Source organism: Pogoniulus pusillus, chromosome 25 (genome assembly GCF_015220805.1).
Source record: "Pogoniulus pusillus isolate bPogPus1 chromosome 25, bPogPus1.pri, whole genome shotgun sequence".
Classification (NCBI taxonomy): domain Eukaryota; kingdom Metazoa; phylum Chordata; class Aves; order Piciformes; family Lybiidae; genus Pogoniulus; species Pogoniulus pusillus.
In genome coordinates this window covers 299,027-407,154 of record NC_087288.1, presented here as the reverse complement: position 1 = coordinate 407,154, position 108,128 = coordinate 299,027, and the positions used below count along the sequence as shown (strand labels likewise).

The 108,128-nt window shown below is 55.8% G+C and overlaps 1 protein-coding gene and 1 long non-coding RNA gene across 19 annotated transcripts; both read left to right on the top strand.

Moving 5' to 3' along the window:
* The first annotated feature begins 5,191 nt into the window (after positions 1-5,191).
* On the top strand, positions 5,192-24,480 carry LOC135186468 (uncharacterized). Of its 5 annotated transcripts, none has more exons than XR_010306958.1 (4): positions 5,192-5,588; positions 6,587-6,677; positions 7,297-7,407; positions 24,271-24,480. It is a non-coding gene; the product is annotated as an uncharacterized LOC135186468 (long non-coding RNA). The 5 variants fall into 5 exon arrangements; XR_010306960.1 differs by lacking the exon at positions 24,271-24,480 and adding an exon at positions 17,966-18,132; XR_010306956.1 differs by lacking the exon at positions 24,271-24,480 and adding an exon at positions 16,659-17,950.
* A 1,265-nt stretch (positions 24,481-25,745) lies between these two features.
* Positions 25,746-81,249, top strand: KHDRBS2 (KH RNA binding domain containing, signal transduction associated 2). 14 transcript variants are annotated; one of them, XR_010306947.1, is made up of 14 exons: positions 25,747-26,299; positions 39,177-39,304; positions 48,474-48,590; positions 51,867-52,013; positions 56,223-56,350; positions 58,403-58,598; positions 61,955-62,037; positions 71,053-71,111; positions 74,239-74,290; positions 76,348-76,394; positions 77,901-78,091; positions 78,549-78,619; positions 78,766-78,865; positions 80,995-81,249. XR_010306947.1 is itself a non-coding variant. In XM_064164116.1 (11 exons), exons 1-10 carry the CDS (start codon positions 26,209-26,211, stop codon positions 75,525-75,527), a joined length of 1,023 nt encoding a protein of 340 aa, XP_064020186.1. In that variant the 5' UTR covers positions 25,747-26,208; the 3' UTR covers positions 75,528-75,541; positions 76,348-76,394. The 14 variants fall into 14 exon arrangements, 4 of the variants coding, with proteins under 4 accessions (XP_064020187.1, XP_064020186.1, XP_064020184.1 ...); XR_010306946.1 differs by having other exon boundaries at positions 78,549-78,865; XR_010306954.1 differs by lacking the exons at positions 76,348-76,394; positions 77,901-78,091; positions 78,549-78,619; positions 78,766-78,865; positions 80,995-81,249 and adding exons at positions 63,383-63,737; positions 63,818-64,010; positions 67,534-69,256 and having other exon boundaries at positions 25,746-26,299; positions 74,239-74,266.
* Positions 81,250-108,128: the final 26,879 nt, after the last annotated feature.

Genomic DNA, 108,128 nt, shown 5'->3' with positions numbered 1-108,128 from the left:
GCCCAGGGAGGTAGTGGAGTGCCCATGGCTGGAGGGGTTCCAGACAGGTGTGCCCATGGCACTTGGGGCCAGGGTTCAGTGGCCATGGTGGGGCTGGGTTTATGGCTAGAGTCACTGATCCTGGAGGCCTTTTCCAGCTGAGGCAATTCTGTTCTGTGATTCCATTGTTAAGGAAGCAGAAGGCAGTGGAGGACATGGCTGTTCTGGGTGAGTTACCTACATCTCGGGTATGTGGCAAGTCAGCAGTGTCCAAACAAGGATCACTAATGAAGCATGGGAAGTAAATCTCCTGTGGAGCCAGCTCTGACTCTGGAGATGAGTGGGACAGGACTCCAGCCTGCCCTGCTCTGCCAGTGCTTACAGCAGTCCTGAGCTGCAGTCTGAGGCTCAGCAGGCTCAGCAGAGAGGTCTTTGGTATTCCATGGATACAGCAAGGTGACAGCTGACAGACTGCAGAGCAAACAGCCTGAGAGCAGCTTCTTTGTGCTCTTCGATGTTTCTCTCACAATGCCTTGGCTTGGAAGGGACTTGTCAAGGTCTTCCTGTCCAACCCCCTGCAGGCAGCAGGGACACCTCCAGCTGCAGCAGGCTGCACAGGGACACATCAGATCTGACCTTGGATGTCTGCAGAGATGGAGCCTCCACCACCTCCCTGGGTAGCCTGTGCTACTCTCTGCCCACCCTCCCTGTGCAGAGCTTCCTCCTGCTGTCCAACCTAACTCTGCCCTGCTCCACTTCCAAACCACTGCCCTCAGCCTGTCCCCACAGCCCCTTCTGAGCAGTCCCTCCCCAGCCTGCCTGCAGCTCCCCTGCACACACTGAAGTGCAGCTCTGAGCTCTCCCTGCAGTCTTCTCTCCAGGCTGAGCAGCCCCAGCTCTGCAGCCTGTCCCCACAGCTGGACACAGCTGTAGCTGAGGTCTCCCCAGAGCAGAACAGAGGGGCAGGATCTCCTCTCTCCATCTCTGCCCACAGTGCTGTGGATGCAGCCCAGGCTGCCCTTGGCCTTCTGGCTGCCAGTGCCCATTGCTGGCTCCTGCCCAGCTGGACAGCTTCTCACCTTCTGGGCTGTGTAGCACAATCACAGCATTCCACTTACTCCTCCTGTTAGCTGACTGCCTGGAGCTGAGGGGAACAAACGCCACTGGCAGTCCTCCTGCAGCAGGCAGTGCCAGCAGCAAGAGCTTTGTTCTGCAGAATGATTGCAGGGTAGCAGTGGTGCCCTGACCCGCAGCAAACCATTCCCTTTGCAAAAGGTCAAACATTCTCTGCCTCCAGCTTTTGAAATGGAGCAGAGAAAACAATTTCAGGGCTATTTACTCTGCAATTCTCTGCCAGCTTTTGTCCTGGCTCCCTGTAAGAGATATTTGCTTTCAGAGTCATAATCCTTTAGCTCAATGTGATGCTTCTGGCAGAGAGGGGAAAAAGGCTTTTGGTTGGTTTCTTTGAGTCATAAAGCTTCAATCTCATTCCTGAGGCACCAAAGACACCTGGCAGTGCCTCTGCTGTTCTCTGAGCCACTCACTGATGCCCTTCCTCATGGAGTAGCTTATGCTGCAAACACGTGGCCAGGAACTAGCAATGGCTGCCCAGTAGGGTGGAGGAGTTCCCATCCCTGGAGGTGTTCCAGCCAGGTGTGGCCATAGTGGGGCTGGGTTGCTGGTTGGACTGGGTGACCTTGGAGGCCTTTTCTAACCCAAACAGCTCTTTGGTTACACTGTTATGCTTTCTCAGATGGCCTCAACCCCCATCTCCTCTCTGCCCCTCCCCACCTCCACCTCAGAGCAGTCTGAAGCGATGTTGATGCAGGGGCAGGAGAGGCACAACACCTGGCTGAGGTTCTGTGTGCAGCAGCAGCAGCCTCTCCTTTCCCAGGCACCTAATTACCAGCTCAGAGCTGCAGTAATGATTGATTTCACCAACACCTGATCACATTTGCAGCAGGTTTGTTAGCTCCTTATGAAGGGCTATAAATAGCAGAAGCTGCAGTTGGTGGCTGGATAAGTGCTGGGGCTCATTATTGTCGAGTTTGTTAATGCCCACTCCAGAGTCCATGGAGCTGAAGAGGTCTCATTAAGTGTGGTGCTCACTGCCACAGAATGGGTGGCGTTGGGTTGACGGTTGGACTGGATGACCTGAGAGGGCCTTTACCACCCAAACAGTTCTCTGAATTTAGGTATCCAAGGCCAGAAGCCCACTTGGGTGTAGCCATTAATTAGTTCTCTAAGGCAGGTGTCTGGGGCAGCTCGCAGCTGCAGCTCTGCAGTTGTGACAACCTCCCTGCGTGATGGACGCTTCAGCTGCATCTCTTATTCAACTACTCAAGAACATTTCTGGCACTCCAAAGGATTCCATCCCCTCTGACAGCATTTGCAACTGAAGGTCTAAATTCCTGCTGCAGGCTGGCTGTGGGGAGCAGCCCAGCTGGTGCTCCCCACCGGGCACAAGCCGCGGTCCGAGGCGACAGAACAGACAGCGCTGGGTGCGGGTGCTGGGTTTGCTGCCCAGAGCTGTTTCTGTGCCGCCAGCTAATCAAGAGGGCAGAGCACCAGAGGGGGCCCGAGGGACTGATTAATTCAAAAACTGGTGATAATTGAGGTCAGATGTTAAAGAAAAGGGGAAATCAGCTGGAGAAACGATTTGAGTTTCAGGAGATCCAAGGTCGTGGGATGGTTCCCGCTGAATGGCAAACATCTCCCTGCCGGTGGCGGTGAGCGGCTGCGGCTCCGCAGCAGCGCCCAGCTGCCTGGGAGCTGGGGCCGAAGGTTACGGCAAGGCTTTGCACCTTCTCCAAGGTCCGAGTTTTGGGCTTGGTGTGTTGTGGAAAAATCACAGTGGCAGGAGCTGGAAGGGACCCTGCAGATCACCCAACCCAACCCCCTGTCAAGGCAGGGCACCCAGGAACACAGCCAGGCAGGGTCGGGAATGCCTCCAGAGAAGGAGACTCCAGCACCAATCTGGGCACCTGCTGCAGGGCTCCAGCACCCTTCAGTTACAGAAGCTCCTCCTCACATTCAGATGCAGCTTCTGCTGTTCCAGTTGGTGTCCATTGCCCCTTGTCCTGGCACTGGGCACCACTGAGCAGAGCCTGGCCCCTGCTGCTTGCCCCCAGCCCTCAGCCATCCAGAGACACTGAGCAGGTCCCCCCTCAGCCTTCTCCTCTGCAGGCTCTCAGCCCCAGGGCTCTCAGCCTTTCCTCCTCACAGAGTTGCTCCAGGCCCTTCAGCATCCTCACAGCCTCCCGTGGGCTGTCTCCAGCAGTTTCCTATCCCTCTGGGACCAGGGAGCCCAGCACTGGACACAGCACTCCAGGTGTGGTCTCAGCAGGGCAGAGCAGAGGGGCAGGAGACCCTTGACCTACTGGCCACAGTTTTCCAAAGGCTGAGGGTTTGTGTAACCAGAGCTGCAAGGGGCAGAAAGTGCAGAGAGAACTCAGTACTCCAGGGCACCCCAAGGGGTGGTGACAGCAGTGCCAGCAGCCAGCCCTCTGCCTGAGGCAGGGGAGAGCTGCTCCCCATGCAGGGAGCTGAGGAGAGAGTTCAGAGGGAGGTTGCTCATTGCTGGCAGCGTCTGACACATGGCTTCAGAGGAGAAAAGCATTGCCAGGTCCTTGAGGACTGGCACAAAAGGGAGGCAGAGATGAGAGCAGGGCAGTTTGTCCTGTTGACAAGCAGGTGGGAAACAGCAAGGCAGGATCAAGGGGGGAGATTTTCTGTCTGAGAGCAGGCAGAGGAGCAGCAGTTGGCGAGCAGAGAGTGAAGAGCTGCAGACAGCAGGGGAAGGAACCTCTGCTGCTGGAGGCACTTGAGAGAATAGCTCTGCACTTGTGGGGAGAGCTAAGGACCTGTGCAGGCAGCTTGGCACGGTAAGGATGGGCAGCTGCTGGCTCTCTGCAGTGCCTCAGCTCCAAACCATTGCCCTTGGCCTGGCTCAGACCCCCTCAGCACAAGTCCCTCTGCAGCCTTCCTGCAGGATCCCTTCAGGCACTGCAGGCAGCTCTGAGGTGCCCCTGGAGCCTTCTCCTCTGCAGGCTGCACCCCCCCAGCTCCCTCAGCCTGTGCTCACAGCAGAGCTGCTCCAGCCCTGGCAGCATTTCGTGCCCAGCAAGGACGTGGGTGAATGGTTTCAGTGAGACCAGAGATGGACTCAGTGCTCAAAGGAGTGTTTCTGCCTCTCACAGGAGCATCCTTAACACTCCAGGGGAGCACAGGAAAGCTGTGCAGAGCTCACTTCTCTCTGCTGATGTGAGAAGATGTCCTGCTGGAGCCCTGCTTTGCCCTGTGGCTCTGTGTAGGAGGAAGAATGCTGCAGGAATGAGAGCATTTGAATGTGTAAACACCAAGTTCCACAGCTTCTGGAGGCTGTTGCCTGCAGGTGTTTCCTGAAAGCAAGCTGCCTGCTGTGCTGGTCAGCGCTGACTGCTGCTTCTCAATGCCCTCCTGTGCGGGCAGTGTCCTGGACACCACAAATTCCTCTCATGCGGTGGTTGGTTTGAATGGGAAAGGTGCGAAAAACCATACCCCCTCCCGCCCTGTCCTGCAGGCTTGAAGCGGGGGAGCAGAGGGGCCTCGGGCAGGGGCCGAGCCGTGCGGATGGCCGCGGGGGAGCAGAGGGGCCTCGGGCAGGGGCCGAGCCGTGCGGATGGCCGCGGGGGAGCAGAGGGGCCTCGGGCAGGGGCCGAGCCGTGCGGATGGCCGCGGGGGAGCAGAGGGGCCTCGGGCAGGGGCCGAGCCGTGCCGCTGGCCAAGGGGGAGCAGAGGGGCCTCGGGCAGGGGCCGAGCCGTGCCGCTGGCCAAGGGGGAGCAGAGGGGCCTCGGGCAGGGGCCGAGCCGTGCCGCTGGCCAAGGGGGAGCAGAGGGGCCTCGGGCAGGGGCTGCCTGCGCTGCAGTCGCGCTGCTGATTGGCTGCGTGCTTGGCGCCTAGAGGCGGTCGCTCGGCTCTGTCCCGGAAGGTAAGGTAGGAGCCGTGAGGGGCTATGGTAGGAGCCGTGAGGGGCTGTGGTAGGAGCAGTGAGTGGTGAAGGTAGGAGCCGTGAGGGGCTGTGGTAGGAGCCGTGAGGGGCTGTGGTAGGAGCAGTGAGGGGCTGTGGTAGGAGCAGTGAGGGGCTATGGTAGGAGCCGTGAGGGGCTGTGGTAGGAGCAGTGAGTGGTGAAGGTAGGAGCCGTGAGGGGCTGTGGTAGGAGCCGTGAGGGGCTGTGGTGGGAGCCGTGAGGGGCTATGGTAGGAGCCGTGAGGGGCTGCCCGCCTTGGGGTGCTCCTCGCCCGCACAGTTCCCGCAGAGTGCCCTGGCGCTGTGAAGGACGAGCTCCCGAGGGACTGAACCCTGCCTAGGGCAGCTCCCACCGTCAGCAGCCTTGTGCAAGCTCAGCAGGCCTGAGGGCTCTCTGGAAGGAGAGCGAGCTGACCAGCGCCTGCGCCGCCCTTCCCCTCGGCAGCCTGGCTCACCTGTGAGCAGCGAGCCCTCTGCTCGGCCTGACCCTGGGAAAGCTGTCCTTAGAGCTCAGCCTGTGCCATTCCCTGACTGCTAAAACAGCCACATTCATCTAAGGCGTCCTTGTGAGATCTTCTCAGTCAAGCTGAGCCTGCTAAGGTAATGTCTGTGTATCGTTTCGGGGGCAGGGTTTCAGGACAACAAAATCACTCTATTTTTGTGTTCATTGCTGACTCAGCCATGGTAATTCCCTGCCTCCACAGCAGGCAGGCAGTGCTGGGAAAGGTGGAAAGGGTAAGAAAAGGTGGCTGGGAAGTTGCCTGGCTGACAAGGAGCTGGAGGTGCTGGGTGCCAGCAGCTGGAGATGAGCCAGGCTGATCCCAGCTGGGCGAGAAGGGCACCAGCAGCCTGGCCTGCAGCAGCGCTGGTGTGGGCAGCAGCAGGGCAGGATTGTGCCCCTGGACTGGGCACTGCTGAGGCCACAGCTGGAGTGCTGGGTTCAGCTGTGGGCCCTCACTGCCAGGAGGACCCTGAGGGGCTGGAGCAGGTGCAGAGAAGGGCACAGAGCTGGGGCAGGCTCTGGAGAGCAGGGCTGGGGAGGAGCAGCTGAGGGAGCTTAGCCTGGAGCAGAGGAAGCAGAGACAGGGCTGCCAGCTGCCATCAGCTGCAGGCCGCGGCTCAGGGCAGTGCCCCACACCATGCTGGTCTGGCACTGGCAGGTGAGCTGCAGGAGCAGCAGCAGTGTGAAGGGACCTGCCTGCAGCTAGTGCCAAGCACCATGGCAACAGCAGCTCCCACAGCAACAGCAATCAGGAGGCACCACCTGGGAGCCTTTGTCCTTGTTCTGAGAAGGATGCCCCTTAGAAACACCAGCAGTGGGACAGTGCCCGGGGCAGGGCTCAGCATTCCTGTTCTGCTAGAACCGTGGGATGGGCTGGGGTGGAACAGTCTTCTGAGATCTTCCAGTCCAGCAGCAACCCAACCCTGGCCCCAATTGCCATGGGCACACCTGTCTTGAACCCCTCCAGGCATGGACACTGCACCACCTCCCTGGGCAGCCTCTGCCAGTCCCTGAAATGTCCCTGGGGGAGTAGGTTTTACCTGAAGCCCCGATTTAGGGACACTCCTGTTTGACATTGTGGTTGTTTCCTCCTCAGGGGCCCTGTTCTCCTGTGTTTCCAGTGAAGTGGCAAAGCAATCCCAAAGCCCTTGCAGCAGAGGCTGGATCCAGATTCTATGACCTTCCAAGTGAGTCTCCTCAGCTGTCACTCAGAGAGGGGTCTTTAGAGCAGCCCATCCTTGCTTCTCATGGGCAGGTGAGATCAATTCCATGCAAGAGATTAGGATTTTTTACCTTTTGCCTTGAATCCTGGGATCAGTTTGGGGCCCTCACTGCCAGAAGGACCCTGAGGGGCTGGAGCAGGTGCAGAGAAGGGCACAGAGCTGGGGCAGGGTCTGGAGAGCAGGGCTGGGGAGGAGCAGCTGAGGGAGATGGGGGTGTGCAGTGTGGAGCAGAGGGGGCTGAGGGCAGAGCTCATTGCTCTCTGCAGCTCCCTGAGAGGAGGCTGCAGGGAGCTGGGCTTGGGCTCTGCTGCCTGTTCTGAGGTGAGAGAAGGAGAGGAACTGGCCTGGGATGGTGCCAGGGCAGGGTTAGGTTGGAGAGGAGGAAAAATGTCTTTGGTGGCAGAGTGGTCAGGGAGTGGCAGAGGCTGCTCAGGGAGGTGGTGGAGTGCCCATGGCTGGAGGGGTTCCAGAGAGATGTGCCCCTGGCTCTCAGGGACAGGGTTCAGTGTGTGGCCATAGTTTGAAGGCTTGACTTTTATTTTAGAAGTCTTTTCCAACTGATTCCATTCCATAATTCCAATAGGCAAAAGGCAGTGAAGTGTGAGGATGTGAAGGAAAAGGCTCTGGGCTGAAGTCTCCTTTCCTGAAGAGCTGAGGTTTTGCTGTGGGTTTCTTTCTGGCTGTGCTATCACAGGTGAGTGCCTTAAATCCTCTTCCTGCTGCCTGTGATATTCTGGAGCTGTAGCACAATGAGCAGCACAAAGACCACTGAAGAGGAGCAGAAGAGTGAGGGATCCTTTGTGTCTTCATGGCTACCAGGATCTTTCACTGGGAAGGGACCATCTGCATCCTCTCTCCTGCTGTGGAGCTGTCACACACACAAGCTGCCATCCTCTTTAAAAGCCTTTCCCTCCATCCTTTTTCACTAAACAAATGGCATGGGGCATGAATAATGTATTGAGCAGGGAAGAGCTGAACTCTCCAGAGATGGAATCAGTGCTGCACTGTCCCTGTGCTCGTGCCATGGGGAGCTCTCTGGTTGTAACACAGGTGGAAAAGGATTTGGGCTTTAATTCCTTTTAACCCTTCCCAGATTCATGGATTTACAGAGTGGCTTGGATTGGAAGGGACCTTCAAGGTCACCTCCCACCAGCCCTGGCTGCTCAAGGCCTCATCCAGCCTGGCCTTGAACACCTCTGGGCAGGAGGCTTCCACAACCTCCCCTGGCAACCTGGGCCAGCATCTGCCCACCCTCACTGTCAGGAATTTCTTCCTCATCTCCACTCTCACTCTCCCCTCTCCCAGCTCAAAGCCATTGTTCTCACCCCAGCTCTCCTTTAGCCCCCTCAGATACTCTAAGGTCGCCCTGGAACCTTCTCTTCTGCAGGCTGAACAGCCCCAATTCTGCCAGCCTATCCCCAGAGCAGAGCTGCTCCAGCCCCCTGAGCATCTTCAGCATCTCCTGGCCCTGCTCTGAACCTCTTCCTGAGCTGTTTTTGTTTGTTTCCCACCATGGCTGTTGCATATTCTGTGTTTAATTCTTCTGAAGAACAGGGCCTCCCCCCAGAGCAGTAAGTAGACTTTCAGGCACTATCTCATGCCCTCTCTTGCAATAGAAGTCAATCCTGGCTTGCTTTAGCAAGGGCTATAAAAATGTAAATTACCCAGATCTGATTTGCTCTTATTGCCTTCGTTGAGTCCTAACAGTTAGATCTAAAATATATAGCTGCTGGAGCTTATTAATACAGCATGATCTGCATATTCAGGAGGAGCCCCTTGCAGTCCCTTCCTCTCAGTTAGCAGAAGATGGATGAGCAGAAGCTCCCCAGAGCACGGGCACAGGGCTCTGAATTCCAGAGGTTTGCCATGCTTTACGTTTCCAGAACTGCAGCTCTGTGCCAGCTGAGGGTGGCTCACTGCTGACAGCATGGAGCACGCAGCCTGGAAAGCTTCTGAGCCTCCTTCCCTAGAGATCTTCACAACCCACATGTATGGGTTCCCCTGTGACCTACCATAGCTGGTCCTGCTTTGCAGGGAGATTGGGCTGGAGCAGGTGCAGAGAAGGGCACAGAGCTGGGGCAGGCTCTAGAGAACAGAGATGAGGGAGCTGGGGGTGTGCAGTGTGGAGCAGAGGAGGCTGAGGACAGAACTCCTTGCTCTCTGCAGCTCCGGAGAGGAGGCTGCAGGGAGCTGGGCTTGGACTCTGCTGCCCAGTGAGAGGATAAGAGGATGTGGTCTCAGGTTGCACCGGGGCAGGTTTTGCTTAAACATCAGGAAAGCTTCTTGCCTGAAAGGGCTTTGCCAGCCTGGCACAGGCTGCCCAGGAGGTGCTGAATCCCCACCCCTGGAGGTGTTTCCCAGAGGCAGAGCTGTGATGCTGAGAGCCATAGCTTAGGGTTAGACTTGGCAGAGCTAGAGAAGGGCTGGGCTGGGTGATCCTGAAGGTCTTCTCCAACCAAACCAGTTCTACGTTCCTGTGATCTCCGAAGTCCCTCAGGGAACTCTGCATTAGCTGCAGTGAGATGGCTTCAGGTGGCTTCTAGTGGGAGGTGTCCCTGCCCATGGCAGGGGGATAGCAACTTGGGGACCTTCAAGGCCCCTTCCAACCCAGATGAGTCTGAACCTATGAATCTCAGTTCTGTCTGGCTCTGACACTTGAATTAGCAGCTTAGGCTTCCTGCTTTGGTCTTTTCTGTTAGCAGAGAGATGCAAGCAGCAGCTCAGTCAAGGTTTCTAAAGGTCCTCGGCCACTCCAAGGAGAAGGCAGAGCTGTGGTGGGATTTACAGGAGCTGGTGGGAACTACTCAGGACTCAATAGCCAGGTGGTTCCCTCCAGCTCACTGCATGGAGGCTGCATCTTATCAGCCCCAAAACCTGGGCCTGTAGGCTCTGGGAGGGCAAATAAGGATATTGATTTAATCTGCCATTGCCTTCTGCTGAACACCTCTTGAGTCGTTATTGATGTGGTTGTTTATCTCTGCCTGGGATGCTTTTGTGTTTCTGGAGCAGTGCAGCAGGGATCTCGCAGCATTAATGCCACTCATTGCAATTTATTCCTCATAGTGGCTTTTACATTAGACCCTCCAAAGCCATCTATTCTCTGAGGGGTGGCCCAGATGACATTAAACAATGCAGGCTGAAGAAAACATCTTTTCTGTGGGAGATACATCACAGATTGCATCGGCTTGGAAGGGACTCTCAAAGGGCATCTCCTGCTGCTGTTCCCAGTGCCCCCAGGCCCTTCTCTGCTGGGCACTTTCCAGACACTCTGCCCCAGAGCCTTCCTGGCCTGCAGGCTGTAACCTCAGAGAGCTTTTCCAGCCTCAGTGATTCTGTGGCTGCTTGCTAGGCAGTCTGCAACTGGGTAATGGTTTGGAGGATGGGAAGGTGTCCCTGCAGTGCCATGGGGGTTGAAACTAGATGAGCTCCAAGGTCCCTTTGTAAAACCCTTCCATGGGGCTGAGATGTGCCATTGTCTCCTAAAGGGCTGGCAGTGCTGTGCTCCTGCTGGAGCTGTCTGTGGCACTGCTGATTTCACATAATGAGTGTGCCTGTGGAACTAGGTAGATACCCTCAGCTCTAGCTCCCACTGCTTAGTGGACACTGACAGCAGATAACAGCCAAAACTTGGTTCTGAAACTTGAGTGCTAGCAGAAAATCATAGAGCCGTAGACCCACTGAGGTTGCAAAAGTCCTCTGAGACCACCATGGCCTCAGGTGCCATGGCCACACCTTTCTGGGAGACCTCCTGGCATGGGGACCCCTCCACCTCCTTGGGCAGCCTCTGCCAGTCCCTGACCACTCCTGCAGCAAAGGCATTTTTCTCCTTTCACTACATAAAAGCCTTTCATCAGTTTCTTTGCCCAGGTCTGCCAAGCAGAGGCAGTCCAGCAAGGAGACCCAGTGACAAGCTCACATGCCCTGAGATAAGCTCTGAAGGCAGTCAGAGCCAGCCCAGTCACCCCTGGCAGCACCACACTGGTTCCTCCCTGCTGGTCCCTTCCAGGCAGCAGGGGTGAGAGCAGCAGCCTGGCTGGGGAGGTGGCAGAGAGCTTCTGCTGCAGCCTGTCGAGTGCTGGGTAGGAGCCAAGTGTGAGCTTCTGTTTCTGTGGTTTCAGGGTTGACCTTGGCCCTGTCTAGGACTGCAGAAAGTCTCCTGGCTGAAGCCCTTCACAGCCACAAGTCAGAGGATGGGGCTCTGGGGACAGACTGAGACAGCTGCAGCTCTTCAACCTGCAGAAAAGAAGGCTCCAGATAGACCTTGGAGCAGCCTTCCAGTGCCTGAAGGGGCTCCAGGAGAGTCATGACAAGGACTGGGACTGCCAGGATGAGAGACAATGGCTTTAAGCTGGGAGAGGGGAGGCTGAGAGTGGAGATGAGGAAGAAGTTCTTTGCAGTGAGAGTGGTGAGACACTGGCACAGGTTGCCCAGGGGGTCTGTGGGTGCCTCCTGCACAGAGGTGTTCAAGGCCAAGCTGGATGAGGCCTTGAGCATCCTGGACTGGTGGCAGGCATCCCTGCCCATTGCAGGGGTTGGCACTGCATGGTCTTTGAGGTCCCTTTCAGCCCAGCCCTTTCTGTTAATCTATGAAGTAAGCCCAGCTTGAGATCCTGCAGTTGTGTCTGTCTGGTTCAAGTCAGAGCTCTACAAATACCACATCAAAGATCAAGAGGACAAGGCCAAAATATTCCTCAAAGGTCAGGAAAGATAACAGGGAAACTGATAGTGGAGCTGGGATGAAAGTTGAGCACTTCCAGCTTGCTCCGGGGAGCCTGTCAGGACACAGCATGGGAAGGAGGGAGACTGCTGGGCCAAATGGGCTGAGAAAGGCAGTAAGAGTTCCAGAGCTGGCCAGGCCGGCACTGCAAAGCTCTGCTGCCAGAGAGAGCTGCCAAAACCAGAGCAATCCATGGGAGAGCCTGGAAGCTGGGAGCTGAGGTGGCAGTAACCATGGTGAGCAGCAAAAGAGAGGGGAGAAGAGGCAAAGGGAAAGCAGAGTGGTGTGTGCCCCACACACATGCACAAATGCCCTTTCTGGTCACCCAGGGTGAGCGGAGTGGAGAGGGGGAGGGAAAGGCTTTCAGTGATGCCCAGAGCAGCACAGGGTTTCATTTGTCTTCCTCAGCTTGCATGAAATTCCATCCTCTGCCCCCTGCTAGGTCCTACACGGTGGCTGTCAGACTCTGCTGAGGAAGGATGTGGTTGGGAAGTGCTTCAGCCCTGGGACACCTGAACATCAGTGTGCCCAGCATTCCTAACTGGAGTGCTCAGGTTTCTGACCCAGAATCCTAGACCAGGAGAAAGGGCTGGACTGGTAGGGACCTGAAGGCTCATCCAGTCCAACCCCCTGCCATGGGCAGGGGCACCTCCCACCAGCCCAGGTCTTGAACCCTCCAAGCAGGAGGCATCCACAGGCTCCCTGGGCAACCTGTTTCACTGTCTCCCCACCCTCACTGGCAAGAATTTCTTCCTCATCTCCAGTCTCAGTCTGCCCTCTCTCAGCTCAAAGCCACTCGTCCAGCTTTCCCCTCCACCCCAGCTCTGTTCTGCACACCTCCCTGCATGCCAGGACTCCAATGGACACATCTCTTCAGCAGGTGTTTAGTCAGAGACCAGCACGGGGGAAACTGAGCTTCCTCTTTCCCTCTCTTTTCTCTCTTATTTCTGTTATCAGTGGATCTTCTGGGTCTGTAGATCAGGTGTGGGGCCCCCAGCACAAGAGAGACCTGGACCTGCTGGAGAGGGTCCAGAGGAGGCCATGGAGGTGCTCAGAGGCTGGAGAGCCTCTGCTGTGGGGACAGGCTGCAGAGCTGGGGCTGCTCAGCCTGGAGAGGAGAAGGCTGCAGGGAGAGCTCAGAGCTGCACTTCAGTGTGTGCAGGGGAGCTGCAGGCAGGCTGGGGAGGGACTGCTCAGAAGGGGCTGTGGGGACAGGCTGAGGGCAGTGGTTTGGAAGTGGAGCAGGGCAGAGTTAGGTTGGGCACCAGGAGGAAGCTCTGCACAGGGAGGGTGGGTAGAGACTGGCACAGGCTGCCCACCAAGGAGGTAGTTGAGGCTTTACCCCTGGAGACATTGAAGGTCAGGCTTGGGGTGTCCCTGTGCAGCCTGCTGCAGCTGGAGGTGTCCCTGCTGCCTGCAGGGGACTTGAATAAGGTGACCTTGGGAGGGTCCCTTCCAGCCCAATGCAATCTGTGATACGTCACCTTCTCTCCAGGCTGACTTCATGTTGCCCAGGTCAGCCTCTCTGCCCTTTGTGATCCTCTATTTGTGATAACAGCCTGTTGGTGCAGTGCCATCTCTGGTGGGTGCTAGGGCACAGTGAGCTCTCTGGGTGCTGGGAATGGATGGCACCAGCCCATGGCAGTTCTGCAGGTCCTGCGTCACTCTCAGTCACTGCTTTGTGGTGGATGGAAGGGCTGCTGGGAAGCCAGCCACCCTTCCAGTGCCCAGCAGGAATGGGCTGCAGCTCCACCAGGCTGGGACAGGACACAGTTTTGTGTGGAACTGCTTTGTCTGATTAGCAAATATTGGCTGGGCTGGAGGCAATGAGAAGATTGGGGAAGTGCTGCTGGAAACAGCTTGCACTTGTGTGCTGTTACACCTCGTGTAGCCCAGGCACTTCAGAGTGAGGGATGAAGGCCTGTCGGTGGCAGCTTTGTCACTGGCCTCAGCTGCAAATGAAGCTTGCTTGTGTCTCCAAACAGCAGTGGAGGGAAGCAGCCTGGCAGCTGCTGTTTGTCTGAGGGATTAGCACATCAGTCTCCTGCCACAGACCCACCAGGAGCGTGCAGCAGCACAGCTCTGTCTCCTGTGTGTCACAGAATCACAGAGGGGCAGGGCTTGAAGGGGACCCTGCAGATCACCCAGTCCAACCCCTGCCAAGGCAGGGCACCCAGGGCAGGGCACCCAGAACACTTCCAGGTGGGTCTGCAATGCCTCCAGAGAAGGAGACTCCATCACCTCTCTGGGCAGCTGCTCCAGGCCTCCAGCACCCTCCAGTTACAGAAGTTCCTCCTCGTGTTCAGGTGGAGCTTCTGACGTTCCAGTCTGTGCCCACTGCCCCTTGTCCTGGCACTGGGCGGCACTGAACACAGTCTGGTCCCACCCTCCTGCCCCCCAGCCTTGAAGCACTGCTGAGCACTGCTCAGCTCCCCTCAGGCTGCTCTTGTCCAGGGTTAAGCAGGTGCAGGGCTCTCAGCCTTTGCTGCTCACAGAGATGTTCCAGGCCTCAGCAGCTGTGCAGCCCTTTGCTGTGCCCTCTGCAGCAAGTCCCTGTCCTTGAGCTGGGCAGCCCAGCCCTGGGCACAAGGCTCCAGATGTGACCTCAGAGGGCAGGTGTCAGTTGATTGTTACTCCCTGAGCCTTGTCCTGCTCAGCAAGAACATCAGTCGTTGTGTGGTTGGGACTTGTGTTAGCGAGCAGTGGCAGGAGTGCAGCCGGGGCCGGGCTCATCTTTGTTTCTGCAGAACACTTCCAATGCCCGGGGCTGTGCCTATGCACTGGTTTCAGAACCAAAGATGAGATGTTGTCCTTTTGTGTTTATTCTGGAGAGAGCAGAGCCTTTCTTTGCTTCTCTGTCCCTTTCACAGCCCATGCCAAGAGCTTCGTGTGTGGAGTTTGCAGCGGCGAGGGGAGGTGTTTCCCGGGGGCAGAGCCGCGGTGCTGGGGGCCATGCCTTAGCTCCAGCCTAGCAGAGTCAGAGAGTAGTTGGGTGGAGGAGCTGGAAGGTCTCTTCCAACCAAAATGCTGCGACGATTCTGTACTGTGCAGGGGCCTGGGAGAAGATGGGAAGCTCCTGATTCACAAACCAGGGCGCTGAAGAGTCCCTTAGTGAAGATCCATAGAGTAGTTGGGTTGAAAAGGACCTTAAGGATCGTCCAGTGCCAGCCCCTGCCAGAGGCAGGGACTTCTCCCACCAGCCCAGGTTGCTCTAGGCCTCATCCAGCCTGGTCCTGAACACCTCCAGGGAGGAGGCATCCACAGCCTCCCTGAGCATCCTGTGCCAGTGTCTGCCCACCCTCACTGTCAGGAATTTCCTCCTAGCAGGCAGCTGACTGAGGTGACTCTTGCAAGCAAGAGCTCCATTCTGACCTGGCTGCTCTCTCTGTTGCTGCTGGAGTTGCAGGAGTCTGTACTGATTCATAGGAGCCAGAGGTGTGGTAACAGCTCAGTGCTCACTCTTGTACCAGGCAATCACTTGCAGGAATAACCTTTTGCAAGGCACAGATGAGTGCAGCAGGGTGGAAGGTCCTCTAGATGGAAAGTTGATGGCAACCCTAAGTGACCAGCACCTGGAGGTGTTTCCCAGGGGCAGAGTTGTGGTGCTGAGGGCCATGGCTCAGCCCCAGCCTGGCAGAGTCAGAGAAGGGGTGGACTCAAAAGGCTTTCCCAGTCAAAGCCATTCTCTGTTGCCAGCTCTTGATTTCTGTGCAGCAAGCCCAGAAACTTGCTGCAAACCACTTGCTGCAGTGCCTCTTGAAACGTCTGGCCAGAACCTCCAGCTGTGGTGGCAGACAGGTGTGCAGCAGGCTGCCCAGAGAGGCTATGGAGGCTCCTTCTCTAGAGACTGCAAACCCCGGCGGCAGGTGTTCCTGGGTGCCCCTGCTCTGGCAGGGAATTGGACTGGGTGATCTCTGCAGGTCCCTTCCAGCCCCCCACTCTGTGCTGCATCCTTTGACAAGTGTGATTCCTACAGCTGCAGGTGGATGAGTTTCATAGAGCCACACAACTGCTTGGCTTGGGAAAACTCTCCGAGCTCAGAGTCCAGCCAGCTGCTCAACCCCACCGTGGCCATTAAACCACATCCCCAGGTGCCATGGACACACCTGTCTGGCACACCTCCAGGTGTTCTCGTTCTGCAGGATGCCACTGAGGGTCACCCACACCAACCAGGTGCCGCAGGCACGGCCCTAGGTCAAGAGATACCGTGGGAGCTTGCAGGACTTGCTGAATGTCGGTGTGTGGTGAGTCAGAGGTGGTGTTCTGTGGCAAGGCACAGCCCCCCTGATCTAAGGAAGACGTTGCTGGAGGTGACAGAGCAATCTCATTGTGCACTCGGGAGAGCTGATGGTTTCCAAGGCTTCTGCTGTGAATCCAGCACAGCCTGCTCAGCACCCACAGTGACCTTTAAATAAACAGCCTCTAAACCCTTCCAAATGCCATCAGCGAGCTTCAGAAAGCAGGAAAAGCCAATTTCCCCACACGGTCCTGCTTTTGATGGCTGTATCTGGGTGCTTGGAAGGCTTTCAGGAAGTTAACCGGTGGGAGATGCAATTTCTCTCCCCTCGCAAGCCGTTTGCTTCCCAGGCGAGTGCCCTGCTGCCGCTCCCTGCGGGGAGGCTGCCTGGCTGCTGCCCGGGAGCACGCCCTGGGGTCATTGTCAGACCTGCCTTCGGCAGTGCCCAGCTGCCGGTGCGCAGCTCTCTCATGATGCTCCAGCTCCTTTCGTTCACTTGCTCTCAGCCCTAAGTTCAACCCAGATCCTCCCAGACTTGGTGGGATGGGGCACTCCTCCTCTGTGGACTTTCCAAACCTACCTGCACATGTTCCTGTGTGACCTCCTCCAGGTGCCCCTGCCTTGGACTGGGTGGTCTGCAGGGTCCCTTCCAACCCCTGCCACTCTGTGACATTTTCTGTCGTGTAGCTGCTGTGGTCAGGGACTGGCAGAGGCTGCCCAGGGAGGGGGTGCAGTCCCCATGCCTGGAGGGGTTCCAGACAGGTGTGGCCAGGGCACCTGGGGACAGGGTTTAGTGGCCACGGTGGGGTTGAGTTGCTGTTGGACTGGATGCCCTTGGAGGGCCTTTCCAACCCAAACAATTCCATGGTTCTATGAAGCAGTGCTGACATTAGCAGGCTTTGCAAGCAGAGATGAATTTGAAGGTATGAAGTGGTGATTGATCAAGCCCTGCCAGCCCAGCCAAAGGAGGACACCTTCCCTGCTCTTGCAGATCCACCTGTGTGTCACTGCTGTGAGCTCTTGGTCTGCATCTCAGCAGAAGCCATCTCTGGGGAGAACAGGACCCCAGCAAGGCAGCCGTAAGAACTTCAAAGGATAAGTCCTGCAGCTGTGAGCTTCACTCAGGCTGAGAGCCCTGGGACACCCCAGCAGAGAGCTTCTTCTCCCTTTTACTCTGCCCTGCTGAGACCACACCTGCAGTACTGTGTCCGGTGCTGGGCTCCCCAGCTCAGGAGGGACAGGGAATTACTGGAGAGAGTCCAGTGGAGGCCACCAAGATGCTGAGAGGCCTGGATCCTCTCTGAGGAGCAAAGGCTGAGAGCCCTGGGGCTGAGAGCCTGCAGAAGAGCTGCTCCAAGGGGATCTGATCAGTGCTCAGCAAGAGCTAAAGGGTAGGGGGCAAGAGACTGGGGCTGGGCTCTTGCAGGGACAGGAAAGGGGCAAGGGGCACAAACTGGAACCCAGGAGGCTTCACTTGAACTTAAGGGGAAAGTTGTTTGGTGTGAGGGTGCTGGAGGCCTGGTGCAGGCTGCCCAGGGAGGCTGTGGAGTCTCCTGCTCTGGAGGCTTTCAAAACCCTCTTGGGTGCCCTGCCCTGGATGTCCCTGCTCTGGCAAGGGGATTAGACTGGATGACCTGCAGAGGTCCCTTCCCAACCCCTGCTGTTGGTGATTCTATGATCCAGTGCAGTAGATGTAAAGGAGACTGCAGGAGGAGCAGTGTTCCATGCTTTGATGATCTGTGGCTTTGGTACAGTGCCAGCCAAAGAGCTCTAATGGAAGCCCCAAAAGGAGAGCAGCATCTTCTGTGGCTTGCTGCCCAGTCAGACTTGAAGATCATTTCCTGGCATCAGCCACTGGTATTTTCCTGGCACCAGAGCTTTTCTCCCACTGCTCCTGACCCAGCTGAGGATGCTGTTGCCCTTCCTGGCCACAGGCTGGCTGATCTCCAGCTTGCTGTGAACCGGCACCCTGAGGTGTTTCTCTGCTGGGCAGAGTCTGTCTTGTTTGGCCTTCCAGTACTTAAAGAGGCTCCGGGAGAGCTGGGGAAGGACTTCTGACAAAGGGTGTGCCAGGACGAGGGACAATGGCTTTGAGCTAGAGAGGGGAGATTGAGAGTGAAGAGGAGGAAGGAATTGACAGTGAGGATGGGGAGACGCTGGCACAGGTTGCCCAGGGGGGCTGTGGAGGTGTTCAGGGCCAGAGTGGATGAGGCCCTGAGCAACCTGGGCTGATGGGAGGTGTCCCTGCCCAGCTAAACCTTTCTATTCATCTGTGAATCTGCTCCTGGCCCAAAGCAGAAACAAGGTTTGCTGAGACTGTGACACCATCAAACAGCTCCTGTCAGCCGAGAGACTGCTTCTGGAGACTCGTAAAGTGACTGCTAATTAGCGCTGTGTTTGATGGCCCTTTCATAGCTGGATGCAGCTGAATGAAAGCAAACCACAAAGGGAGCTCACTTCTGCTTGCCAGGAATTTGCGCTGGGTTTCGGAGACACTCGTGAGGCCCTGCGGTGATCTTCTTAAGCTGTCATCTACTGTCGATTGGTTTAGGGAGCTGAATCTCTTCAGGAGGCCTTTCCTGCTGCTCCTCACCGCTCTGATCAAATTCATACATCTGATAGCAGCTGGATCACAGCTCCAACGGGAGAGGAGGTGGATGACCCATGCCAAGACACATCTGAGCTCAGGCTTCATGACCTTTGAGCAACCTGATCTAGCTGGGGCTGCCCCTCCTCACTGCAGGGACAAGATGACCTTTCGAGGTGCCTTCCCCACCAGTGCAATCTGATTCTGTCTCGCCCAAACTCGTGAGGTCAGCTTCTGCTTTTTTACAGTGCTGGCTGCCACTGGAGGTTAGTGTGGAATTGTCCAGTATCTGAGGGCACTTTCCATGCAGCACGGAAGGCTGCCCAGGGAGATGGTGGAGTCCTCATCCCTGGAGAAGCCTGTGGCCATGGCACCTGGGGCTGTGGTTTAGTGGCTGTGGTGGGGTTGGGTTACTGGCTGGACCGGATGATCTCAGAGGGCTTTTCCAGCCAAACAATTCTATGGTGCTGTGAAACAGGGTTCTGAGATGACTCCTTTAGATTCTTGTTCCAGCCAGTCCTCCCTCAGCATATGCAGTGGTGTTAAAGTAAGGAATCTTTAGGAGCACTCACAAAATAAGCAGCAAGGCAGAACTGTGCTCACTCCTGCTTTAAAATCTACACTCAGAACCCACATCTAGATCAGAGACTCATACAAGTATTGTGGTTGGAAAAGATCTCCCACAGCATCCAGTCCAACATAACCCAGTCCTGCCATGGCCACTGAACCTTGGCCCTGAGTGCTGTGGCCACACCTTTCTGCAACACCTCCAGCCATGGGCACTCCACCAATACCTGGGCAGCCTCTGCCACTCCCTGACCACTCTGACACCAAAGACATTTTTGCTTCTCTCCAACCTGAACCTCCCCTGGCACAGTTTCCATCCTCCCCCTGAATTCCTGTAGTCAGGGAGTACCAAGGGCTCTGGACTGACTGGTTTGCAAAATAAAATCCTTCCAAGTGAGGCTGCCCTTAATGATCTGTTCAGCAAGGCAATGACTCAGCCTCTGCCGCCTCCGTGGGCTCCACAGTGGTGGGGGCTGACAGGGTAGAGCTCTTGGATCAAAGCAAATCCATTTGCTGTGGCACAAGCAGCAAATCATCCCCAGCAGCTTCAACAGCATTTGCTGAGCTTTGCCCATTTCCATCCTCAGCACTTTGTAACTGGAGCTGGGCAGCACCTTCTGCTCCTGCCCTCCAGCTGCCCCACTGCCAGCCTGCTTTTAGCATCGCTTCTCCTCCAGGCTTCCTGACCTCCTTTTCTTTAGCACTGAGACCTGGTAAGGGTACAACTAGATGCTGATGGCCTCTCCAAAAAACAAACTGCTGCTTGCATTTGGAGATTCATAGATTGGGTTGGGCTGGAAACAACCTTCAGGAGCATCTTGTTCAAACCTCCCTGCCAGTGCAGGGACATGTTCCCCTTGACCGGGTAGCTCAAGGCCTCATCCAGCTTGGCCTGGAGTACCTCCAGGGAGAGGGCATGCACAGCCTCTCTGGGCAGCCTGCTCCAGTGTCCCACCAAACACTTTGCATTCAGTGGGTTTGCTGATCATAGAACAGTTTCACTTGGAAAAGACCTCTGAGAGCACCCAACTGCTTCCCAGGCTTCAGCTTCCCCCAGAAATAGTTGTTCAGTGAACAAAAATGAGCGATTTAGGCTCCTCTAAACCTCTAAAGCTTCTCTCCTCCGAGGTCCTGGATGGTAGTGACTTACAGACTTACATTTATACAATCATAGAATCATTAAGGCAGGAAAAGCCCTCCAAGACCATCCAGTCCAGCCACCAACTCACCCCCACCATGGGCACTAAACCATAGCCATTTCTTTGCCACAAGAGTGGTCAGAGACTGGCAGAGGCTGCCCAACGAGGTGATGGAGTCTCCATCCCTGGAGAAGTTCCAAACAGGTGTGGCCGTGGCACCTGGGGCTGTGGTTTAGTGGCCATGGTGGGGTTGGGTTGAGGGTTGGACTGGATGCTCTTGGAAACATTTTCCAGCCTGAATCAATCTGTGTTTGATCTTCTTGTGTCTGTTTTGTGGCCTCTGCATCCCCCAAATGATTCTGTTCTCACTGCCTCCCCGTAGCAGTAGGTCTGTGCCTGTCTCAGACCATTCATGACCGTGCATCTCCTCCTGTTCTCCAGCACATTCCGCCGGCTGAGGCTGGGTTCCTTCCAGCCCTGTATGCCTGAAGCAGAACACATTTTTGCATGAGCATCACAGGCCCCTTTTGCAGGCCTTCTTCTCCTGTTCCAGCAGCTGCTGTAAGACAACAAACTCCTCTGGCCTCCCTCTTGTCCTACACTCCTGAAATCTGTCAGCCCATCTGTGCCAATGTCGTTATGCACAGGACAGATGTTTGTGTCTCATCTAGTTACTGACACCTAAACCAGTGGAGAGAGAGCAGATTTTGCTTGGATGACTCCTCTCAAGTGCAAGCAGGTACCTGCAGGTCACACCAACAGCCTGCCAGAAGAAAAGGCTGCTGCTGGGTGTTCAAGGGACCTGTGGACACAGCACTCTGGGCCGTGGTGGTGTTAGTTTGGTGGCTGGGCTCAATTGCAGAGGTCTTTGCCAACTGAACGAATTTCATTCATAGATTCATAAAATGGTTTGGGCTGGAAGGGACCTGAAAGATCATCCAGTTCCAGTCCTCTGGACATGGGCAGGGGCACCTCCCACTAGACCATGCTGCTGAACGCCTCATCCAGCCTGATCTCATGATTCTATTTTAAGAGCCTATTTCAGCCTCCTGACTGCAAAGGGTAACTGGTGACCGGAGTAGACTTTGGACACCTGCTTTCTGCATGCTGAAGCTGGGTGAGATTCCCATTTTCTGTGATGTGCAGTGGTCAGAGGCTGCCCAGGGAGGTGGTGGAGTCACCACCCCTGGAGGTGCTTCAGAAAGCTGTGGCCATGGCACTTAGGGTTTAGTGGCCACAGTAGGGTTGGGTTGCTGGCTGGACTAGATGCTCTTGCAGGGCTTTTCCAAGCCAAACGTTCCATGATTGTGTATTTTTGCCAGTGCCAGCTCCATGCATTTTGTCAGGTAGCTCTGAAGGCAGGGAAAGCAAGATCTGGGCACCCTGTCAGGAAAGACATTGTTACTGCTATCCATCATTACCTGTTATATCTTCAGAGAAGCTCTAGTCTGGCCTGCTGGGATCCACTTCAGTATCAGAGGTGGTGCTAAAGCACAGATAAACTTTCATTTGGCTTGACACTGGGAAGGAAAAAAGTTGTTAAATGTCTCTTTGGCTTTTAGGAGTTCTGCACAAAATAAAATTGATCCTCAGCTAGCAGTGAAGCCATGCCTGGTGTCAGCAGAGGTCTGGATTTCCTGTTTGACAGATTTTACTGCTTTTTTCTCTCTTCTAATGAGCTATCAGGGAAAATTCAGAGCAGCCTCTCCATGGCTTTCCAGTTTCAGCATCACTGGAAGTCATTTTAACTTCAGAACTTTTGAAAAAGGAACTTTCAGGGAGCTTGTCTCTCCTTTGCTGCATAAAGGAGCGAAGCAAATCTGCTCTCTGCTCCTCTGAGCAGGAAAAATGATGAATGTGGCACTTGCCACTGTTTAACAAACGTAAAGCTGTTGGAGTGAGAGCTGCCTGTGATCTAAGTGGGTTAAGTACAATTAAAGCGACTGAAGTAATGCTGTCCCCCTCGGAGTCCAGGTGGGAAGACCCCAAAACTCATTTCCCTGAGACATGGCCATATGCTGTGTTCCAAAGGTGCCAGGCAGGGCTGCTTCTGAGGGAGGACAACTTGGGGTCGGCTTGAGGGTGCTCTAGGAGAACACACCCGGCGGAACATTTAGCCCATAGCAGCTGCTCTGTCACCTGATTGACCCTCCCTGGCAGAGAAGGAGGCATCAGGAGAAGGTAGGAGAGATGGAGAAAGGGGCATCAGGAGAAGAAAGGAGGGAAGGAGAAGGGACTCAGGAGAAGAGAAGCAGAGCCACAGGGTGGGATGAAGATGGATAGAATGAAGCAGTCAAATTTGCTCCACTTCCAACAGAAGGGATGGAAAGTGACACTCACCCAGCCAAGGGCAGCACTCGCAGCATCCAGGCATGGCTCAGGAGCTGGAAGAAGGGCAAAGTGAGGAGAAGCCCAGGGAGGAAGCTTCTCTCTTCTCAAGCGTCCCACTTTGTCCTGGTTGTGATGGCCACAGTCTGGGATACCCCTGGAGTCAGCTGTGCAGGCTGGCTGGGAGCCTGGCCCAGCAAACCCAGGACAACCATCAGCAGCCTTCTCTCTTTGTGAGCTGAGGGGCACCAGCCAGAGCTGCTCTGACGGACAGAGGCACAGGCAGAGTCTGAAGGCCCAGATGATCTCTGGAGCAGAGTACAGAGCCATGCTGCCAACAGCACAGCTTCACTTGCTGCACCAGCCCAGCAGGAGAGCTGCTGGTGGCACAGACTGGGCTGGGGGCAATCAGGCAGGAGATGGCTTCACTCTCTTCTTTCTCTTCTCCCTTCCTTCTCCCTTTCCCCTTCTCTTTTCTCTCTTTTTTGTTTTTTTTTTTCTTTTTCCATTTCTTTCTCTTCTCCTTCTCTCTTCTCTCTTCCCCTCTCTTGTGCCCTCTTCTCTTTTTCTCCTTTTCACAGGGGACTTCTGCCTTCCCTTTGCCCTGTGCTCTGCTTGTGGCAAAGTCTGTTTCCAGTTAAACCTTCCAGTCCTGCTGTCACTGCTCTCTGCTTCTAAGCACTTCACAGGCCTGCTGAAGTCCCACTGTTTTCCTGCTCTGGCTCTTTCTCAGCAGGGAAGTTCATTCTTAGGCCTTTTATAGCCTCTGTGCAATACAAAACCAAGGCCTTGGCCATGGACATGCTCTCCATCCTCCTGTGGACACCTGTAGTCCTTCAATCACCTGCATGCTGAGTGGGAATTGCATGAAAGCTGCTTGCAAACACCTTAGGATGCTGAACACATCACAGACCAGGTTTTGATGCAATGTCTCTGGAACACCTCCAGAATTCTGCTCCCACAGAGATTTTGTCTTCATTTTTACCTCTCTTCTACCTCTCTTCATGCCTTAAACCTCTGACCAATAAAAAAGTCCAAGTACCTGTACTGGGCACTGGTGAGGCTGCACCTCTAATACTGCCTTCAGTTTTGGGCCCTCACTCCCAGAAGGACACTGAGGGGCTGGAGCAGGTCCAGAGAAGGACAACCAAGCTGGTGAGGGAGCTGGAGAGCAGGGCTGGGGAGGAGCAGCTGAGGGAGCTGGGGGTGTGCAGTGTGGAGCAGAGGAGGCTGAGGGCAGAGCTCATTGCTCTCTGCAGCTCCTGAGAGGAGGCTGCAGGGAGCTGGGCTTGGGCTCTGCTGCCTGATCTGAAGTGAGAGAAGGAGAGGAACTGGCCTGGAACTGCGCCAGGGGAGGGTTAGTTTGGAGGGAAGGAAAAATGTCTGGTGGCAGAGTGGTCAGGAAGTGGCAGAGGCTGCCCAGGGAGGTGGTGGAATGCCCATGGCTGGAGGTGTTGCAGACAGGTGTGCCCATGGCACTTGGGGCCCTGGTTTAGTGGCCATGGTGGGGTTGGGTTGATGTTGGACTGGGTGCTCTTGAAGGGCTGTTCTAATCCAAGCAATGCCATGATTCTATCACAGAGGAGAACATCAGGGCAGGCAGTGGTATGTGTGAGCTGCAGGCTGAGGTTAAACGTGGAGAAGAGCAGGGAGGCCAGATGCAGGCACTGGAGCAGGGGCAGAAAGGGACAGGACTTGGCACAGCTCATAGCAGTAATAGTAGCAGAGCTGCAGCGCAGGGTCCTGGCCAGATGCGCTGCTGAGTCAGGACATCTGTGGTGCCCAGGGGAAAGAGGAGCAGGGACAGAGCTGCTGTGTGCGAAAGGTGAGTTTAGTGGCCATGGTGGGGTAGAAGGCTGGCCTGGATGATCTGAGGTGACCTTTCAAGCGTAGTGATTCTGTGCAAAGAGCCTTGTCCCCACCCTTGAGCTACTGGCAGTACTGGTGACATCATCTTTCTTTCCACACCTCCTGCTGCACAGCTGACGCCTCCGCCCCGCCCGCGGCTTCAGCACCACGGAGAGCGGCCACGTCCACACCGGCAGACCGACGGCGCCAAGACGCACGCAGGCACACGGGCGCACGGGCACGGCTCCATGGACAAGCGCACGGGCAGGGTGAGCCTGGCCACGCACATGCAGCGTGACCTCAGGCATACGCACACGTGGGCACAGGAGTACACGGGCACGCACACACAGAGGTGAGCCTGGGCACATACACAGACACACAGACACGCACACGCAGCGTGACCTCAGGCATACGCACACGTGGGCACAGGAGTACACGGGCACGCACACACAGGGGTGAGCCTGGGCACACACACAGACACACAGACACGCACACGCAGCGTGACCTCAGGCATACGCACACGTGGGCACAGGAGTACACGGGCACGCACACACAGGGGTGAGCCTGGGCACACACAAGGACACACAAACTCGCACGTGGGCACACACATGCACGAAAAAGGACATGCACAGGCAGCGTGAGCCCGGGCACACTCATCCCCAGCACACCTTCTGTCACACACAGACGTGCACTGCAGCCTGGCAAAGACATGGGGTGACACATGCATGGGCACAGGGCACAGACACACACACAGCCTCGAGGGCAAGCACACCTACACGAGACACCCATAGAGTTAGAGTCCCACCCACACTCTCTACTCCTGCACCCACACTTACATGTGCAACACAGAGCCACTCCCATGTACAAAGGCATGGGCACACACCTGTATATGCAATAGCACAGGTGGGTTTGCACATGTGTGGCACTTTTTCTGCCCCGCACACATGGAGACACAGACCCCCAGGGCTGCACAGGTACACACTGGTGCACAGATACACACAGACACATGGCACAGGCACACAAACGCAGACACATGCACACATGCACAGACACACACATGTGCAGACACACTGATAATCACAAGCACATGCCCCAGCACACAAAGATGCACTAACACACACACATATCAACATACATGCACACAGGCACATGTGTCAACATACATGCACACACACACACACACGTATCAACATACATACACACACAGGCACATGTGCCAGCATACATGCACAGACACACATGCTCAGACACGCATGGACACACGCATGGACACACACATGCGCACACACATGCACACACACATGCACACACACACGTGTGCACACATACCGACATACATGCACACACACACTGACACACATGCACCAACACCCCAACATACATACACACACGCGCATGGACACACGCATGGACATACACATGCGCACACACATGCACACACACACACACACATGCACACACATACCGACATACATGCACACACACACATGCACACACACATGCGCACACATAGCGGCATGCCTGCACACACACCCCGACACACGTGTGCACACACACACACGCACGGACACGCACATGCACACACGGCGACATACATGCACACACACGGACACCCCCCCCAGTGACACGCACGGACAGACCCCTCCCACTGCCGCCCCCAGCCAATGGCGCTGCGAGCCTCTAGCACGCCCTCTCATTATCTCTACCAATGGGCTATCAGGGGCGGGGCTCTCTGGCCCCGCCTCCTCCCTTAAGGCAGCGGCGGGGCCGGGCCGCTCAGTGCCGGGCGTGGGGGGAGCGCAGCCGAGTCCCCCCCGGGACCCGGGCCCGCTCAGGGCAGCCCCCGTCTGGCGGGCACCCAGCGGGGCCGGGGGAGCGGCCGGGCAGGAGCCGGGCACCGATCGCTGTCCATCCCCAGAGCACTCAGAGGACCCTGTCACGGAGCCCTCCCCATCCCCGGAGCACCCAGAGGACTCGGGCACCAAGCGCCGCGCAAACCGTAATCACCAAGAGGAGCCGGGTACCGAGCGCCGCCCGCCCCGGAGCACCGATCGGAGCCGGGCCGCGGGGCGATGGAGCAGGAGAAGTACCTGCCCGAGCTGCTGGCGGAGAAGGACAGCCTGGACCCCTCCTTTGTTCACGCCATGCGTCTCCTTTCCGACGGTAAGGCTGCGCCCTCCCCGCCTTGTGCGGCCCAGCCAAGCCACCGCTCCCCCAGCCCTCCCGGGGTGGGACACTGCCGAGGTTATGGGGGGGCAGTATCCGGGCGAAGGCTGGGGAACGGCCGGAGGAGTCCTGCCCAAGCGTGGGGATGCGCAGGAGGAGCCGTGTAACCCTCGGGGGCTCGCAGCGGCTGTACGCGGGGTTTGTGCGCACCACAGCCTCCCTCGGCCCCCCGCCCGGTTCCAGGCTGAGGCCCCCAACCGCGAGCCCCCGCCCCGGGGCCGTATCGGCTCTGTCGCTGCCCGCTGGGCTGCCCCGGTCCCCGCTTGCGCAGACAAAGGAAGGTGCTGGTTCTGCAGGAGACTCGTTCCAGCCTCCTTCCCCGCGCTGAAGCCGCCAGGTTTATCTGGCAGGGCTGTTACCCATCGGTGTGGCACTGCCCGGGCTGCCCGTGCCATGCAGGCACGGGTGGGATGTGGGTCATCGATTCCGTGGCTGTGCGATCGATCTAGAGCAGGATGGCTTTTCTTTGGGTTTTGTGTGCTGGTGCAGAAAACGCTGCTGGTGGCACCTTGCTGTGCATTGCAGTTGGCTCTGGTCTCCTGGTGAGGGTCGAACGGCTCAGCTGGGGCTGCTTGAGAGAGTTCATCATTTAGGCTCTCTCTTGACAGTTGCTCCGTGTAGTTGCTGGGTGCAGGCCTTGTGTAGCATGCCAACTTCTGCAGAAGGGTAGTCTGTCAGGTTCCCTTAGCACACTGCTGCTGCTGTCCTCTGGACTCCAAAGATCCCTGTTCACCCTGGAACTAACAACAGGGCAGTGAGGAACAACACAGGATTCAGGCAGCCCACCAAGACAAGGACAATGCCCAGGGAGGCTGTGGATGTGCCCTCCCTGGAGGTGTTCAAGGCCAGGCTGGGTGAGGCCTTGAGAAACCTGGACTAGTGAGAGGTGTCCATGCCCATGGCAGCGGGTTGGAACTGGATAGTCTTGAAGGTCCCTTCCAACCCATTCCATGACTGAAGGCAACCCACCCAGCCCTGAACTGAGACCAAGGCAAAGAAATAAAAGTATGGTTTGGCCCTTGAGGGTGGCAGTTTCAGAGTCACAAGCCCAGATAAACTCATGTTGAGAGGTGGTGAGCACTGTATCCAGCTGTGGGGCTCCCAACACAAGAGAGACAAACTTGCTGAAGACAGGCTCCAGAGGAGGCTACAGAGATGTTAGAGGGCTGGAGAACCTCTGCTGTGGGGACAGGCTGCAGAGCTGGGGCTGCTCAACCTGGAGAGGAGAAGGCTCAGAGCTGCAGTTCAGTGTGTGCAGGGGAGCTGCAGGCAGGCTGGGGAGGGACTGCTCAGAAGGGGCTGTGGGGACAGGCTGAGGGCAGTGGTTTGGAAGTGGAGCAGGGCAGGGTTAGGTTGGGCACCAGGAGGAAGCTCTGCACAGGGAGGGTGGGCAAAGAGTGGCACAGGTTGCCCAGGCAGGGAGATTGGTTGAGGTTCTGTCCCTGCAGACATTCAAGATCAGATCTTACGTGTCCCTATGCAGCCTGCTGCAGCTGGAGGTGCCCCTGCTGGCTGCAGGGGATGGGACAGGATGAGCTTGGAGGGTTCCTTCAAGCACAATGCACTCTATGAATCCAAACAATTCAGTCTGTGGTTGGGTCTAAATCTGGAGTCCTGAATCCAGATGAACACAGAGGTGGTGGATAATGTCCCAGGTGGTGCTAGGCCTGCAGGAAAATCATCACGAATGAAGGCCCACAAGAGCAGCAGTGTCCGTCTGTCTTGGTGACCTCTTCATCAGTGTGTGCTTGGTTGATTGTGGATGGAGGTCTTGAGCCCAGGCTGTGCTGCAGTGCTGCCGTTTGGCAGCCTGGGAGTCCAGAATGAGCACTGCTGGAGGCAGCGTGCTGCTGGCATGGCTGCCCTGCTGCTGGAGGATACTTTTGTTTCTCTGCATTTTGTGGGGGTTGCATCCTTGCAGTTTGATTTTTATCCCAGAGGGGGAAGCATCTGCTGAGAGCATGCACGGGGAAGAAGGAAAATGCATGAGGAAAACAGAAGTGAAGTTAGAAAGCAGGGAGACCAGAGCAGGTGTTTGTAGGTGTCAGCTGGGTGCTGCAGTGGCACCTTAGGCAGCTGTGAGGTGCAACAAATGAGCACCTTCCTCATGTCTTCTTAGTACAGATGGATTGCATTGGGTCTTGGAGGGGGGTTGGCCTGGGCTGGATCTCTGGGGGCACTGGAAGATGAAAGAGGGTTGCTTGCAGGGAATGCTGATGCCAGGTTCACACCAGCTAGCTGGCACTGGCCTCCAAAACACCATCTGGCAGGCTTTCTAGAGCTGCAGCTTGGAGCTGACATGCTGCCTGTGAAAGCACTTTCATGGAGGTAGGAGTGGAGCTGCTGGAGGTAGCAAGAATTAATCAGCTGGTTGTTGCTGGGTGTAACGGGAAAGGAAATGTATGGAGCTGGCAGATCTGTTTGGGTGCCAGGTGGACTGTCCAGTGACGAGGAACTGGGGGGATGATTGCAACCAGAGGGTAGTGGTCAACAGCTCAATGTCCAGATGGAGATGGGGAACCAATGATGTCCCACAGGGGTCTGCACTGAGACCAGTGCTGTTCAGTGCCTCCATCACTGATGAAGAGGCTGGGGTACCCTCAGCAAGTGTGCAGGTGGCACCAAGCTGGGGGATGTGGTTGAGCCTTCCTGGGGCTGTTGGAACCCAAGCACAGGACCATTGTCGCGGCAGTGCTGATGGTGACAGCCACACCTTCAGCCCAAGGTGTGGGAGGCTCTTGGCCAAACCTGTGCCTGCTCTAGTCACGCCTCTGGTGCTGGGTGGCTTGTGCCAGGTCTTTGTGCTGAGAGCTCCTTGTGACAGTGCTGCTGCAGACGGCTCAGCAGACTCTGTCTCAGCGAGGCTGTGGATGGAAACAAGATGGATGTGGAAGGTTCCTCCATTAATATCCACCTGCCAGTGGTCACTTGCCTGCTGCTTGGGTCTCTGTGCCGTGGTGTTTCCATCAGCAGAGAGGAAATCTGTGTTGCCACAACAGTTTGCATTAATCCTTGTTTGCTTTGCTGTCCGTGGGAGAGTGGAGGACTGACTTGGGAAGCACACAGATGGTTACAGCCTGTGTCTGGGCAGTGTGGGTGGGTTACAAACTGGATTTGCAGAGCTGCTGTTTGGTGGCTGTTCGGTAGCAAAGGGGTAATGGCACGGCAGGCTTCTGGTGAGCTCAGGGGACTTCATGTTCTCCACAGCAGTCATGTGCCAGGCATGGCTGAAGGTTGGACCCAGAGAGTGGTGGGCAATGGAGTTGCCTCCAGGTGGTGGCTGGTCACCAGTGGTGTTCCCTAGGGCCCAGTGTGGGACCAGTTCTCTTTAACATCTGCATCAATGATCTGGGTGAGGGGATCCAGACACCCTCACTCTCTTTGCAGATGGCACTAAACTGGTGATGATCTGCTGGAGGGTAGGAAGGGTCTGCAGAGGGACCTGGCTAGGCTGGATCCATGGGATGAAGTTCAACAAGGTCAAGTGCTGGGTTCTGCTCTTGGGGCACAGCAAGCCCAGGAAGGCTGCAGGCTGGGAGCAGAGTGGCTGGAAAGTGCCCAGCAGAGAGAGAGCTGAGGGTGCTGGGTGCCAGCAGCTGGAGATGAGCCAGGCTGTGCCCAGCTGGGCAAGAAAGGCACCAGCAGCCTGGCCTGCAGCAGCACTGGTGTGTGCAGCAGCAGCAGGGCAGGATTGTGCCCCTGAGCTGGGCACTGCTGAGGCCACAGCTGGAGTGCTGGGCTCAGCTGTGGGCCCTCACTGCCAGAAGGACCCTGAGGGGCTGGAGGGAAGCACTGAGGGTCCAGGGAAGGGCAGTTTTCCAGCCCAGCAGAAAAAGACCTGTGGCTGCTGGTTCTCCTCCCTGTACTATGAACACCTTCCAGGTCTTCCCTCTGTAAGATGGAGGCTGCTGCTGAGTTTCACCCTGATCTTTGAGGGTTCCTAGGTGAAAAGCAGCTCAGAAGAGATGTCTCTGATTCTTGTGACTTTTAGTCCAGAATCAGTCTTTCTAAATGTGCAGGCAGAATTAATGCTGGAGAGTGCAGCCCCCATGGAAACCCTGTCATGTTTTAATTAGCTGTGCTCATTGCCAGCAGGATTCTGTTTCCTTACCCTAAAAAGGAGGGGAAATAATTAACAAAAAAAAACTTTCAGCAGATTAAAACCTCCACCCCCCAAAGCCCTCCTGGAATAGCTTGATCCTCTTTCTGGTTTTCAAGTGTTGCTGTTAAATGGCAATGGTTTTAGTTTGATGTTGAAAGAAAAGTATGAAGTGGAACTCAGTAATGCTAAATGTTCCCTGGAGGTGCTCGGGGAACCAGGAGCTGTGGGACACGGGGCCGTGCAGCAGTGGTCATGGACCTGCTGCCCGGGTCTGACCTGGGGATCTCTGGGGGCTTTTCCAGCATTACTGATTCTAAAAGGTGGCTTTGAAGGTCCTCCACATTTAAATAAGATGATAAAGAGTCACACCTGTGACTGCGTGTGAGAGAACCAAAGCCATCTTGAAAGCTGCCAGTGGTCTGCTGGCAGTGGACATTGCTCTTTGCCCTCCAAAGCCAGAGGGCACAGTGCAGCTCCCTGCTGCCTTGGAATTTCTCTGCACCTCCTGAAGTGTCCATCAGGCACTCCAGCATCTGCTGCTTCTGGCAAAGGCTCCAGTGAAGATGGAAACCTCAAACCCTTTTGCTTTCTAAAGCCCTTTGAACTCTGTGGACTGATGCAGCTGTTGGAAAATAATTGTAAAATAAAGCCACAGAATGGGTTTGGTTGGAGAAGAGCTTCAAGAACAGCCACTCCAACCACCCTCTAGCTCTGCCAGCCTGGGGCTAAAACCTGCCCCTCAGCACCCTAGCTCTGCAGCATTGAAACCCCTCCAGGCATGAGGATTCAGCACTTCCCTGGGCAGCCTGTTCCAGGCTTGGAGAACCCCTTCAGGCAAGGTGGTTCTTATGTCCAGCCTAAACCTCCCCTGGTGCAACTTCAGGTCATTTTCTCTTGTCCTCTCACTTCATACTAGGGAAAGGAGCCCAAGCCCAGCTCCCTGCAGCCTCCTCTCAGGAGCTGCAGAGAGCAATGAGTTCTGCCCTCAGACTCCTCTGCTCCACACTGCACACCCCCAGCTCCCTCAGCTGCTCCTCCCCAGCCCTGCTCTCCAGAGCCTGCCCCAGCTCTGTGCCCTTCTCTGGACATGGTCAAATTTTGTTCCCATTTCTACAGAGCTGAGCTAATGCTGCCTTTTGCTAAGGACAGGGTGTGATGGAGAGAGGGGCATAGTTTAGTGGCCATGGTGGTCTTGGGCTTGATGAGCTTAGAGGTCTCTCCTAACCAAAATGATTCTGTGATTCCAAGAGTTGGGGTAAATGAGCAGAAGAGGCAGGGAAAGTGGGAGAAGCAGAGAAAAATAATGGAAGAGTGCAAGAGAATTGGAGAAAGCAGCAGCACAGAAAAGGAGGCAGAGAAGGAAATGAAGTGAAGGATTAAATTGAAGGTGTTGAGTTCCCTCAGCTCTGAGGAGGTGATGGAAGCTGGAAATGCAGAGCTTTTAATAAGGGCTTCTGGAAGCTTTTAATTCGGTTTGGTTGCGCTAACAGGGACAGGTGGAAGCAGCTGCTCGTGAGCGCTGGGAAGTGCTTTTGGGTAGCCAAGAAAAAGACTAACCAAGTTCACTGCTTTCTGAAAATGTGGTGCTGAGGGCTGTGGCTCAGCACCAGGCTTGGGGGAGCTACAGGCTGGTGGGACTGGATGATCTGAAAGGGCTTTGCCAGCCGAACCATTCTGTGATTCTCTGACAGGCTCCTATGAAGAATGGCAGCCTCAGTCCTGCCTCCCACAGCTCTGGGCTCAGTCCCCATTCTGCTGCTCCAGCCCTGTGCTGGTCCTCAACTGTACTAAAATAGGACAGAAAGAAAGCCCAAACTGGAACCCAAGAGCTTCCACCTCAGCATGAGGAGAAAGTTGTTTGGTGTGAGGGTATTGGAGGCCTGGAGCAGGCCTCCACAGAGAGGCTGTGGAGCCTGGAGGCTCTCGGGACTCATCTGGATGTCCTGGGCAACCTGCCCCAGGTCATCCTGCTTTGGCAAGGGTGTTGGGCTTGATCTCCAGAGGTCCCTTCCGGCCACTCTGTGACTCAGCTCCAGCTTGTGCAGTGTGTTGTCAGTGATCACAAAGGGAGTTCAGGTTTTGAGAGGCCAAGGTGGTCATGAGCTGATCCCATGCCAAGACGTGCAGGTTTGGCTGCTTCTCAACACCACTGCTCAGGAATTCCTCAGGGAAGGTGCTTTTTGTTCCTTCTGGGAATTCTTGCAGTAAACTGTCTTACTTGGTCTCCTTTCAGGCATCAGCACAGGCTGCCCAGGGAGGTGGTGGAGTCTCCATGTCTGGAGGTGTTCCAGAAACCTGTGGCCATGGCCACAGGGTTTAGTGGCCATGGTGGGGTTGGGTTGCTGGCTGGACTGGATGGCCTCAGAGGGCTTTTCCAACCCAACCAGCCCTATGGTTCTAATCCCAGCATCACTGTGTCTGTCCCAGAAGCCCCCAGCCCAGACAGCATTTGGCTCTCCGTTTCCTCCTCTGGAGGCAGGGAAAGGAGCTGAAGCCGTTTGCTGATCTGTGAGGCTGTCTGCTGCTGGCGCTGTTCCAGCAGGAGCTGTCTGATCTGGCTGGCAAAAGGCCCTCTGGAGCTCAGTGCCTCATTTGAATGCTGAGCAATGGAGATGCCCTTAGAAGCTCCTGACCTCTGAAGTCTCCGACTGCCTCATCTCTCCTCGTTCCACTGTTTGTAGCCCGAAGTGCCAGGGCTGGGGAAGGAGGGTTGCTTGGAGGCCTCTTGCAGCACTGCCGAGGCAATGGTCTTGCCCTCTCTAGGAGTTAGCCTGGAAGAAAAACGACCATGTCCCAGCAGCCTTTTATTGGAGACCTTTCTGGAAATCAGTCTGGGGAGCTACCTCATCGTGCTTAAATGATCTCACGTGCCTGGAGCTGGGGGGCACTGTCTCAGGATGTAAGCTGGCAGGAACCCAAAGCTAAACTTATCTTAACAATACTGCCAGCCCGTGAAGAGAGAGTTCCTGACGCTGCAAGGGCAAAAGGAGTCTTTGGTGTCCGTTTGGGCTCATCCCCTGAGGTGTCCCTCCTGGCAGCTCCCTGAAGGGAGGCTGCAGCTGGGTGGGTGTTGGTCTCCTTTCTCAGATTCACAGAACGGTTTGGGTTGGAAGGGACCTTCAAGATCATCCAGTTCCAGCCCTCTGCCACGGGCAGGGACACCTCCCACTGGGCTACTCTTCCCTAGTAACAAGTGCTAGGAGGGGAAATGGCCTCAGGTTGCACCAGGGCAGGTTTAGAAGAAGCTTCTTGCCTGGAAGGGCTCTCCGAGCCTGGCGCAGGCTGCCCTGGGAGCTGGCTGAGTCCCCATGCCTGCAGGCCTGTCAAAGGGGCAGAGCTGTGGTGCTGAGGGCCATGGCTTAGCCCCAGCCTTGGTATAGAGAATGGTTGGACCTTAACAGCCTGTTCCAGCCCAAAGGGTTCTGTGACTCTCACAGCTCTCCTGGGCAGTTTTACAAGCAGAGCAGTGTTAGGAGGCCTGGGTCCTGCTGATGCAGGGCACAGATTTGCCTTCTGTGCCCACAGGTGAGCTGCTGCCCAGCTCTCTCCAGCTCTCTGGCAGTGTAGAATTGCCCTTCTGCTGTAAACGACCCAGGGGATGCAGCACAAGGCTGCTTCAGATCTGGGCAGAGGCGTTGGGGAAGCATGGTCCAACCTCAGAAGTGTGAGTGCATCATCTCTGGTGGCTGCTGTTGCTTCAGCTGAAGTGCTTTGAAGTTTCCCACAGCATCCTTCTGGCTGCTCACAGCTCAGACAGGCTCATGCTGCTAGGTAGAGAACTGGCTGAGGGCCAGGTCCGGAGGGTGGTGGTGAATGGAGTCGACTCCACTTGGTGGCTGGTCCCCAGTGGTGTTCCCCAGGGCTCAGCCTGGGGCCAGTTCTCTTGAACTTCTTCATCCACGAGGACAAAAGTCACACCACCGTCTGGGTCCAGCACCTTGGAGAAGAAGTTCTTAGAGCTCTGCACCACGGTGAGCTCCCTCAGGAGGGGGTGGCTGCTGCTGCAAGATTGCAGAGCAGATGCAGTGCTCCTGCCTTGGCCGTGTGGCACCAAGGACCCAGACCAAGAGCTATGGGTGGGTGTGGGCTGCACCCAAAACTCTAACACCAACTGACTGCAGCTGGTCCTGCCCAGGCCGTGAGGGGGGCTGCAGGGCTGAGGAGTGCCCCACAGCACTGACTGCACCTTCTGGGTGCCTCCTGGGTGCTCTGCTCTGCTCCAGCAGCTGGACTCGATGAGCTCAGAGGTCATTCCAGCTGCAGCAGTTCTGTGATTCATGAGGACAGGCTGGGAGAGTTGTGGCTGGTCAGCCTGGAACAGGCTCCAGGGAGACCTTGGAGCAGCCATCTAGCACCTGAAGGGGCTCCAGGAGAGCTGGGGAGGGACTTTTGACAAGGGCTGAGAGTGACAGGATGAGGGACAATGGCTTTGAGCTGGGAGAGGGGAAAGTGAGAGTGGAGATGAGGAAGAAATTCCTGACAGTGAGGGTGGGCAGACACTGGCACAGGCTGCCCGGGGAGGCTGTGGCTGCCCCCTCCCTGGAGGTGTTCAAGGCCAGGCTGGATGAGGCCTTGAGCGACCTGGGCTGGTGGGAGCTGTCCCTGCCCACGGCAAGGGTTGGCCCTGGATGGTCTCTAAGGTCCCTTCCAGCCCAACTGTTTATGAGTCTATTTAAATTTCTGGCTCAGCGAGGTCAATGCTGCTGAACTCTGAATGTGGCACTGGAGCTCTGCCTCCACATTGAGCAAAGCTTAGATGTTCACCTGGAGCAGCAGCTTCACTAAGGGTGTCAGAGCATAGCTGCTGCAGCTGCACCAGTCTCTGGTGTTCACCTTTCAGCCAGCTGTGTGCCCTGTTCCTGTTTGGTGTAGGAGCCTGCACAGCCAGCTTTGGCAGGCTCTGTGCTGCTGCTGGAGTCCTGCCCCAAAGGCAAATCATCTCTGGGCTTGGATTTAGGACATGTGTCACGAGTGGTGAGCCCTGCCGGGCTGCAGGCAGTGCTGTAGCTGCCAGCCTGCCAAGTCACGTTCTGCTCATCACTTACACAGTTAGTTCAGATAATGCAATTGCTGCTGGAAGTTCTTAACAGCCAGCAAAGAAAATCAGCTGCATTTATCTCAATGGCACCAATAAATATGGGCTCCTGCACCTGAGCTGCTGAGGAGACCAGCCAGAGGCCCACAGCCAGAGCACTCTCAAAGCTGGAGGTGTTTGGAATCGCTCAGGGCTCTGCTTTATGGTTTACAACCTGCAGCAGTAAAGCTTTGTTTGATCTTCAGCCTGGTATCCCCCTCCCTACAAGTGATCAAATGTGTGGCCATGACACTTGGGGGCATGGTTTAGTGGCTGTGGTGGGTTGGAGGTTGGACTCAATGACCTTAAAGGTCTCTTTGACACAAAGTGGTCCTGTGGAAAAAACGACTTTGCTCTCCAGGACGGGTGAAGAGTCATAGAGCAGCCCTGGCTGGGAGGGACCCTGAGAGAGGGTCTGCTCTGACCTTCGGTGGGAAAGGGAGCCCCTGCAAGGTTATCTATCCCCAGCCACAGAATCATTCAGGCATCAGATGCTTGGGGTTGGAAGGGGCCTTCAAAGGTCACCTAGTGCAACCCCAGCTCAGCCACAACTTGAAAGCTTCGTTCTTGGGACTCTCCCACACCCCTGGAGCTTGTTCCAGTGGCTGAAGCCATGCTCCAGTGAGGTGTGCAGGCACAAGAGCATGGTACAGAGCGCCAGGGGCTGAGGTGACCTCTGGAGATCATTGAGTCTGGCCCTCCTGCCAGAGCAGGGTCACCTAGAGAAGGTCACACAGGAGCATGTGCAGGTGGCTTTGGAATGTCTCCAGCACCTCTCTGGGCATTGGTTGCCTGTTTTACCTCTTCCAAAACAGGGTGAAGCACGCAGCAGTTGCAGAATTGAGGAGTGCATTAAAACCTGTACAATCAAATAACTGTGCACCAGAGTCCTCCCCCAGAGCTGACTACCTCTGCCGGGCATTCAGTGGAAGCCTGCGGCTTCACCTGCATTCTCTGTGAGCACTCAATGCTAGCGAGGGATTGGTCAGGCTCTCTCCATGGCAGAGTGCTTCGGGTGGGCTCCAGGTCTGTGCAAGACTGATGGGGAAACCAGCATGATACTGATCTTTCTCAGGTCTCTGCAGGCAGAAGAGCTCAGGCATTGTGCAGGGCACCATTGCTCCTGCTCCTGATCCTTTCTGTATAGAGCCACGGGATCGTTTGGGCTGGAAAAGCCCCTTAAGAGCCTCCAGCCCAGCCCTTCTCTGACTCTGCCAGGCTGGGGCTAAGCCATGGCCCTCAGCACCACAGCTCTGCCTCTGGGAAACACCTCCAGGGGTGGGCATTCAGCACCTCCCTGTGCAGCCTGTGCCAGGCTGGCAGAACTCACTGAAGGAGTTTCTTCTAACATCCAGCCCAAACCTCCCCTGTTGCAACTTGAGGCCATTTCCCATTGTTCTATCCTCCGAGACTAGGGAGAACAGCCCAACTCCCAGCTCCCTGCAGCCTCCTCTCGGAGCTGTGGAGAGTTGTGGCCCAAGTGCAGGACCCAGCACTTGGCTTTCTTGCCCCTTGTGCAGTTAGTCTCACCTGATCACCTCAGCCTGTCCAGGTCCCTCTGCAGCCCCTTCCTACCCTCTAGCAGATCAACACTGTCAGTTTAGTGTCACCTGCAGAGTGGCTGAGGCTGCTCTCAAAGCCTCCACCCAGGTCATAGATGAAGCCCCTGAAGAGGACAGAGATCAGTGAAGGATGTCCAGGGAACTTACACCTCTGGCCACAGGAGCTTCTTTCAGACCTCATGAGCAGCTGGAGCAAGGACAGTGACCAGAATTCAGCCACCGGCTGCTGTCTATCCCAGTGCCAGCAGGTCCAGGCTGTAGCTTGTTTTTGTGGTGAGGTTCAAGCCAACTGCATTTCTATTTTTAAATGCTCTTCAGCTGCTGGTGTGTCCTGATTGCCTGCTGATGAATTCCTTAATGGGCTGTGAAAAATATTTCTGGTGAGCATTTAGTGCCACTTTTCATAGTCGCTGTGCCTGCACTGTGGAGTGGGTACCAGTGGGCTGGGCGAGGGCAGCCAGGCACCCTCAGTCTGCAGGTGACACTAATCCAGGTGGAAGTGTTGAGCTGCTGCATGGCAGGAAGGGTCTGCAGAGGGACCTGACCAGGCTGGATCCATGGGATGAGGTTTAGCAAAGCCAGCTGCTGGATCCTGCTCTTGGGGCACAGCAAGCCCAGGAAGGCTGCAGGCTGGGGCAGAGTGGCTGGAAAGCGCTCAGCAGAGAAGGCCCTGGGGGTGCTGGGTGCCAGCAGCTGGAGATGAGCCAGGCTGTGCCCTGCTGGGCAAGAAAGGCACCAGCAGCCTGGTCTGCAGCAGCACTGGTGTGGGCAGCAACAGCAGGGCAGGATTGTGCCCCTGGGCTGGGCACTGCTGAGGCCACAGCTGCAGTGCTGGGTTCAGCTGTGGGCCCTCACTGCCAGAAGGACCCTGAGGGGCTGGAGCAGGTGCAGAGAAGGGCACAGAGCTGGGGCAGGCTCTGGAGAGCAGGGCTGGGGAGGAGCAGCTGAGGGAGCTGGGGGTGTGCAGTGTGGAGCAGAGGAGGCTGAGGGCAGAGCTCATTGCTCTCTGCAGCTCCTGAGAGGAGGCTGCAGGGAGCTGGGCTTGGGCTCTGCTGCCTGCTCTCAGGGGAGAGAAGGAGAGGAACTGGCCTGGGATGGTGCCAGGGCAGGGTTAGGTTGGAAAGGAGGAAAAATGCCTTTGGTGGCAGAGTGGTCAGGGAGTGGCCGAGGTTGCCCAGGGAGGTGGTGGAGTGCCCATGGCTGGAGGTGTTGCAGACAGGTGTGCCCATGGCACTTGGGGCAGGGTTCAGAGGCTGTGGTGGGGCTGGGCTGATGGTTGGACTGGATGCTCTGGAAGGACTTTTCCAACCCAAATAGTTCTGCGACTGTAATTGTGTGAGAGAAACCCAGAACTACCCAAAGGAGCTATCAGCAGCCTCCTGGTGTGCCTGCACGGTGCTGTCCGGGCTGCTTGCGAGGGGGAGCTGCACAGAGTTTGGCTGCCAGGGCCCAGCTGGCATCGCGGTTGGGCCAGGCTGACTCCCCAGGCAGGCACATGAGGCTTCAGAGCCACTTCTGGAGGAAGCCTGAACTGAAGCTACAACAGGGGAGATTGAGCCTGGAGATGAGGAGGAAATTCCTGACAGTGAGGGTGAGGAGACTCTGGCACAGGTTGCCCAGGAAGGCTGTGGCTGCCCCCTCCCTGGAGGTGTTCAAGGCCAGGCTGGATGAGGCCTTGAGCGATCTGGGCTGGTGGGAGGTGTCCCTGTCCATGGCAGGGCTTGGCACTGGATGGTCTTTTGGGTCCCTTCCAGCCCATTCCATGATTCTTCCAGCTACATGCAAAGTGGCACCTCAGGGCACTGGGTCACACTGCCACGCACCGTTCTGTGAGCAGGCAGTCTGAGCCAAGCTGTGTGGTGGAGTCCTCTTTGCCACGCTGAGCCCCAGGCCTTGTCTGCTCCACGGTGATGAGCTGGGGAGTGAGCCCCTGAGGAGCCTGCCCTGCCCTGCCCGGCACCCCCGGGCAGCTGTCGCGGAGCAGGCGCGGGTGCCACGGTGCGTGAGCAGCCGGGGCTGGCACACCTCCTGTCGCCCACTGCCCTCTCTCACTGCTTGGTTGTGTTTGTTTTTCAGAAATAGAGAAATTCCAAGGTTCTGAAGGCAAGAAGGAAGAGGAGGAGAAGAAATACCTGGATGTTATCAGCAACAAAAACATCAAGCTGTCGGAGAGGGTCCTGATCCCCGTCAAACAATACCCAAAGGTACTGGAGCAGAGCCTGACGCTTGTTTGATGGAGAGGCAGAGCCCAGACTCCTGGAGCCGTGGGAATGTGCCTGGGTTCAGCTGCCTGCTGGCTGCTCTGCCTCGGGGCCCATCAGAAATGGTGTTGAGTGGGTAAAACTTCTGGGTTTCCTCCCAGTACGTTTTGTAGCTGGTCTGGAGGCTGTGTTGGGCTCTTCCAGCAGGTCCTTGTTTTTCCTGAACTGGGGAGCCCAGCACTGGACACAGTATTGCAGCTCCCCAGGGCAGAGCAGAGGCAGCAGAACCTCCCTAGCCCTGCTGGCCACACTTTTCCTGATGCCCCCCAGGATGCCCTTGGCCCTCTTGGCCACAAGGGCACATTGCTGGCCCATGCAGCACCTGCTGTCCACCAGGGCTCCAAGCTCCTTCTCCACGGAGCTGCTCCCTTCCATTCTGTGATTCATACTCATAAGGATATAAGAACTTAGGCTGAGAGCAAACTAAATCTAGAGATTGTGCTGCTTCTGTTCTTCAGCTGAGTTGTTGGCAGAGAAGCCTGAACAAGTGAGGGCAAAGAAGTGTTAATTGAGATAATTAGTGCATTGAGGCTGGTGCTAGCTCTTTGAGGAGTGTTCCCTCATTGATTCTGGAATGGGATGGGTTGGAAGGGACCCTAAAGATCATCCAGTCCCAACCCCTTGCCATGGGCAGAGACACCTCCCCCTGGCCTAGGTTGCTCAAGGCCTCAAGGATCTTGGACCTGCGTCTTTTAACTAAAACATCTGTGTTGTGAGTTAGGGGCAGGGGGTTCAAACCTTGGCTTTAAGTGTAGCCGTTTTCGTTTCATACCCAAACAAAATCCTTGTCCACAGCCTCTGCTCCACACCACAGCAGGAAAAGCCAGGACATGACCCCTCTGCTTCTGCCCTGTGTGTGAATCTGGGAAGCAGCAGCGTGTGCTGCTCCTGCTAAAGCTCTGCACTCTGCAGCCATTGCTGTAGAGAAAAGGATCACAGGATATTTGCATAAAGTGCTTCAGGCTCACAGAAATCTCTTGAAAAGGTGTTTGGATGAAAACGATTCACTGCTGAAAGGCCAGGCTCTAACTAAGCTGCTCAAGGTACTAGCAAAAACCCTCCTTGAGTTGTGTGCAGTTTAATTGCTACTTCAGAGCAAATGTCTTCTTAATCTGTTTCCCCTCCTGATCATAAGTTTCACTTCTAGTATGCCAGTAGAAATATTTCAGTGTTCAGGCTGCAGCTCTGCAGTGTTGCCTGCTGCTCTGCTACCAATCACTAACCAAGTTGGGTTCAGTCCCTTCTGTATCTGCTGACCAGCTCATGCTGGAAGGTGAAATCCTGTAGCAAACCCTGAGCAGGGAAGAACTGCAAAAGCAGGTCTCTTCTTTTGGTATCTTCCTTTGTTCTGGCTGAAAAAAAGGAGTTGGAATCCAGGGGGACCTGGAAAGGTTGGAGAGGTGGGATGAGGAGAACCTCATGAGGGCCAGTAAGGCCAAGAGCAAGGTCCTGTGCCTGGGTTGGAGCAATCCTGGCTGTCAATCCAGGACTAGTTTTAAGTGATAAGAGACTTCTTCACTTGTGTTCCTGAAGTGTTAAGAGCTGCCACCTCAAAATTGCCTGCAGCTCGGTCGAGGCAGTGCCAAGCACAACTCCGGGCTGGGCAGTGAGCGGCTGGAGAGCAGCCCTGAGGGGAGGGACTTGGGGGTGCTGCTGGAGGAGAAGCTCAGCAGGAGCCAGCAGTGTGCACTTGCAGCCCAGAAAGCCAAGCAGAGCCTGGGCTGCAGCAGCAGCAGTGTGGCCAGCAGGGCCAGGGAGGGGATTCTCCCCCTCTGCTGTGCTGCTGAGACCCCACCTGGAGTCCTGCATCCAGTTCTGGAGCCCCTGGGACAAGAGGGCTGTGGAGATGCTGGAGAGTGTCCAGAGCAGGGCCAGGAGGATGCTGAGAGGCTGCAGCAGCTCTGCTGTGAGCACAGACTGAAAGAGTTGGGGCTGTGCAGGCTGGAGCAGAGGAGGCTCCCAGGTGACCTTCTTGTGGCCTTCCAGGATCTGAAGGGGGCTACAAAAAAGATGGGGAGGGACTTTTTGGGCTCTGAGGGAGTGCCAGGAGTGGGGGGAATGGAGCAAAGGTGGAGGTGGGGAGAGTGAGGCTGGAGGTGAGGAGGAAGTTGTTGAGCAGGAGAGTGGTGAGAGGCTGGACTGGGTTGCCCAGGGAGGTGGTTGGGGCCCCATGGCTGGAGGTGTTTAAGGCCAGGCTGGCTGAGGCTGTGGGCAGCCTGCTCTAGGGTAGGGTGTCCCTGGGCATGGCAGGGGGGTTGGCACTGCCTGATCCTTGTGGTCCCTTCCAACCCTGCCTGATTCTGTGATTCAAAATGCCTCTGCAGCCAAGGAAAATGAGTGCTAATAACATAGGGTACCCAGGGAAGTGGTGGAGTCCCCATCCCTGGAGGGCTTCCAGAAAGGTGTGGCCGTGGCACTTGGGGCCATGGCTTTGTGGCCATAGTGGGGCTGGGCTGCTGGCTGGGCTGGTGCTCTTGGAAGGCTTCTCCAGCCCCACAGCTGTGCTCTGCACGGAGCTCACTTCCCAGCCCTTCACATCCCACCTGCTCTAGCTCCTTGGCAGCGTTTTCCCTCGCAGAGCATGTTGCAACTGAGAGGGACTGAATGAGCTCCCAGCCATCTCCATGTGTCCTGGAGGCACCAGAAGCACTTTTGCAACTTTCAGTCCAATTTGAGTCACTAAAGCATTGCAGAGGTGAGATTAGTCCCTTTGAGTGCAGCATCCTCAGCTCTTCACTTCAGAGGAGTCATTAGAGCTGTAGGAGCTGAGAGATGGAAATTCTCTGCACGCCAACCCATCCCTCATCCTGCCAGCTTGCTGCTGCCCGCTGGGAGGCCTGCAGGTACCCCAGGGACATATGTCCAGCAGGCTGCAAGGGAAGAAACAGCAGAGGGGCTGCTTACAGGTTCCTCATGAAGCTGCTGGGGAGGAGTTTGTGTTAAAACTATTTGCACATTGCTTGTATCAAGGAGCAACACAGGGCAGGGCCTGCAGGCATGGGCTAGATCATCTGGGATTAGAGATCATGGAACGGGTTAGACTGGAAGGAACCTTAGACATCATCCAATGCCAACCCCTGCCATGGGCAGGGACACTGCCCACCAGCACAGACTGCCCACATCCTCGTTCAGCCTGGTCTGGAACATCTCCAGGGAGGGGGCAGCCACAGCCTCGCTGGGCAGCCTGTGCCAGTGTCTGCCCACCCTTACTGTCAGGAATTTCATCCTCATCTCCACTCTCAATCTCCTCTCTCCCAGCTCAAAGCCATTGTCCCTTATCCTGTCAATCCCATCCTTGTGAAAAGTCCCTCCCCAGCTCTCCTGCAGCCCCTCCAGGTACTGGAGTTCCCAGGAACCATTCTGTAGAGCCTGGGGAGATCTCTACCGCTCCCAAAAACGTTTGTGCTTAGTGGGTGATTTGCAGCCTTTGTTTTCAGACACTGCTCTCGGTTCTGCTGGCAGACGCTGCCCCATTGATTTCCTCTGGCTCTCTGCTCCGTGGGGGCTCTGCTGACAGCCAAATGAGAGGCACAAATCCAGACTGGGCACAGAGTCGGCTGAGAGTAGCTCTGACGAAAGAGCCTTGGGGCTGTTGGGTGCTGAGCAGCTCCCCAGGAGCCAGCAGTGCCCTCCTGCAGCCCAGCAGGCAGCTGTGTGCTGGCTGCAGCCAGAGCAGTGTGGGCAGAGGGCAAGAGAGGGGATCCTGCCCCTTGGCTCTGCTCAGACCTCACCTCCAGTCCTGCCTCCAGCACTGCTGTCCCCAGCAGAAGGACTCAGAGCTGCTGGAGTGAGGCCAGAGGAGGCCACAAAGATGCTGCCAGGGCTGGAGCAGCTCTGCTGTGAGCACAGGCTGAGGGAGCTGGGGGGGTGCAGCCTGCAGAGGAGAAGGCTCCAGGGGCACCTCAGAGCTGCCTGCAGTGCCTGAAGGGATCCTGCAGGAAGGCTGCAGAGGGACTTGTGCTGAGGGGGTCTGAGCCAGGCCAAGGGCAATGGTTTGGAGCTGAGGCAGGGCAGGGTGAGAGTGGAGATGAGGCAGAAGTTGTTGTGAGGGTGGTGAGAGCCTGGCACAGGCTGCCCAGGGAGGCTGTGGCTGCCTCCTGCCTGGGGGTACTCAAGGCCAGGCTGGGTGAGGCCCTGGGCAGCTGAGTCTAGCTGGGAGGTGTCCCTGGGCAGGGTGAGGAGATTGGAGATGAGCTCTGGTGTCCCTTCCAACCTGAGCCACTCATGGGTTACAGGAAAAGCTTTTGGATGGATTAATGAAGCATTTCTTTGCATGCATCTTGATGTAAAGATCCCTGTTAGTATAAGATGTGAAATATTGATCAGCCCTGAAAGCTGCCACTGAGCAGTTGACATCCCAGCACTTCCCAGCCATTCCCATGGCAAGCAGCAGCAGCTGGGCAGGTTCAGTCTTCCATTAATTCCCTTTAGTGGCAGAGATTTTTCTCCAAAAAGCCTCAGATTGTGCAAATGGAGAGGAACTGTGGCAGTGAAATGATGTTTTTGTCATATTTTCTTCAGCCTTGCCATAAACCCTGGGCTGTGAACAACTCTGAGTCATTTTTCACTCGTTGCTCATCTTGCAATTTGCCATAAACCAATTTTCTTGCTTTTATGGTGATAATCATCAGCTCTTCAGTGCTCCCCACAATAATTATTAAGCAGTTTGCCAGCTGCCTCGTGTCCAGGCCATGCAGCTGCCTGGAAATCCTGTCAAGATAAAAGAAGTATTAAATATTTATTTTGGGGAGATGAAATATTTATTCTGGACCAATTAAATATTTATTTTGGAGAAAGTATCCAGCTATTGTGGAGCCTGCACAGCTATTGTGGAGCCTGCACAGCTATTGTGGAGCCTGCACAGCTATTGTGGAGCCTGCACAGCTATTGTGGAGCCTCCCCTCCCTGGCTGCACACTGCCACTTCTTCCCTCTCCTGCTGACCCTAAGTTTGGTGCCTTTCCAAGGCAGAAGGCAAACCGAGTGCCCTGAGTTCATTTTCCTCCTTGAGAAGCCAGCAGGTGTCTGCACTGGGGGCTGGAGGGGAGCTGAGTGTGATGGGCAGGCCCTGGCACAGGCTGCCCGGGGAGGTGGTGCAGTCCCTGTGCCGGAGGCGCTGCAGAAGGTGCCCGTGGCACTCGGGGCCAGGCTGCTGCGGTGAGGCTGGAGGCTGCCAGAGGAACTTTGTCCTCTGGAGGTCGCTGCAGGTCGGGAGGGACCCTTAGGGCGTCAGCCCAGCTTGGGGCGCTGCAGTCTGAAGCAGCACCAGGAATGAGCATCACAGGCCCTGGGCATCAGAAGGGACCTCTGGGCACCATCCAGTCCAGCCCCTGCCAGAGCAGGGCACACAGCAGCACAGCCGGGTGGGGTTTGAGGGTCTGTAGAGCAGGAGACTGCAGAAGCTCTCTGGGCAGCAGACCTGACCTCTTCCTGTCACCTCCTGGCAGTGGCCCTGCTGTGTCAGGGGCTTGGGCTGCCCTGCAGAGGCCCCTTCCCAGCCTACCACTCTGGGCATGGTTCCATCAAGAGCCTTTGCCCAGGGAGGTGTTCAGGAGAGGAGCAGCTGTGGCACGCTGGACACGTGCCAGTGCCCGTGGGCAGAAGGTTGGCCTTGATGGTCTTTGCAGCCCTGGTGCTTCTCTAAGGCAGCAGCTTCCTCCCCGGGGGCTGTTCTGTGGGCACTGCTGGCAGCCTGCTGGGCCTGACTTCTGAGCTGTTGGCTTCAGGAGGCAGGGCTCTGGGGCACTTCTGCCTTGGTTTTGCTCATGGCTTCACAGCTTCACAGGGTAGCTTGGAAGGGACCTTGAAAGTCATCCAGTGCCAGCCCCTGCCATGCCCAGGAGCACCTCCCACCAGCCCAGGCAGCTCCAGGCCTCATCCAGCCTGGCCTTGAACACCTCCAGGGAGGGGACAGCCACAGCCTCCCCAGACCAATGCCACCTTGGGACCACAGCTCTGCTCCCATGCCTCCCCTTCTCTGCAGCTGCACATGACCTGCCTGTGGCCTCCAGAAGTTCCCTGCAGCTGTATGTGACCTGCCTGTGGCCTCCAGAAGTTCCCTGCAGCTGTATGTGACCTGCCTGTGGCCTCCAGAAGTTCTCTGGCTGCTCCTTGGCCACCTGAGCTCAGGGTTCCAAAGAGAGCACAGGACACAGAAGGTGTGGCTGGGTGGCAGGTGACAGAAACCACACTGCTGGAGCTGCTGAGATTGTCCTGAGCTGAGGAAGTTTGGATTCAGACCCAAACCTGATTCTTTTTTGCAGTCTGACCATTTGTTTAATTTCAAGGCTTGCTGCCACTGTTTTGTTCCAGCACCACAACTCATTACCAGGCTGGGGCAGAATGCTGCTAAAAATGCCAAGGGAGGGGAGGGGTTTTGCTGTTTCAGAGCAGACTGGTATGTGGCAGGGGTTTGACTGGAGCTGCTGACCATCTGCTTCGTGGACTTCTGCCAGGTTCAGATGCCTGCTGTCAGCCACAGAACTGCTGCAGCATTCCCTGCCAGCTCACCCTGAATCTGAACTCCCAGCACTGCTTCAGACTGAAAAAGGAGTCATTAAGAAAGTTCACTTCTCAGAGCAGTCTTTGCTACTCAGATGGAATTCCTTCCTGAGGCAGTCCTACTGAGCTAAACCAGATGTTCACCTGGCACAAAGCTCTCCACAAGCTGGATTTTCCCACTCAAGATTGAATTTTGGTGCTTTTTTTCTCCCTGTGGCCAAGCATCAGGGCATAATGAGGAGATGGGAGCCAGGGGCTCTGCAGGAAGGAGCAGGCCTCTCCTCTGGTTCTGCAGAGCAGGGGCAAGGGGCAGCACTTTGCTTTACCTGTGGAGGAGATCACAGAGCAGGGTGGGTTGGAAGGGACCCTTCAAGCCCCCCCAGGCTTGAGGCAGAGTGGCTGGAGAGTTGCCTGGCAAACAAGGCCAGGGGGGTGCTGGGTGCCTGCAGCTGGAGATGAGCCAGGCTGTGCCCAGCTGGGCAAGAGGGGCACCAGCAGCCTGGCCTGCAGCAGCACTGGTGTGGGCAGCAGCAGCAGGGCAGGATTGTACCCCTGGGCTGGGCATTGCTGAGGCCACAGCTGCAGTGCTGGGTTCAGCTGTGGGCCCTCACTGCCAGAAGGGCCCTGAGGGGCTGGAGCAGGTGCAGAGAAGGGCACAGAGCTGGGGCAGGCTCTGGAGAGCAGGGCTGGGGAGGAGCAGCTGAGGGAGCTGGGGGTGTGCAGTGTGTAGCAGAGGAGGCTGAGGGCAGAGCTCATTGCTCTCTGCAGCTCCTGAGAGGAGGCTGCAGGCAGCTGGGCTTGGGTACTTCTCACTAGTGACAAGGGATAGAATGAGAGCAAACAGCCTCAAGTTGCACCAGGGCAGGGCTAGGATGGACATCAGAAGAAGCTTCTTGCCTGAAAGAGTTCTCACAGCCTGGCACAGGCTGCCCAAGGAGGTGGCTGAATCCTCATACCTGGAGGTGTTTTTCAGAAGCAGAGCTGTGGTGCTGAGGGCCATGGCATAGCTACAAGGCTGAGTCCATCAGCACTGGTGGCAGAACCTCTGATAATGTGTTTAAGGAGGACAAAGCCAGAGAGAAGAGTCTGTGTGAGCAGCTCTTCTACAGCTACTCAACCTTCACAGGTCACAGAAGAGAAGCAGAAGAAAAGTGGTCTGCAGGCAGGTGTCAGTCAGTAAGGCTTTGTTCAGGAGTGGATAATGTCAGGAGGTTCCACTCCAACCTGAGGAGAAAGCTGTTTGGTGTGAGGGTGCTGGAGGCCTGCAGCAGGCTGCCCAGAGAGGCTTCCAAGCCCAGCTGGAGGTGTTCTGTGTGCCTTGCCCTGGGTGCACCCAACCAGGGGGGTTGGGCAGAGTGATCTCTGGAGGTCCCTTCCATCCCCCACCATTCTGTGAATGCTCTTTGGCCCAGGACTGAATTTGGAAGGACATTTTTTTCTCCCTATAAGAGGAGTTGTTGTGTGGCTCAGGAGCTCTCAGCATGGACAGACACTTTGTCTGCCGCCGAGGAGCTGCCAGCAGAGGTGAGCAGAGTAAGGAAGAACAACCCCATTCCATCTGCCAAGCCCAGGCTGGTTCTGATTTGTGTTTCTGGACAAAATTAATTCCTGCTGCCAGCATTGTGCTGCTTAATCTTCCAGCTGCAAACATTTGTCTGTCCCAGGCTTTATTTATGGAGGCTCTGCTGCCCTGCACTGATTTGTGCAGCAGACAGCAGCAGCCACTGACACCAACACTTCTTCTCCTTGTTGCTGCTTGTAAAGCCTCGTTAAAGCTGTGTTTGTAAACCAGGAGCTGCTCAGCTGTAGCAGGGATGGAGCCGGGCTGCTTCAGGAGGAACACAAATCCTCCCCTGGCTGTAAACCTGCATCTGTGTCCATCACTGCACCCAGGCTGAGGCTTGAATCTTGATGCTGGGGACAGCGCTGGGATGGGGAGGTCCTGGGGGAGTCCAGGCCCTCACTGCTGGTAAATGGAGTTTGTTATCTGGTGAGAACTGCAGCTTAGAGCTCTGTGCTGCAGCAGGACAAGGAATCACTCATGGATTCATGGAAGGGGTTGGATTGGAAGTGACCTCAGAGAACATCTTGTTCAACCCTCTGCTGTGGGCAGGGACACCTCCTGCTCGCCCAGGTTGCTCAAGGCCTCATCCAGCCTCCCTGGGCAGCCTGTGCCAGGCTCTCACCACCCTCACACTCAACAACTTCTGCCTCAGCTCCACTCTAACCCTGCCCTGCCTCAGCTCCAAACCATTGCCCTTGGCCTGGCTCAGACCCCCTCAGCACAAGTCCCTCTGCAGCCTTCCTGCAGGATCCCTTCAGGCACTGCAGGCAGCTCTGAGGTGCCCCTGGAGCCTTCTCCTCTGCAGGCTGCACCCCCCCAGCTCCCTCAGCCTGTGCTCACAGCAGAGCTGCTCCAGCCCTGGCAGCATCTTTGTGGCCTCCTCTGGCCTCTCTCCAGCAGAACTGTGTCTTCCTCCTGCTGGGCACACCAGCCCAGGAGGTAGTGTTTGAGATGAGGTCTGAGCAGTGCAGAGCAGCTCCTTCATAAAGACCTCTGCAGGTTTCCTGCAGCCTCCCTTGCTAAAACACTTCTGTTCTCTGCTTTCCAGTTCAATTTTGTTGGGAAATTGCTTGGACCAAGAGGAAACTCCTTGAAGAGATTACAAGAAGAAACAGGTGCCAAAATGTCCATCCTGGGGAAAGGATCCATGAGGGACAAAGCCAAGGTACTGTGTCTGCCTTCTGGTTGTGCCTCAGCTCTTGCACCTGGGTTTCCTCTGCTCATCCAATGCCCAGGGAATGGGCTCAGAAGATCCTCTGACTGCAGGGCTGCTTTGTTGCATCAACTGCTTCAGGAGAGCTTTTCTTCTGCTACTCAGAGCTTCCTGTGGAGCTGGAGGCCTCCACAATTGCTGCATTTCACCTAAAGGGAAGCCAGATTAAAGCTGGGTTTGTTCTCTCAGATGTCTGCTTCTGCTGAGGAAGAGCACCCTGGAGAGCTTGTGGCTTGGGCAGGCTGGAGAGCTGGGTGAAGTGGCACTTCAGGAGGTTCAACAGGGACAGGTGCAGAGTCCTGCACCTGGGTAGGAAAACCCCCTGCCCCAGGACAGCTGAAGTGGGACCTGCTGGGAAGCAGCTCAGTGGAGGAGCTGGAAGTGCTGGTGGGCAGCAGGTTCTGCACAGGACAGCAGTGTGCCCTGGAGGTGTTTCCAAGTGGTGCTGAGGGCCATGGCTTAGCCCCAGCCTTGGCAGAGTTAGAGAGTGGTTGGACTGGGTGATCCTAAAGGGGTCTCCCAACCCAACTTACTCTGTGATCTCTGGTTTAGGAAACTCTTGACCTGAGGACAGTTTGCAGCTGCTGTGGACTCTGCTGTGCTTTTCTGCCTCTGCCAGCAGGGCAGCCAAGCTGTGGCCACATGTCTTGTGTGTTGGAAAGAAGCAGTGCCAGTTTGACACCCAGGAGCTGAGTCTGACCTCCAGATCTGTGCTGAGCTCTTCTTCGTTCCAGGTCACACAGAGCCATGTGGTGGTTGCTGCTGAGCCCTTGGCAGGACTGCTGTCACCTCACCAAGAGGGCTTGGAGCAGACAGGGAGCTCTCCTGGAATAGAGTCAGCTCGAGAAGAAAACTAGGAGCAGGCTCAGAGGTGGGAGAGAGGGAGAAAGAGGAAAAGGACTTGAGTGCTCGAGCTCAAGGGCTTGCAGCAGGCTGGGGAGCCTCAGATCACCTCTGGCTGATCCTCTGTCCCATCTTTACCTTCTGGCAACAGGGATTTCTGATCCCAGTGTTTTAGTGAGCTGCATGGGGCTGAGCTCTCCTCCATCATGATGTTCCTCCTGGCTTTGTGTACGTGGGGCATCCTAAAGACCTGGCTAAGCTTTGGGTTGTGATGATTTTAGTCATCTCCATGGGGCTTCCTAAAGGGCAGCTCTGACCTCATGGAGCTTTGGTTTATGGTGATGTTCTTCCTGATTTCATTTATGTCCATCTGACTTCATAAGGACCATCTCTGGTCTTCCTGAGCTTTGGTTCATGTTGATGTTCCTCCCAATATTTATTGGGCTACATGGGGCTTCCTAAGGAGCAGGTTTGCTCTCCTGGAGCTTTGGCTGATGATGGCATCCTTGCTGTGTTACACAGGGGTAAATGCAGGAGCTGCCCTGGATTCTCTACCGCAGCGCTGGTAACTCTCAGCTCTCCATGCCTGGTGTCACCTTGAGCAGCATGATGAATGCTTTTAATATCATCTAATGGGTTCCTGTTGGCAGGAGTTCTGGGCTGCCACACCAGGGACAGCTCTGCAGTGAGGGAGATCACAGAGCAGGCAATTAAAGCAGATAATTAAAAAAGCAGAGTGGCAGCAGCAGCTCTTTGGAATCCTCACTGGAGTCCCTAGCAGGAGAGGGCAGAGAGTTGGGTTTGGATAGCTGAGCTTGATGTGATTGGGTTTGGAATAGCTCCATCAGGGCTCAGTGTTCTCCTGGGTTTGGGGGTAGTGTGAGGTGTCCTTGCCCTTGGCAGGGGATTGGAACTGGATGATCTCGAAGGTGCCTCCCAAGCCATCCCATGATGAAGTGCAGTGAATCCAATGCCATCCATTGTCAGGGCTCTCTGGGGCTGTGGCAAGCACATCTGTGTGGCTGTCTTCTGGCAGCGTGCTCCAGAGGACTGGTCTGGCTCGCACCTGGGTCAGAGGGGTTCATGCAGCATGCAGCAAACCCTGCTGGAGGAACCTCAGCACTTTGTCCGGCTGAGTGCCAGCAGGGAGGGGCTGACGAGAGAGTTCATCTGCTGGATGGACTTCTCTTCCCGGGATGGTCTTCTCCAAGGCTCAGCTGCTGCAGCTGCTCCCACTCTACTGCAAGCAGGGCAAATCTTCACCCTCTGAACTTGCCACTGGTCATCTGCACTGGGACAGAAATCTGGGAGCTGAGGGAGAAACTCAGCTGGTGCTGTTGCCTGCTGGGGAAGCTGTGCTCAGTGCTTGAGTGATGAGGGCAGCACTGGGGCAAATATGTCCCTGGGCAGCTGAGGAAGCTGCTGGGATGGAGACTTCCCTTCCACCACACACAACTGAGCACCTTCGAGCAGCAGGCAGAAGACAAGATGCCCTCAGCCAGCACCAACACAGGTTATGCTTTTGCATCATGCATGGTTCATTGGAGCAAGAGTGGTCAGGGCCTGGCAGAGGCTGCCCAGGGAGGTGGTGCAGTCCCCATCCCTGGAGGGCTTTCAGACAGTTGTGTCCGTGGCACTTGGGGCTAGGGTTTAGTGGCCATGGTGGGGTTGGGTTGCTGGCTGGACTGGATGCTCTTGGAGGGCTTTCAGTGAGTCTATCAACTCCAACATGTGCAGCCAGGCACTCATTCCACTTGTGCTAGGGCGAGGGGAATGGCTTTGAGCTGGAGGAGGGGAGATTGAGGCTGGAGATCAGGAAGGAATTCTTGCCAATGAGGGTGGGGAGACAGTGAAACAGATTGCCCAGGTGGATGTCCCCTCCCCGAAGGTGTTCAAGGCCCGGCTGGATGAAGCCTTGAGCAGCCTGGGCTGGCGGGGAGGTGTCCCTGCTCATGGCAGGGGCTGGCACTGGATGGTCTCTAAGGTCCTTTCCAGCCCAACCCACTCTATGACTCTATGAGCTTCGGTGACCAGCAGCATTCATTGGGCTGCTCCCAAGCAGTGTGATGGATCTCTGCATTTGGTGAGCAGCTGAGGTTCAGAGCTGGATGCAGCTCTCCCATGATGGGTTTCACCTCTCAGTGCTCACTCCTGGAGTCTTTAGCCTGTTCTCTCTGTGCTGATGGAAACCTGCTGGAGATGACAATGGCCTGGGTTTGTCCTTCAGACACTCCAGATTGATGTGCACATATCTAAGTGGCTCCAAGGGTGCAGCAGCCTTGCCTGTGCCTTCTGCTGTTGTCATCCTCTCTTCAGTTGTCCAGTCAAAGCCCAGCCAGAAGGTTTGCAGTGCTGAGCGGAGCCCAACCCCATTTTTTTCCCTAGGAGGAGGAGCTGAGGAGGAGTGGGGAGGCCAAATATGCCCACCTGAGCGACGAGCTGCATGTGCTGATCGAGGTCTTCGCTCCGCCCGGGGAGGCCTACTCCAGGATGAGCCACGCCCTGGAGGAGATCAAGAAGTTCCTGGTTCCTGTAAGTCCCCAGGAGATTCCTCTCTGGCTGCTTTTGGGTTTCCTCCTTTGAAGCTGTGTCACATTCATTGAGCTCAAAGGGAAATCAAAGAGAGTTGTGCTGTGCTTCTGTCTGTGATTTGTCCTGCTCAGTCAGACACCGAGCAGGACACAACTGTCACTGTGACCTCCTGCCAGGTGTGCTAGTGGAGCCACAAAGATCATCCAAGGGCTGGAGCACCTCTGGGCTTGTTCAGCCTGCAGAGGAGAAGGCTCCAGGGGGACTTCCGAGCTGCCTGCAGTGCCTGAAGGGATCCTGCAGGAAGGCTGCAGAGGGACTTGTGCTGAGGGGGAATGGTTTGGAGCTGAGGCAGTTGTTGTTGAGTGTGAGGGTGGTGACAGCCTGGCACAGGCTGCCCAGGGAGGCTGTGGCTGCCTCCTGCCTGGGGGTGCTCAAGGCCAGGCTGGATGAGGCCTTGAGCAGCCTGGGCTAGTGAGAGGTGTCCCTGCCCTTGGCAGGGATTTGGAACTGAATGGTCTCCAAGGTCTCTTCCAACCCAACATGTTCTGTGATTCCATGATTCAGCAGATCAAGTTGGTTCACTTTTAAATGAACACTTTTTTAGCACCTTTTTTTCTATCAGTCTGACTATGACCATGCTGAGTCAGTCAGCCCTCTGTGGAGGCAGTCAGCCCTCTGTGGAGGCAGTCAGCCCTCTGTGGAGGCAGTCAGCCCTCTGTGGAGGCAGTCAGCCCTCTGTGGAGGCAGTGCCCCGTGAGCATCCCATGATGTCTCAGTCCTAAGCATGGACTCGATCTCGGAGGTCTCTTCCCAGCAGAAAGATTCCCTGGTTGTGTGCCAGTACAGGTTTTCCCTGGCCTGCTGAGTTTGCAGGTTGGAGCTGTCCAGCACAAAGCAGTGGGAGATGGCTGCAGGAAGAGGGCCGAGTGCCAGGAAGGCAGCAGCCGCAGGGCTCCCACCAGCAGAGCAGGAGAAGATCGAGTCCAGGCAGCTGCTAAAGCTCTTCCGCTCTCTTTTGCCCAGGAGCCTTTGGACGGGGCTGGGGCGAAATCCGGGGGTGCCTCTGCAGCACTCAGCTGTCAGCCTGAGCTGCAGCTTTCCAGGGAAGGAGCCTGGGAATGGTTCATTTCCACTGCAGATCTGACCTCAGGGCTCTGGAATTGCTTTGGTGTTGTGGGCAGGGATTGGAACAGCCTGTTGGAGCCTCTGAAGGGCAGTTTGACAGCTGCTGGGTGCCTCTCCAGGCTGCTGTGCAGGACCCTCAGGCTGCTTTTTGCTGGGAGCAGTCACAGCAGCCAGGCCTCTCCTTGCCCACCTTTTTGCTTCCCTCTCATCTTCTCTCTGGTTTCCTTGACAATTGACATTGATTTTCCTGCCCATCTTCAGCCTCTCCTGCAGTGCCGACCAGAAGAACTTTCTGGACAGGCAGCACATGGTGCTGCTGCCTAGAGCCAGAGACTTGCTCTGGCTGGAAAAGTAATTTCAGCTCATCCAGCCCCACCACAGCCACCAAGCCTTGGCCCCAGGTGCCATGGCCACATCTTTCTGCAACACCTGCAGGGATGGGGATTCCACCACCTCCCAGGGCAGCCTATGCCAGTGCCTGCTGGGGCTGAGTGTTCCACCAGCCTTGGAGGTAGACTGAGGAAGCCTGTGGGTCAGGCTGGCTTCAGCTGAGTGCACTTCTTCAGGTGCTGCATTAAGCAAAGGAAGAGCACTGCAGTGCTGCAGGCCATAGCTGTGCTGTGCCTCTGCCATGCTAACAGCAGTCTCTCTGCAGTCCCGTGCTGTGGCAGCCTTCCTGAGCAGTGCTGGGGCCTGCCGGGAGAGAGGGTTTTTGTCAGCTGCTGGCACAGCTCCAGCAGTGCACAGATAACTTCATTGCTCTCTGCAGCTCCCTGAGGGGAGGCTGCAGGGAGCTGGGCTTGGGCTCTGCTGCCTGCTCTCAGATGAGAGGAGGAACTGGCCTGGGATGATGCCAGGGAAGGGTTAGTTTGGAGAGGAGGAAAAATGTCTGGTGGCAGAATGGTCAGGGAGTGGCAGAGGCTGCCCAGGGAGCTGGAGGAGTGCCCATGGCTGGAGGGGTTCAGGAAACCTGTGCATATGGCACCTGGGGACTTGGGTTAGTGGCCATGGTGGGGCTGGGTTGGTGGCTGAGGTGGAAGGTCTCAGAGGGCTTTTCCTGCCGAGCCAGCCCCACAGCTCTGTTAGATCCGTTGTGCAGTTGGGTGAAGCTTGTTTTGCTTTGCTCCTGTAGAGACTGAAGTGTCAGAGTTCAGCAGCTGAAGCGTTCACAAGTCTGTCTCTCAGTTTGCACTCTGAGCCTGCAGCCGCTCTGCAGCCCTGGAGGAGTGAGTGAGCCCCCCCGCCCCCTGCCCTGTGCTGGTGGAGTGCAGTGCCCCCCGCTGGTGGTGCCAGGCAGCTCTAACGGTGCCTGCGCAGGAGCAGGGGGGCAGCCATGCTGGGCTTGCTGCTCTGTGGCACACTGACAAACTCCCAGCTGTCAGCTGCCCCCACAGGCACCAGGACATGGCTCCAGCTGCTGCTGCTTGTGTTCTGCCCATGGGCATTGTGAAGCTGAGGCTCAGACTGCCTGCAGCCTTCAGGTTGCTGCTGCTTGCTGTGCCCCTGTCTCCAGAGGTTCCTCACACAGCTAAGGTTTGTTCTGCAGACGGGCCTTGGGCAGGTGAAAGCTGCCTGAGCTGCACCTGCAGCAGCATGGCCAGAGATGGAGAGAGGGGATCCTGCCCCTCTGCTCTGGGGAGACCTCACCTGCAGTACTGGGGCCAGCTGTGGGGCCAGAGTTGTGGCTGTTCAACCTGGAGGGGAGAAGGCTCCAGGGAGCCTTTCAGTATCTGCAGGGGAGCTGCAGGCAGGCTGGGGAGGGGACCCGGAGCCCAGGGACAGACATCAGCCATGGCTCCAGGGCAGCTCAGAGCAGCTGTTGACACTGAGCTCCTCTGTGTCCCCTTGAGAGCACTGGCAGTGCCCACCAGTCACCCGTGGTGGGTGGGCTGGAGCCGGCTCCCACTGCTCTGGTGGAGCTTTGGAGGAGATGCCTGCTTCAGCACGGGCTCAGCTACAGATCAGTCTCCTGCTTTGCAGTGAACTTTGGGGTTGCATTGGAGAGGCAGAATCAGGTCTGGGGATGCAGCTGCAGCCACCATGTGTGCATGCTCAGCTGAGGCACTGCCTCGCCCAGCTGCTGCCGGCTGGAGTCCTGGCTTGGGCTGGAAAAGACCTCTGACATCAGCCCCGACCCCTGCCATGTGCAGGGACACCTCCCACCAGCTCAGGTTGCTCCAGCGGCCTCGTCCAGCCTGACCTTGAGCACCTCCAGAGAGGGCACATTCACAGCCTCTCTGGGCAGCCTGTGCCAGTGTCTGCCCACCCTCACTGTCAGGAATTTCTTCCTCATCTCCACTCTCCACTTGTCTGTGAAGGTGCTCCTGTGGGCAGCACAGCTTTAAAGGGCACTGCATGGCCAAGGCAGTGTCAGAGCTGAGGCACTTCCAGCCTGCACAGCCCAGCTGCCAGATGGGGTTAGTGGCCATGTGCTGGACACTGGGGAGGCCACAGCTGGAGTGGCAGGTCTGGGGTTAGGGCCCTCACTGCCAGAAGGACCCTGAGGGGCTGGAGCAGGTGCAGAGAAGGGCACAGGGCTGGGGAGGAGCAGCTGAGGGAGCCGGGGGTGTGCAGTGTGGAGCAGAGGGGGCTGAGGGCAGAGCTCATTGCTCTCTGCAGCTCCTGAGAGGAGGCTGCAGGGAGCTGGGCTTGGGCTCTGCTGCCTGCTCTCAGGTGAATGGAACAAGAGGAAATGGCCTCAAGATGCATCAGGGGAGGTTAAAGTTGGGACATTAGAAGAAGCTTCTTGTCTGAGAGGGCTCTGCCAGCCTGGCACAGGCTGCCCAGGGAGCTGAATCCCTGCTGTTGGAGATGTTTCCCAGAGTCAGAGCTGTGGTGCTGAGGGCTGTGGCTTGGCCCCAGCCTGGCAGAGTCAGAGAAGGGTTGGGCTGGGGGATCTTGGGGGTCTCTTCCAAGCTAGACTGCTCCATGATGTCCTCCGCAGCTGTGCCCTGCACCCTGTGGTTCTGCAGCACGCAGGCAGCAGTGCAGAGCAGTTCAGCCCAGGACCATCCCTGGCGCTGCTGGTTTGTGGTGTCCCAGCCAAGAAGCAAGGCTGAGCAGGTCTCCTGTTGTGTGTTGCAGGACTACAACGATGAGATCCGGCAGGAGCAGCTGAGGGAACTCTCCTACCTGAACGGCTCCGAGGACGCTGCCCGCGGCAGGGCCATGCGGGGCCGTGGCATCCGCGGGCTGCCTGCAGCTCCTGCCAGGTGTGCTGAGCTCAGCTGCCCTGCTGAGGGCCTCAGGGCACACACAGTGGGAAGCAAGCAGCTAAAAATGAGTTAAAGACCAGGGGCACGCCATGGGGGAGAGCCAAAGTGGTGCTGCTCTGGTAACTGACTGGCAGCACAGGGAGGGCATTCTGCCCCTCTGCTCCCTTCTCTGAGACCTTACCTGCAGCACTGCCTCCAGTTCTGGTGCCCTAGCACAAGAAGGACATGGAGCTGCTGGAAAGGGTCCAGAGGAGGGCTGCAGAACCTCCCCTATGGGGACAGGCTGGAAGAGTTGTGGCTGTTCCGCCTGGAGAAGAGAAGGCTCCAAGGTGACCATGGAGCAGCCTTCCAGTGCCTGAAGGGGCTCCAGGAGAGCTGGGGAGGGACTTTGGGCAAGGGCTGGGAGTGACAAGATGAGAGACAATGGCTTTGAGCTGGGAGACGGGAGACTGCAAGTGGAGACAAGGAAGAAATTCCTGACAGTGAGGGTGGGCAGACACTGGCACAGGCTGCCCAGGGAAGCTGTGGATGTCTTCTGCCCAGAGGTGTTCAAGGCCAGGCTGGATGAGGCCTTGAGCAACCTGGGCTGGTGGGAGGTGTCCCTGGCCATGGCAGGGAATTGGCACTGGATGACCTTTGAGGGCCCTTCCAGCCCATTCCATGAATCTCAGTTACCAAACTCCTCCTAAGTGCCCAAGGAGACCATTTCAGGCTGGCTCCTACAAAGTCCACTGCATTTTGGAGGAAACAGGATGTGGAGGTTCCTTGTCTTGTGCTGGCAGAGGAGCTGCTTTTGGAACTGGGCTGGCTGCTCCTACTCAGCACCTCTCCCCCCAAAGGTGTCTCTCAGACTTTCCTTGGGATCTTGTTGCATGGAATTTCTGTCAGCACAGAGCTGGCTTTGGTGCAGCTGGCACCAGCAGTTGGCACCAGCTTCCACTTTGCTCTGCTTCTAGTCCCTGAGGGGCTCAACTCTGTGGTGATGCTCAGAACACTGCTGCCCAGGCTGGCAGCCTTGAAATGAGAGTTAAAGCACAACCACTGCAGTGGTGGCCTCCACTTCTTCCCACACCCCCAGCTGTTGGGATCAGCTGCACTGATGCAGGACCTTGGATACTTTCCCCATTTTCCAGTCAGAAATCCCAGGAGAATATCAAAATAACCCCCAAGCCTTTTGCTAGCAGCTCCTGCTGCAGCAGTGCCACATGGGCTGCAGCTGACTCACAGCCTGCAGCGGCTTGCAAGGCACCCTCCGAGCTCTCCTTGTCCCACCCCTGCAGGCAGCAGGGACACCTCCTGCTAGAGCAGGCTGCTCAGGGGCACAACAGCTCTGACCCTGAGTATCTGCACAGATGGGACCTCAACCACCTCCCCGTGCAGCCTGTGCCACTATTCCACCCCCCTCACTGTGCAGGACTCCCTCCTGCTGTCCAGCCTCACTCTGCCCTGTTCTAGCTCTGAAGCATTGCCTTGAGGGAAGCAACATCCTGCAAAGGAGCCTTGACAGGCTCAAGAAGTGGGCCCATGGGAGCCTCACAAAGTTCAGCAAGGCCAAGTGCAAGGTGCTGCATCTGAGCAGTCACCAGTGCCAGCACAGACAGGGATGAGGGCACGGGGACTGTCCCTGCAGACAGAGCCTTGGGGCTCCTGGAGTGAGCAGCTGGCATTGTGTGCCCACAGCCCAGGAGCCAGCTGTGGCCTGGGCTGCATAACAAGGATGACCAGAAGGTCAAGGGAGGTGATTCTCCCTCCCTAGTCCACCTCCAGAGACCTCGTCTGGAGTCTGAGTCCAGCTCTGGGGTCCCCCAGCAAAAAGAGAAGGACCTGTTGGAGCAGGTCCAGAGGAGGCCACAAGAATGATCAGAGTGGGGACCCCTGCCCTGAAGGAAGGCTGAGAGTGCTGGGGCAGGCAGCTCGGAGCAGGCTGCTGGCAGCCTCTGCACGCAGCAAGGCTGCTGTGAAGGTGCTGGGGACCCCTGTGGGGCTGGGCCGGTGGCCTTGCAGGGCTCCTGCAGCTCCACCTTGCTGACATCTCTCTGCTCTCCCCAGGGGCCGCGGGGGTGCGGTTCCTCCACCCCCACCCGGCCGAGGTGCCCAAGCACCCAGAGGAGCGCCAGTGAGCCGCGGAGCCCTCCCCGTGCCGCCAGTGGCCAGGGGTGTGCCCACCCCCCGAGCAAGGGGCACCGCGGCCGTGCCAGGCTACAGAGCACCCCTGCCCCCGGCACACGAGGCCTACGAGGACTACGTAAGTACCTGTCCCTGGCACCCACCTCTGAGCTGGCAGCCGCCTGCCCCTTGGCCCCTCTGATGCCCACTGTAGCCTCCAGTGGCGCAGGGAGCTGCAGAGCTGCGTTTTGTGTGCTCGCAGCTCGGGCTGGGACGTGAGCAGGTTGTGCTGGGTGGCTCCCAGAGAGCTGTGGGGAGCAGTATGGAGATTGCAAGGACTCTGCTGGAGCTAGAGGTCGCTTGCTGCTGTGCACGGGTTCTTAGGGTTAGAAGATTAGATCCCTGGGGAGAAAGCAGGGAGTTCATTGCTCTCTGTCTTGCAGATCTGTGTGTGTGTTCAGCAGGGTGTGACAGAACCTCAGCTGGCACAGCTGTGCACACTTAGCCAGGAGCAGGACCTTGGCTTTGCCAGGTGTTACAGCGCTTTCAAGCTGTCCTCCTGCAACATCTCAGCTCTTGAACTGGAGGTGTTCCAGGCTGGATGAGGCCTTGTGGGGTTGGAACTGGGTGATCTTGATGGTCCCTTCCAACCTAAACCAATCTATGAATAATCAAGTCCATTTCTGTGATCTTTTTCCTTTGCTCTGCTAGAATTCAGTTGTTGGAAAGCTGAGCTGAAAGTGAACTCCAGAAACTGGGTGGAATGTCTGCAGCAGGTTCAGTTCTGAGGTTTAAACCCCTCTGCAGCTGTTGGCTCAGCACTGCCAGTGCCAGCTGGCCTCGGAACACCTCTCTGCTCAGATCAGCATGCTCAAGCTTGGGTCACTCTAGAATTACCCAGTCCCTAGAAGGTTCCTGGTGGCCTTTGTGAGCAAATGTCTAAAGGTTCCTCAAGCACAGTGAAGTCTCATTGCTGCAGGAGATCTGTTTAGGGGGAGTGGCAATCCAGCCAAGGGAGGGTCATCCAGCAGAGGGCTGGCAAGGGCAGCGGCATGGGCACAGCTCACCCCTTCACTTGCTTCTCAAGGGTCCCAGAGGCCTTCTCCAACCAGAACGAGCCTAATTCCACAGCTTGTCTTGGGTGCAGCAGAGGTGGGAGCTCAGAGGGATTTCAGAAGACTACCCACAGGAAGAGAGGGTACAGACAGTAGAAGATAGTCATTGACAGACAAGGACCTGGGGTGCAGATGAGCCAGGCTGTGCCCAGCTGGGCAAGAAGGGCACCAGCAGCTTGGCCTGCAGCAGCACTGGTGTGGGCAGCAGCAGCAGGGCAGGATTGTGCCCCTGGGCTGGGCACTGCTGAGGCCACAGCTGGAGTGCTGGGTTCAGCTGTGGGCCCTCACTGCCAGAAGGACCCTGAGGGGCTGGAGCAGGTGCAGAGAAGGGCACAGAGCTGGGGCAGGCTCTGGAGAACAGGGCTGCCAGAGTGGTCTGGGACTGGCACAGGCTGCCTAGGAAGGTGGTGGAGTCTCCATCTCTCAGGTGTTCCAGGAATGACTCTGGGATTGCACTTCACAAACTTAAATCCTGCAGAGTTCTGCTTCCTGCAGGCTCAGGTTGTTACTTCATCTCCTCTCCCCAACCTCCTGACTCCCTGTCTCAGGTAGAATTTGAAGCTTTTCCCAGCCTTGCTCACCACACAGGGTGGCAGTTAAAAAGAGAAGCCTCCTTTGTCTGGCAGCGAGCAGGAGCTCTGCAAGGCAGGGAGCTTCCAAGAGAAATGGTTCTGAATAATCCCCTGGCAGAACAGGCCCTAATGAGTTTTTAGGAAGCAATTATGGAACCAAAGAAATTGGATTTGATATCCTCTTAACCTGGAAAAGTCCTGTTTGGAGGCTGACTTAGATCCAGTGGCTGGAACAGTGCTTGGGAGACAGAAAGAGAAAATCAGAGAGAAATTCCTGGCACTGAGGGTGGGCAGACACTGGCAGAGGCTGCCCAGGGAGGCTGTGGCTGTCCTCTCCCTGGAGGTGTTCAAGGCCAGGCTGGGTGAGGCCTTGAGCAGTATGGGCTGGTGGGAGGTGTCCCTACCCATGGCAGGAGGTTGGCCCTGGATGGTCTCTAAGGTCCCTTCCAGCCCAACCCGGTCTGTGACTCTACTCCAGCTCACTGCTGTGCCTCTGCCCCTGCAGTGCAGGGCACACAGCAAACGCTGGCAGCTGCAGGCTGGGCAGAAACGCAGCATTGCCCCTTCCTGCTTTCCCACAGCCCAGCCCCCCCCATTTCCCTGCTGTGAGCAGCTGCTGTGTGAGGAGCTCAGAGCAGAGGGCGTTTGGTGTCTCTGGGCATGGGCTGTGATGCTTGCAGAGAGGTTTGAGCACTCAGGAGGGGACTCTTGGCTGAGGAGATGGAGCTGTGCCAGATGATGCCTCCTGGTTGCTGCCAGTGCTGATTTTGTTTGCGTTCCTCCTCTTTGTGTCTACATCTGAGACCTGGAGAGGCCTTGAGTAGCTCCAGATAGCTTCAATAAACATTTCTCAGTGGAGTCTTGGGGTGCCATCAAAGTGATGCTGAACCCCTTCTCAGGTAGCAGACTCTGAGCCATCCCTCCAGTTCTGACTCTCCTTCCTTCTACCCCATCCTTTTCCCTGTTTGAACTTTCTGTGCCAGTGGTGGTCACACGAGTGTGCTCCTGGGCTGGGGGTTCCCAGGGCTGATGTCAGCTGTGCTGTTTCCTACCCTCACTTTCTGATCAAGGCCTGGTGAACACCTGAGCATGATCAGTGTCAAACTGGTATTGTCATAGTGTCATGGAGTGGGCTGGAAGGAACCTTAGAGATCATCCATCCCCAACCACTGCCATGGGCAGGGACACCTCTTACCAGCCCAGGTTGCTCAAGGCCTCATCCAGCCTGACCCTGAACACCTTCCCGGAGGGGACATCCACAGCTTCCCTGGGCAGCCTGTGCCAGTGTCTGCCCACCCTCACTGCCAGCAATTTCTTTCTGTCTAGTCTCACTCTCCCCTCTCCCAGCTCAAAGCCATTGTCCCTTGTCCTGTCACTCCCAGCCCTTGTCAGAAGTCCCTTTCCAGCTCTCCTGGAGGCCTCTTCAGGTACTGGAAGGCTGCTCTGAGGTCTCCCTGGAGCCTTCTCCAGGCTGCAGCTGCAGGTAAGCTGAGAAGGGGCTGTGGGGACAGGCCGAGGGCAATGGTTTGGAAGTGGAGCAGGGCAGAGTTAGGTTGGGCATCAGGATGAAGCTCTGTACAGGCTGTCCAGGGCAGTGGTTTGGGCCCCATCCTGGAGACATTCAGGATCAGCCTTGCTGTGTCCCTGTGCAGCCTGCTGTAGCAGGAGGTGTCCCTGCTGCCTGCAGGGGGTTGGACAGGGTGAGCTTGAAGGGTCCCTTCCAGCCCACGTCTGTGGTTGTGTGTTGCTGCCCTCGCCCCGTGCTGCTGGCCCTGGTCTCTCTCTGAGCTGTGCTGTTGTTTCCCCAGGGCTATGATGATGGCTATGGGGGTGACTATGAGGACCCCAGCTATGAGGCATACGACAGCAGCTACGCCACCCCCGCGCAGAGGTAAGCAGCTGGGCTGTTCACTCACCTGCTGCCTTTGCTCCTCTTCCCTTCCCCTGTCAGCTGCCTGCTTTATTCCCCACCTTCAGTTCCACATCTCACAGTCCTGGGAAAAGCTGTCCCAGAAGTGTGGGTGGCAGTTAGGGCTGACAGGGAGTGTTGCTCAGGTGAAGGCAAGTGCCAGCCTGAGCTGAAAACATGGGCAGGTTTTGCGGGTTAACTCTGAACTGGCACCGTGTTGCTGTCTGGGGTCACTCAGCTCATCTGTGCAGCTGGGCTTGTTCTCCCTGGGCTCCTGCAGAGCTCTCAGGGGCATCCCAGCCTCCTGGGGTTTACAATGCTTTGGAGGCTGCAGCTGATGGTCTCTGAGAGTACATCCAACCTCAGCCATCCTGTGATGTGAAACCAGAATTCCATAGCCCTAGGAGGCCACAAAGGTGCTGCCAGGGCTGGAGCAGCTCTGCTGTGAGCACAGGCTGAGGGAGCTGGGGGGGTGCAGCCTGCAGAGGAGAAGGCTCCAGGGGCACCTCAGAGCTGCCTGCAGTGCCTGAAGGGATCCTGCAGGAAGGCTGCAGAGGGACTTGTGCTGAGGGGGTCTGAGCCAGGCCAAGGGCAATGGTTTGGAGCTGAGGCAGGGCAGGGTGAGAGTGGAGCTGAGGCAGAAGTTGTTGAGTGTGAGGGTGGTGAGAGCCTGGCACAGGCTGCCCAGGGAGGCTGTGGCTGCCTCCTGCCTGGGGGTGTTCAAGGCCTGGCTGGGTGAGACCCTGAGCAACCTGGGCTAGTGAGAGATGTCCCTGGGCAGGGTGGGGAAGTTGGAGGAGATGAGCTCTGATGTACCTTCCAACCTGAGCCACTCTGGCGTTCTGTGAGGGGTCCATGAATTCTCTTCCCCAGAGGTGAAGTACACTTGTCAAGAGGAAGCTCTCCCTCGGCCATGGCAGGATGGGTCACTTGTTCTCCTGGGGCTTTTTAGCAACATGGTTCAGCTGCAAAGAGGAGTTTCTGGGTGGGGGTGTCAGTGGCTGCGGTGGTGTTGGGCTGGTGGCTGGACTGGATGATCACAGAGGCCTTCTGCAACCCAAACTCTTCTGTGCCTCTCTGAAACCTGTGTCTCATTGTCTGACCCACCCTGGGTGCTGTCCACGCCTGCCTCTCAGGGTTGCTTCACACGAGCAGTGCATGGTCAGATGGATGGGATGGGTGCTCTGGGAGCAGGCTGAGCCAGGTGTGCTGGAGAGCAGAGCACTCAGCAGGCTGTCCCTTGTTCCCCTGCTACCCAATGCATGGAGGGCAGGTGCAGCTTGGGCAGCTCACCACCACCCCTGTCACCTGGGCCTTTGTCTTCCAGACCTTTTCCCTGCTCCCCAGAGGCCTCTGCCCATAGGTCTTCCTTCTCAGGGCCCTTAGTCCCTCGTTGCCCATGAGGTCTGCTTTAGACACGTTGCCTTGAGCCCATGGCAGAGGGTTGGAACTGAACCATCCTGAAGGTGCCTTCCAACCCAACGCATCCTGTGATTCTCCGAAGCTATCAACCAGGCTGTGCTACCAGCAGAGAACATGAGCAGACCCTCAAAGCACAGCCTGTGCTGCAAGGCAGGGCTATGCTTTAGTGGAAGGAGCACCAAAGATGCCTAGGCCCAAGAGCATCCAGCTGCAAGCAGAGATGAAGGCTCCCTGCTGTGCAGAGCTGTCTGAAGACAAAGGTGAGGGGCAGTGGTGCAGGCCAGCAGTACATTTTGTGTAGGTCCTTCTCTGACAAAGTCCACCACTGCCACCCTTCCAGAGTGAGCTCCTCTGAGCTCCATCAAAGCAGTCTGAGTTTTAGGCTGAAAATAGGGGGGCAGAGCCTCAGGATCAGACTGGAGTGAAGCCCTCAAGAGGTCTGCGTGGCTGGATGAGCTGAGGCACCTCAAGAGCACTTTGAAATGGATACAATCAGCAGCCTGAAGGAAGGGGACTGCAGGACTTCCTCTATGGTAAGTGCCACCTCTGCCTTAGTGTTCTGGGGGAGACTTTTTTGAGCTGGGAAGGTGGAGACTGGGACTGGAGATGAGGAGGAAACTCTTGCCAGTGAGGGTGGGGAGACACTGGAACAGGTTGCCTGTGGATGCCCTCTGCCTGGAGGTGTTCCAGGCAGGCTGGGCAAGGCCTTGAGCACCTTGGGCTGGTGGGAGGTGTCCTTGCCCATGGCAGGAGGTTGGGATTGGATGATGTCTGAGGTCCCTTTCAGGCCAATCCATTCTGTGGTTACTTAGGAAGGAGAGAGGCGTGGGCCATGACAGGTGCAGGCTGTGTCACACGAGCTGTGTCTTGCTGCGGCTGCCAGCAGCTGTGTTTCTAAAGCCACCTTCTTTCCTCATCTTCCTGTCCCACAACAGCCCAGGACACAGGATGGAAGCTCAGGACAAAGATTTAAAAGAGCACCTTGGCTGTGCTTCCCAGTCTGCCTGCACAGACACCCCAGCAGATGTTAGGCAGCTGCTAAGCTTCTTCACTGCTCACTGGGCACTTGGGAGCCAGGCAGAGGAGACTCGAACCCTTACTGTCAGCTGCATTTACCTCCTGGTCCTGAGGTCTGACAGCTCTGCTTAAAAATAGACACCCAGTCCATGCTGCTGAGAGTACAAACCTGTTCTGAAGAGGAGTGCCACCCTGCTGCTTCACCCCTGCCAGGGGCAGACTTCCCCTGGTGCCCTCAGGCAGCAGCAGCTCCTCTCCCTTAATGACCAAGTTTGACGTTCTCCTTACACTTGGTCCTTAAAAACTTGTCAGAAGGACATTCAGAGTCACAGAGTGCATTGGGCTGAAAGGGACCCTCCAGGCTCATCCTATCCCAGCCCCTGCAGCCAGCAGGGACACTTCCAGCTGGAGCAGGCTGCACAAGGACACAGCAAGCCTGATCCTGACTGTCTTGAGGGTGGGGCCTAAACCACCTCCCTGGGCAGCCTGTGCCAGTCCCTCCCCACCTTACTGTGCAGAGCTTCCTCCTGGTGCCCAACCTAACTCTGCCCTGCTCCACTTCCAAACCACTGCCCTCAGCCTGTCCCCACAGCCCCTTCTGAACAGTCCCTCCCCAGCCTGCCTGCAGCTCCCCTGCAGACACTGATATATTTTGGCTAATAGAATTCTGGCATCAAACCAAGTTCCTCTGAGTGCTTGAGTGATCAGCTGGACCCAACCCTCACCCATGGGCCCTTCTATCAAGTGCTGCAGAGGTGCGGAGCAGGCCTGTGAGGACATGCTTGGCACTCTTCAGGGGTTGCTGTGAACAGTGCAGGCACGTGGCTGTTCTCAAGGTTTCTTACCTTCCAACCATGCTGCAATGGAACTCAACCATCTTGGAGTTCCCTCCCAATCCCAACCATGTGGCCACAACCATTGTTCCTGTCTGCCCACTCAGACACTGATGTGAAGAAATAAAGAGGATTTTTAGATGCCTCAAGCAAGTTCATCCAACTGCAGCCTGGTGGAGGTCCCAGATTCCAGCTCAGCTGTGGCACAGGAGATGCAGGAGGGCCCTGAGAGCTTGCAAAACATAATAGATTGGGTTAATTTCCTTAGTAGGGACTGGGAAGTCTGTTGAGGCACTGTCCAGATTCATGGGCTGTGAGAAACCTGAGCTGCAGGAGAGGAGAAGCTCTTGGCGAGGATGTCCAGGAGCTGCCCTTGTGCTTGCTTGGAGCCAGGCGCAGAGCAGGGCCCAGCGCTCAGCTGGGACCAGCAGGACCATTCTGTGGAAGTGGAGCAGCTGCAGACCTCCAGAGCCACACAGCATCTCTGCTGATCTCCACTGACCTTGCTGTCCATGCCAGCCACGCCACTTTCAGTTCAAAGCTGCCATGCCTCCCAGCCAAAAGGGGCACTAAGGAGAGCTCAGACCAACTGGCAGGTGACAGGGTGGGTCACACTGCTTCTTCAACAAAAGCCAGGAGAACCCAACCAAGACTGGAGATGAGGAAGAAATTCTTGGCACTGAGGGTGGTGAGACACTGGCACAGGTTGCCCAGGGAGGTTGTGGATGCCTCCTCCCTAGAGGTGTTCAAGGCCAGGCTGGGTGAGGCCCTGAGCAACCTGTGCTGGTGGGAGGTGCTGCTGCCCGTGGCAGGGGGGTGGGACTGGATGATCCTTAGGGTCCCTTCCAGCCTGTTCTGTGATTCCCTGGTCTTTCAGGTCCCTTCCACCCCAAGCCATTCCATGATTCCCTGGTCTTTGAGGTCCCTTCCAGCTTAGCCCATTCCATGATTCCCTGGTTTTTCAGGTCCCTTCCGATGCAAGCCATTCTCTGAATTCCAGATGCATACTCAGCCTTGAGGTTGTCTATGTGACAAGTGACTGCCTTAGGTTTTCCTGACCCTCTGTGTTTTGTTGTTCTGCTACCTGCTTGTGTTGCAGCTGCTGTTGCTGCTGGAAGAAGATATTTAGGGCTCACTGGTTCTGATCTGATGGGCAGGAACAGAACGGGAGCACAGCTCAGCCCAGGTCCCTTCCATGGCTTACAGAGCAATCAGAGCTGTGCTGCAAAGTGGTTTTCCAGGGAAAGCAAAGTGTGGATGATCCAGCTGAATCTCCAGGAATTACTTACACCAGCAGTGTGGATTTTCCTGAGCTCCAGTTCACTCTGGTCAACCCTGGCTGAGGCAGATAGCCAGGAGCTGTATGCACAGCTGCCTCTAACAATGAGCCCTTCACAACCATGCTGCAAGTGAAACAGTCCTTCAGGCTGCCACACCTGGAGGGGCAGCTGCAGCCCTGCCTGGAGGTGTCTGCCCACCAGTGAGGGTGGGCACACACTGGCACAGACTGCCCAGGGAGGCTGTGGATGTCCCCTCCCTGGAGGTGTTCAGAGTCAGGCTAGACAAGGCCTCGAGCAGCCTTGGCTGGTGAGAGGTGCCCCTGCCTCTGGCAGGGGTTGGCACTGGATGATCTGGAAGGTCTCTTCCAGCCCAGCCCACTCTGTGATTCTGTGTTTTGCATGCTTAGAAGCAAACACTGCCAAAGCTCAGCATGCCCCCCTGAGTGCAGGATCAGTCCAGTAAGGGCTGATATCAGTAAGCAGATCCCACTGGGGCTGGCTGCTGGCTTTGGGATTAGATCTTGCAGCCTGCTGGCAGAGAGAGGCCCATGGGCAAAGAACAGCTCTGTCCTTTGGCTACAAATCCTAGCTGGAGAGGACTGTGGGTGCCCATCAGTGCTTTTTGTGGGTGTTCACAGTCTGAAATCTCTGACCTGAGCAAAGGTTTGCTCACTACTTTCCCAATATCAAACCACAAAATCACAGACTGGTAGGGGCTGGAAAGGGCCTCTGGAGATCACTCACTTCAGTCCCCCTGCCAGAGCAGGGGCACCCAGTGCAGGGCACACAGGAACACATCCAGGCTGGGTTTGAAAGTCCCCATAGCAGGAGACTCCACAGCCTCTCTGGGCAGCCTGCTCTAGAGTCCAGCACCCTCACAGTGACAGAGTTTCCCTTCTGTTCCCATGACACCTCCTCTGCTCCAGCTTGCCCCCCTTGTCCTGTCCTAGGACACCACTGCAAAGAGCCTGGCCCCTTCCTGATTCTGGAATTCTGGATCATAAGTCTGTGTGGATGGGAAAAGCAGACTGGAATGGAGATACAGAGAAAGTGAGGGAATGGAATCACGGAATTGTTTGGGTTGGAGAAGCCCTCCAAGACCTTCCAGTCCAACCATCAGCCCAGCCCCACCACAGCCACTGAACCCTGCCCCAAGTGCCATGGGCACACCTGTCTGGAACACCTCCAGCCATGGGCACTCCACCACCTCCCTGGGCAGCCTCTGCCACTCCCTGACCACTCTGGCTCCAAAGACATTTTTCCTCCTCTCCAACCTAACCCTGCCCTGGCACCGTTCCAGGCCATCTGCACGGCGCACACTGCCTGGACAGATTCAGGTGTTAGCAGTGCTCACAGCAGATGAAGCTTACCTTGGACCTTCCAGCTCTGGCTTTTGTGAACCCCTTGGATGTCTGCAGCCACACTGTGTGCTGCACAGCTGGAGAACACAAATGAGATGCATCTCTCAGCAAGGCAAAGCAGAGAACAGAAAGAGAAAAGAAGAACAAATCCACCCAGAGGACTTAAGGGAACAAGAAGTTTTTCAGACCTACAAGGTCCTGCTGCCTGATGCCCCAGAAGCTGTAGGAGCAGCCAGGGAGCCAGCTGGAACTGTTGCTAACTGGGGTCCTCTTAGTGGAGGCAGAGGCTGGTCAAGGGCCTGGCACTCTGTTAGAGCTGGGATTTCTGTCCCTAACAGCAGAGACCTCTGAGCAGGCACCATCGTCCTGCCCCAGGAGCCTTGTCTGCCCAGGAGGCAGGGATCATGGCTTCAGCCTTCACCCTTCTGCCCATGCTCTTCTGCTCAAGCAGAGCAGGAGCCGTGAGGGCTCCCTGGGTGTTGGCAGTCAAACTGGAGCTCACTTCTGCTCAGCTGCTGTCAGTCTGAAAAGTCCCAGTGCATGAGAGGTTAAAAGCCTCCGGTGGCCTTCAAAGGCTGCTGCTTAGAGATGGAGCTCTGAATTTGAGCCTCTGGGGTGGCACACCAGCTGCAGGTGAGTCAGGCTGGAGGGCATCTCAGGGGGCCCTGAGCACTGGAGTGAGGAAACATCTTTGGTGTTCATTCTCTTTGGAGCTGACCTGGCTTTGTCTGCATGAGGGAGCCAGCACAGGTGCAGGGAAACTTTAAGAGCAGCAGATTCAAAGCACTGATGAAACCCAAAAGCTAAGTAAAAATAAGCATCAATAGGTCAGGGTCATGGAGATCCACAGAAGGCTGTGGCCACAGAGCAGAGGTGAGCACAGAATCACAGCTTGCATGGAATCAGAGCATGGGTTGGGAGAGACCTTCAGGATCATCTGGTGCCTGCCCCTGCCATGGGCAGGGACACCTCCCACCAGCCCAGCTGGCTCAGGACCTCGTTCAGCCTGGCCTTGGACACCTCCAGGGAGGGCACAAAGCGTCAGAGGGACAGAGAAGAGTGACACCAGAGCTGCTTGAGACACAGAGGCAGGGAAGGCCCTTGCAGGAGCCATGGCCCAGTGCACACAAGCTCTGCCATGAGCGGTATGTGGAGAAGGCTTCCGAAGGAGTCTGGAGAGGGTTGCTAAAGCCTGCAGGAGGTTCCAAAGCCTGTCCTGGCCCGTCGCGATCTGTCCTGGAAGCCTGCAGGTGCTGAGGAGCCAGAGCTGAGCTGTAGGATGCCCCAGGTGGGTGCTGGTGCTCCGGGACATGACGAATGCTAATGCCAGCTAATGGCCGTGTGCTGCTCCTGGGCACCAGCCTGCCCAGGACGGGCTGGCAGCCCTGCCCGGAGGGGAGCAGGGTGTTGCGGCTGATTGCCCCCCGGGCCGCCCACCCTGCGAACGAGCCGCGGTCTGGCTGACGAGAAGACCTCCTGTGGGTGCAGCCAGTGCCAGCAGCACAGCCCTGGCTGCTCCCTTCGCTGCCGGGCGCAGGGAGGGTTTGCAGTCGCTGCAGGCAGAGCAGCAGGGGCAGGCGTGGCGGAGGGTAAGCAGCCTGGATCAGTCTGGCCTCAGATCAGGAGGTTCAGACAGGGCAAGGGCAGGGTCCTGCCCCTGGGGAGCAAAATCTCTGCACCAGCACAGACTGGGGGGCATCCTGCTGGGAAGCAGCTCCATGGAGAAGGAGCTGGGAGTGCTGGTGGCCAGCAATGTGCCCTGGTGGCCTATAGGGCTGCTGGGCTCCTGGTGTGCAGCAAGAGTTCTCCTGCCCCTCTGCTCTGCCCTGCTGAGGCCACATCTGGATTGTTGTGTCCAGTTCTGGAGTCTCCAGGGACTTGCTGGAGAGGGCCTAGCAAAGGGTGACAAAGATGCTGAAGGGCCTGGAGCAGCTCTGAGAGGAGGAAAGGCTGAGAGCCCTGGGGCTGAGAGCCTGCAGAGGAGAAGGCTGAGAGGGGACCTGCTCAGTGTCTCTGGATGGCTGAGGGGTGGGGGCAAGAAGCAGGGGCCAGGCTCTGCTCAGTGGTGCCCTGGGGCAGGACAAGGGACAATGGACACCAACTGGAGCCCAGGAGGTTCCAGCTCAGCATGAGGAGAAAGTTGTTTGGTGTGAGGGTGCTGGAGGCCTGCAGCAGGCTGCCCAGAGGGGCTGTGGAGTCTCCTTCCAAGCCCAGCTGGAGGTGTTCTGTGTTCAGTCAGGTATTTCGTGCTAAGAAATCAGGTTTTGCTCTGGACACTTTCTCTGAATTGGCAAAGGATTTGAATGCCCTTTTGGCTGGAAGCTGTGAGCAGTGTGTGTGAGTGAGGGAGCTGAGGTTGGGGAGCTGAGCTGTGTGCTCGGAGCTGTGCTGAGTGCTGTGTCCTGACACCCAGCGTGCAGCCCACAACAGTCTTCTCCCTCCAGCTGCAGTCCTTTCCTCTTACTTTTTACTGCATAAAACCTTCCATGGGTGGCCAAGAGCTATGCAAGGAGGAAAGCTGTGGAGAAGCTGGTTTGTCTCTACAGGTGGTGGGGAAATCCTGTGTTCTTCAGGAGCAGAGCTGGCAGCTTGGTGCTTGGTAAAGAGCAGTGGGTTTGGGATCCACCACAGCCAGCTCTGGGCACAACAAAACCATGCCTGGGTTGATGCCACAGGAGCATTTGGAGTTCCAGCTCAGTGGCTCTGGCCTGGGTCACTTCAGCAACAGTCACCCGCAACGGAGCGGTCTTCTTTTAACCCTGATTTGTGCAAAGAGAATGCCAGGTTGTCTTTGTCATCTCATGCTTACGTCCTCAGGTCCAAACTGGCTTTATGCTCAGCAGACCAGAGCTGTGATGTCCATGAGCTGCCATTGGCACTGATCCATTCCCCTGCATGCTGCTTACTTTCTTGCCATCCCCAAAGCCAGCTGGAGGCTGCCATGCTGTGAAAGTGCTAACACCTCCCTTCCCTGGGGGTGGCTGTGCTGTGAGCTGGCTGCTGTGCTGGCACTGGCCTGGCACTGACCTGGCTGTGAGCTGGCTGCTGTGCTGGCACTGACCTGGCTCTCTGGATCTCTTGCAGTGTGCCTGAGTATTATGACTACGGCCCTGGGGCGAGCGAGGAGGCCTACGGCAGCTACGGTAAGGTCTGCTCCATCCTCAGCCTAGTGCAAGGGCAGAGGGAAACCTGCCTCTGGCAGCTCAGGCATTGCTTCACCTGATGGGTTCACATGCAATGGCCTGGGTTAGAAGGGACCCAAAGAGATTGTCCAGCTCCAACCCCCTGCCATGGTCAGAGGCCCAGGTTGCTCAAGGCCTTTCTTGTTGCCCATTTTTAGTTTCTACCCTGTAAGGAATTCGGTTTTGCAGTGCTGTCTGTGCAGCAGCTGTTTGTGCCATTGCCTGGCAAAACAGCTGCCATCCAGAGAGGCTGGCAGGGAACTGGCTATGAGCTGGCACTGCAGGAACAGTACCAAGCAGCTACAGTCGCTGGTGCTAATTACAGATGAAGTCATCTGGCTCTGTTTTTATCAGCCTTTATCAGCGTCCTCATAGTCTCTGTTGGACTCTCTCCAGTAGTTCCCTGTCCCTCTGGGGAGCCCTGCCCATGAGGTGCCCCTGCTCATGGCAGGGGGTTGGAACTGGATGATCCTGAAGGTGCCTTCCAACACAGCCCATTCTGTGACCGTGACTGTTCCACTGCTGCTTTATTCTCACCTTTATTTGCTGGTTCTGTTTGTCCTGCTGAGTTTGCTCTGTAATTAGAGACATTAAGTCACAGTGAGAGGTTCTGCAACACAATAAATGTAATGATGGAACCTGGGGAGGAAAGAGTTCTTGGAGGGTTTAACCTTCAGCAGTGCTGGTGCAGGGGGTGACTGGAGAGATCTTGCCTGAGGAGGCAGGAATGCTCAGAGTTCATTACTGGCACCTCAAGACAGTGAGTGATGGAGCAGGTCTAGAGAAGGGCAACAAAGCTGGGGCAGGGTCTGGAGAGCAGGGCTGGGGAGGAGCAGCTGAGGGAGCTGGGGGTGTGCAGTGTGGAGCAGAGGAGGCTGAGGGCAGTGCTCATTGCTCTCTGCAGCTCCCTGAGAGGAGGTTGCAGGGAGCTGGGCTTGGGCTCTGCTGCCTGCTCTGAGGTGAGAGAAGGAGAGGAACTGGCCTGGGATGGTGCCAAGGCAGGGTTAGGTTGAAGAGGATTAAAATTGTCTTTGGTGGCAGAGTGGTCAGGGAGTGGCAGAGGCTGCCCAGGGAGGTGGAGTCCCTATGCCTGGATGTGTTCCAGACAGGTGTGCCCATGGCACTTGGGGCCAGGGTTTAGTGGCCATGGTGGGGCTGGGCTGATGGTTGGACTGGATGCTCTGGGAGGGTTTCCCCAACCCAGCCAGTTCTGTGACTCTGTGAGCACCAGCTGAAGGTTAACAGCCTCTATTCGTTCTTTTTCATCTTATCACCCTGAAGTAATTTCCTGTCTCCTGTACAGGAGGGACTTTCATCAGATATTAGCCCCAGCACTTTTGTGTCTCTGAGGAGAAACAGAACTTTGAGCTCTCATAGCTCACACTGGCAGCTGAGTGGCACAGTTTGACCTGGAGGTTAAATCCTCTGCAAGATCTGTGCCCCTCTGCATTGGTCACAGAGTAGTTCAAGTTGGAAGGAACCTCTGGAGGTCATCTTGCTCTTCTTTTCAAGCAGAGTCACCCAGAGCTGGTTTTCCCAGGCCACATTCAGCTGCCTTTTCAGTATATCCAAAGTGGGAGACTCTGCAGCTGCCCTGGGCAGCCAGTGCCAGTGCCTGGTTATCCTTACCTGCTCTTCAGAGGGAACCTTCTCTATCTGAATGCGTGCCCATTGTCTCTGGTCCTCTTACTTGGCACCACTGGCAAGAGACTGGCTCTGTCTTTTCACCCTCACTTCAGATGGGTTTGGTAGAGCAGGGTTGATGGTTAGACTCAGTGATCTTGAAGGTCTTTTCCAACCTAAACGGCTCTTTGATTCTGCAGACTTCTCTATTTGGTATAGAATGGGTTGGGTTGGAAGGGACCTTCAAGATCATCGAGTCCCAAACCCTGCCATGGGCAGGGACACCTCCCACCAGCCCAGCTCCCTGTTACTTCAGGGAGTGAGCACTGAGTTCAACTGTGAGCTCATCAGGGCATCAGATCTTGGAATGCACATCACACACTGCTGCCACCTCAGGTTTCGTTCCACAACAGCTGTTGATGGGATTCTGCCTTTTAATTACTCCTGGGGTTGTCCTCTTTGCATTTCTGATAGAATTTGATTCAAGGCTGGAAAATTCCATGACAAGGTAACAGTGTTCATGGAATCATGCAGATGTTGCAGTCTTAGTGGACTGACGAGCAGGGGAAGAGTGCTCTGAGTGTGTGTTCATCTTGGCTCTTGCACCACTATGCCAGCCACTGCTTGGGATAGATGGCACCACTGTGGCCTTTAGTGTGCTGTCAGTGCTACCCAGCAGAAAGAGTAAGACAGAATGGAGACACTAGCACAGGCTGCCCAGGGAGGCTGTGGATTTCTCCTCCCTGGAGGTGCACATGGCACCTGGGGCCATGGTTTAGTGGCCATGGTGGGGTTGGGTTGATGGTTGGACTGGATGACCTTGGAGGGCTTTTCCAACACAAACACTTCCATGGTTCTGAGCCTCTCCAAATCATTTGGCAGAACAGTTTCCTGAGTGCAGAGGCTCCATGGCTGCCTATCACTTTTCCTCCCACATTTCCTCTTTTTTGGTCCCAGAGGGCAGCCAGCACCCAGCTCTCATCTTTCCATGATTCAGCTCCTCACCTTATTCACAGCCCAGCTGCATCAGATGCCACTCACCTTGCTGCTTACCTTCAGAGCCAGAGGCTCACAGCATCAAACAGGTTCTGAGCTCCAGGGCTGACCGAAGCTTTAAAGAGCTGAGTCTGGTTGAGGTGTCCCTGCCCATGGTGGGGAGGTTGGAGCAGATGAGCTCTGAGGTCCCTTCCAACCTTGGCCACTCAGTGGTGATTCCATGCCCACAGTGCCACTGCAGGAGTGCCCATTCCCTGCTGCAGGTGCAGGGCTCAGGGGCTTTGTCCTCAGCTGGACAGGTCAGTTTGATGGGAGGGTAAAGGACTGGATCCCAAGCCCATCCCTGTTTGATGTCTCCAAAGCTGGCAGCCCACAGGTGCTCGAGAAGGCTGCCAGCCCTGGGCAGGGCCTCAGGCCGTTGTGTGCAGTGGAGATGTTCACAAACCATCTTTCTCTCCTCTGTTTTTAGCACCAGAAGAATGGGCCACAACCCGTTCCAGCCTAAAGGCACCACCTGCAAGGTCAGCCAGAGGGGGTTACAGGGAACACCCCTATGGTAGATATTGAAGGTCCTGCTCACCTGTGACCTCACCTCAAAGACAATTAATAGCCTGTGGTCTCCACAGAAGCAGCACCAAGACAAGTAATAGTCCATTTCTTTTCCACCCTAGGGCTTTCTGCTCCTTCTTAGCCTCTGTGCTCCTGTCTCTCCTGCAGCACTGAGGGGCATCAGGAGCATTTTCTAACACGGACTTACCCTCCCGAGACAAAGCCCCTTGGCAAGCCCTGTCTGAGCCCCTGCAGATGCTGTTTTGTTGCTTGTACCATTGCTGTCTGTAACCTGCCAAGCATGACGCTACTCAGAGCTGCAGCCTCTCCAGGCTGAGGCTTTCTCTAGGGTTGCTGAAAGACTATAAGGTCACTTCCCCCTTTTCACCTTTTCCCCTTTCCTTGTCCCTTTCCCCCTTTTTTCACTTTTCCCTCCGTTTTTCCCTCCCATCTTTTTTTCATTTCTTCCCCTCTTTCTTCCCCCCCTCCCCCGTTCTTCCCTTCATTCCTCCCCCGCTTCTTGCCTTGTTTTTATTCTCCCTCTCTCCCCACCCCTTCCCCCGGTTCCCCCCCGCGGCAGCGGTAGGGGAGCTGCCGCCGAGCTGTCCCGAGCTGTCTCCGGTGTCTGCGAGGTCAGACGGAGCTGTCGCTCGCAGCTCGTCCCTTTGCTGTGGGGTGGAGCCACCTGAGCTGCGCAGCGTCTGAAGCTGTGCCTGTGGGCAGCAACCAGCTCACAGCCAGCTCCATCTGTAAGCTTCTCTAAATAGGAAACCATAACTCTGTCAACTGTTTGCCATAACTTGTCAATAAAGCTGAAGCCTTTTGTAACCAGCTAAATTTGGGGTTGTTTTCGAGCTTTAAATGCCTGCTTGATTTCCTTTATCTTTTTGTCAAGAGATGCCTAAAAAGTGTTTTTATATAAAACTTACAACACAAACAAAATGAACCCAAGCCTGTTTTAAGCTTATGACTTCTTGTGTAAGACTTTAAAAGCTGTATTAATAACTTCTGGTTGTTAAGTCATTTAAAAGTTAACCTCCTAACCTGTGACATGAACCGTGGGTAGCATCCACTAATGTACGAGGTGGGGATGGAGACAAATGCTTTAGCACAATAAATGGATTTTAAACTAGCCTCTTAAGCTTGATCTTGCTAAACACCAACTCTGATTGCCTTGTTTGCATTAGCATGGCTCTCCTGAGAGTGTAATGGAGTTTAAAGAGGTAAGATGACCACTTACCACCCTTAGCCTGTCTAAATGCCAGTTCCTCGACCTCGGAGCTTCCCCACACATTAAATATCCCATCCAACATGTGAGCATCGCATAGCCCTCACCTCTCTGTCTTCACTCGCCAGAGTGCGTTGCCGCATTTCTCGTAGTCCCCAGCAAACCATCAGTGTCCCTCCCCGTGTTGGTGCTCCACCTCGGCAGCTCTATTTGTAATTCGCAGCGCTAGAGCCCAGCGCCCGCGAAGGCAGTGCCGAGGGCTGGTATTGCTTTTGAGACCCTCAGGCTTGATGGCTGAGGACTGGAGGGATGGCTAAACGTTAACCAGGTAACAGCCAGAGGGACTCTGGCAGCGCTCCTGTTAAATATCCTCACTGGCTAAGCTACTGAGAGTTAAAAAAGTAAACCTACCAACTAGGTGCCCAGGCCGCTAAACCAGCTAATTAACCTTAACTAGTGACAGCAAAGCTCTGCTTCCAGACCTAACCCTCCAGCGCTAAACAGAACTAAATTAGCCGTAACAGGAAAGCAGCTCTCGCTAACAGCACAGCTAGAACCTAAATCGCGACGAAGGAGGGAAAGGACCAGGCCAAGGCAGAGGTCTCTCGCTGCAGGTCGTGGGCGGGAGGCTCTGTGGCGCCCTCGGTGCGCCCCTGCCGCGAAGGAGGGGCAGTGTGTGAGCAGCCCCCGGGCAGCGGCAGGTGCATGCTGGCTGCTTCCCAGCGGCTCAGGCTGTGCCCTCGCTGCTCTGCCCTGCTGGCAGGCTGCTCACACTGAGTGTCTTCTTTCTCCTTGTTGCAGGGGCTCGGACACCGGAGAGCCGCTGCAGATCTGCCGGGAGGTGTCAGGTAAGCTCTGCTGGGGCTCGGGGGGCTGCTTATCTCCTGGGTTAATTTGTCTCTGCATTGCCTTGACTGGCACAGAAACGCCTGCAGCTGGAGCTCTAAAGCACAGCTGCTCTGCAGCACCTTCACAGCCTGCACTGAACGTGGGGCACACACCAGGAGAGGAGACCTGCAGGGCAGGTGAGGGGGAAGTTCTTGCCAGTGAGGGTGGGCAGACACTGGCACAGGCTGCCCAGGGAGGCTGTGGCTGTCCCTTCCCTGGAGGTGCTTGAGACCAGGCTGGATGAAACCTTGAGCGACCTGGGCTGTGGGAGGTGTCCCTGCCCATGGTAGGGGTTGGCACTGGATGATTTTGAAGGTCCCTTCCAACCCAAACCAACCTGTGAATCCCTGATGGGGGCTGAGAAGTTTCATCCCCTGGAACAGAAAATTAAGAGATGTGACTCTTGCAAGAAAGCGAAGCCTCCCACCAGCCTCATCCAGCCTGGCCTTGAACACCTCCAGGGAGGAGGCACCCACAGCCTTCCTGGGCAGCCTGTGCCAGTCCCTGACTGGTCTCACAGCAGGTTGTTCCTGCTGGACAGCCTAAACCTCCCCTGGCACAATTCCAGGCCATTTCTGCTCCTCTCCCATGGTTGTCACCACAGCTAAGAGCCCACAGACAGGACTGGTGCTGCTCACAGGCACAGCACCCCAGACACAGTTACTGCCCTGGCAGCGCTCCCATGGCTGTGGGAAGCCTGATTTAATACTTCCAGCTCTTGGTGTCTTCAAGGGATTCTTACAGACCACAAGATGTGATGGAAAACTGATATCAAGGGCTTTCACTTTCCTCCCCAACCCTCAAGCTTTTGATTTGTGTGCTGCAGCCCCTGCCCAGTCCAGAGGGACACAGCCTGGCATGAGGAGCTGTCTGCAGAACGCAGTGCACAGTGGCTGGAAAGTGCCCAGCAGAGAAGGCCCTGGGGGTGCTGGGTGCCAGCAGGTGGAGATGAGCCAGACTGTGCCCAGCTGGGCAAGAAGGGCACCAGCAGCCTGGCCTGCAGCAGCAGCAGGGCAGGGATTGTGCCCCTGGGCTGGGCACTGCGGAGGCCACAGCTGCAGTGCTGGGTTCAGCTGTGGGCCCTCACTGCCAGAAGGACCCTGAGGGGCTGGAGCAGGTGCAGAGAAGGGCACAGAGCTGGGGCAGGCTCTGGAGAGCAGGGCTGGGGAGGAGCAGCTGAGGGAGCTGGGGGTGTGCAGTGTGGAGCAGAGGAGGCTGAGGGCAGAGCTCATTGCTCTCTGCAGCTCCCTGAGAGCTCTGCTCTGGACCCACTCCAGCCTCTCAGTATCTCTTGCAATGAGGGCCCAGAGCTGCACACAGTCCTTGGGGTGAGGCCTCCCCAGTGCCAGAAGAGAGCAGAATGCCCCCCAGCACTGCTGGCCACACTGTTCCTGAGACAAGCCAGGATGAAGCTCATTTTGTGTGCTCCAGTGAAGATGTCTACCCATCTTTGTCTTGATTTGCAGAGGGCTGGAGCTCTTCGGAGAGAAATTTACCTTCTGAGTGGTGTCCAAGGACCTGATGGTGCCCAGTGTTGCTGGTAACAGCTCAGTGGGACTGGTGGGAGCCTGCACAGCCCCGAGTTCTGCACCTGGCATTGCCACCCTCTTTGGGGCATGTCAGCACCTGGACTTACAGTGGTCTCCAGGCCCACCTGGTGAGCTCTGATGCTTGTATGGCTCTTGTTTGTGGCAGGTGGTGGAGCACCTGAAGGGATCCTGCAGGAAGGCTTTCATGAGGGTGTGTATGGGACAAGGGGGAATGGAGACTCGTCTGGAGGTGCTGGGGGTTGTTTTGAGTACAGAACTTAAAAAGCATTGAAACACCAAGAGGCGGCAGCTGGTTTAGTTTGGTTTGAGTGTGATGCCCCCTCCCTGGAGGTGTTCAGGGCTAGGCTGGATAAGTCCTTGAGCAAGCTGGGCTGGTGGCAGGTGTCCCTGCCCATGGCAGGGGGGTGGGACTGGATGGTCTTGAAGGTCCCTTCCAACCCAGCCTATTCCATGGATCTGTGACCAGCTTTTAACTGCACCATGAGTGGAACAGATTCTTCTCTTAGAAACGTTTTGGGTATGCTAATGTGTGGACATCTCACAGCTTTGTATGGTCTCTTCCAGCTCAAAGCAATTCCATGTCACACCCAGCCCTTGTCAGAAGTCCCTCCCCAGCTCTCCTGGAGCTCCTTCAGGTACTGGGACACAAGGTGAACCTCACAGCAGGACACCTGTGGTCAGACCGCACATCCTGTGCTGGCCCTGCAGAGCCTTGATTTGGAGCCCACTGGATTCCCTCATGCCTTTTTCATCTCAGTTCTGACCAAGCCTCCCTTGCCAGGTACAGAGCACTTCAGGGCAGCCCCCAGGGCTGCTGCAGGATGAGGCAGCCACGCCTGGCCAAGAGGAGCTCCGAGGGACGTTGGATGGATGCCCACCAAGTGAGTGCTCCTGTCAGAGCTGTAGCACAGCAGCAGTGTGCTGGGTGACTCTCGTGTGCTGATGGCTTCTGTGTTTCTGACCTGCTTCCCCTGGAGCCCCCCAGGGAAAGACAAACTCACACCCTGCAGCAGGGGCATGGGTGATGGAGTAAGACTGTCTGGAGGCACAGCTGGGGCAGCAGGAGGGGCTGGCTGCTGCCATGCCCTTGTGTGTGTGTCCGTGTGCACTGAGCCAGGCTGGAGGGCCACTGCCTGCCCGCAGCCTTTGGCACACATCCTGCTTCTAGCAGACCCTGCACGGTGGCATTTGGCTGGTCCACGAGCAGCTGCCTGTCCCAGGCTGGGGCCATGAGCTACCCGGGACTGGGGGACAGAAATGATATTTACTCCTCTGGGGACTAAAAATGAAGATACTGCACACTGAGTGGAAGTTTAGAGGAGCCTCTGTTTGCAGGAGCATGTGCACAAAGGACAAGGCATTACATGGACAAACCAGGCCAAGTCTATCTGACTAAAGCCTTCTGGAATCCTCCACCCCTCCCTCCCTGTGCAGGCCTGAGGGCAGGCCAGAACTGCCCTCCCCAGCTCAGCCCTGCGAGGCCTCAGCAGGCTGCAGGCCACAGCTCACAGCTCCCTGCCAGCCAGAAGCCTTCTCCCACACAGCATGAGAGCAGCAGGGACCCTGCCCGGAGAGAGGGGATGGGAGGCTGGGAGAGGAGAGTGGCACAGCAGCCGGGCACTGCCGTGCAGGCTGTGGCACCAGAAAGGGGAAGAGAACAGCAGTGGTACAGCACCCTGGGACGAGCAGGGACTGCTCTTCTTGAGGGAACCTGGCAGTCTGTGACTGTGAATCAGTGTCCAGAGGATGAGAGGAGTGTGAGTCACCAGAGACTTGGGCTGCACAGACTCAGGCTTCTAGAGCCCCTGGAGGACAGCCCGTGGGGGTTGACTGGAAAGCTCAGATGAGGTCCCAGATGTCTTTCTCAGGGCTCTAACAGTGTCACTGGAAGCTGTCCTGGGCTTGCATCGGGAGCAGGCAGAGCTTTGGAAGTTTCTTGCCCTGCTCTGCTCTGGAATTGCAGAGCTGGGAAGAGTTCTGTGTCTGCACAGCTCTGCACAGCAGCCTGCAAGGGCTGCAGGCCGCTGCAGAGGAAGGATGAGAGAACCTGGCCCCCAGTCACACTGTGTCATTAGTGGCAGTTCAGCTGAGGGCTACAGTTCAGCTCTCCCACACCTTCATCCCTGAAGATCCTACAGATCCCCCCTAGAGAGGCTTTCAAGTTCTGATATCTGAGCCTGGAACCAAAGAGAATCACAGAATGAGAAGGGATGGAAGGGACCTCTGGAAATCATCCAGCCCAGTCCCCCTCTGCCAGGGCAGGGCACACAGAACACCTCCAGCTGGGCTTGGAAGCCTCCAGAGCAGACTCCACAGCCCCTCTGGGCAGCCTGCTGCAGGCCTCCAGCACCCTCACACCAAACAACTTTCTCCTCATGCTGAACTGGAGCCTCCTGGGCTCCAGTTGGTGTCCATTGTCCCTTGTCCTGCCCCAGGACACCACTGAGCAGAGCCTGGCCCCTGCTTCTTGCCCCCACCCCTCAGCCATCCAGAGACACTGAGTAGGTCCCCCCTCAGCCTTCTCCTCTGCAGGCTCTCAGCCCCAGGGCTCTCAGCCTTTCCTCCTCTCAGAGCTGCTCCAGGCCCTTCAGCATCCTCACAGCCTCCACTGGACTCTCTCCAGTAGTTCCCTGTCTCTCTGGGACTGGGGAGCCCAGGACTGGACACAAGGTGTGGCCTCAGCAGGACAGAGTAGAGGGGCAGGAGAACCTCCCTGGCCACACTCTCCTTGCTGCATCCCAGGAGCCTGTTGGCCTTCATGGCTGCAAGGGCACATTGCTGTCCTGTGGCGAACTTCTTGTCCACCTCCTCAGCTTGGGGCTAGGAATTGTCAAGAGGATTTCAGGGAACATCCTTGGAGCTGCTTGGGTTTGAGTGAAGAGAGCAGTGGTGCAGCACTGCTGAGCCCACGTCTGCTGCAGGCCTTGAGCTGTACCAGTGCATGGCCCTGCTCTGCCCATGCTGGATGTGCTGTGTCCTGACTGGGTCCTTCTCCATTCTGTTTCCACAGGTTCCTGAGACTTTACTCCAGAGGAGAAAAGCTGCGTGGCAGAGCAATGTGAAGCACAGCACTGGAAAGGTCAGGCTGGTTCACACAGCCTCATTGCCCAGAGGAACAGACCAGGTCAATATCCTGGCAGCAGGGCCCTCTGAAGAAGACATTAAACCAGAACTGGCAGTAGCACAAGGTGCCCCCCTCCCCTGTGACATAGGTTGTAACAGGATGATGCAACCTCACAGAATAAAACTGCTGCTGCTGCTCTCATGGCCTGGCTGTGCATCCTGCCTGGGGTTCCGGAGCCTGGCCAGAGAGCCTCCACACCTGCTGCTTGCCTCAGGCCCTTCACAACACCTCTGCCTGCTTACACAGCCCAGCCTGGGCTAGTGGGAGGTGTTCCTGCCCCTGGCAGGGGGTTGGAACTGGATGGTCTTCAGGGTCCCTTCCAAGCAGGTCTATGAATCCATGAATCCCAAATCTGTTTTCTGGAAGGTCACCACCCTCGGAGGCATTCTCCAGCTGGAGCTGCAGCCTTTGTAGCTCCCTTGTGCACTGCCCTCCCCCACAGAGCCTTCCCAGTCAGGTCACTCCATTGCCTAGGTAGATGTTCACATCAACAGCAGGGTGCCTCGAGACTCAGGATTGCCTCCAGAGCTGCAGTTGTCTGATTGCCTGATCGCTCAGGTGTGAGAATCAGGGCACCGGGAGCCTCGCCTGGGGTAAGGCTGCCTGTGGAAATGGCTGGGAAGGGCAAAGGCAGTGCTGAGATTGCTGCGCAGGGACCAGGCAGGGCAGTGCCACGGGTGCCAACCCTTGGGTGCCTGCAGGCTCACTCCCATGGCACAGGTGATGTGCTACACCTGTGACAAATAGGAGCCTCTCAGGAAACCCCACGTCAGAGCCACAGAATGGGTTGGGCTGGGAGGGACCCTTCACAATCCCAGTCCATTTCCTCTCCTCTCACCTGAGAGCAGGCAGCAGAGCCCATGCCCAGCTCCCTGCAGCCTCCTCTCAGGAGCTGTATCACAGTATCACAGTATCATCAGGGTTGGAAGAGACCTCACAGATCATCAAGTCCAACCCTTTAGCACAGAGCTCAAGGCTAGACCATGGCACCAAGTGCCACATCCAGTCCTGCCTTGAACAGCTCCAGGGACGGCGACTCCACCACCTCCCCGGGCAGCCCATTCCAGTGCCCAATGACTCTCTCAGTGAAGAACTTTCTCCTCACCTCAAGCCTAAATCTCCCCTGGCACAGCCTGAGGCTGTGTCCTCTCGTTCTGGTGCTGGCCACCTGAGAGAAGAGAGCAACCTCCCCATAGCCACAACCTCCCCTCAGGTAGTTGCAGACAGCAATAAGGTCTCCCCTGAGCCTCCTCTTCTCCAGGCTAACCAATCCCAGCTCCCTCAGCCTCTCCTCGTAGGGCTGTGCTCAAGGCCTCTCCCCAGCCTCGTTGCCCTTCTCTGGACACGCTCAAGCATCTCAATGTCCCTCCTAAACTGGGGGGCTCAGAACTGAACACAGCACTCAAGGTGTGGTCTAAGCAGTGCAGAGTACAGGGGCAGAATGACCTCCCTGCTCCTGCTGGCCACACCATTCCTGATGCAGGCCAGGATGCCACTGGCTGTCTTGGCCACCTGGGCACACTGCTGGCTCATGTTCAGGTGGGTATCAATCAGCACCCCCAGATCCCTCTCTGTCTGGCTGCTCTCCAGCCACTCCGACCCCAGCCTGTATCTCTGCATGGGGTTGCTGTGGCCAAAGTGCAGCACCCTGCACTTGGAGCTATTGAACCCCATCCCATTGGACTCTGCCCATCTGTCCAGGCAGTCAAGGTCCCGCTGCAGAGCCCTTCTGCCCTCCAACCCAGCCACATCTGCCCCCAGCTTGGTGTCATCTGCAAACTTGCTGATGACTGACTCCATGCCCTCATCCAGATCATCTATGAAGATGTAGAGAGCAATGAACTCTGCCCTCAGCCTCCTGTGCTCCACACTGCACACCCCTGGCTCCCTCAGCTGCTCCTCCCCAGCCCTGTTCTCTAGGTGGATAAAATTGGCATCCCTTGGTGCTATTTTCTCCTTGTTCTTGCCTCACAGAGAACGTTGATGTCACCAAACCTCTCAGAGGAGAGGGGCTGGAGAAGCAAACAAATGCCATTTCTCTCCATAATTGGGATCCCCCCCAGCTGGGAAAGGGCCTCAGAGACCTCTAGTCCAGCCTTCAGCCACAGTGGCCACTAAGCCATGTCCCAGACTGCTATGTCTCACTCTCCCCTCTTCCAGCTTCAGTCCATTCCCTCTCGTTTTGCCACTGCCAGCCCTTGTCCAAAGTCCCTCCCCAGCTCTCCTGGATCCCCTTCAGGCACTGGCAGGCTGCTCTAAGGACTCCCTGGAGCCTTCTCTTCCCCAGGCTTAACAGTCTCAGCTCTCCCAGCCTGTCCCCACAGGGAGGTGCTGAAGCCCTCCATGAGGTGGCTGGGACGCAGGCCACATCTACACCTGTTGCAGTGGGACAGGGCCAAGAGTGTCACTGGCTACTGCCATCATGGCTGCACACCCTGAATGGGCTGTGCTGGAAGGACTTAACCTGGCTGATTCTGTGATTCGACTCTCAGCTGCACAGGCAGCTGCCAGCAGCTCCCTCCAGTCAATGCCTGGCTTGGGTTTTCTTCTCAGAAGCCATGAAAGCTCCTGGAAGTGGCAGCATGAGGAGGCTGCAGGAGAGCACTGCTCAGCAGCATTTCCTCCTGCACAATCGTCCAGCTCCTGCCACGGACCTGGGCTGCCCAGGGCAAAGGTTAGTCTGGCAAGCCAAGAAAGGCAAGGGCAGCTGGAAGGCGGCAGGACTCAGCAGGGCTCTGGGTAGCTGGCACCAAGTTCCCAGCTCTGTTGTGGCTGGAGCAAGAGCACTTCCCAGAAAGCCAGGCACTGCCTTTGGCTCTCTTTTAGCACCAAGGCCTGCCACGGGGATGCTCCCACTGGCTGGCCAGGGCTGGCTTCACAAAAGGCATCACACTGGTCTTACCTGGAACTGCTACCTGGGGGCCAACTGCTCTCCTTCCCGGGGGCCGCCTGAGCTCCTTTGTTGGTCCCATCGGTCACTGTGGCTCCCACCCCTGCCCTGCCCCGCCAAACGCCGCCGGCCGCTTGCAGAGGTTGAGTGGCCCTCATCTGAGCAGTGCCTGTGCTGCAGCTGCCAGAGGAGGCAGGGGGACACAACATCCAATCTGCTGTGACACTCAAGCTGTAAGTGATGTTCAAGGAGCTGGAAGTGCTGGCTCTGAGCAGAACCCAGCGTGTGCTGGCCTTGTGTCTGTTAACTTGCTAATGAACCGTGATTGAGTGAAGTAATGAAGAGTTTACAGGGAGCCCCAGGAAACCAATTTCCAATTTTGCAGCCAGCAGGCTCCAGCCCTGCTGCAGCTCCTGCTAATTCTGTGGAGGAGAGGCCCTGGATGCTCGATGCCATTCTGCTCCCTGCAGCATGCAGCTGGGCCGATGCCCCAGCACTCTTGCGAGTGGATGTCTCTCCTCCAGACCCAGTTTGTTTCCATCTGGAGCTGTTAAAAGTACCCTGAGTTGTTGCTGAGATAAATGAAAGCCTAATCTCTGAAAATCAGAGGAACTGCTTTAGGCTTGTGGAGAGGAGATTTTCATCTTCAGTCTCACCTGAGGTGAACCACTGTGGTAAGAGGTAATGCTGAGAGGGGGAAATGAAAGTGAATGTGACAACCTTTTATACACAGACTCAGGGAATCTAAGCTCTGTTAGATCATGGGGTCCAACCATCAGCACCACCATGGCCACTAAACCATGTCCCCAGGTGCTCCAAGGGAGGAGCAGCTGAGGGAGCTGGGGGTGTGCAGTGTGGAGCAGAGGAGGCTGAGGGCAGAGCTCATTGCTCTCTGCGGCTCCTGAGAGGAGGCTGCAGGGAGCTGGGCTTGGGCTCCTCTGCCCAGCCTCAGGTGAGAGAAGGAGAGGAACTGGCCTGGGATGGTGCCAAGGCAGGGTCTGGTTGAAGAGAAGGAAAAATGTCTTCGGTGGCAGAGTGGTCAGGGAGTGGCAGAAGTTGCCCAGGGAGGTGGTGGAGTCCCTGTGCCTGGAGGTGTTGCAGACAGCTGTGCCCATGGCACTTGGGGCCAGGGTTTAGTGGCCATGGTGGTGTGGGGTTGATGGTTGGACTGGGTGATCTTGGAGGTCTCTTCCAGCCCAACCAATCTCATAACTCTCTGATTATCTAGCACCAGGCAGTCTGTGCTGTGTGGCCTCCCAGAGCCCCTCAGTGCTGGTGCAGCATGCAGAGGGCTTCGTGGCTCAGCTGTGCCATCCAACTTGGAGCAGGCTTGGTGCTGTTTGCAGCAGCAGCAGCAGCAGCAGCAGCAGCAGCAGCAGCAGCAGCAGCAGCTCTCCATTGCCCACACTGCATTACTTGGGAAATCTAGCAGAGAGAAGGGGAAGAGGAAATATGAGTACAAGAAATATGAAACTAATGAGATGCTAATGTAGCAGGAAAAGTGTGACAGATGTAATGCCACAAAGAGTCGTTAGACACTTCCCAGTCCAGCTCCTTACAGCTCTCTCCTCCTGCCACCATCAGTTGTTCTGCATGTTTCTCCTTGTTCCTGCTAGCCTTAAGGAAAAGAAAATCATTGATGGCTTTTGCCTGATCCTCTCTGCACCTGAACTGGCTGCTGACAGTGCAAGGTGCAGAGCCACATGCTGCAAAGTCACTTTTAGTGGAAGGGGAGGCAGCCACTCTATGAGATAAGCTTGCCTGCCACTGCAGGGAGACCCACATCTGAACACCAGCAGTGGCCACAGCTCATAGATAATCTCCTTATCTCCTCCCTGCTGCTTGGGTGTAGGCCCAGACACATCCTCCAGCAGAGCTTCTCTTGACTTGTTATCATGGATCAATGCAGATGAAAGAGTGCCCCAAGCAGAACTCATTTCTCCTTGCCAGCTGTGGATAACAAACTAATACACTTAACACAGAGTGAAGTGATGGCAACGCAGCCTGCTCCCAGGGGGTCAGCTCACCTCATGAAGTGCTATTGGGTCTTTAATTCCTACTTTAAGTTGCACTAGCTACACAGGTGCACCTGAAGCAGTATTTCAGATGGCAAACAAGTCGTTTGGCATATAGAATTAAGCCTTTTTTTCCCCTAAAACCAAGCTGCTAATTCTGCAGACAAAGCCAGGTCAGAACTAAACTGCTGCTTCACAATTCTCAGTTCAGAGCATTCCTAGCGAGCACAGCCCATGGAAAGACAGGCAGTGATCAGTACAAGGGGAGCACAGCCACTCACAGAGGGCATGGGCTGGAAGGGACCCTCCAAGCTCATCCTGCCCAACCCCCTGCAGCCAGCAGGGACACCACTAGCTGGAACAAGCTGCACAGGAACACAGCAAGGCTGATCCTGAATGTCTCCAGGATGGGGACTCCACCATCTCCCTGAGCAGCCTGTGTCAGTCTCTCCCCACGATCCCTGTGCAGAGCTTCCTCCTGGTGCCCAACCTAACTCTGCCCTGCTCCACTTCCAAACCACTGCCCTTGGCCTATCCCCACCAGGTCACTTCGAGCCCCAACCCATTCCATGCACACCTGGCAGCAGATGCAGGACCCCAGCCTGCACCCGGAGCAGCTCTCAGACTGGCTGCCCTGCAGGCTGGGTTGCTGACACCAACACCAGGCCCCTCAGGTCTGCAAATGCCACCAAAACCCCAATTTTCCAGACTGCTTCCTTCCCACTCTTCCTTCCTTATCTCTGCTTTGTTAGAGCAAGATAAGAGCCGAACTCAGAGGTGAGTTAAACGCCCTCCATTAAGAGCTGGGGACTCTAATGGACACGGCTCACACAAAGGCTTTTCCTTTCCGATAAATGGGGATTGAAAGCAGCTTTTACACAGGGATTTATCACCCAAACTTCAATTTATTGAGAGCAGTACACTAATGCCCTGCATTCAACAGCAAAAGCAATTCAATTTCACTTGCTGGGAACAGCAGCAGCATTGCTGTTATCTACTGGAGGCAGCTCGAGGTGTTCTCAGCCTTTCACTTTCCCTCTTCTCTCCCCCAGATTTTAAACACACTTCCTTGTAAGATGCTCCAGCCAGCCCAGAGCTTCACCCAGGTTTTCCTGCCTTGCTGTTCTTCCAAGCTAGGTCAAGCTTCTCCTTCCTCCCCTCATTTGCAGTATTTCATTTCATTGGGGATCTGGGGTCAGACCAGCAGAAATGGTTCTTCCAATTAGTAGAGCAAAGTCCTGTTCATATTCTACATCAGAAGAGGGCCACAAAGGTGATGCAAGGGCTGGAGCACCTGCCAGGGGCAGGGACACCTCCAGGGAGGAGACATCCACAGTCTCCCTGTGCAACCTGTTCTAGTGTCCCCCCACCCTCACTGTCAAGAATTTCTTCCTCATCTCCAGTCTACATCTGCCCTCACTTCGTTTTCCAAAGCTTCGTCTTGGTCTGGGATATTTTCATCTGGCAATCTTGAGGCTGTGGCCAGCCTGATTTAGAGTAGGGTGTCCCTGCCCATGGCAGGGGGATTGGAACTAGATGATCCTTGTGGTCCCTTCCAACCCTGACTGATTCTATGATTCTATGAATCACAGTTAAGTCAATGGGAGAATGATGCTGCATTAGATGGTGCAGGGCATGGAAATCCAAGGCTCAGGTAGAAAAGCACAGCTTCTGCAAGAGGCTGAAGGTTTGTGAACTGTGTTTAAAGCTGACTCTCAGAGATCCTGATAGATAAGTATCAAGTATCATTTCAGGAGGAGGAAAGGCAGCACAGCCACTGTAGCAGTGCTCAGCTTCAGAAAGAAAGATTGCATAAAAAGTGAGAAAAGCTTCTGCAGAGAAAGGAAAAGAGGAAGCCAAAACTGCAGAACCCTGGCAGACAGCATGTTAGAAATACAATCCAAAGCTGTCCCCTTTGCCAAAGTGCTTCCAGAAGCACAACAGAGGAGGCAGCCGGCATGGTGGGCAGCACTGTACGGAGGAACCTTTCAAAAGCTGGGGACAAAAAGGAAAGGAGAAGAGGAATGAACAAACACCAGAAACCACAAACACAAGAAACTCAAACATGCCAAACCCGAGCAAAGCAGCAGTTTTAAGGCACAGCACAAGCACCTGCACTAAAGCCTTCTCCAGTGTCTGCTTGCTGACACTTGCTCCCCCTCAGGGAGGCCTCTGAAGAGCTTGCCCAAGCACTGGAGACAGCCCAGCAAGGACCAGACACTGGCAGTCACATGAAATTCTGCTTTCCACCCCACTCTGCTTCCACCTCACAGCGAGCAAAGCACAGCTCAGGGAGGTGTCTGTGCCAGCCCTCTTATGGGAACAACCTGAGGATTCCTGTGTCCTCCAAGCTCATCTTGTCCAACCCCCTGCAGGCAGCAGGGACACCTCCAGCTGCAGCAGGCTGCACAGGGACACCCCGAGCCTGACCTTCAATGTCTCCAGGGGTAAAGCCTCAACTACTTCCTTGGTGGGCAGCCTGTGCCAGTCTCTGCCCACCCTCCCTGTGCAGAGCTTCCTCCTGGTGCCCAACCTAACTCTGCCCTGCTCCACTTCCAAACCACTGCCCTCAGCCTGTCCCCACAGCCCCTTCTGAGCAGTCCCTCCCCAGCCTGCCTGCAGCTCCCCTGCACACACTGAAGTGCAGCTCTGAGCTCTCCCTGCAGCCTTCTCCTCTCCAGGCTGAGCAGCCCCAGCTCTGCAGCCTGTCCCCACAGCAGAGATGCTCCAGCACTCTCCACAAGCACCACTGCTGCCTTTTTGAAATGCTTTTCCAGCTATTCCTTCCCAAATGGGGTGCTGGATGTTGTCTTTTCAGCTGTTCGAGGGGCAAACAAGGTTTCTAGGGCTGTAAGCCCAAACCCTGCCACTTAGGAATGTTAACCACCTCACAACCCTGTTTACCACAGACACTGAATCATAGCAGAGCCACATTTCCTCAGAGCAAAGGACTGCCCAAGCAGAAGCTAAAGGAGTGCTGTGAACTGTTCTACAATATTTGGGCATCATTTGCAGCTGCTGCTGTTGTGGATCATCATAAACAATGATGATCATTCAGCAAGCAGACACTAAGTGCTGCTGATCCCAGCCATGCTTCCTGAGGCTTGGATTGATCTCCTCTGCTATCTGAACACCAAGCATTATGTCTGCCTACCCACTTAGACTCTCCCTGTAGGCAGGGGGATGCTCTTTCAAGGCATAATTCATCTTATTAGTCTTAATGGGAATGAATGGGGCAGCACCCAGCTCACTCGTCTTCAGAGCCTGCAGCTCATCCCAGCCTCTCTGCTGCTAACTTTTAGCTGGCAAGCAGCAAGCTGGATAAATCCAGGCCTGACTGATTCATGAACACCTTGGAAAGGACTTTTTCCTTCTTAGCACAGGGGCATTGAGCTGAATCAGAGCAGCTTCTGTGCTCAGAAGTGTAACTGATGAGCAGAGTTCTCACAGCAAGCAGCATTAGCTCAGCCCCAGCATCTGCCCCAGTCTCTCCCCAGCCTCCCTGTGCAGAGCTCCCTCCTGCTGTCCAACTGAACTCTGCCCTGCTCCAGTTCCAAACCACCGCCCTCATTCTATCCCCACAGCCCCTTCTGAATACTCCCTCCCCAGCTGCCTGCAGCTCCCCTCCAGCTATTAAGCCCCAACTGTTTCGTTTCTCAATGTGAGAAGCCACAGGCCTGACAGAGCTGTTGCAGCATCCATTGTGCCCCTGGTGTGTGAGGGCGCTTGGGGGGGTTCAGTTCCACTGAAACAGGGCAGGTAGGGCAGAATGAGTCCTTCCCATGAAAGGAAGTGCCACTCGTGCACACTGCTGCCCTCCCCTCACAGCAAGGCTGTCCCCACACAGCACCCACCCTGCACGGCGCACTGACAGCTCTGCCAGCAGCACCCAGGCCCCAGGCTGAGGGCAGCAGTGCAGAAATCATTCAGCCTGACAGCTCCAACCAGCCTCCACCCGAGGGAATACAGACTCCCGTTCCCTCTGCTGGTGCCAGAGCCAGCAGCAGCCCACCCGGAACAGAGGCAGCTTTTCTCTGATGTGCCACAGAAGCCTGGCAAGAGGTGTGGCAGAGGGGTGAGGAGTAAACAGGCAGACAAGTCGTGTGTGACACCGAGATGAGCCTCACTGTGCATGCCCCCAGGGTGATGTGCTAAGAGCCATGCAAAGGCAGGGCTGAACCACAAGAGCCCTGCTACCTTCACACCTTTGGAACCGACCACTTCTACCTGCACACAGGTCTTCAGCAGACCTTAATTCCTTAATGCCTTCAGTTGCTGTTTGAAAACCTAAAACTAGGATATGCTGGGGTGAATGGCTTTTTTTTCTCTTGAGAGCATTGTGGTGCCTTACCTGGCACAGCATCAGCCAGGCTGTGGCCCTACTCCTGGTCTCTGTGCTGCAGCCGTGGTTGTTTTGAGCACTGGTGGGGTCCTGCAGGTGTAGGCTGCAGTGATTTAATGTCTGTTTGTACCTTTAGGTGCCTAGCATCTGGTTGGAAAAGGCCTCTAGGCTCACCCAGTCCAACCATCAACCCCATTACCATGGCCACTGAACCCTGGCCCCAAGTGCCGTAGCCACAGGTTTCTGGAACACCTCCAAGGATGGGGACTGCGCCACCGCCCTGGGCAGCCTCTGCCAGTCCTGACCACTCTTGCAGCAAAGAAATTTTTCCTCTTCTCCAACCAGACCCTCCCCTGGAACAGTTGCAGGCCATTTGCTCTCCCTGCTCCTAAGCAGAAGCAAAGCCAAGCAGGTACCTGAGTTGCAGCAGCATCCTTGCCCCAGGAACACGCAGCACCCACTGCTTGCTCTGCAGAGCAGGAGAGGGGGGATCTGTGCTCTGGGGAGGTTCATCCACCAGCACCATGGTCCAAGCCCAGAGTCCCATGGATTTCTACACCCATTCTCAAGAGGACAAATGCTGGCAGCATTTACTGCACTCACTCTTGGCTGCACTAAGAGGATTATCTTGCTATTAGCTGAGGGTTTCACTCCACATTACCTTGACTTCTTCAGCCCAAGTCCCTTTGTGTTTCACACAGCAGGAAAGAAATACCCAAAGCAGTCTGGACATGCCTTCATGCTGGTTGTTTTCTTCCAGCTAGACTAGAAGTCAAGTTTTGCTTTAATCCTGTCTGGAACAGGCCTGCCCTCAGGCAACAGGCTGCTGACAGCTCTGCATTTCCACCCTCAGGAAGGGCAGCTTCTGGGAAAGACTCCCACAGCATCACATCCAGAGGGACTTTCCTCATTACAGCCAGCCAGAGGCAAAAGCAGTGCTGGTGGAACTGATCAGAGGCTGTGCACCTGGCCAGGTCAGGTTAAGTGCTCAAATTAATTACCAGCTGCAGCCTTCCTTGAGGATACCCTAAGGCTATTCTTGCTCACTTGGCATTAGCAGGGGGATTCCTGATGGAGCCTGATAGACTGAAGCTAAAGGAGGCTGCTGCAGCCCATTCTTGATGGGTACTCCTTTGGAACTCACACTCCCTCTTGGCTTGAAAACAGCCCAGTGCTGATCACCTCCAGACTACAGATCCTCAGATTGCGTCAGGCTGGAAGGGAACCCCAAGGTCATCTTGTCCTGCCCTGCAGCAGGCAGCAGGAACACCTCAACTACAGCAGGGTGCCCAGGAGCTGACCTTGGCTCCGGGCCCAGATGGGGCCTCAATCACATCTCTGGGCAGCCTGTCTCCATGTCTCACTGCCCTCATTGTGCAGAACTCCCTCCTGATGGCACTGGAACACTCTGTTTTTTCCAGAACGTTGTGCATAGCAGGAGGGAGGAGACTAGAAGGGGTCACAGGAACGATTTCCAGCAGGGGTGTCCTTCGGTGCTGCACTCAGGACACAATGGGCACCTGTGCAGGGAGTGCCCTTGTAGTGCTGGGGAAATGCAGCTCCACAAAGGCAGGCAGTGCCGTGGAGCTCAGCCCCAGATCCAGCAGAGCTCTCCAGCCCAAGGACATCTCCAGTGGGGATCATAGCTAGGGCTGATGCTGGGGCCATGGCCACGCCACAACACTGCACTGCAGCAGCAGCAACTGCCACAGCCAGAAGTTGTAGTTACAGATTCCTACAGGATTTGAGGGTTGCTTTAAAGGGTTAGCAGAAGCCTTCTTCCAGAGGGAGCAGGACAATGGACAAATAACTGGCTTTATATAGAGGGCACTTGCCTCTAATCTGGTTTCTCAACAGCTCCTTGGTCAAAGGGAATTAGAAGCACTAAACTATCAGTTTCTTCTTCCAGTTATCAAGGCTGCTGGGCCAAACCTCTGTTACTGCTGTCTTTTAGAGGTCCCTGAGCAACAGGCAAATTCCTGGTGCAGTCTTGAAGAAGCTGAGCTAGGACTGGCTTCCAGGACCAGATCTGTCCCCTCGCAGCCTGCATTCAGCAGCTCCATCTGTTCAGCTCTGAGCCATGCCAAGGTGATACAGCTCCAGCCCCCAGCCAGCTCTGTGCTGGCTGCAATCAGCAGAGTTCTGCAGAAAAGCAATTTTTCTAGAGCCACAGCACTGGCAGAGTTAAAGCACAGAGAGCACATCAAGCAAAGTTAATTGGGCACATAATGGTTCTGGAGACAGAAGGTTAAGTGTTGGAAAACAAGAAGCTAAACAAACCCCAGCCAGCAGAGCAGGGTGCAGCCACCTTGTAACTGATGTCTACACTGCTGGGCTTTCCTTGGAGGGAGGGGAGCCAAGCAGAGTGCAGCACCTGAGCTGAAACAGGCACTGGACTGATGTGACGTGGTGCAGGGAGCAGGCCCTCTGCTCTTGCAGGAGTCCATCACAGGACTGCTTCACAGTTACAAACCACTGGAGTTAGCTCCCGACGAGAGCAGGCACTAGGCCTTGCAAACAAAAGTGCCACCACACTGCACAGGTGTAACACCTTCGGCAGCTGCCTGTGGAAGAGATCAGTCAGAGAGCACAGCCTGTGCCTGCATATCACAGACTCACAGCATGCCAGCTTGGAAGGGACCCCAAGGATCATCTGCTCCAACCCATCTCGGCAACAGTGGAGTTGAAATGAGCTGTCCAGCACCCTGGCAAGGCTTAGAACTGCCCAACGTAGGAGGGGGATTTCTTCACAGTGAGGGTGGGGGGAGATAGGCACAGGCTGCCCAGGGAGGTGGTGCAGGCCCCATCCTGCAGACATTCAAGGTCAGGCTTGCTGTGTCCCTGTGCAGCCTGCTGCAGCTGGAGGTGTCCCTGCTGCCTGCAGGGGGCTGGACAAGATGAGCTTGGAGGGTTCCCTCCAGCCTGATGCAATCTGTGATTCTAAGCGTCCATGACTTCCCCTGGGATGATTCCGATGTCTAACTGCTCTGGTGAACAACATCATCTGCTGTTATAATGTGTGATAACAACATCACCAAATAGAATCTATACCCTCAAAGTCTGACCTTCAGTGTCTCCAGGATAGGGCCTCAACCACCTCTCTGGGCAGCCTGTGTCAGCCTCTGCCCACCCTCCCTGTGCAGAGCTTCCTCCTGCTGTCCAACCTAACTCTGCCCTGCTCCACTTCCAAACCACTGCCCTCAGCCTGTCCCCACAGCCCCTTCTGAGCAGTCCCTCCCCAGCCTGCCTGCAGCTCCCCTGCACACACTGAAGTGCAGCTCTGAGCTCTCCCTGCAGCCTTCTCCTCTCCAGGCTGAGCAGCCCCAGCTCTGCCAGCTTATGTTTTGTCGTCATCAGGGAAGACGCCAAGCAGCACACGGGAGCTGCTCTCCAGCGCACCACCAGAGCTGTCCTGCTGGGAAGTGTCAGAGAGGAAGAGCTCCTAGCTGCTGTAGCAGTGGAGCCTGATCCACAGAGCCAAGTCAGGAGGAACTGCAGATAATTTTGTTTGAAAATTTACACTTTCATTATTCTTTTGACAGTTGCTTTGAAATTAAATAGCACAGAAAGCCATTAGGAGTTTATAACCAGCAGAGGGGAAATTACTGTGAGCACCAAGGGAAAGGGCATCTGGAGCCAAGCAGGAGTGAAATTAGATGTTTAGGAGAAGGAACAGGCAAATATAAACAGGATTGAGTGAGACAGGATCTCAGTTTTAAGACACAGCCTCCTGGAAGGCTAATCAAGGTGGAGACCTGAGGAAACTGCATTAAGAGTAAATACACAAAGAACCCCAGCACCAAAGTGTAGGGGGGGAAGACAGGAGGGAATGGATTGAAGGTGGAGGAGGGTGAGTTTGGACTGGAGAGTAGGCAGATATTCTTGCCAATAAGGGTGGGGAGACACTGGCACGGCCAGGACTGACAGCCAGAGGACAGCTGGGGGAGCTGCTCTCTGTGTGCGAGAGCAACTCAAATGTGCTGAGGTCCATCCAAGAGGGGAGGCAGAGCAGGTTCAAAGCTTGTGGATAAGAATTAAGGGATGTAGGAAGGGAGATGAATTGTTGTAGGCATCTACTACAGACCACCAAACCAAGAGGAAGATGTTGATGAGGCCTTCTACAGGCAACTGGAGGTAGAATAGAATAGAATAGAATTAAGCAGGTTGGAAGAGAGCTCCAAGCTCAGCCAGCCCAACCTAGCACCCAGCCCTGCCCAACCAACCAGACCATGGCACTAAGTGCCCCAGCCAGGCTTGGCTTCAACACCTCCAGCCACACAGACTCCACCACCTCCCTGGGCAGCCCATTCCAGTGCCAATCACTCTCTCTGACAACAACTTCCTCCTAACATCCAGCCTAGACCTGCCCTGGCACAGCTTGAGGCTGTGTTCCCTTCCTCTGTTGCTGTCTGCCTGGCACCAGAGCCCAACCCCACTTGGCTATAGCCTCCCTGCAGGGAGCTGCAGGCAGCAATAAGGTCTGCCCTGAGCCTCCTCTGCTGCAGGCTGCACACCTCCAGCTCCCTCAGCCTCTCCTCACAGGGCTGTGCTCCAGGCCTCTCACCAGCTCCTCTGTGATCTGTGCTGGATTGTGTGGTCCTGCTCTGGCAGGGGGGGTTGGACTTGATGATCTCCCTGGGTCCCTTCCAACCCCTAACATCCTGTGAGCCTGTGATATCTCCCAGGACGTGACTGCTGATGTGTAGGAGCTCCTGCCCACAGCAAACCAGCTGCTGAAACCATCCCTAGGTGATGGTTTCCATCTCACACATCCCAGCACCCAGCATTGCTCAGAAAGCAAAGCACACACCCGGTGAGGCCCAGACCCACAAATGCTCCCCTGCAGCAAGGCAATGCCTGCCTGCCTCAGACACTTCAGAACTGTCAGCTCCCTGGTTAGGGGATTTGCAGCTCTGTTTGGCTTTAAACAAGGATTAATTCCCTCCTTCCTTTTCCTTTTTAGTGTCAAAACTGACACAGTGAAAGTGCCTTTGAGTGCTGTCAAAACCATCAGCAAAGGAACGAAAACCGGGTGGAACTTTGGCTGTGTCTGATCCCAGCCAGCACAAGAGATGCAGCAAAGTGGCTGCAGTGCTGGAAAGATGTCTGGTGTGAAAGGGTATCTTCTGTTTTCAGATCCCAGGCTTGCAGCGTCACACAGGAGGAAATCATTGTGCATGGCGAGGGAGCCTGCGTGGGCGGCACACATCTTCACACACTCTTGCCAAGTCCCTCCCGGAGCAGCCCATGCAGAGGGCACAAACAAGCACTCTAGGATCAGAGCCAGCAAAGCACTGGAACTGACCTCAGGGCCACAGCCAGGTCTGGCTTCTTTGATTTGCTTTTATTCTGTGGTGAGGGTGCACCACTTGACTACACTGCCGTAAAGCAGATGCTTTGGAGGAGGTCTGCATAACCCTCTGAGCTGTGGCTGTGCCAGGCACTGCCACCTGTGCTGGAGCTGGCACAGATCTGCCCTTTGCTCCCAGACAGTTTCTGGCCTTAACCAGGAGTCATCATGGTGATGCTCACTAGACACCTGAGTAGAGAAGGGAAGACTTCACTAGGGAAGGTCATCTCCAGGCCTTGGCCTCAGTGCCAGACAGGAGCCCTGGGCACATGTCACAACACAAACACAGCCTGAATGTCTGCTGGCTGCCCTGGGCAGAACCACAGGAAGCTGTGCTCAGGACTTGGTGAAGTGTCCTCAGCCCAGCAGCCTCTGGTGACTCCAGCATGAGACATCAACAGCGTTGCCCAGGTGCCTGTCCCCACAGGTGGGGGGTGCCAAAGCAAATGTGCCAGCCTTAACAGTCCTTTTAAGAACAACCAGGTGACTTTCAGCTGCCTTCACTCAGGAGCTGGTAAACTGATCCAGCTAACCCACATCTCCTCCGTGGGGAATGACTAAGCCCCCACAGGGAGGACATTCACAACACTCACTGCAACAGAAGATAAACCCTGGAGGAGAGATTTAAGAGGCAGCACAGGGACAGACGTTTTTGGCTCCCCTAATGGCAGCAGAACTCACTCCGACATGGGTCTGCCCAATGGCCAAGCGTAGCAGTCACCTGCTGTGTCTCCCTGGGAAAAGCTTTTACTCAGCAGGAAGAATTAAACCCGTGCAGAGAGTGCCAAGCTGAAGGCTCTTGCCTTTGCCCTGCGGCTGCCAGGTGGGTGAGGTGAGCGGAGGAGAGCCAAAGCAGAGGTGATCAGAGTGCCTCGGGGAAGTGCTTTTTTCCTTCCAGGCTGATCCTATCTACCAAGGGATTTGAAACACAACATTTTCACTTTCCAGCTCATTATCCATCCCTTCCCAGGCTCTGGATGTGTGCCAGCAGTAACCGAAAATAACTGCAGGCCAAGGCATGTTCTCAACCACCCAAACCGCCCAGAATAATGCATGCAGGAAGCTTTGCTGTTTTCCTAACCCTGATTCCAATTCATTCCTCCCTAGTGCATCACCACAGAACAAAACCTGCTGTCCTGAGGAGAGGAGCGTGCGGTGAGCCCCCTCGGTTACAGCCCTCTTACCTGTGCCGGGGCCAGGGCTCGCCAGCAGCAGCTCAGCTCCGACGGCTGCAGGCTGTAAGGCAATGTGGAGAGCCCTGCAGAGCCAGAACAGGCCCGTTCGGAGTGCTGCTTTCAGCCAGCCCTTCCGACATCAGCCGCTGACCAACAGGTTTCAACTTAGGAACCAGAAGTGGCAGTCAAAGCCTTGGGCAGAGCAGCAGCTGCTGCCTTCGTTCTGTCACACGGGCAGACAGCAGCCAGGTGCTGCTGGCCCACGCAGACTGCGTGCCTCGGGGGACTGCTGCTGCCTTCTAGCTGCCAGAGGGGCGAGACTCACTGCTGGGTGCGTCCCACGGAGTCGCAGAAGGGGCTGGGCTGGCAGGGACCTTCGAGCTCATCGAGTCCCACCCGCCTGCCATGGGCAGGCACACCTCCCACTAGACCAACTCTGTGCTAAGTGATTCCCTCCGCTGCCGGCCAGTGCAGCTCTCCCCTTGCACACTTGCTTCCAAACGATGGCAACGAGCACAGTGTCTTTCCTTCATGCAAACCCAGCGGCCCGGTGTCCTCAGGAAGGGCAGAGGAAGGCTGGCAGGCGGAGATGTGGATGGTTCCAGAGCCTCAGCTGTCTAGCGCTGGTGTGAAAGAACAGCTCGGGGCCGCTGCTGCTGAAATAAGAGCATCATTCCTCCTGGGAGGGAACCCATTTCCCACCGTGTTGGCTTTCATTCCAGAGCCCCTGGCCACAAAGAGAATATACCAGGGTAGTAAATATTGTGCAGCACTAATCTATGGAATTACAGATTTTACACTGACCAAAAATGTCCTTTCTCAGGAGCTTGTCTACTGCTGAGCCACTCTTGGCAGTTGATAGAAATGCAAAGTTAAACAACAGACCCTCCTTTAATTTCACAGTCTGTGCTTCCTTCATGAAACTTCTGAAGATCAATTATGTCCCATCAGCACAGCAGTCAGGCTGAACTAAGTGATGTATGCATAAACAGCCTTCTCCAGGCAGCTGCTGCACACTGAGCAATGCATCTGTCACACCTGCCCTGCAGCCGTGGCCTTCTTGGCCCCGGGTGCTCTTTTACCACCGCAGCATTTCAGCAACCCCCTGCACACGCAGCTCCGGGTGACGTTCACGAAGGACGTGAAGTCGACTCAAGCAGGAAGGGAAATCCCAGGGAAGCTGATAGGCCTGTGCCACCTCCCAGAGACAGAAGAGAAGTGGTGAATTACCCCATGGGGATCCCACAGTTTGGTTAAGACAAAACCAAGCAGCAGCTTTGCTTTGCATTGCTTTCTGCTGGTGACCAGAGGAGCTGTTTGCACCCCAGCAGCAGCTGCAGACATGACTGGCTGTGACTGTGCTGGTTTGGGACTGACTGAAATATTTTACTGAGAGAAGTTAAATCCTTAGCTGTGAGAAGAAAGACAACAGTAACCTGCCCCACTCGTTCTTCTGCTGGGAAACACAACTAGTCAAAATACAGCTAAGACAGGCACTTGTCACACACTGCTCAGCTCTCACCTGGGGCTGTGCCTTCCTTCTGGTGGTCTGCTCTCCGGCTGACTCTGCTTTTAACTCTCTGATCCACCTAACCCTTTTTCCTCTAACCTCCTTGCCCTCTCTTTCTGATGCCTCAGATCTCCAGACTTATCACCTGAGATATACGTGGGTTGATCTGGTTATTTCTGAAGGGAGAGAAAAGGGAGGGGGGAGGGGTTTGGGTGGGGAGCCGTCCTGGGGACTCTGTTTCTGGGAGGGGTATTGTGTTCCTGTGCTGTTTTACTATGTGTAAAACTATGTGTGTTTGTGTACCTATGCCTGAATACTGGGCTCAGCTGTAAATATAGCTTCATTCCTTGACCTCCAGCCCTCCAAGCCTAGTCTGGGTGATTTTCTGACGGGGGCTGGGGGTGGGTGGGTAACACCCTGACCATCACAGTGACCCTCGAAGCAACGGCATGGCAACAGCTTGTGAGGCCTTTCGGAGCTAACTGAAGGTTTGCTGGAAGCTGGAGGCACCTTTCCTCCCCAGGAGCAGAGCCACTGGCACTCAGCCTTTAAAGCTCCTTCTCCATCCCTCAGAGGGCGTAGACAGCAAGCAGCCAGCGCCTGGCAGCAGAGCTCCTGTGCTCTGGTTGGACCTGGAGGACGCTGCCCTGCTTTGAGCTGTGCCACCCAGAGCAGTCATCTGCCCACTGGGCACCTCTGAGCTCTGCTGCAGTACAGCAGGCAGTGCCACAGAGGATGGAGAGGAGCTCTCCTAGCCTGGAAGAGACTTTGTAGAAGGGCTTTAGAATGGACTGAGGCTTAAGGAGGGCAGATTGAGACTGAAGATGAAGAAATTCCTGATAGTGAGGGTGGGCAGACACTGGCACAGGTTGCCCAGGGAGGCTGTGGATGTCTCCTCCCTGAAGGTGTTCAAGGCCAGGCTGGATGAGGCCTGGAGCAGCCTGTGCTGGTGGGAGGTGTCCCTGCCCATGACAGAGGGTTGGGACTGGATGATCCTGAAGGTCCCTTCCAGCCCAAACCACTCTGTGAATCCATGAATCCTCCTCCACCAGTATGCTTAAAGCACACAACCCTCTCAGGATCCCAGACACCTCACCACAGCAGCTGCCCCTTTCCCATGCATGCATTTAGAGAGCTGATGATGTACAGCAGAGGTTTGCAGAGGAGGAGAGCAGCACCCATGTTATCGGGCTGAGGAACAGCTCTGCAGGTCTGTTCCACAGAGCAGAAGGCAGCACTGGTGTCATCCATCAGTCTACTTACCACTGTGAGAAGCTGCAGGGAGAAGAGTGACACCCAAGCCCACAGCCCCACGTGCTGTGCTGGCACCACTCTGCCAGTCACCGGGGGCTACTCTGCTAGTGGCAAGGTGCAGGCAGCAGCAGGAGGGTTATTGTCCTTCAAAAGGGAGCACAAGATGCATGGAGCAGTCTGGTGACTCAAACGTGCTCACAGTTTGCAACAAAATGAAATCATTCAAGCTAGAAACTTGTAATTAAAATGCTTTACAAATGGCACTCATTAGCTGGGCTAGCACTGATGGATTCCTGGCTCTCTGCAGCAATCTGTTTTCCTGGCCTTTTTATGTCTTGCGTTGGGTTTCTGCCACTTAATAAATTGTCCTCGTTTACCAAAAAGTGTTAATGCCCAATTCTTTATTAATGGGACAAACATAGACTGCAGTAAGGACAAACTCTCTGGTGTCACTACTAAATCATCTCTTTGCCCAGCTTAAGTTCACTGCTCAGCACTCAGCCTGCCCATGAGAAGTCAAAAACAAACCTTAAAACACTTTCCCTCACCCCTCCCTTCTACCCAGCTTCAAATTCTAAGTTCTCTACCATAACTCTTCCTCCTTCTCCATCTCCAGGCTTCAGGTATAGAGTCATAGAATGGTTTGGGCTGGAAAAGCCCTCCAAGAGCATCCAGTCCATCAACCCAACCCCACCATGGCCACTAAACCCTGGCCTCAAGTGCCATGGGCACACCTGTCTGGAACATCATCAGGGATGGGGACTGCACCACCTCCCTGGGCTGCCTCTGCCAGTCCCTGGGTGCCTGAGCTGCCTCAGCCAGCTGCATGCTTGGTGCACAGGCTCCTGCAAGAAGGCCTTGCTCTGCTACAGTCACTGTCCTGCAGCAGCAGCATCCTGCTGCTACTGAATTCTCCCTGCCCAGTATGGGAACAGGTTTGTTCATCTGGGAATAGTCCAGTGCCCTTCTCAGCCAGTAGTGCCTGCTGCAGAGTTCTGTCCCTCCAGAAAAAGATACTGCAAGTCCAGAAGATACTGCTTCAACCTATGATGCTGTGAAGGACACATTTTGCAAGTGAAATGCTTAGAGTTTGCTCTGTTCAACCTTAAAATAATGACATAGTTACAAAATGTGTGTAAGTATCTGTGAAGCAAGGTGAACGTTTTTGCACTGCTGTATTGGTACAGAATAGCTCTACAGCACTGGGCAGGAATGCCAGATGGAGGCTTCCAGCAAGGGCTGAACACAGTGGCAGCTTTCTAGCAATGGAGAATTCCACTAGTAAATGCTAGTAATGGAGAAAACCATCAGGCAGCTTAGTGCTGCTGAATCATTCCATGAGGAAACAGCACAGAAATTCAAAGTGTTTCACCTAAACATGAAGTAGGAAAATCCCACTAAGTCCTTCAGCAAGTGTCAGAGAATATGATAAAGATATCTTCATGTACATGAAAAGAGGAGGCTCAGGGGTGACCTCATGGCTGTCTACAGCTACCTGAAGGGAGTTTGCAGCCAGGTGGGGTTGGGCTTTGCTGCCAGGCAGACAGCAACAGAGGAAGGGAACACAGCCTCAAGCTGTGCCAGGGCAGGTCTAGGCTGGATGTTAGGACCTTGGTGATACTGTGTGAAGTTCCTGGCAGAGAGAGTGATTGGCATTGGAATGGGCTGCCCAGGGAGGTGGTGGAGTGGCCGTGGCTGGAGGTGTTGAAGCCAAGCCTGGCTGGGGCACTTAGTGCCATGGTCTGGTTGGTTGGACAGGGCTGGGTGCTAGGTTGGGCTGGGTGAGCTTGGAGCTCTCTTCCAACCTGCCTGATTCTATGATTCTGTGAAGCAGTGTCCCCACTGCTCTCACCTGAGCTTTCACCCCTTTATTGCAAGCACCAACAGCAGTTTGCCAAGCAATGATCTGAGGAACGAAGCCAAGGAAGCTCAAAGTAGTTCTGTATTGCAGGTTTGACCTGCCCATAGCTTTTCCTTTCTGCTCTTGGATCTATATCATGATGCACTTTTTGACTGCAATTCTTTGCATGTCTTGGTTTTCCTGGGTGTTTTCTCTCATTCCTGTTCTTTGCAATTCAATCTTCCTGACTGCACCAGATCTCCACATCCACTCTTTGCAGACTTTGTGCTTTCAGCCAACATGTTTCTAATGGCACTTCCTATTCTTCCTCCTCACCAAAGTGATTCATACCTGAACACTTCACAGAGCCTCTCAGAGAGCTGCTAACTATTCCTGCCTCCTTTTTCCATCCCAGACTTTCTCCCGTGATTAGCAATACCCCTGGAGCCCGTAAATCAGAAGCCACGTGCAGAAAATTGAGGCAGGCTTTGTGCATAGCAGGGAATGAACTTCGAAAGAGAGAAATGACTTACAGAGCAAATTCGAGCTCCATCTATCTGTGTGATCTGGGGAAAGTCCCCTCTTGAGCAGCACATGAGCATGTCAGGCTTTGATATGTCTAATAATGGGTCACCGTTACTGCCCTTCATCCCAGCAGCCCCCGGGGAAGAAAGACTTGCAGGAAAGAGGTTGCTACAACCCAGGAAGCTGGTGGAGAACTGGAACAGGTGGTGATGGAGCAAGAGCTGTGGAGCTGTTTGCCCTGCTGGTGCTGAGCCGAGCTGTGGCTGCAGTACAATGGACTGATTAAAGAGGATCTAAAACACTAAGGAATGTGTATGGATGAACAAAACTGGTTTGACAAAGCTTCAGGAAAGGGGAACGAGATCTGAAGAGAGAGAACTCTGCAGGAGCCCAAGAAGCCACACTTCCAGTCACTGACACCCTCGCTACAAGAGACCCGCTAGGCTGCTCGTTCTGGTGGCAGTCCAGAGAGGGAAGCTGGAATCTGTGACAAAAGCAAGGACATCTGCAGGCTGCAAGTCAAGAGATGAAGCTGCATCTTTCCAAAACAAATGAGAGCCCTTTACCTGCACTGTGGAAGATGGTATCTAGAGCACACCTTCACATGGCTGGGCCGCTGCGGGTCTCTGCTGTGGATGAAACACGGCAGCAGCCCAACGCCACTCAGCAGCTTGCTTGCCCTCCCCTGCCCCAGGGGATGTGGGACAGGATTGGAGGGCTAAAGATAAGGAAACTCCTAGGGCGAGATAAAAACAATACAGTAATTAAAATAATAATTCTAATAACTGTTATAACAACTGATGGATACTGCAGCTGCTCCCTAGCTGCTGGCTGCTGCCCAGCCCATTCCCAGAGCAGACAGAACCCCCAAACCATGACCCAAGGAGCCCTCCTTTCCCAGCCCATCCTCACCTAGCCAGTGAGCGTGATGCTGTCTGGCTTGGAACACTCCAGTGGCTGGTCTGGGTCTGTCTCTCTGGCTATGCTCCCTCTCAGCTGCAGCTGCAGCTGCTCTCTATCAATTGAACCACCCTTGGTTTGACTGGGAAGGGTAGCTGAGAAATGGGCTTGGTGCCTGAATAGTTGTAATGCTGTGAGGCCCAGAACTGTCCTGGTTTGGACTGGGGTAGAGGTAATTTTCTTCTCAGTAGCTAGCAAAGTGCAGCATCCCTAGCAGCAGGTCTGCTCTGCAGCACTGAGCCAACACACCTGATGACTGAGCAAGAGCAAGTAGGACTGTCCTCACTCGTGCATGGAAAAGACACAGCTGCATTGCATTCCCCTCTGGTCAGCAATGCCTGCTGAATAATTCCATTTTATTGCACCTCACTCTTAATATCCTTCTTCTGGGAAATTTGGAGCACAAAGGAGTGCAGGCAGCTGACCACATAATGACACACAGGGCCACAAAGCTGAACCAAGGGCTGGAGCACCTGTGCTGCAAGGACAGGCTGGGGGAGCTGGGGGTGTTCAGAAACCTTTCAGAAGTGCTGGGAGGAGGCTTGGATTTGGTTTTCTCCATTGAGAAACCAAATCTGCCTGACATGCTGCGTCAGGGCCCTGCCCCAGGGTACCCGGAGGCTTAGCTACACAGCCCACTGGGGAAGAAAGGGGCAGTGCCCAGAGCTGTTGCAGGATAAGCCACTCTTGGGAGGCATCCTAAGCCCAAATCTATCACCTTACATCCTGAAAGGCAAGGTTCCTAAAGCTGACAGCTGGGAAGGATCAGGATTTCCTCCACGCTTCTTTCTTTTGATTAGGAGACATTTCCCCACTGCAAGGAGACCTCCCCTGTTTTGGGGCTGACCCCAAAGTATTTCAGTTTAGAGCCATAACTGAGCCTCCTGATGCAAACAGAAGGTTCATTCCCTGACCAAGAACAGCAGACAACAAACACAATGCACAGCAGTTCTTTTTCTGCTGCCAAAGCTGCTTCATTTTCATTTTGAAATCCCCAGTTCTGCAAACTACATCCAGAAATGTCATTCTTCTTCTAACAGCACTAATGAAAGCCGCTGGCTGCAAGCAGAACATTCATCTGCTGAGGTTTCCAGGCGTTTGCATCTTCACTGCATGTTAGACGAGGGGGGGGAGGGGGTAACCTGGTAAGTAGCTACTGAGATTTATTTCTGGAGCTGCTAGTGAATATCTGGGGGTTTCACCACTTTGTACAACACAGCCAGCAGGGAACTGCCACATTCTGTGTTCATTCATCTGATTAAGGAGAAAAAAACACTTCCTAGTGCCATGCCTTCAGCAAAAGGATTAGCCAAATCACCAGGGTCTGAGCCATCAGCCACAGCTGCCCTGCACCAGTCTCAGCCATCAGCAGGTTCACAAACAAGAAGACAAGACTGAACTCTGCTCTTCAGGGAGCACATTTAATCTTCTTAGAATCACAGGATCAGAGCTGTGTTTTTGTTGGAAAAGCTCTCCAAGATCACCCAGCCCAACCATCAGCTCAGCACCACCAGGGCCTCTGAACCCTGTCCCCAAGTGCCATGGTCACCTCTTTCTGGGACAGCTCCAGGCACGGGCACTCCACCACCTCCCTGGGCAGCCTCTGCCAGTCCCTTTGCTGTCTTACAGCAAAGACATTTTTCCTTCTCCTCTCCAACCAGACCCTCCCCTGGCATCATCCCCGGCCAGCTCCTCTTCTTCTCTCACCTCAGAGCAGGCAGCAGAGCCCAAGCCCAGCTCCCTGCAGCCTCCTCTCAAGAGCTGCAGAGAGCAATGCGCTCTGCCCTCAGCCTCCTCTGCTCCACACCCCCAGCTCCCTCAGCTGCTCCTCCCCAGCCCTGCTCTCCAGACCCCTCACCAGCTTGGTTGCCTTTCTCACCACTTCCCTGCAGCCACAGTGCACTGCAACATCTCCAGAGCACAGCAGCACACGGCAGGGCTGGGTGCTCCCAGAGCACAGTGAGCCCCAAAGGTACACTCTTCGGGCTCCTCTTCCCTGGGTCCATCTCATTCATAACTCAGTTGGTGGGGGGGGTCTATGCTGTCCAGCATCCCCACTTGATGCTGCAGCACTTCTATCCCCAAGGCACCAGAAGCAGGAGGGGTGAGGAGCAGGCTCCCTTCTGCCAACCATCACAGCACAGCAGCTTCAGCACCAGATGGGGACAAACCTCCTTCAGAAGGTCTGAAACTGGATAGCTGAGCTTTGGAACTAAATGATCTTTAAGGCCCCTTCCAACCAGAACCATTCCATGACTCTGACACTTCAGCGCTGAGGATTTTGCAGGGAACTGAATCCCATCCCTGGTACCTTTACATCTGATTTCCTCACTGACAGCTTCAAAACTGGCATTTCTTTGCCCCTGACTTCCACTGAGCTTCACCTTCACAGCAGCCAGAGCTGGAGTATTCACCAAATATCGTTGCTCACCAGATGCCATGAAGAGTAAAGGTCCAACACCTCCAGCAGGATCTGGCCCAGAGTTTGTCCTGCACTCCAAGCAGCCACAGGGCTGCCAGCAAGGGCAGTGGACTGTCTGTTTCCACGGTGGGGGTCACACGAGGTGACAAAGGCTGCCTCATGGGAAATCCAGGGCTTAGTGCCTGGCTGCAATAACACGCCACAGACTGATGGCTGATTAATTGGTGAGCATTTGGGGGATACCTGGTGGTGAATATCAACAGCAAAGAGAAATGTCAGCACGCGGTGAGACAGACTGCAAGGCTTATGTGGATTAGGAGCTGCTTCCTCAAACAAGGGAACCAAGCCAAGGGCTGAGCAAGTGCAGAAGCAGAGCAGCCAGCGGGACGGAGGTGATGAAACCCGGGGAGATCATCTCACCGGAGCAGACCCGAGGGCTTTGCTCCGAGCCTCTCCGCCTCTCCGGCAGCCAGCAGGTCAGCGCGGAGATCCTGGCGGCAGCCTGCCGAGCGGGAAAGGGGCTGCACAGAGCAACACTTGGACTGGCGGAGGGCAAATTACCACTTCCCTGCTGCCGGCTAATGACTTAATGACCTCCAGTGGGATCCACAGGGGGCTGCAAAAGGAAGCCGTCTGGCCCAAGCAGGAGCTTCACATCCACTATGTTAATTTCCAGCCCCCCAGTGTGACCAATCTGCTACATAAACAACTGTTTCATCTGCCGCTTTAGGCTCCAGTTGCCACCCGTTCCAGTAGCAAAGTATCAGCAAGTGAGTAACAGCGTCCCTCAGGGTGGAATGGTGACCCTGGTGCCACGGAGAAAAGCAGCAGTGAGAACAACCTGCCCAGCGGCAGCCCCTGCTCCTGGGCACTGAGTGGGGGTAGCACAGGCACCACCTCACGCCTGGGAGGATGCTGCAGCAAATGGCTCAGGTTTCAGCGCAGAGCCTTGCCTGTCCTCAGGGTGTGCTGGAACTCCTTACAGGGGCGGGGGCAGACACTGGCACAGGCTGCCCAGGGAGGCTGTGGATGTCCCCTCCCCGGAGGTGTTCAAGGCCAGTCTGGATGAGGCCTTGAGCAGCCTGGGCTGGGGGCAGGTGTCCCTGCCCGTGGCAGGGGTTGGCACTGGATGATCTCTAAGGCCCCTTCCAGCCCAGCCCATTCTAGACTCTATAAACTATCTCAGGCTGCACATAGGAAGCAGATGAGTGGCTCCAGTCTGCAGCCTCTGGACCCCTGAGGACTCCACGGGTGATTATAAGCTGTCCAGGAGAGGGGGGTGGCAAAAGCAAGCTCTACACTCTCCACGTGGCTGGGTGGGCAGCTTTATGGTGTCCACAAGTGGACAGAAATGGCAATTGTCTAGGTTCAGTTTTCAAAGGGCTGTGGGAGTGGCAGCAAACAAAGCCACGAGGCAGGAGCCACTGCCACCAGGAGCTGCCTCGACCTCTCTGCTACATGCACCAAGCTAGCACTTGAGGAGCCTCTCCAACAGTCACCCAAGGCTCCAGCTTTCAAGATGAGCTCTCACAGATCCATGGAATCACAGACTGGGTTGGGTTAGAGAGGACCTTCCAGACCATCCACTGCCAACCCCTGCCACAGGCAGGGATACCTCCCATCAGCCCAGCTTGCTCCAGGCCTCATCCAGCCTGGCCTTGAACACCCCCAGGAAGGGGACATCCACAGCCTCCCTGGGCAGCCTCTGCCAGTGTCTGCCCACCTCCAAATCCTTTGCAATCACCTGCAGCAAACAGGGCTCTCCTGAGGTGGCACAAAGCAGTCTGAGTTCAGCAGGCTCAGAATCAGTCCTGCAGAGAAGCAGCAACAGCCTCGGTGCAGGGAGAGCTCCGGAGCAGCGATCACAAACTGCTTCTTGGCAGGTTACGTTCTGCCTCCATGAAGTCACCTTTGCAATCCCAATGGACTGTGCATTACTCACTTCCTGATTCAAAATGCCCACTCCTAGCAAAAACGACATTTCAGGAGAGAAACAATTCAATGTGATCTGCAAATCACAGTTTGAGAGGCCTTCAGCAATGCAATTAGGGGAACTCAAACACTGTGTCAAGTGAGACTCCATCCTGTCAGCCCTGCCAGCACTCCCATCCCAACACACAGCTGCTCCCCTGCTCCCCACTCACCTGTCAGCCACAGCTTTTGCTCTGTCACTGCTGCCTTGGCACTTCACCCAGCTCCAGCCCACAGGACTCCTTTGACTGTCCCACTGAGCAACACAGATGCCAAGCAGGGCCGGAGAAGACAAACAAACTGATGCCACATCCACAGGGCTCAGGAACAACAGGGGAATGCAAACTCAAACCTCTATAAGGAACCGAGTGCGCCCCGGGCAGAGGAAAGCAAAGCTCACCAAAGCTGAGCTTGGGTATGTCAAGCAACCTGCAAGATGACAACCAGGGTCAAGACGACCGCTGGGCTCAAGCGCCAGAACTGACCGCCGGGCTCAGGCGCCGCAAGTGACCGCCGGGCTCAGGCGCCGCAAGTGACCGCTGGGCTCAGGCGCCGCAAGTGACCGCCGGGCTCAGGCGCCGCAAGTGACCGCCGGGCTCAGGCGCCGCAAGTGACCGCTGGGCTCAGGCGCCGCAAGTGACCGCCGGGCTCAGGCGCCGCAAGTGACCGCCGGGCCCAGGCGCTGTGTTTTCCGTTGAGCTTTTTTCCCCTCCTTCCCAAGTGAAGTCATAGCTGCGTGCTGTTTTTTCTGACCTGCGCTCCAGAA

Excerpts from the sequence above, each read along its gene's own strand:
- KHDRBS2 (XM_064164114.1), top strand. The coding sequence starts at position 26,209 with ATGGAGCAGGAGAAGTACCTGCCCGAGCTGCTGGCGGAGAAGGACAGC. Across the intron at positions 39,305-48,473 it reads CCGTCAAACAATACCCAAAG|TTCAATTTTGTTGGGAAATT; the intron begins GTACTGGAGCAG and ends TCTGCTTTCCAG. Across the intron at positions 62,038-71,052 it reads TACGCCACCCCCGCGCAGAG|TGTGCCTGAGTATTATGACT; the intron begins GTAAGCAGCTGG and ends GATCTCTTGCAG.